Source organism: Cetorhinus maximus, unplaced genomic scaffold (assembly GCF_964194155.1).
Source record: "Cetorhinus maximus unplaced genomic scaffold, sCetMax3.hap1.1 HAP1_SCAFFOLD_241, whole genome shotgun sequence".
NCBI lineage: Eukaryota > Metazoa > Chordata > Chondrichthyes > Lamniformes > Cetorhinidae > Cetorhinus > Cetorhinus maximus.
This window is the reverse complement of record NW_027596203.1, coordinates 236,077-343,576: the sequence shown is the minus strand read 5'-3', so window position 1 is coordinate 343,576 and position 107,500 is coordinate 236,077. Positions and strand designations below refer to the sequence as shown.

The 107,500-nt window shown below is 52.0% G+C and overlaps 1 protein-coding gene across 1 annotated transcript; it reads right to left on the bottom strand.

Annotated features, from left to right (window-relative positions):
• Positions 1 to 13,000: 13,000 nt before the first annotated feature.
• Positions 13,001 to 76,526, bottom strand: LOC144673067 (von Willebrand factor A domain-containing protein 7-like). The gene is made up of 19 exons (XM_078535063.1): positions 76,475 to 76,526; positions 50,121 to 50,332; positions 48,331 to 48,606; positions 46,419 to 46,512; positions 45,789 to 45,917; positions 41,388 to 41,574; positions 39,845 to 40,014; positions 38,106 to 38,218; positions 34,076 to 34,192; positions 30,473 to 30,667; positions 28,199 to 28,334; positions 26,756 to 26,911; positions 21,898 to 21,990; positions 20,945 to 21,216; positions 19,032 to 19,168; positions 16,874 to 17,033; positions 15,637 to 16,076; positions 13,568 to 14,432; positions 13,001 to 13,471 (listed from the first exon to the last, which is right to left on the bottom strand). The coding sequence occupies exons 1-19, from the start codon at positions 76,524 to 76,526 to the stop codon at positions 13,295 to 13,297; spliced, it is 3,981 nt and encodes a 1,326-aa protein (XP_078391189.1). The 3' UTR covers positions 13,001 to 13,294.
• Positions 76,527 to 107,500: the final 30,974 nt, after the last annotated feature.

Sequence of the window (107,500 nt, the reverse complement as noted above, 5' to 3'; positions counted from 1 at the left end):
CACACACATTCCTGATCCAAATCACATCACAAGTACAATTTCTTCATACTGTCTCTCACTGGGGTATGGGTCCCACACACACTGACTCACACTGGGGTACAGGTCCCACACACACACTGACTCTCACTGGGGTACGGGTCCCACACACACTGACTCTCACTGGGGTACTGGTCCACCGCATTTTGAAATTCACAGGGAGTATATATAGGTGCTGCACACACACACAGTCCAATCTACATTCTCCACCATCACTTACTCTACCCACCCAGCTAATTTACAATGATATACAGAAGTCTTCCATCAGAATATTAATACTATCAGAGAGGCAACAAGGGGCAACAGGCTGATCAAGGAACCATAGCTGTTCAGTGCAAGGCGATGGCAGAAGAACTAAACCCTCACCCTGAATAAACAGTGACTCTGTACAGTTACACAGTGAGGGACCCTTACTCTGAATAAACAGTGACTCTGTACAGTTACACAGTGAGTGACCCTTACCCTGAATAAACAGTGACTCTGTACAGTTACACAGTGAGTGACCCTTACCCTGAATTAGCAGTGACTCTGTACAGTTACACAGTGAGTGACCCTTACCCTGAATAAACAGTGACTCTGTACAGTTACACAGTGAGTGATCCTTACCCTGAATAAACAGTGACTCTGTACAGTTACACAGTGAGTGATCCTTACCCTGAATAAACAGTGACTCTGTACAGTTACACAGTGAGTGACCCTTACTCTGAATAAACAGTGACTCTGTACAGTTACACAGTGAGTGATCCTTACCCTGAATAAACAGTGACTCTGTACAGTTACACAGTGAGTGATCCTTACCCTGAATAAACAGTGACTCTGTACAGTTACACAGTGAGTGATCCTTACCCTGAATAAACAGTGACTCTGTACAGTTAAACAGTGAGTGATCCTTACCCTGAATAAACAGTGACTCTGTACAGTGACACAGTGAGTGATCCTTACCCTGAAAAAACAGTGACTCTGTACAGTTACACAGTGAGTGACCCTTACCCTGAATAAACAGTGACTCTGTACAGTTACACAGTGAGTGATCCTTACCCTGAATAAACAGTGACTCTGTACAGTTACACAGTGAGTGTCCCTTACCCTGAATAAACAGTGACTCTGTACAGTTACACAGTGAGTGATCCTTACCCTGAATAAACAGTGACTCTGTACAGTGACACAGTGAGTGATCCTTACCCTGAATAAACAGTGACTCTGTACAGTTACACAGTGAGTGACTGGAACCCTGAATAAACAGTGACTCTGTACAGTTACACAGTGAGTGACCCTTACCCAGAATAAACAGTGACTCTGTACAGTTACACAGTGAGTGACACATACCCTGAATAAACAGTGACTCTGTACAGTTACACAGTGAGTGTCCCTTACCCTGAATAAACAGTGACTCTGTACAGTTACACAGTGAGTGATCCTTACCCTAAATAAACAGTGACTCTGTACAGTTACACAGTGAGTGATCCTTACCCTGAATAAACAGTGACTCTGTGCAGTTACACAGTGAGTGATCCTTACCCTGAATAAACAGTGACTCTGTACAGTTACACAGTGAGTGATCCTTATCCTGAATAAACAGTGACTCTGTACAGTTACACAGTGAGTGATCCTTACCCTAAATAAACAGTGACTCTGTGCAGTTACGCAGTGAGTGATCCTTACCCTGAATAAACAGTGACTCTGTACAGTTACACAGTGAGTGATCCTTACCCTAAATAAACAGTGACTTTGTACAGTTACACAGTGAGTGACCCTTACCCTGAATAAACAGTGACTCTGTACAGTTACACAGTGAGTGATCCTTACCCTGAATAAACAGTGACTCTGTACAGTTACACAGTGAGCGACACATACCCTGAATAAACAGTGACTCTGTACAGTTACACAGTGAGTGACACATACCCTGAATAAACAGTGACTCTGTACAGTTACACAGTGAGTGACCCTTACCCTGAATAAACAGTGACTCTGTACAGTTACGCAATGAGTGTTCCTTACCCTGCTGAATATACAGATTTTCAGTACAGGGGCATGGCCGGTAAATATTTCACCTCAACGTCCACAATGTGCATTTGAGGTGAGCTTCCAGAGCTGACTCACCACGTGCCAAAGGGAGCAAGGTTGTAAATCATGAGTTGTGGCCAGCAGTGAATGGGTCAGCATTCTGCAGTGAGGCGTGGCTGGTCTTAGACGGGCAGGATTTAACGAGCTTATTTCGCACTCCGCTCATTCCACATTCCACCACCCTCCGGTTGTCATCTCCTTCATGTTGCGCCTTCTGGTGAAGCCATAATCCTTTGTTTAGGTTTCAGCCTGTGCGTTGGTTGACATGTTCCTGCACCCACAGCTGCTGACTCTCACTGGCCTGTGCTTGTTAAAGTTTTGTGGTGTTCCCTTAAACCTTCAGTAAACTTCCCTGCAATCATTTGGAAAAGCATCTCAGATCAACTTATCTTCTCAGTTCCACTATCAGAAACAGCCTTGTCTGGGTCCTGCTTGTTTGAGAAGTATTTTTCAGAGGTGGCAGGAGGGTTTGAGTTGTCTTCCCTGTCTCCTGTACTCAAACACTCCTTCTCGGAGTTAACACGTGGCCTGGGAGTGTATGGCCCAGTCTCGCATAGGCAAAATCTTGAGGGAAAATTGTCACCATGGCGCTCTCTAATGGTGAAAATTGCTCGATTCCTTACTTGTAACATCCGTGTTCAACTTCAGCTCCCATCTTCAACATTCACTCCCTCCACCACCGATGCACAGTAGCAGCAGCGTGTGTACCATCTACAAGATGCACTGCAGCAACTCACCAAGGCTCCTTCGACAGCACCTTCCAAACCCATGACCACTACCATCTTAGAAGGACAAGGGCAGCAGACACATGGGGAACACCACCACCTGGAAGTTCCCCCCCGAGCCACTCACCATCCTGACTTGGAAATATATCGGCCGTTCCTTCACTGTCGCTGGGTCGAAATCCTGGAACTCCCTCCCTAACAGCACTGTGGATGTACCTACACCACACAGACAAAATCCTGGAACTCCCTCCCTAACAGCACTGTGGATGTACCTACACCACACAGACAAAATCCTGGGACTCCCTCCCTAACAGCGCTGTGGATGTACCTACACCACAGGGACTGTAGCGGCTCAAGAAGGCAGCTCACCCACCACCTTCTCAAGGGGGCAATTAGGGATGGGGCAATAAATGCTGAGATCAGCCCGTGATGCCCACATACTGCGAATGAATAAAAAATTAGTTAATTTATCAATTATACAACCTATCGTTAAAAACTCACATCGGCATATTTTAACCCGAGCCCCATGGGCACTAAAAAGCCATCGAAAGGGCAAAGGTTGACATCGCTTCTGGCCGTAATGTCAATGTGAAAGGTTCCCTGTCATGCAGGCATGGTCAACCAATTAAATCAAGGTGTTATTGTCCAGGTCTAAAGGGAGGGAGAGGGTCATCCTAATTTCCAGAAACCTTTAAGCACAACTCAACTGAGACAACATCCAACTGCTTTTAGCCCAGACCAGCAAGGCCCCTACAGAGCCCGCGAAATTCAATAACACCGGTCCCTCGGGAGCTCCCGTCGCCCAGCTCCGGGTCTTAGCCGTGACGCGCCCCTCACTGGGCCGCGAATTCACACCGCACGGGTTTACAAAGCGGCCGGAGTGAAACCCGTCGGTGTTTCTTCGGGCCGCCGCGGAACCCTGAGCGTTGAGCCGCGTTGTCAAAATCTGACCGGCTCGACTAGGCCCGGTTGACGGCCGTGGGGGGGCGGGTGGGGGTTGGGGGACGGACGGCAGCTGTTCCGTTTCCGTTTCCACCCAGCGAGGGCGGTGGGGGTCATAGGAGCCACACATAGGGCCAGGCCGGGTAAGGACGGGCAGATTTCTCCACCCCCCCACCCCCGCGAGCCGGAATGGGGCCTTTCCAACAATCGACCATAGTTGTCACGGTGACCGTCACCGAGACCTGCTTCCAATTCCGGATTTTACGACCTGAGTTCGGACTCCAGAGGCTGCTGTAGCGGGATTCCAAAGCCCACGTCTCCAGGCTATTCAGCGTCCAGACTATCAACCAGTCACCCATACGTAGCAACATTAGCTTTGGTAAATGTAGGACTGTAGCTTTAAGAAGAATCCTGTGTTGTAAGATCACATGATCTGTGTAAGCCATAAGACCATAAGACCATAAGACATAGGAGCAGAAATTAGGCCATTCGGCCCATCGAGTCTGCTCCGCCATTCAATCATGGCTGATAAGTTTCTCAACCCCCATTCTCCCGCCTTCTCCCTGTAACCTTTGATCCCCTTACCAATCAAGAACCTACCTATCTTGGTCTTAAATACACTCAATGAACTGGCCTCCACAGCCTTCTGTGGCAATGAATTCCATAGATTCACCACTCTCTGGATAAAGAAGTTTCTCTTCATCTCTGTTCTAAAAAGGTCTTCCCTTTACTCTGAGGCTGTGCCCTCGGGTCCTAGTCTCTCCCACTAATGGAAACATCTTCCCCACGTCCATTCTATCCAGGCCTTTCAGTATTCTGTAAGTTTCAATCAGATCCCCCCTCATCCTTCTAAACTCCATCGAGTATAGACCCAGAGTCCTCAAACGTTGCTTATATGCTAAGCCTTTCATTCCTGGGATCATTCTCGTGAACCTCCTCTGGACCCTCTCTAGGGCCAGAACATCCTTCCTGAGATACGGGCCCCAAAATTGCTCACAATATTCTAAATGTGGTCTGACCAGAGCCTTATAAAGCCTCAGCAGCACATCCCTGCTTTTATATTCTAGTCATCTCGAAATAAATGCCAACATCGCATTTGCCTTCCTAACTATCGACTCAACCTGCAAGTTAACCTTAAGAGAATCCTGGACTAGGACTCCCAAGTCCCTTTGCACTCCAGATTTCTGAATTCTCTCTCCATTTAGAAAATAGTCTATGCCTCTATTCTTCCTACCAAAGTGCATGACCTCAGACTTTCCCACGTTGTATTCCATCTCCCACTTCTTTGCCCATTCTCCTAACCTGTCTAAATCCTTCTGCAGCCTCCCCACCTCCTCAATACTACCTGTCCCTCCACCTATCTTTGTATCATCTGCAAACTTAGCCAGGATGCCCTCAGTTCCTTCATCTAGATCATTAATGTATAAAGTGAAAAGTTGTGGTCCCAACACTGACACCTGCGGAACTCCACTAGTCACCGGCCGCCATCCTGAGAAGGACCCCCTTATCCCCACTCTCTGCCTCCTGCCAGACAGCCAATCTTCTATCCATGCTAGTACTTTGCCTCTCACACCATGGGCTCTTATCTTACTGAGCAGCCTCCTGTGCGGCACCTTGTCAAAGGCCTTCTGGAAGTCCAAGTAGATAACATCCATTGGCTCTCCATTGTCTAACCTACTCATTACCTCCTCAAAGAATTCTAACAGATTTGTCAGGCATGACCTCCCCTTGATGAAACCATGCTGACTTTGCCCTGTTTTACCATGCACTTCCAAGTATTCTGAAATCTCATCCTTAATAATGGACTCTAAAATCTTACCAACGACCGAGGTCTGGCTAATCGGCCTGTAATTTCCCATCTTTTGCCTCACTCCCTTCTTAAACAGGGGGGTTACATTAGCGATTTTCCAGTCCTCTGGGACCCTCCCTGACTCCAGTGATTCCTGAAAGATCACCACTAACACCTCCACTATCTCTTCAGCTATCTCCTTCAGAACTCTGGGGTGTAATCCATCTGGTCCAGGTGATTTATCCACCTTCAGACCTTTCAGTTTTCCTAGCACCTTCTCCTTGGTAATGGCCACCATACTCACCTCGGCCCCCCGACTCTCTTGAACTTTGGGGATGTTACTTGTGTCTTCCACTGTGAAGACTGACGCAAAGTACCTATTCAGTTCATCCGCCATTTCTTTGTTCCCCACTACTACTTCTCCAACGTCATTTTCCAGTGGCCCAATGTCCACTTTTGCCTCTCTCTTACCCTTTATATATCTAAAAAGCTCTTGCAATCTTCTTTTATATTAAATGTAGAACTGTAGCTTTAAGAAGAATCCTGTGTTGTAAGATCACATGATCTGTGTAAGCCAATCAGTTTGCAGTATGGGGAACCTCTAGGGGAGAGTTGTTCTTTCATTATAGAGCTTGATGCACGCATGTAGCTGCTGATGCTGTCTTCTAAATAAAGTCCAACGTTTCCACCGGGGACAGTTGTCAGGAAAATCAACTCCATTGCACACTGGCGAGGAGGATAAATCAGACCCGGCGCTTTCCCTCGCTCAGCGATTGTGAGAAACCTGAGGTAATTAAAGAGAAAGGGCGAGATGCTCACCCGAGATGCCACGGGTTTGGCAGAATCGATCCCCCTTTGAGCCAGCCACAGAGGCAACTCAATGTGTGGAGCGTCATGTGTTCTACTTCCGAGCCAATGAAATCAAGGGGGAGGAAAAGAGGAGAGCGATCCTCCTGAGTATTTTTGGGAACAAAACCAACAGTTCAATTCGAAGCTTGACGGCCCTCAGTGCCCCGGAGTCGAAGCCTTTCAGTGAGTTAGTAGATCCCATTAAAGGACATCTCCAACCCAATCCCTCAGTCACAATGCAGACGTTCAGGTTCAATTCACGGAATAGAGCCCCCGGGGGGGAGACCAATCCCACCTACGTGGGGAAATTAAAGCAACTAACGGAATCCTGTGACTTCGGTGAAACCCTGAACGAAATGCTCAGGGATGGTTTGATATGTGGCGTCCGAGAGGCCGCTATTCAGCGATGGTTGCCGGCCGAAGTGGATCTTGATTTGAAGGGAGCCTTAGAAATAGCGCCTGTGATGGAAAGCGCTGTAAGAGATGCACAAGCGATTCAAGCGGGGGGGAGGGGGCAAAAACGGCGCCGTTTTCCTAGCCGGGCGGGGAAAGGTCGGCCGAATGTGTCGCGAAAAAACCGGGAATCCTACCGCGAAGCAGGAAACAAGCCCCCCGCTCTCCGAAAATTCAGAGGGGACAGCTTAGCAACAAACCCCCAAACTAATTTTCATCACCACGGAAGCATTAATACTCCTAACGATTGGCAATTCGAAAAGGTGGAGTGTTATTTTCGTCAGACACGTGGACAGATATTGAAACATGGCAAAGCCAGATTAAGACGGGATTCCGGGCAACAACCGAGGTCCAGTGAAGTGACTAATGTGGGAGGGCCAGAAACAACCAATTCTGACATTTATCCAATATTCAACACCGTTGGGGAGACAGAGCCCATATTTGTTACAGCGCAAGTGATCAGTGAACCATTAAAGACGGAAGTAGACCCTGGTGCTCCTACCACTGCAGTAAGAGAATACACTGTCAGATATTTAAATAAAGGGGCTCAACAATTAAATTCGGAACAAACATCTGCCAAGTTGGAAACGTAGACAGGTGAAGAGATCCAGGTTAAAGGGATCAGCAGAGGAACTGTTCAGTATAGACACCAATCGGCACCAGTGATGGTGGTAGAAGGTGAAGGAGCAAATCTTCCAGGGAGTGATTCTTCGAAAGAGATTAAATTAAACTGGTCCGGAATATTCCACGAGCGAGCAAGGGGAACTGCCAGAGTTTCTTAAAAAAAAATGACACTGTATTCAAGGGTGAGCTGGGAAAAATCCAAGGGCCCGGAGGCCAAGGTTCACGTGGGACCCAGAAGCAACTCCTCGCTTCTTGAAAACGAGTCCGGTTCCATACGCCCGGAGAGAGAAGGTCGACGCTGAGCTGGCTGAACTGTTTAGAGGGGCTGGGTGTCATAAAAGCGGCTCAGTTCTCAGAGTGGGCAGTCCCTGTCCTTAAACCAGGCCAGACCGTCCGGGTCTGTGGGGGCAATAAGCTAACGGTCAACAGAGCAGCCAAACTGGACAGGTGCCCTATTCTCTAAGTTGAAGACCTGTGTGCCAAACTAGCAGGAGGGACAACGTAGACAAAGTTTGATATGAGTCACGCACGTCAGCGACTGGAGATGGACGATGTCCCCCGAGAATGTGTGACCATAAATACCCACAAAGGGTTATATCGGTGCACACGCCTGCCCTTTGGCGTTTCTTCGGCCTGTGCTGTCTTCCAGAGAACGTTGGGGTTTGCTACGAGGCAACCTCAAGCTGTGTTCTACCTGGACGACGCACTGATAACTGGATTCACAGAAAAGGGACACTTGGCCAATCTAGAGGAAGTCCCAAAACGATTGTTAGAAGCAGGAGTGGCCTAAAGATTGGAAAAATGCACTTTTCAGGCAAATGGAGTCATTAATTTGGGCCACTGGGTAGATGGCCAAGGGTTACACCCGGTTGGAGAGAAGCTCAAAGCAATCAGAGAGGCACCGGAACCTCAGAACATCTCTGAACTTAAACCATTTTTAGGGGCGATAACTTTTTTATTGCCAATTTCTACCTAATTTAGCAATGGTTCTACACTCACTGCTGAAGCAAAACCAGCGTTGGGTTTGGGAGTCACCCCAAGAAGAGGTCTTCATGAAAGTGAAACAGCTCTTTGCACTCTTCAAACTTGTTAGTGCACTGCAACCCGACAAAGGGATTGGCGCCAACCTGCTGACCCCCTGTGGAGTGGGAACGGTCCTATCTCACACAGGATGGACAACGGTACAGAGGGGCCGATAGGATATGTATCCAGGCCGCTTACCACAGCTGAGATAGGATATTCTCAGATCAAGAAGGAAGGTCTGTCAATTGTTTTTGGCGTGAAAATATTCCACCAATACGTGCATGGGCAACACCTGACGATAGTATCTGACCACAAGCCACTTTGCGTCCGTTTAGCGAGGACAAAGCTATGCCTCCCATAGCTTCTGCACGGATACAAATCCTAATTTTAGCGGCATGTGGATACATCATTGTGCATAGTCCAGGGATTCATGTAGCCGATACCGATGCCCTAAGTCGCCTCCCTTTGCAAGGGAACAACGAACATGTCCCAATTCCCCAAGAGCTCGTGTTGGCGATGAACTTCCTGGATTCCTCACCAGTCTGTGCCGGGCAGGTAAGAAACTGGGTGATTCGTAATCTGGTCCCTGTCTGGAGTAAGAGACCCAGTGTTACATGGTTGGTCCCAGGAACCAGTCTCTGATGAATTGAAGCCATTTTTCAACCTGAGATGAGCAGTCAAGGTGGTATTCTATTATGGGGTGTACGAGTAGTAGATCCTGCACAGGGAAGGGATCCACTCTCAGTAGAGTTACACAGTGCCCATCCGGGAATGTCAAGAGGGAAGACGATGGCGCGGAGTTATCTTTGGTGCCAGGAATGGACGGCGATTTTGAAAATGTGGTAAAACGCCTTGTGAAATGCCAACAGCCACAAAAGCTGCCAGTGGCAACCCCATTAAACCCATGGGTGCGGCCTGGCAGACCCTGGGCGCTGTTGTACATCGACGACGTCGTTCCCTCCCTCGGAACCATGTTTCTACTGATCGTAACCGCTCATTCCAAGCGTTTAGACGTTTATGAGGCAAAGTCGCCAACGCCCGGCGCCAATATGGAAAAAACTGCGCCAGAACCTCGCCACCCGTGGATTGGCGGAGGGAATCGTCTCAGATAAAGGCGCTGCATTTACGGGCGCGGAGTTCCAACGATTTAACAGCCTGAACGGTGTTAACCAGGTGAAGACTGCGCCTTACCATCCATCATCTAATGGACTGGCAGAAAGAGCGGCACAAACATTTAAGACGCTGTCATGAAAATATAACACTTTCATAATATTGTTGTGATTTATTGTAAATGTAGGTAAATAGCGGGGTTTGGATTAGTTTCTCTGCGCGGGTGTGTACTTGTGGGGGGGGATTTAACTGAATTAGAGGCAGCTTTTGAGTGATCAGAGCGGAAGCTAGGTTTGAAATGCTAAATATGTAAACGCGGCTGAAGTTTTAGAATGTGAGGCGTGAGGAACATTTGCATTTTTAGATAAACCAGAGTCGTGAATTTCAAAGAGATGGTAAGGTGTTACACCCAGACAACAGAGGCGGAGCCGAACAGTGTGTTTACTTTTCCCAAACGTTGCTGATAACATGGGTACGTTGGACAATTTATATTATATTAAAAGTAAATTTGCAAAGGCATATGGGAACAATGGGATTCACATTAAAAAGGGAGAAACTTGTACAAAGGCGATGAGGTTATGTGTAAGGGGAAGGCATTCTAAGATCTAACAAGTGTTGAAAGCCTTCGGCTGCTGTGCATCAAGTTGCTGTCTATAAGAACCAAGGCTAAGAAAACTGACTGTGAATATTGTTGTCCAGGGTGCTTTGCCTGGGTTTGTTGAAATCTACTTTTGTTTAACAGTTGCCTTAAAGGAGGTGTAACTGGGAGTCAGATTAATTAGGGGAGCTAGGAGTTATTATAGTGGTAATTTATTAACCTATGTATGTGCTTAAAAACTTTTCTTTTATTTATAAATGATTAATTTAGTTTTGTAAAAAACCCCTCTAAGACTTGGTGGTCTTATTACTACTGAATTGAAGTTATGCAAATCGAAATTAAAACGCGAATTGCAAAAACAGTCATGGCGGCTGTTTCGAGTTTCCCTGTGGGATTTGAGCAGCTCAGCATTTACCATCCGCTATGTCATTGTAGGCGGGAATGAAACAGTTTTCAGGTGAATCGTTGGAAACTCAACTTGCTCATTCCTAATTTCACTACAGAACGACCCACCCCACCCCCCCACCAACACTACGACAGGATCAACACCTGCAGAGTTACTGATGAGGCTTCGTCTTTGAACAAGACTCAAGCCTGATACTTCCCAATTTGGAGGGGGAGGTGGAGAAAAGTCAAGGGAACCAAAAAAGCGACTCATGATTTGCAAAGTCGTGAGCGACAAGTTACAGTTCGAGAAGCAGTATAGGGAAGGAATTTAGGTGGGGGACTGACATGGTTACCTGGTAAAGTAAGCTCTGTGACCGGACTCTTATTGAACCATGTGCAAGTGGAGGGCCGGATCACCCTTAAGCACGTGGATCGTTTAAGAAGAAGGGAGAAACCCCCAACAAAACGATGTTCCACCAGTGACCATCCCTGAACCTGTGGATCCTGTTGAAGCTTCTCAACCAGGGACAGACATGCGCGATGTCTCTGTCGGAGAGGAAGATACTGAGCTGCCTGTGCCTAATGAGGTACCTGATGTTAATGCGGTTCCAGAGAATGTGGTTCCTGATAAAGAATCGGAAGCCGTGGCGATCCGACATTCCACACGGATCAGGAAACCCACCTGAAAAGACTGAACTTGTAATTTCGTGACCTGTGTCAATATTGTAATTTCATGAGATAAATATCCTGGTGAATACAAAACGTACAGAAAAGTTAATGGGGAAGGAATGTAGTAATTATAGTTCTGATAAGTGTAGGACGGTAGCTGTAAGAATAATCCTGTGTTGTAAGAACACATGATCTGTGTAAACCAATCAGTTTGAAGCACAGGGAACCTCTCGTGGAGGGTTCTTCTTTAGTTACGGAGCTTGATGCACAGGTGTAGCTGCTGTTGTTGTCTTGTAAATAAAGTTCAATGTTTCCACCAAGGAAAGTTCCTAGGGGAAATCAACTCTATAACATAACACCACTATGCCACCACCTCCCCTCTGTCCACCAGTCTGGCTTGAGGTCCTATTTTAGTTCAGCCAATGGTTAGCCCTCACCAGACACTTGTATGGATAAGAGGGTGCAAGGCACCATCTATTGAGTCAGGAATGTCAATCTGGAGGCCTGGAACCAGGAGATCTCAACATTTTGAGGGGCTGTTGATGTGTTTCTCCAGAGACGGAAGGAAACAATCTTTCTACCCACGGCCTCTTGCAGTGCTGACTAACTTCAGAAGAATTCTCTAATATTCTTAGGAGTGCCACTCCTTACAGTGCAAGGCCACAAGTCAAGAGTGTGATGGAATACTCCCCACTTACCTGGATGAGTGCAGCTCCCACAACATTCAAGAAAATCGACACCGTCCAGGACAAAGCAGCCCCTCTTGATTGGCACCCCATCCACAAACATTCACTCCCTCCACCACCGACGCACAGTAGCAGCAGTGTGTGTACCATCTACAAGATGCACTCCAGCAACTCACCAAGGTTCCTTCGACAGCACCTTCCAAACCCACGACCGCTACCATCTAGAAGGACAAGGGCAGCAGACACATGGGGAACACCACCACCTGGAAGTTCCCCTCCGAGCCCCTCACCATCCTGACTTGGAAATATATCGGCTGTTCCTTCACTGTCGCTGGGTCAAAATCCTGGGACTCCCTCCCTAACAGCGCCGTGGGTGTATCTACACCACATGGACTGCAGCAGCTCAAGAAGGCAGCTCACCCACCACCTTCTCAAGGGGCAATTAGGGATGGGCAACAAATGCTGGGCCCAGCCTGCGAAGCCCACATCCCGTGAATGAATTAAATGAAAGAGGGATCGGGGTGTCCTGGTACATGAATCCCGAAAAGCCGGCATGCAGGTACCGCATATAACTAGGAAGGCAAATGGACCATTGGCCTTCATTGGAAGGAGGATGGGCGTTGGTGAGACCAGACCTGGAGCACTGCGGGCAGTTCTGGTCTCCTTACTTAGGGAGGGATAGTGTTGCATTGGAGACAGTTCAGTGGAGTTTCACTGGGCTGATTCCTGGGACGAAGGGGGGGTTTGTCTTATGAGGGAGAGGTTGAGTAGGGGGAAGCAGGCTTGAGGGGCCGAATGGCCTACTTCTGCTCTTATTCCTTATGATCGTGACCCGCACTCACATGACTAACCCGGGTTGATCTCCTTAGGACCGGTCCCCTCCTTAAACCAGAGAGGTGATTTCATTCTGAAGGTGCTCTGACTGACATTGATAGACATTTGATTGACTCATCACGAAACTCTTCCTGGAGATAGCAAACTCGCTGACAAAGCAGCCGGCAATCGAACGTACTGCTAGATTAACAGAATTCAAAACCACTTCAGATTGTGTTAGATTAATTGCCAATTTAATTACACACCATGTTGATAACACGACATTATAGAGATGAATTTGACACGCTCTTAAATGGTGCATTTTTAAGCACGGTTAACAATGGGTTAATATCTTGAGAGGCAATAACAACAATACATTTATATATTGACCTTGAACACAGTAACAACTCCCCAAGCAGCATCACAGGAGTGACGATCAGACATAATTTGAATCCCCAGTTCAACAGGAGATTGGAGGAGGTGAGGGGGAAATGCTGAGTCAAAGAGGTAGGATTTTAATCAGCATTCATTCAAAAGGCCAAGAGAGAGAGAGAGCAGAGGGGGGCAGATTTAGGGAGGGAATTACAGAGCTGAGGGACCCAGGCAGCTGAAGGCACGGCCGCCGATGGTGGAGTGACTGACTGTCACTGGGGTACGGGTCCCACACACGCTGACTCTCACTGGGGTACGAGTCCCACACACACTGACTCTCACTGGGGTACGGGTCCCACACACACTGACTCTCACTGGGGTACGGGTCCAACACACACTGACTCTCACTGGGGTACGTGTCCCACACACACTGACTCTCACTGGGGTACGGGTCCCACACACACTGACTCTCACTGGGGTACGGGTCCCACACACACTGACTCTCACTGGGGTACGGGTCCCACACACACTGACTCTCACTGGGGTACAGGTCCCACACACACACACTAACTCTCACTGGGGTACAGGTTCCACACACACTGACTCTCACTGGGGTACGGGTCCCACACACACTGACTCTCACTGGGGTACGGGTCCCGCACACACTGACAATCACTGGGGTACGGGTCCCGCACACACTGACTCTCACTGGGGTACGGGTCCCGCACACACTGACTCTCACTGGGGTACGGGTCCCGCACACATTGACTCTCACTGGAGTACGGGTCCCACACACACTGACTCTCACTGGGGTACGGGTCCCACACACACTGACTCTCACTGGGGTACGGGTCCCACAAACACTGACTCTCACTGGGGTACGGGTCCCACACACACTGACTCTCACTGGGGTATGGGTCCCGCACACACTGACTCTCACTGGGTTACGGGTCCCACACACACTGACTCTCACTGGGGTACGGGTCCCACACACACTGACTCTCACTGGGGTACGGGTCCCGCACACACTGACTCTCACTGGGGTACGGGTCCCGCACACACTGACTCTCACTGGGGTACGGGTCCCGCACACACTGACTCTCACTGGGGTACGGGTCCCGCACACACTGACTCTCACTGGGGTACGGGTCCCGCACACACTGACTCTCACTGGGGTACGGGTCCCACAAACACTGACTCTCACTGGGGTACGGGTCCCACACACACTGACTCTCACTGGGGTACGGGTCCCACACACACTGACTCTCACTGGGGTACGGGTCCCACACACACTGACTCCCAGTCCGATGTGTGTTTCAGGGATATTGGGCCCCGGTTGGGATATAATGTGCGGTAACCGGTGAAAAGTCTATTGTCTTCACCGTAAATGCCACCAGCAGGTGAGCGTGTAAAAGTCTGCGCTTGGACTGTTCTAGACACACTCATTTGTCCTGGACCCTGATGATTGAATTGACGTGGCCTTGAAGGTGTTTGATGTGCTGTCCTGTCAAAGCGGTGAGAAGCCAGATCCTTCCTCAATATTCTGTATAGAAACATAGAAACTAGGAGCAGGACTAGGCCATTCGGCCCTTCGAGCCTGCTCCGCCATTCAATAGGATCATGGCTGATCCTCTACCTCAACCCCATACTCCCGCTCTCTCCCCACACCCCTCGACACCTTTAGAGTCTAGAAACCTATCTATTTCCTTCTTGGCCTCGACAGCCTCCTGTGGTAGAGAATTCCACAGGTTCACCACCCTCTGAGTGAGGAAGTTTCTCCTCACCTCAGCCCTAAATGGTCTACCCTGTATCCTGAGATTGTGACCCCTTGTTCTAGACCCTCCAGACAGAGGAAACATCATCCCTGCATCCAGTCTGTCCATCCCTGTCAGAGTTTTACATGTTTCAATGAGATCTCCTCTCATTCTTCTAATCTCCGGTGAATACAGGGCTAGTCGGCCCAATCTCTCCTCATAGCGACAATCCTGCCATCCCAGGGATCAGTCTGGTGAACCTTTGCTGACCTCCCTCTATGGCAAGTAGACCCTTTCTTAAGTAGGGAGACCAAAACTGCACACAGTGCTCCAGATGTGGTCTCACCAAGGCCCCTGTACAGCTGCAGTAAGACACTCTAGCTCCTGTACTCAAGTCCTCTCTCAATGAAGGCCAACATACCATTAACCTCCTTCGCTGCTGCTGTTGAACCTGCATTCCTGCTTTCAGTGACTGGTGGACAGGGACACCCAGGTCCCCTTTGTGCTTTGATGCCACCCGGGAATAGACGCCCCCAAGTCCACTGGTGCCAACACCTCCAGTGCCGACGGAAGCTAACACCCAGTTACCCAGTGGTCAGGCACCCAGGCGGGTGCCCAGTCCCCACCACCCAGTCCCCAGTCCCCCAACACCCAGAGTCCCCACCACCCAGAGCCCCGACACCCAGAGCCCCCACCACCCAGAGAGATGGTGCCAGTCGGTGAGATGCCCGTCGGTTTCTACTGGAAGCAGATGAGGAGACCGAGGATCAGGCACGAAGCCTCTTCACCGTAAAACCGGGCGTGGCTCCAGGGCGCGGCTCCCGATCCCAGCGGGGTCTGGGGACGGGGAGACGTCTGGGTCCCAGTTGGCCGAGGGGTGGTGGGCAGCCGCGCCCTCACCGCGCACTTCCCGACGTTCCCGACCCCATCGACGGCGACCAGCTCCACCTCCGGGAAGCAGCAGGAGGCGCTGTAATGGGCGGCGGTCCGGCGCGCGTCCAGGCGGTGGGTCTGGAGGGTGCCGTTGCCCAGGCGGGCGTAGAGGCTGGCGACGCCCGTTCCCAGGTCGGTCAGCACGGCCTCCAGCCGCCAGTCCTCCTCGCTACAGTTGGCACGGGGCTGAGGGGGGCAGGCGTAGACCAGGCGCGTGATGGTACAGTTCGGAGAGTTGACGTCCTCGACCTGTGTGGGGGGGAGAGAGAAGACAACAGGGGTCAACCAGACGGAGCGAGGGGACTTACCAGACCCTGGGTTCGAAACAGGTCCCAAAAGGTTGCTCATGGTGGTGAGAAAGGCAGGGTCCCTTTAAGAGTGAACCAGGACAATCTTTAGGGAGAAAGAGCCTCTGACAGTGCGGCACTCCCTCAGTACTGACCCTCTGACAGTGCAGCACTCCCTCAGTACTGACCCTCCGGCAGTGCGGCACTCCCTCAGTACTGACCCTCTGACAGTGCAGCGCTCCCTCAGTACTGACCCTCCGACAGTGCAGCGCTCCCTCAGTACTGACCCTCCGACAGTGCGGCACTCCCTCAGTACTGACCCTCCGACAGTGCCGCACTCCCTCAGTGCTGACACTCCGACAGTGCAGCACTCCCTCAGTACTGACCCTCCGACAGTGCGGCACTCCCTCAGTACTGACCCTCCGACAGTGCCGCACTCCCTCAGTGCTGACCCTCCGACAGTGCGGCACTCCCTCAGCGCTGACCCTCCGACAATGCAGCACTCCCTCAGTACTGACCCTCCGACAGTGCAGCACTCCCTCAGCACTGACACTCGGACAGTGCAGCACTCCCTCAGTACTGACCCTCCGACAGTGCAGCACTCCCTCAGTACTGACCCTCCGACAGTGCAGCACTCCCTCAGTACTGACCCTCCGACAGTGCAGCACTCCCTCAGCAGATACTGTGGGAGATTGCCATTGTGGACTCCCTGCCCCTCTCCAGCCATTCCCCGATGTGGAGGACTCTGCCTCTCAGTACCTGGTCCCTGACTGTGAGGTGGAGCACATCATAATTGAAGTCATCGGCTTCTGTGGATGAGGCTTCGATGGTGATGGTGATGCTCGTCCCAGTTGCTGTCCCGTTTGGCACAAAGAAATAGGCCACAGCATCAGCGTCCTCATTTAACCCGACTGTCACACTGGGGGTTGAGAGAGAGAGAGAGATAGAGAAAGAATTACACAGGATGGACAACACAGAAACATGGCCATTCGGCCCATCTGCTCCGTGCTGGTGTTCCTGCTCCACACCAGCCTCCTCCCCCCCGCCCTCTCCATCTCACCCCATCCCCATATCCTTCTATTCCTTTCTCCCTCATGTGTTTATCCAGCTTCCCCCTTAAACACATCGACACTATTCACCTCGACCACTCCCTGTGGGAGCGAGTCCCACATTCTCCCCACTCTCTGGGTAAAGAACTTTCTCCTGAATTCCCCATTGGGTTTATTAGTGACGATCTTATATCGATGGTCCCCCTAGTTCTGGTCTCACTCCGACAAGTGGAAACATCTTCTCTACGTCTACCCTATCAAAACCCCCTCATCATTTTAAAGACCTCGATCAGGTCACCCCCCCCTCAGCCTTCTCTTTTCTAGAGAAAAGAGCCCCATCCCTGTTCAGTCCTTCCTGATAGTTATAACCTCTCAGTTTTGGTATTATCCTTATAAATACTCCTTACACCTTCTCCAGTGCCCAACTCCCTTTGTATACTGTAGAAACTGGAACAGTGCACAGTGCTCTGAGTGTGGTCTAACCAAGGGATATGGAGACTGGAACTGTGCACAGTGCTCCCAGTGTGGTCTAACCAAGGGATATGGAGACCAGAACTGTGCACAGTGCTCCCAGTGTAGTCTAACCAAGGGATATGGAGACCAGAACTGTGCACAGTGCTCCCAGTGTAGTCTAACCAAGGGATATGGAGACCAGAACTGTGCACAGTGCTCCCAGTGTGGTCTAACCAAGATATTTACAGTTTGCAAGTAACTACTGACTTTTTAAATTGATCTGTTAAAAAATGAATTTGAGTAATTATCTTTTCTTATTCATGACTTTATTATGGTTTGTCAATAATGGGATTGATACTTCTATCTGTTCCACCAGATCATTCTGCATGTGACTTCCCCAATGTTGGAAATGTACCCTCTCCACAGTTAGACAGGCTGAAATCAGTTTCCAAGCGACACACTCATTGTATACGTTTGTAGTGCTGAACTGTGTCAATCTTCAAATAAACGGAGTGTTTGATGGGGACAGTGTAGAGGGAACTTTACTCTGTATCTAACCCTGTGCTGTACATGTCCTGGGAGTGTTTGATGGGGACAGTGTAGAGGGAACTTTACTCTGTATCTAACCCCGTGCTGTACCTGTCCTGGGAGTGTTTGATGGGGACGGTGTAGAGGGAGCTTTACTCTGTATCTAACCCCGTGCTGTACCTGTCCTGGGAGTGTTTGATGGGGACAGTGTAGAGGGAGCTTTACCCTGTATCTAACCCCGTGCTGTACCTGTCCTGGGTATGTTTGATGGGGACAGTGTAGAGGGAGCTTTACTCTGTATCTAACCCCGTGCTGTACCTGTCCTGGGGGTGTTTGATGGGGACAGTGTAGAGGGAGCTTTACTCTGTATCTAACCCCATGCTGTACCTGTCCTGGGAGTGTTTGATGGGGACAGTGTAGAGGGAGCTTTACTCTGTATCTAATCCCGTGCTGTACCTGTCCTGGGAGTGTTTGATGGGGACAGTGTAGAGGGAGCTTTACTCTGTATCTAACCCCGTGCTGTACCTGTCCTGGGAGTGTTTGATGGGGATGGTGTAGAGGGAGCTTTACTCTGTATCTAACCCCGTGCTGTACCTGTCCTGGAAGTGTTTGATGGGGACAGTGTAGAGGGAGCTTTACTCTGTATCTAACCCCATGCTGTACCTGTCCTGGGAGTGTTTGATGGGGACAGTGTAGAGGGAGCTTTACTCTGTATCTAACCCCGTGCTGTACCTGTCCTGGGAGTGTTTGATGGGGACGGTGTAGAGGGAGCTTTACTCTGTATCTAACCCCGTGCTGTACCTGCCCTGGGAGTGTTTGATGGGGACAGTGTAGAGGGAGCTTTACTCTGTATCTAACCCCGTGCTGTAAATGCGACGTGTTCTAACCTGGATGGGATGATACGTTGAGTGATGTTGTGATCATCTCTGACAGATAGTTTGTAATTTGAAGGTGGCCAATCTGATTTCAGATTCACTGTCAAGTTGAATTCCTCTCCTGTGCGGACAATCTCTCTATCCTGGACCTGAATGTGGAGAGATAGCGATTTGACTGTTAGAAAACAGAGGTTAGTCGCACCAAACATTGTCATAATTTACTGAGAGACAAGCAACCTGTAAATCTGTGCCCCTGGGAGACGGAGCGAGAGGGAGAGAGAGAGAGAGGGTGGAGAGAGAGAGGGAGAGGGAGAGAGAGAGGGGGTGGAGAGAGAGAGCGTGAGAGACGGGACCGTACGGTCAGTGAGAGACGGGACCGTACGGTCAGAGTGAGAGACGGGACCGTACGGTCAGAGTGAGAGACGGGACCGTACGGTCAGTGACGGACGGGACCGTACGGTCAGTGAGAGACGGGACCGTACGGTCAGTGAGACACGGGACCGTACGGTCAGAGTGAGAGACGGGACCGTACGGTCAGAGTGAGAGACGGGACCGTACGGTCAGAGTGAGAGACGGGACCGTACGGTCAGAGTGAGAGACGGGACCGTACGGTCAGTGTAGAGACGGGACCGTACGGTCAGAGTGAGAGATGGGACCGTACGGTCAGTGAGAGACGGGACCGTACGGTCAGAGTGAGAGACGGGACCGTACGGTCAGTGAGAGACGGGACCGTACGGTCAGAGTGAGAGACGGGACCGTACGGTCAGAGTGAGGGACGGGACCGTACGGTCAGTGTGAGAGACTGGGCCTTACCCCCAGTGTAGAGACAGGACCGTACGGTCAGTGTGAGAGACAGGGCCTTACCCCCAGTGTAGAGACAGGACCGTGCGGTCAGTGTGAGAGATGGGACCGTGCGGTTAGTGTAGAGACAGGAGCATGCGGTCAGTGTAGTGACAGGGCTGTGCTGTCACTGTCAGAGACTGGATCTTACGCTCAGTCTAAAGACAGGGCCGTGCGGTCAGTGAGAGGGACAGGGCCGTACGGTCAGTGTGAAGGACAGGGCTGTGCGGTCAGTGTGAAGGACATGGCCTTGCGGTCAGTGTGAGAGCCGGGACCGTACGGTCAGTGAGAAGGACACGACAGTGCGGTCAGTGAGAGGGACAGGGCCGTGCGGTCAGTCTGAAGCACCGGGCCGTGTGGTCAGTGTGAAGGACAGGGCCGTGCGGTCAGTGTGAAGGACAGGGCCGTGCGGTCAGTGTGAGAGCTGGGACCGTACGGTCAGTGAGAGGGACATGACCGTGCGTTCAGTGAGAAGGACAGGGCCGTGCGGTCAGTGTGAAGCACCGGGCCGTGTGGTCAGTGTGAGAGCCGGGACCGTGCGGTCAGTGAGAGGGACAGGGCCGTGTGGTCAGTGTGAAGGACAGGGCCGTGCCGTCAGTGTGAAGCACCGGGCCGTGCGGTCAGTGTGAGAGCCGGGACCGTGCGGTCAGTGAGAGGGACAGGGCCGTGCGGTCAGTGAGAAGGACAGGGCCGTGCGGTCAGTGTGAAGCACCGGGCCGTGTGGTCAGTGTGAAGGACAGGGCCGTGCGGTCAGTGTGAAGCACCGGGCCGTGCGGTCAGTGTGAGAGCCGGGACCGTGCGGTCAGTGAGAGGGACAGGGCCGTGCGGTCAGTGAGAAGGACAGGGCCGTGCGGTCAGTGTGAAGCACCGGGCCGTGCGGTCAGTGTGAGAGCCGGGACCGTACGGTCAGTGAGAGGGACATGACTGTGTGTTCAGTGAGAGGGACAGTGCCGTGCGGTCAGTGAGAGGGACAGGGCCGTGCGGTCAGTGAGAGGGACACGACCATGCGGTCAGTGAGAGGGACAGGGCCGTGCGGTCAGTGTAGAGACAGGGCCGTGCGGTCAGTGTGAAGGACTGGACCTTACCCTCAGTGTTGCGCGTGATGTGGAGATCAGTGCTGTCGAGAGCCGCTGGTAGATGTTGCCTGTCCCATCCTGGCCTTTGAGCAGCACAAAGAATGATTCCCTCGGGACACTCTCAATCTCCACCAGGTATGTCGCGTCGGACAGCGCATCATTCCAGATGCTTCCATTCTGCAAGGTCATCCCGTTAACAGCAACCAGGAGCAAATCAGTGACCGATGAGTTTGGAAAAAGAGGGAGTCCGGTCACTGAGACCATTAGCGTCGCATTCCGGCCTGTCAGAGGGAAGGAGACAGAGAGAATCATCAGGGGGATTGAATTGCTAAAATGACCCAGGCAGTGTGTGTGGGACCCGTACCCCAGTGAGAGTCAGTGTGTGTGGGACCCGTACCCCAGTGAGAGTCAGTGTGTGTGGGACCCGTACCCCAGTGAGAGTCAGTGTGTGTGGGACCCGTACCCCAATGAGAGTCAGTGTGTGTTGTACCCGTACACCAGTGAGAGTCAGTGTGTGTGTGACCCGTACCCCAGTGAGAGTCAGTGTGTGTGGGACCCGTACCCCAGTGAGAGTCAGTGTGTGTGGGACCCGTACCCCAATGAGGGTGAGTGTGTGTGGGACCCGTACCCCAGTGAGAGTCAGTCTGTGTGGGTCCCGTACCCCAATGAGGGTGAGTGTGTGTGGGACCCGTACCCCAGTGAGAGTCAGTGTGTTTGGGACCCGTACCCCAGTGAGAGTGTGTGTGGGACCCGTACCCCAGTGAGAGTCAGTGTGTGTGGGACCCGTACCCCAGTGAGAGTCAGTGTGTGTGGGACCCGTATCCCAGTGAGAGTCAGTGTGTGTGGGACCCGTATGCCAGTGAGAGTCAGTGTGTGTGGGACCCCTAGCCCAATGAGGGTGAGTACCTGCCAACACTGGCAGCAATGAACACTGAACCAATGCCTATGGTTTTTGAACTCACCTGGACTGGGACGCCCAGCTATGACAGTGAAGCCAGGATGAGGCCCGTTGAAATATTTCACAATATTGTACGAGAAGTCAATGTGACTTTGCCCTGAAAAAGGGAAAGGCTTGAATTATTGCTTCATTGTTGTGTGTACATCGGTCCTTTGGGGTTCTGGGTCTTTAATGCAAGAACAGGAGGCGGAGTGGGCCATTCAGCCCATTGAGCCTCCTCCCCCATTCAATAAGGTCATTGGCTGAACTAATTGTGGTCTGAGGTCCACTTTCCTGTCCATCCCCCATACCCCTTGGACTCGAGCGTCCATCAAAAATCTATCCAACTCAGCCTTGACTCTATTCAATGTTCCAGTGTGCTCTGCTCCCTGGGGTAGAGAATCCCAAACACTCACGCCCCTCTGAGACTGGAAATTCCTCCTGATCTCCGTCTTCAGTGGGAGACCCCTTACTTGTAAAATAGGCCCCACTCGTTCTAGATTCCCCAGTGATGGGAAACATCCTCTCAGCATCTACCCTGAGGAGCCCCCTCAGCTTTCAATAAGATCGTCTTCTCATTCTTCTAAACTCCAATGGGTTCAGGGCCCAACCCGCTCAACCTCTCCCTCATAAGACAAACCCCCCTTCATCCCAGGAATCAGCCCAGTGAACCTTCTGTGAACCCGCCCCCAATGCATTTATACCCTTTCTTAAGTAAGGAGACCAGAACTGTACACATGTTCTCCAGATGTGGCGTCACCAACATCCCTACTGTTATACTCCATCTCCCTCGCCAATAAACAACAGTGTTCCACTTGCCTTCCTGGTCATTTGCTGTTCCTACACACTAACTTTTCCTTGTTCATGTACCAAGACACCCCGATCCCTCTGTACCTCAGAGTCCTGCAGCCTGTCTCCATTTAGATCATTTGCTACTTTTCTATTTTTCCTGCCCAAGTGGACAAGTTCACATTTTCCCACATTATACTCCGTCGGCCGAATTTTTGCCCACTCGCTTAACCTGTATATGCCCCTTTGCAGACTCCTCATGCCCTCTTCACAACTTACTTTCCTACCTATCCTTGTGTCATCAGCGAATTCAGAAACTCTACATTCGGTCCCTTTATCTAAGTCATTGATATAAATTGTAAACTCTTGAGGCCCCAGCGCTGATCCCTGTGGTTGTCACATTTGCCAACCTGAGAATGACCCATTTATGCCTACTCTCTGCTTCCTGTTAGCTGACCAATCCTCTATCCAAGCTAATATGTTACCCCCTGCACCATTAGCTCTTATTTTGTGTAGTAACCTTTGACGTGGCACCTTATCAAAAGCCTTTTGGAAATCCAGGCACAGCACATCTACAGGTTCCCCCTTTATCTGCCTTGCCTGTTACTTCCTCAAGGAACTCTAATAAACTAGTCGAACATGATTCCCCTTTCGCAATCACCATCCCTGGGTATGTCCTGTCCCTCAGGCAGGGCAGACCCAACAGAGGTGGTGGGACAGTGGTATACAGTCGGGAGGGAGTGGCCCTGGGAGTCCTCAACATCGACTCCGGACCCCATGAAGTCTCATGGCATCAGGTCAAACATGGGCAAGGAAACCTCCTGCTGATTACCACGTACCACCCTCCCTCAGCTGATACAGCAGTGCTCCTCCATGTTGAACATCACTTGGAGGGAGCACTGAGGGTGGCAAGGGCGCTGAAAGTCCTCTGGGTGGGGGGACTTCAATGTCCATCACCAAGAATGGCTCTGGAGCACCACTACTGACCGAACTGGCCAAGTCCTAACGACATCGCTGCTAGACTGGGTCTGCGGCAGGTGGTGAGGGAACCAACAAGAGGGAAAATCATACTTGACCTCACCCTCACCAACCTGCCTGCCGCAGATGTATCTGTCCATGACAGTATCGGTAGGAGTGACCACTGCACAGTCATTGTGGAGACAAAGTCCCCTCACATTGAGGACACCCTCCATCGTGTTGTGTGGCACTACCACCATGTTAAATGGGATAGATTTCGAATAGAGCTAGCAACTCAAGACTGGGCATCCATGAGGTTTATATATCGGGGTGTTGGGGTTCGTGGGGTTTATATATTGGGGTGTTGGGGTTCGGGGGGTTTATATATTGGGGTGATGGGGTTCGTGGGGTTTATATATTGGGGTGTTGGGGATCGGGGGGTTTATATATCGGGGTGTCGGGTTTCCGGGTTTATATATTGTGGTGTTGGGGTTTATGGGGTTTATATATCGGGGTGTTGGGGTTTATATATCGGTGTGTTGGGATTCGGGGGGTTTATATATCGGGGTGTTGGGGTTCGGGGTTTATATATCGGGGTGTTGGGGTTCGGGGGGTTTATATATCGGGGTGTTGGTGTTCGGGGGGTTTATATATCGGGGTGTCGGTGTTCGGGGGGTTTATATACCGGGGTGTTGGGGTTCGGGGGTTTATATATCGGGGTGTTGGGGTTCGGGGGGTTTATATATCGGGGTGTTGGGGTTCGGGGGTTTATATATCGGGGTGTTGGGGCTCGGGGGGTTTATATATCAGGGTGTTGGGGTTCGGGGGTTTATATATCGGGGTGTTGGGGTTCGGGTTTTGTATATTGGGGTATTGGGGTTCGGGGGTTAATATATCGGGGTGTTGGGGTTTCGGGGTTTATATATCGGGGTGTTGGGGTTCGGGGTTTATATATCGGGGTGTTGGGGTTTGGGGGTTTATATATCAGGGTGTTGGGGTTCGGGGTTTATATATCAGGGTGTTTGGGTTCGGGGGGTTTATATATCGGGGTGTTCGGGTTCGGGGTTTATATATCGGGGTGTTGGGATTCGGGGGGGTTATATATCGGGGTGTTGGGGTTCAGAGGGTTTATATATCAGGTGTTGGGGTTTGGGGGGTGTATATATCAGGTGTTTGGGTTTGGGGGGTTTATATATCGGGGTGTTGGGGTTCGGGCGGTTTATACATCGAGGTGTTGGGGTTCGGGGGGTTTATATATCGGGGTGTTGGGGTTCGGGGTTTATATATCGGGGTGTTGGGGTTCGGGGTTTATATATCGGGGTGTTGGGGTTCGGGGGTTTATATATCGGGGTGTTGGGGTTCGGGGGTTTATATATCGGGGTGTTGGGGTTCGGGGGTTTATATATCGGGGTGTTGGGGGTTCGGGTGGTTTATATATCGGGGTGTTGGGGTTCGGGGGTTTATATATCGGGGTGTTGGGGATGGGGGTGTATATATCGGGGTGTTGGGGTTCGGGGGTTTATATATCAGGTGTTGGGGTTTGAGGTGTGTATATATCGGGGTGTTGGGGTTTGGGGGGTTTATATATCAGGTGTTTGGGTTTGGGGGGTTTATATATCGGGGTTTTGGGGTTCGGGGTTTATATATTGGGGTGTCGGGGTCCGGGGGTTTATATATCGGGGTGTTGGGGTTCGGGGGTTTATATATCGGGGTGTTGGGGTTCGGGGGTTTATATATATCGGGGTGTTGGGGTTCGGGGGTTTATATATCAGGGTGTTGGGGTTCGGGGTTTATATATCGGGGTGTTGGGGTTCGGGGTGTATATATTGGGGTGTTGGGGTTCGGGGTGTATATATCGGGGTGTTGGGGTTCGGGGGTGTTTATATATCAGGGTGTTGGGGTTCGGGGTTTATATTTCGGGGTGTTGGGATTCGGGTTTTATATATCGGGGTGTTGGGGTTCGGGGGGTTTATATATTGGGGTGTTGGGGTTCGGGGGGTTTATATATCAGGTGTTGGGGTTTGGTGTGTGTATATAACGGGGTGTTGGGGTTTGGGGGTTTATATATCGGGGTGTTGGAGTTCGGGGTTTATATATCGGGGTGTTGGGGTTTGGGGTGTATATATCGGGGTGTTGGGGTTCGGGGGTTTATATATCGGGGTGTTGGGGTTTATGTGGTTTATATATCGAGGTGTTGGGGTTCGGGGGTTTATATATCGGGGTGTTGGGGTTTGGGTGGTTTATATATCAGGGTGTTGGGGTTCGGGGTTTATATATCGGGGTGTTGGGGTTCGGGGGGTTTATATATCGGGGTGTTGGGGTTCGGGGTTTATATATCGGGGTGTTGTGGTTCGGGGGTGTTTATATATCGGGGTGTTGGGGTTCGGGGTTTATATATCGGGGTGTTAGGGTTCGGGGTTTATATATCGGGATGTTGGGGTTCGGGAGGTTTATATATCGGGGTGTTGGGGTTCGGGGGTTTATATATCGGGGTGTTGGGGTTCGGGGGTTTATATATCGGGGTGTTGGGGTTCGGGGGTTTATATATCGGGGTGTTGGGGTTCGGGGGGTTTATCTATCGGGGTGTTGGGGTTCGGGAGGTTTATATATCGGGGTGTTGGGGTTCGGGGTTTATATATCGGGGTGTTGAGGTTCGGGGGGTTTATCTATCGGGGTGTTGGGGTTCGGGAGTTTTATCTATCGGGGTGTTGGGGTTCGGGGTTTATATATAAGGGTTTTGGGGTTCGGGGGGTTTATATATCGGGGTGTTGGGGTTCGGGGTTTATATATCGGGGTGTTGGGGTTCGGGGTTTATATATCGGGGTGTTGGGGTTCGGGAGTTTTATCTATCGGGGTGTTGGGGTTCGGGGGGTTTATCTATCGGGGTGTTGGGGTTCGGGGGTTTATATATCGGGGTGTTGGGGTTCGGGGGTTTATATATCGGGGTGTTGGGGTTCGGGGGGTTTATATATCGGGGTGTTGGGGTTCGGGGGGTTTATATATCGGGGTGTTGGGGTTCGGGGGTTTATATATCGGGGTGTTGGGGTTCGGGGGTTTATATATCGGGGTGTTGAGGTTCGGGGGGTTTATATATCGGGGTGTTGGGGTTCGGGGTGTATATTTCCCCATTGACTAACCGGTAATTCTCACGGAATACTCCGTGTTGGACCTGAGTCGAAGTTGCCAGACTCCAGTTTCGATTGGGGAGTGGAGTCGGATCACCTTCAGATTCCCAAATGTTTTTGTTGTTGCCAAACCATTCCCAGATCCACGCGCAATCGTCTGATTTACTCCTGGGGAAAAAAAATATCATCAACGCTTTGAAAATTGTTACCATCTCCTTCGAAACCAAGAACTTTTAAGAAGGAATTCAAACTCCCAGCTGATTGCTGAAAGAAATAGGCATCAGGCTTTTACTGTAACAAATGACTCAATGCATGAAGGACAAAACACTATTTCCTTTTTGTAGGCAACTTATACTGTAACAAATGACTCAATGCACGATGGACAAAACACTATTTCCTTTTTGTAGGCAACTTATACTGTAACAAATGACTCAATGCATGAAGGACAAAACACTATTTCCTTTTTGTAGGCAACTTATACTGTAACAAATGACTCAATGCACGATGGACAAAACACTATTTCCTTTTTGTAGGCAACTCGTACTTCGCAGTCCAGAAAGGAACATTCCCCTTGTTCACTCACTACCCATCGTATTCCCCACATGATTGTAGTCCTCATAGCAAACAGTCCATAATTACTCCCAGCTTCCAAAAATTATTCCCCTATCCCCGTTTTGCTGAGTAGCAACTCCCTCATTTATCAGGAAGTTTCTCAAATCGTTACCAGCCTGTTCCTGTGATTCTTCTTCTTCCCCCGGCCAGTACAAATCTCCCAGAATGGTAGAAGGCTGCCGATTGCGCCCCATCGATGACAGACCCGTCCCCCATTCCGCATCCACCTGTGTGAGTGCAAACCAAGCAGCGCCTTCCTTCTGCCAGCCACACTCAAGTGCTGCCCGCCTGAGATCGCCATTGATTTATAGGGAAGCCTGTAACCTGATCTCAAAAAAAAAGTCAACCTCCGCCGCCTTCCCCATGGCAACGTGAAACACGACAACCTTGGAGAGAGGTGGAAATGTTAATGGGCTCCTTCGCAGACCAAATCTTCTTCCGCTTAGAAGTAAATGGACAGTTTACAGCACGGCGTGTTTACAAGGCGGGAGCATCAACACCTTTCTGTGACTTGAGGCAACCCGGTGTCTACTCGTGGCAAACTCAGAGACTGATGCCATCGTCCCCAAACACAAATCGCTCGCACATTCTCCTGAGTGACACAGTGCCAAACTTTCTTTGATTCGTAATAAGGAAACAACGCAGGTTTACAGTCAGGGAGAATTCAGAATATGAAAACGTTTATTCACTAAACTTAAATAGGTCGTCCCAAATTATACTAATCTTGTAGACATCACTAGTGGCATAGCGGTAATGTCGCTGGACTAGTAATCCAAAGTCAGTGTGTGATGGTGTCACGGCCGCAGTATCGTTTAAGGCTTTAACAGTTGAAGGATCTCTTACCACTGGGGTTTGTCAGTATGATGTCACTTGTGCTGCCGCGTATGTAGATGGTGACGTTTTGGATAGAAACGTCGATGTACAGGCTGATGGGATTTTCCACACGCGGGAGGCTGCTGGACATCTGCAGCAGGATGACCTGCGGAAGGGAACAAGTGGTTACTGGGCTTGACATTTCCCCTCCGATAGTGTTTGCTACCTCTGACGCCACTTACTCACTCAGGTTTACTGGTCCCCCACAGGCATTGACACTTCCCAGGGTGTGGGGGTCAGGCACACACTGACTCTCACTGGGGTACGGGTCCCACACACACTGACTCTCACTGGGGTACGGGTCCCACACACACTGACTCTCACTGGGGTACGGGTCCCACACACACTGACTCTCACTGGGGTACGGGCCCCACACACAAACTGACTCTCACTGGGGTACGGGTCCCACACACACTGACCCTCACTGGGGTACGGGTCCCACACACACTGACTCTCACTGGGGTACGGGTCCCACACACACTGACTCTCACTGGGGTACGGGTCCCACACACACTGACTCTCACTGGGGTACGGGCCCCACACACAAACTGACTCTCACTGGGGTACGGGTCCCACACACACTGACTCTCACTGGGGTACGGGTCCCACACACACACTGACTCTCACTGGGGTACGGGTCCCACACACACTGACTCTCACTGGGGTACGGGTCCCACATACAATGACCCTCACTGGGTTACGGGTCCCACACAAACTGACTTTCACTGGGGTACGGGTCCCACACACACTGACTTCCACTGTGGTGCAGGTCCCACACAGACTGACTCTCACTGGGGTACCAGTCACACACACACTGATTCTCACTGGGGTAGGGGTCCCACACACACTGACTCTCACTGGGGTACGGGTCCCACACACACTGACTCTCACTGGGGTACGGGTCCCACACATACTGACTATCACTGGGGTACATGTCCCACATACACTGACTTTCACTGGGGTATGGGTCCCACACACACTGACTCTCACTGGGGTACGGGTCCCACACACACTGACTCCCACTGTGGTACGGGTCCCACACACACTGACTCTCACTGGGGTACGGGTCCCACACACACTGACTCTCACTGGGGTACGGGTCCCACACACACTGATTCTCACTGGGGTATGGGTCCGACATACACTGACTCTCCCTGGGGTATGTTGTCCCACACACACTGACTCCCACTGTGGTACGGGTCCCACACACACTGACTCTCACTGGGGTACGGGTCCCAGACACACTGACTCTCACCGGGGTACGGGTCCCACACACACTGACTCTCACTGGGGTATGGGTCCCACACACACTGACTCTCAGTGGGGTATGGGTCCCATACACACTGACTATCACTGGGGTACGGGTCCCACACAGACTGACTGTCACCGGGGTACGGGTCCCACACACACTGACTCTCACCGGGTACGGGTCCCACACACACTGACTCTCACTGGGGTACGGGTCCCACACACACTGACTCTCACTGGTTTACGGGTCCCACACACACTGACTCTCACTGGGGGACGGGTCCTTATTATTTTATCTCCCCTACAGGACACTCTTCTCTGGGTATTGCAAGCATTATCCTCTGGGGAAAATTTCTTGTTGATGCTTAATGTTAATAATTTAGAGGTAATGTTATTTTTGTGGGAAGATTAGAGCAGTACTGCAGCTTTGTGAGTCCCCTTGGACGCTGTCTCTGGGGAAGAGATTGAACCATCATGAGGTGAATCGTCATTGTGGGAGTTAATGTCGTAGAAGCTTTTGAGGACGTCAGAGGTTTGATCTTCAAAAATTAAGATTTCAAATCCCTCATGTAAGAGACAGCGTAGTGACGAGATTTCATGACTAACAGTGGCCACTGACGTCTGGGTGGGTTGCTGAGGTACCCATGGTCCTTGTCTCAGCCGCCTCTGCCATTTAATTTGCAGTGTGGTGCATTTGACAACATTTTGCCTGTTAGTTCACACTTACCTCATGTTAATTCTGAAGTTTAGAGCATAAAATAGTTCTTGTCGATGATTCTACTTTTCTAACTTTGTCTTTTGAAGTTTATTTCGTTTTATTTAAGACCGTGGCTGTCTTGCGGCATTGTTCTCCTGGTGGGTGAGTGATGCCTGTAGCTTTGTCTAGTGGTCTAAACAAGAAGTTACTGGTCCCTAACTGGACTCTCAGTCTGTTTACTGGGACACACGCTACCCACCGTAAACCTCACCACTGCCTTTTAGCCACGAGGTGCTTACCAGGGCAGCGCTGGTGGACTCGTCGATGATGGCGGTCAGCTGGAAGAGCTGGCTCTTTTGTATCACCACCGCATCGGCCCCGGAGGCCGTGGCCAGACTCTGGTAGAGTTGGAGGCCAGACTCAGCCGCTCTCTCCCCCTTGCTCCACCTCCTTCTCCGCCGCCCGCTGAACACGCTGGTCAGGAGGAAATAAACCTGCAAAAACAAGAGCCACACAGGCCTAATAGGGCGAGATTTCGAGGTCCAACGCGCAAAAGCCTCTGCCTTTTCTGGCACGCGCTGGCCCTCTTGACCCCCAGCCCCCTCCCCACTCCCGACACCAGTCGTAGGGGGAAATTCTCTGACCTGTTCCGAAGGACGCGATCGAGGGACGCTTAGAAAACGACGAGGGGATTGGGCAGGGCGAACATGGGGTTTGTGGAAGGGAAACCACGGTCGACAAGCCTCTCGAAGTTCCCTGAGGATGGGACGAGCAGGGCTGATAAGGGGGAAGCAGTAGATGTGGTGTATTTGGATTTTTGAGAAAGCTTATGAAGAAGTGCTGGGCAGGAGACCCAGGGAGCAAAACTATAGACTGTGGGATTGAGGGGAATATACCGACCTTGGCTGAGGATTGGGGAACAGGCAGAAAACAGAGGGTAGGAATAAATGGGTCAATCTCAGGTTGGCAGGCGGTGACTGGTGGGGCACTGCAAGGATCAGAGCTGAAGCCTCAGTATTTCACAATCTAGATCCACGGTTTGGACGTAGGGACCCAAACGTAATATCTCCGAGTATACTCACGACACAAAACTGGGTGAGAATACGGGCGGTGAAGAGGAAGCAAAGAGATTACGAGGAGATTTGGACAGGCTAAGCGAGTGGGCAAGAACACGGCAGGGGGAATATAACGTGAAGTTATCTGCTTTTGGAGGGAAAAGAGGGAAATGCAGAGTATGTCTCAGATGTTGTGGGATTGGGAAAGGTTGATCTCCAAAGGGGACCTGGGTGTCCTTGTCCATGAGTGACCGAATGCTAACAGGCAGATGCAGCGAGCTATTAGGAAGGCAAATGGTACGTTGGCCTTCATCATGAGGGGGATTTGAGTACAGGAGGATAGATGTCTTGCTGCAATGGTACAGGGCCTTGGTGAGACCTCACCTGGAGCACTGTGTACAGTGTTGGTCCCCTTATTGAAGGAGGGATATACTTGCCACAGAGGAAATGCAGCCAAAGGTCACTAAATTAAGCCCTGGGATGGTGGGATTGTCTACGATGGAGAGGTTGAGGAAACTGGGCCTTAATTCTGCAGGGGAACAAGAAGTGATCTCACTGACGATTACAAACTTCTTACAGGGAGCGACAGAATAGATGTAGATAAGATGTCCCACACTGGTTGCCGGCGGGGGGGAGGGGAGGGGAGGGGAGGGGGTGCTAGGACCTGGAGAAACAGTCTCAGAGTAAAGGGTAGGCCAATTAGTGCTGGGATGAGGAGGAATTTCTTCACTCAGAGGGTGGAGAGTCGTTGGGAATGTCTAGCCAAGAGGGTTGTGGAGGCTGGGATATGGGGCATGTTTAATTCAGAGGTCAGTGGATTTCTAGATAGCAAAATTATGGGGATAGTGTATACAGATACGACAGATGGAGTTGAGGAGAAAGGTCAACCAAGATCCAGCCGATTAGCAAATCAGGTTCGATGGGACGAATTACCCACGGCTGCTCTGCTGTTGGAACGTTCACTGGGGAAAGTGTGGCACACACACAGACTCTCACTGGGGTACGGGTCCCACACACACTGACTCTCACTGGGGTACGGGTTCCACACACACTGACTCTCACTGGGGTACGGGTCCCACACACACTGACTCTCACTGGGGTGCGGGTCCCACACACACTGACTCTCACTGGGGTACGGGTCCCACACACACTGACTCTCACTGGGGTACGGGTCCCACACACACTGACTCTCACTGGGGTACGGGTCCCACACAAACTGACCCTCATTGGGGTACGGATCCCACACACACTGACTCTCATTGGGGTACGGGTCCCGCACACACTGACTCTCATTGGGGTACGGGTCCCACACACACTGACTCTCACTGGGGTACGGGTCCCACACACACTGACTCTCACTGGGGTACGGGTCCCACACAAACTGACCCTCATTGGGGTACGGATCCCACACACACTGACTCTCATTGGGGTACAGGTCCCGCACACACTGACTCTCACTGGGGTAAGGGTCCCACACACACTGACTCTCACTGGGGTACGGGTCCCACACACACTGACTCTCACTGGGGAACGGGTCCCACACACACTGACTCTCACTGGGATACAGGTCCCACACACACTGACTCTCACTGGGGTACGGGTCCCACACACACTGACTCTCACTGGGGTAAGGGTCCCACGCACACTGACTCTCACTGGGGTATAGGTCCCACACACATTGACTCTCAGTGGGGTACGGGTCCCACACACTGACTCTCACTGGGGTACGGGACCCACACACACTGACTCTCATTGGGGTACGGGTCCCACACACACTGACTCTCACTGGGGTACGGGTCCCACACACACTGACTCTCACTGGGGTAAGGGTCCCACGCACACTGACTCTCACTGTGGTAAGGGTCCCACGCACACTGACTCTCACTGGGGTATGGGTCCCACGCACATTGACTCTCACTGGGGTACGGGTCCCACACACTGACTCTCACTGGGGTACGGGTTCCACACACACTGACTCTCACTGGGGTACGGGTCCCACACACACTGACACTCACTGGGGTACGGGTCCCACACACACTGACTCTAACCCTGGGGTACGGGTTCCACACACACTGACTCTCACTGGGGTACGGGTCCCACACACACTGACTCTCACTGGGGTACGGGTCCCACACACACTGACTCTCACTGGGGTACGTTTCCCACACACACTGACTCTCACTGGGGTACGGGTCCCACCCACACTGACTCTCACTGGGGCACGGGTCCCACACATACTGACTCTCACTGGGGTACGGGTCCCACACACACTGACTCTCACTGGGGTACGGGTCCCACACACACTGACTCTCACTGGGGTACGGGTCCCACACACACTGACTCTCACTGGGGTACGGGTCCCACACACACTGACTCTCACTGGGGTACGGGTCCCACACACACTGACTCTCACTGGGGTACGGGTCCAACACACACTGACTCTCACTGGGGTACGGGTCCCACACACACTGACTCTCACTGGGGTACGGGTCCCACACACACTGACTCTCACTGGGGTACGGGTCCCACACAAACTGACTCTCACTGGGGTACGGGTCCCACACACACTGACTCTCACTGGGGTATGGGTCCCACACACACTGACTCTCACTGGGGTATGGGTCCCACACACACTGACTCTCACTGGGGTACGGGGCACACACACACTGACTCTCACTGGGGTACGGGTACCACAGACACATAGCCTGGCTTGATTTCCATTGACTCTTGTGTTTAGTTGATGACTATGATCAATATTTCTGACAGCAACTGATTTCAGATTATTTAGCCTTTGCTGGAATTGTGTGAGGGGTGGGTGTAACCTTTAATGCCGCTCGGTATTCTTACCTGAGATCGGGTTTCCTGAATCAGGGCTAGGATTGTGTTCTTCAGGTGAATATCTTTGGCTGGTGCATCAGTGAAGACGTAGATTTGGCTATTTGGGGCTGAGTTAGTGAGTGCCAGCTGGAAAACATGTGAGGAAAGAGTTCTCATTACTCACAGTTACCAAGGCTATTGTCCCGAGAGACACAATTCCGTGTTACTCAACGTTAGAGTGGCATCCCCATGTACAGGGATGTGAGAGAGAGGGATAGAGAGACCTCCCCAGATACAGGAGTGTGGGAGAGAGAGGGGGTTAGAGAGACCTCCCCAGATACAGGAGTGTGAGAGAGAGAAAGGGGGTTAAGAGACCTCCCCAGATACAGGAGTGTGAGAGAGAGAGGGGGTTAGAGAGACCTCCCCAGATACAGGAGTGTGAGAGAGAGAAAGGGGGTTAAGAGACCTCCCCAGATACAGGAGTGTGAGAGAGGGGGTTAGAGAGACCTCCCCAGATACAGGAGTGTGAGAGAGAGAGGGGGTTAGAGAGACCTCCCCAGATAGAGGAGTGTGAGAGAGAGAAGGGGAATAGAGAGACCTCCCCAGGTACAGGAGTGTGAGATAGAGAGGGTTAGAGAGACCCCCGCCCCAGATACAGGAGTGTGAGAGAGAGGGAGTTAGAGAGACCTCCCCAGATACAGGAGTGTGAGAGAGAAAGGATTAGAGAGACCTCCCCAGATACAGGAGTGTGAGAGAGAGAGGGTTAGAGAGACCTCCCCAGATACAGGAGTGTGAGAGAGAGAGCTGGAGTTAGAGAGACCTTCCCAGGGACAGGAGTGTGAGAGCGAGGGGGTTAGAGAGACCTCCCCAGATACAGGAGTGTGAGAGAGAGAGAGGGTTAGAGAGACTTCCCCAGATACAGGTGTGTGAGAGAGAGGGGGTTAGAGAGACCTCCCCAGATACAGGAGTGTGTATGAGAGAGAGAGAGGGTTAGAGAAACCTCCCCAGATACAGGAGTGTGTGAGAGAGAGGGGGTTAGAGAGACCTCCCCAGATACAGGAGTGTGAGAGAGAGAGGGGGTTAGAGAGACCTCCCCAGATACAGGAGTGTGAGAGAGAGGGGGTTAGAGAGACCTCCCCAGATACAGGAGTGTGAAAGAGAGGGGGTTAGAGAGACCTCCCCAGATACAGGAGTGTGAGAGAGAGGGAGTTAGAGAGACCTCCCCAGATACAGGAGTGTGAGAGAGAGAAAGGGTTAGAGAGACCTCCCCAGATACAGGAGTGTGAGAGAGAGAGGGATAGAGAGACCTCCCCAGGTACAGGAGTGTGAGAGAGAGAGAGGGTTAGAGAGATTTCCCCAGATACAGGAGTGTGAGAGTAAGAGAGGGGGTTAGAGAGACCTCCCCAGATACAGGAGTGTGAGAGTAACAGAGGGGGTTAGAGAGACCTCCCCAGATACAGGAGTGTGAGAGAGAGAGAGAGGGTTAGAGAGACCTCTGCAGATACAGGAGTGTGAGAGAGAGAGGGATAGAGAGACCTCCCCAGATACAGGAGTGTGACAGAGAGAGAGGGTGTTAGAGAGACCTCCCCAGATACAGGAGTGTGACAGAGAGAGAGGGTGTTAGAGAGACCTCCCCAGATACAGGAGTGTGAGAGAGAGAGAGAGAGGGGGTTAGAGAGACCTCCCCAGATACAGGAGTGTGAGAGAGAGAGGGGGTTAGAGAGACCTCCCCAGATACAGGAGTGTGAGAGAGAGAGGGGGTTAGAGAGACCTCCCCAGGTAAGGAGTGTGAGAGAGAGGGGGTTAGGGAGACCTCCCCAGATACAAGACTGTGAGAGAGAGAGAGAGTTAGAGAGACCTCCCCAGATACAGGAGTGTGAGAGAGAGAGAGGGTTAGAGAGATTTCCCCAGATACAGGAGTGTGAGAGTAAGAGAGGGGGTTAGAGAGACCTCCCCAGATACAGGAGTGTGAGAGTAACAGAGGGGGTTAGAGAGACCTCCCCAGATACAGGAGTGTGAGAGAGAGAGAGGGTTAGAGAGACCTCCCCAGATACAGGAATGTGTGAGAGAGAGAGGGTTAGAGTGACCTCCCCAGATTCAGGAGTGTGAGAGAGAGAGGGATAGAGAGACCTCCCCAGATACAGGAGTGTGAGAGAGAGAGGGTTAGAGACACCTCCCCAGATACAGGAGTGTGAGAGAGAGAGGGGGGGTTAGAGAGACCTCCCCAGATACAGGAGTGTGAGAGAGAGAGGGGGTTAGAGAGACCTCCCCAGATACAGGAGTGTGAGAGAGAGAGAGGGTTAGAGAGACCTCCCCAGATACAGGAGTGTGAGAGAGGGAGGGTTGGAGAGACCTCCCCAGATACAGGAGTGTGAGAGAGAGAGAGGGGGTTAGAGAGACCTCCCCAGATACAGGAGTGTGAGAGAGAGAGAGAGGGTTAGAAAGGACCTCCCCAGATACAGGAGTGTGAGAGAGAGAGAGGGTTAGAGAGACCTCCCCAGATACAGGAGTGTGAGAGAGAGAGAGGGTTAGAGAGACCTTCCCAGGTACAGGAGTGTGAGAGAGGGGGTTAGAGAGACCTCCCCAGGTAAGGAGTGTGAGAGAGAGGGGGTTAGGGAGACCTCCCCAGATACAAGACTGTGAGAGAGAGAGAGAGTTAGAGAGACCTCCCCAGATACAGGAGTGTGAGAGAGAGGGGGTTAGAGAGACCTCCCCAGATACAGGAGTGTGAGAGAGAGAGGGGGTTAGAGAGACCTCCCCAGATACAGGAGTGTGAGAGAGGGGGGGGGGTTCGAGAGACCTCCCCAGATACAGGTGTGTGAGAGAGAGAGAGGGGGGGTTAGAGAGACCTCCCCAGATACAGGAGTGTGAGAGAGAGTGAGGGGGTTAGGGAGACCTCCCCAGATACAGGAGTGTGAGAGAGAGAGGGGGTTAGAGAGACCTCCCCATATACAGGAGTGTGAGAGAGAGGGGGTTAGAGACACCTCCCCAGATACAGGAGTGTGAGAGAGAGAGGGGGTTAGAGACACCTCCCCAGATACAGGAGTGTGAGAGAGAGAGAGGGTTAGTGAGACCTCCCCAGATACAGGAGTGTGAGAGAGAGAGAGGGGGTTAGAGAGACCTCCCCAGTTACAGGAGTGTGAGAGAGAGAGAGGGTTAGTGAGACCTCCCCAGATACAGGAGTGTGAGAGAGAGAGAGGGGGTTAGAGAGACCTCCCCAGTTACAGGAGTGTGAGAGAGAGAGGTGGTTAGAGAGACCTCCCCAGATACAGGAGTGTGAGAGAGAGGGGGTTAGAGACACCTCCCCAGATACAGGAGTGTGAGAGAGAGAGAGGGTTAGTGAGACCTCCCCAGATACAGGAGTGTGAGAGAGAGAGAGGGGGTTAGAGAGACCTCCCCAGTTACAGGAGTGTGAGAGAGAGAGGTGGTTAGAGAGACCTCCCCAGATACAGGAGTGTGAGAGAGGGGGTTAGAGAGACCTCCCCAGATACAGGAGTGTGAGAGTAAGAGAGAGGGTTAGAGAGACCTCCCCAGATACAGGAGTGTGAGAGAGAGTGAGGGGGTTAGAGAGACCTCCCCAGATACAGGAGTGTGAGAGAGAGAGAGAGGGTTAGAGAGACCTCCCCAGATACAGGAGTGTGAGAGAGAGAGGGTTAGAGAGACCTCCCCAGGTAAGGAGTGTGAGAGAGAGAGGGGGGGTTAGAGAGACCTCCCCAGGTAAGGAGTGTGAGAGAGAGGGGGTTAGGGAGTCCTCCCCAGATACAGGAGTGTGAGAGAGAGAGGGGGGGGGTTAGAGAGACCTCCCCATATACAGGAGTGTGAGAGAGAGAGAGAGAGGGGGGGTTAGAGAGACCTCCCCAGATACAGGAGTGTGTGCGAGAGAGAGGGTTAGAGAGACCTCCCCAGATACAGGAGTGTGAGAGAGAGAGGGGGAATAGAGAGACCTCCCCAGATACAGGAGTGTGAGAGAGAGAGGGGGAATAGAGAGATCTCCCCAGGTACAGAGAGAGAGGTTTCGAGCGACCTCTCCAGATAGGACAGTAATGCGGCTAGTGCAGACCTGTAATCCACTGAGGCACATCTCTGGGGTATCCCCCCCTCCTGAAGCCCTCAATGATGAGATGTACTCTTTGAATAGGACCGGGTTTGTGGTTTTTTTCACTGGGCCAAAGTCTGTGAACATAAAATCAGAATATGTGACATTCTGTGTCTACCCCCTCACTGAGGCCAAACTAACAATATCCTAAACTCAGCCCCACACCAACCCTCTCACCTCCACCAAACTCTGATGCAGGACTGAGTCTTTACATAGAGAGCACCGAAAGCTATCATGGAGTTTTTCTGACTCAATAATCACTCAGGAAATGCTGAGCCTGAATCAAGGCGTTCGGGCCTGCGATGGTTTCACAGTCAAATATCCCATCAAATAAATAATACCTTTAACTAGGTAAAAAGTCACAAAGTGGTTCGCGGGAGTGCTAATCAGACAGAACTCGATCCTTGAGCACCTACAGAGATATTAGGGAGAAGCAATCAAAGAGACACATTTAAAGGAATATCTTAAAGTAGTAGAGAGAAAGAGAGGGAGGGAGAGAGAATGAGAGAGAGAGAGAAAAAGAGAAAGAGAGAGAGAGAGGGAGGGACAGAGGTGCAGAGATTTAGGGAGGGAATTCCAGAGCTCAGGGCCCCCAGGCAGCTGAAGGCACGGCCGCCAATGGTGGAGCGATGGGGAATCAGGGGATGGTCAAGAGGCCGGAATTGGAGGAGCGCAGAGATCTCGGAGGGTTGTAGGGGCTGGAGGAGGTTGCAGAGATAGGGAGGGTTGTAGGGGCTGGAGGAGGTTGCAGAGATAGGGAGGGTAGTAGGGGGCTGGACGAGGTTACAGAGATAGGGAGGGTCGTAGTGGCTGGAGGAGGTTACAGAGATATGGAGGGTCGTAGGTGCTGGAGGAGGTTGCAAAGATAAGGAGGGTTGTAGGGGCTAGAGGAGGTTACAGAGTTAGGGATGGTAATGTTTCACTCTACAACAATCTCTTTTACTCCTTGTCCCACTGTTTTACCCTGCTTCATACTGAGTTACTCATTGTTGCTCTCTGTTGCCCTGTGTTGCTCTTTGTCACTCTGTATTACTGTGCGTTACTCTCAGTTACAGAGTAACTCTCTGTGTTAGCTGAGTAAGGCTGCTGCTCTGTTAGCTGCCTTACTCTGTTTTAAACTGCGCTTGGCTGTGTTACTCTGTATTACACTGTTTCAGCCTGCATTACTCAGTGTCACTCTGTGTTACTGAGCGTTACTGTCTGTTACTCTGCATTATCCTGTTTCAATCTGTGTTTTCGGTGTTACTCTGCAGCACTGTGCGTTGCTCTATCAGTCTGTGTTACTTGGTCTTACTCTGCGTGACTGGTTGTTGCTCCTGTTACTCAGTGTTACCTGATTAATCTGTGTTACTCAGTGTTACTCTGCGTTACTGTGCGTTGCTCTATTACTCTACATTACACTGTTTCAGTCTGTGTTACTTGGTGTTACTCTGCATGTCTGTGTGTTGATCTATTACTCAGCGTTGCACCGTTTCAGTCTGTGGTACTCGGTGTTACTCTGCGTTACTGTGCATTGCTCTCTGTTACTCTGCGACACCCTGTTTAATCTGTGTATCTTTGTATAACTCTGCACTATGCTGATTTATTCTGTTACCCTGTTTAACTCCGTGCTTCACAGTGTAACTTGGTGTTACTCTCTTTTAACCTACGTTACTCCATATGGGGCCACGTCACTCTCCATTACTCCCGTGATGGACTCTGACCTGGGTCATTGAAAGGGACCAAGATGTAGAAGGAAGGTTGCTGCGCGGTTCCAAGAGTGCTATCGATGATGGAAACGGTCCTTGCCATGATGGCGCTGATGTCATCACTTATACTCCCGGTGGTGTCGATCACAAAGGTGAGGGTGGAAGGGCTGTCAATATTCAAAAACCTGCGGGATTCACATTACCAGGGGTCAGCGATCATGTGGGTCATCGTCTCCAGGCACATCTCCACCCTCTCACAACATAGCGCTCCCGCAGTCTCCAAGGTATTAACCCTGGTGTCTCACATTACTCCGCTATAGCACACTCAAGCAGAATCACCAGGCAGCATTTTAAGATGAGGCCAAGGGCCCCCATCAAGCCGGGTATTAGTCCTAGAGTGCAGGGAGCTTTACTCTCTATCTACAATGGGAGATTTGTTTATTCATTCGTGGGATGTGGGCATCGCTGGCTACCCAAGCATTTATTGCCCTTCCCTAGTTGCCCCTTGAGAAGGTGGTGGTGGGTGAGCTGCCTTCTTGAGCCGCTGCAGTCCATGTGGTGTAGGTACACCCACAGCGCTGTTAGGGAGGGAGTTCCTGGGGTTTGACCCAGTGACAGAGAAGGAACGGCCGATATATTTCCAAGTCGGGATGGTGAATGGCTCGGAGGGGAACTTCCAGGTGGTGGTGTTCCCCATGTGCCTGCTGCCCTTGTCCTTCTAGATGGTAGAGGTCATGGTTTTGGAAGGTGCTGTCGAAGGAGCCTTGGTGAGTTCCTGCAATGCATCTTATAGTTGGTACACACCCTGCCCGCAGGGGGAGGGTATTAGTCACTCAACAAACATCAGCAATAACAGATGATCTTCATCATGATCATACTGCAGTTTGTGAGACCGTGCTGCACACAAATTGGCTCCTACATTATAACAGTGAAACAGACAACATACTTCACTGGCTGTGAACTTTGGGAGGTCCTGAGATAAGGAAATGAAAATCAAACACTCCCAGGACAGGTACAGCACGGGGTTAGATGCAGAGTAAAGCTCCCTCTACACTGTCCCCATCAAACACTCCCAGGACAGGTACAGCACGGGGTTAGATACAGAGAAAAACTCCCTCTACACCGTCCCCATCAAACACTCCCAGGACAGGTACAGCACGGGGTTAGATACAGAGTAAAGCTCCCTCTGCGCTGTCCCCATCAAACACTCCCAGGACAGGAACAGCATGGGGTTAGATACAGAGTAAAGCTCCCTCTACACTGTCCCCATCAAACACTCCCAGAACAGGTACAGCACGGGGTTAGATACAGAATAAAGCTCCCTTTACACTGTCCCCATCAAACACTCCCAGGACAGGTACAGCATGGGGTTAGATACAGAGTAAAGCTCCCTCTACACTGTCCCCATCAAACACTCCCAGGACAGGTACAGCACGGGGTTAGATACAGAGTAAAGCTCCCTCTACACCGTCCCCATCAAGCACTCCCAGGACAGGTACAGCACGGGGTTAGATACAGAGTGAAGCTCCCTCTGGTTGTTCTGTCTCTGGAACCTCACCTGAGGAAGAGTTTGTCTCCGACAGCATCTCGGATTTGTTCGAAAGCCTCCTCGGTTGCCTCCGTGGCCACGTGTGCTGCTTCTTTGTGGAGATATCCATGCGGAGAATCTATTTTGTCCTTGTTAATTCCTCCTTTGGCATCGCAGAACCTAGTCGCATCGAAACTTCCCCCGTGACTGCATTTACCTGGAAATGAACGCATGTGAAACTACCATCAGAGACACGCCCTTACATCGCATCCATCACGTGGAAAGATGTTCCACGGACCATCCTAGCCGCAGGAACACAGACAGCTGTGTTCGAAGCAAAGCTATGGGGAGGCAATGAGAACTGAGGGAGTGCTGCACTGTCGGAGGGTCAGTACTGAGGGAGCGATGCATTATCGGAGGGTCAGTACTGAGGGAGTGCCGCACTGTCGATGGGTCAGTGCTGAGGGAGTGCCGCACTGTCGGAGGGTCAGTGCTGAGGGAGTGCCGCACTGTCAGAGGGTCAGTACTGAGGGAGTGCCGCACTGTCGGAGGGTCAGTGCTGAGGGAGTGCCACACTGTTGGAGGGTCAGTACTGAGGGAGCGCTGCACTGTCGGAGGGTCAGTACTGAGGGAGTGCTGCACTGTTGGAGGGTCAGTGCTGAGGGAGTGCTGCACTGTCGGAGGGTCAGTGCTGAGGGAGTGCCACACTGTTGGAGGGTCAGTACTGAGGGAACGCTGCACTGTCGGAGGGTCAGTACTGAGGGAGTGCTGCACTGTCGGAGGGTCAGTACTGAGGGAGTGCCGCACTGTCGATGGGTCAGTACTGAGGGAGTGCTGCACTGTCGGAGGGTCAGTGCTGAGGGAGTGCCGCACTGTCGGAGGGTCAGTACTGAGGGAGTGCTGCACTGTCGGAGGGTCAGTGCTGAGGGAGTGCCGCACTGTCGGAGGGTCAGTGCTGAGGGAGTGCCACACTGTTGGAGGGTCAGTACTGAGGGAGCGCTGCACTGTCGGAGGGTCAGTACTGAGGGAGTGCTGCACTGTCGGAGGGTCAGTACTGAGGGAGTGTGGCACTGTCGGAGCGTCAGTACTGAGGGATTTCTGCACTGTATTTTTGACACTATATACAGGAGATACATGAAGAACTACTAGGTAGGCACATCTCTCTTGTGTGCAGACTATTCCGTCTGCTCTAGAGAGTCCCTAGCATATAACTGCTGAGGTCAATGTCATGATACACATCGCTAACTCATTACCATAACTATTAACCCATTATACTGGACCAAGGACATCGGTAGAACTAGGAAATAGGTTCTGCTGAGGAAGTCTGAGCAGCCAGGGGGCTAAAGGAAGAAACTGAACCCAAAACCTAAGCATGAGGAAATTGGCTTTGGGTGAAGAAGGTTGGGGAGGTAAATGCATGGCTCAGAGATTGGTGAAGGGGAAATGGAGGTTGGATTCATGGTTCACTGGCACTAGTACTGGGGGAAGAGGGAGCTGTATCTTTGGGGCAGTCTTCACCTGAGCCTTGTTAGGGCAAATGTCCTGGTGAGTCATACAACCAGGGCGGTAGAGAGTGCTTTGCTCAAAATACTTGGGCGGGGGGTGCTACTGAAGGATCAAGTGAGGGTCGACGTGATAAATTATAAAGAGGGAGCACAAGGCAAGAGAACAAGGTAGGAAGAGGGGAAAATGACACTCCGAGTGTGACAGGAAGGGACAGAGTGCACAAGCCTCAGAATGAGCCGGTAGACAAGGCGAGAGGTTGCAAAAACAGTGAAAGGACAGAACTAAAGACTGTATCTGAATGCCTGTAAGAGTGCGCAGATAGAAATAAGTATGTTTGATCTGATAGTCATTGCAGAGACATGGCTGCAGGATGACAAAGGCTGGGACCTGAATATTCAGGGGTACATGTCATCGAGGAAGGGCAGGAAGCCAAGAAAAAGTGTAGGGGTAGCTCTGTTAATTATGGATGACAGTACATTAGAGAGAAAGATGACTTAAGTTCTAATGGTCAAGATGTAGAGTCAGTTTGGGTAGAGATTAGAAATAGTAAAGGTAAGCAGTCACTTGTGGGAGTGGTTTGTAGGACCCCCTAAGAGTAACAGCACTGTGGGATGGGGTATACAGGGAGAAATAATGGGGGCTTGTGAGTAAGGTATAATCATGGGTGATTTTAATCTACATAGAGATTGGACAAATAAGATTGGCAAAGGTAGCCTGGATGATGAGTTCATAGAGTGTTTGCGGGACAGTTTCTTAGAGCAGCATGGATTATAGCCCACCAGAGGGCAGGTTATTCCAGATCTGGTGAGGTGCAATGAGACAGGATTAATTAACCACCTCATCGTAAAATAACCCTAGGGTAGCAGCGATCACAGAACATGACTGAATTTCACATTGGGCTTGAGGGAGAGAGAAGTGGTTCTAAGGCTAGTACTTAAACTCAATAAGGGTAATTATGAGGGCAGTGAAGACTGGGGTTTGTTAAAGTGAACTGGGAAATTAGGTGAAGGGATGGGTCAGGAGAGATGCAGCGGCAGAAATTTAAGGAGATATTTCAGAATTCTCGGAAAAGGTACATTCCAGTGAGAAAGAAAGACTCTAGGGGAAGGACACACCAGCTGGAGCTAACTAAAGTAGTTAAAGATACTATCAAACTGAAAAATAAAGCAGAGAATTCGCAAAGATGAGTGGCAGGTCAAGAAGATTAGACAGAATATTATGAACAGAAAAGAATGACTAAGTAAATAATGAGAGAGAAATTAGAGTTCGAGAGAAAGTTAGCTAGAGATATAAAAGGTGATAGACAGAGTTTCTACAGGTATTTAAAAAGGAAAAGAGGGAGTAAAGTGAGCGTTGGTCCTCCAGAGAGTGAAACTGGGGAATTAATAATGGATAATAAGGAAATGGTGGATGAACTGAACAGATATTTTGCATCTTCACTGTGGAGGATACAAATAACATCCCAGAAATAATTGTGAATCAGGAGGTGGGAGGGAGGAACTTAAAACAATTCCAATCCCCAGGGAAAAGGGGACTGAGAAAATTATTGGAACTAAAAGCTGACAAGTCCCCGGGTCCTGATAGACTTCACCCTCGGGGCTGAAAAGGAGTGGCTGCTGAGATCGTGGATGCATCGGTTTTAATTTTCCAAAATTCCCTCGATTCTGGAGAGGTCCCATCAGATTGGAAGATGGCGAATGTGACTCCTCTACTCAAGAAAGGAAGGAGACAGAAAGCAGGAAACTACAGACCAGTTAGATTAACACCTGGTCATAGGGAAAATGTTGGAATCTGTTATTAAGGAGGTTAGAGCGCGGCACTTAGAAAATCTCAATGTAATCAGGCAGAGTCTCCATGGTTTAGTGAAAGGGAAATCATGTTTGGCTAATTTATTGACGTTCTTTAAGGAAGTAACCAGCAACGTGGGTCAAGGGGAACCTGTGGATGTGCTGTACTTAGATTTCCCAAGGCATTTGACAAGGCGCCACATCAAATGTTACTACGCAAAGTAAGAGCTCATGGTGTAGGGAGTGACATATTAGCATGGATAGAGGATTGGTCAGCTAACAGGGAACAGAGAGTAGGTATAAATGGGTCATTTTCAGGTTGGCAGGATGGGGTGAGTGGAGTGCCACAGAGATCAGTGCTGGGGCCTCAACAATTTACAATTTGTACCAATGACTTAGATGAAGGGACTGAATGTAGAGTTGCTGAATTTGCTGATGACACAAAGGATAGGCAGGAAAGTAAGTTGTGAAGAGGGCATGAGGAGTCTGCAAAGGGACATATAGAGGTTAAGTGAGCAGGCAAAATCTTGGCAGACGGAGTATAAGGTGGGAAAATGCGAACTTGTCCACTTGGGCAGGAAGAATAGAAAAGGAGCAAATGATCTAAATGGACAGAGACGGCAGGACTCTGAGGTACAGAGGGATCTGGGTGTCCTGGTACATGAATCACAAAAAAGTTAGTATCCAGATGCAGCAAGTGATCAGGAAGGCAAATGGAATGCTGTCGTTTATTCGCGAGGGGGGGGAATGGAGCATAAAAGTCGGGATGTCTGGCTACAACTGTACAGGGCATTGGTGAGACCACATCTGGAGAGCTGTGTACAGTTTTGGTCTCCTTATTGAAGGAAGGATAGGAATGTGTTCGAAGCAGTTCAGAGAAGGTTGACTGGGCTGGATCCTGGGGATGAAGGGGTTAGTCTTAGGAGGAAAGGTTGGACAGGCTGGGCCCTGCATCCATTGGAGTTCGGGAGAATGGGAGGCGACCTTACTGAAACATTATCGGGGTAAGGCCCTCCCTTGAGCTCGCTTGCAGGAACCTCAATGAACGGTGGATGGAAGTTCTGTACATTTACGAATTTTAAGGCGACATTTACCCAACATCCTCCTCAAGCCCTCCCCCCTCCCTTCACATACTCACCACTGGGCTTTCCAAAGGGCAGGAGGTTAAAATAACTGGTGGTGAGGACTTTCCTGGACTGGATGCTTTCGAGGATGTTATTGTGACAAACATCGGTGACACAGTCACTACACGTCCTCTCGTCCTTTGCTGTGAGACACACACAAGGGTTAAATCCTGACCTCAAAGTGCAGATAGCTGTTCAGAATCAGACACCCACATTCCAAATATCCCCTTCGCTTTTATAAATCTCCGCTCAGGCCCCAGCTGGAGTCACTGGGTTGAATGGGCCTCCTCCTGTCCCTGTGTAACAGGCTTGAGGGGGCTGAATGGGCCTCCTCCTGTTCCTGTGTAACAGACTCGATGGGGCTGAATGGGCCTCCTCCTGTTCCTGTGTAACAGACTCGAGGGGGCTGAATGGGCTTCCTCCTGTTCCTGTGTAACAGGCTCGAGGGGGCTGAATGGGCCTCCTCCTGTTCCTGTGTAACAGGCTCGAGGGGGCTGAATGGGCCTCCTCCTGTTCCTGTGTAACAGGCCCGAGGGGGCTGAATGGGCCTCCTCCTGTTCCTGTGTAACAGGCTCGAGGGGGCTGAATGGGCCTCCCTCTGTGCCCGTGTGATGTTACCCCAGTGAGTCAGTCCAGGCTCCTACCTGCGATCGGTCCGATATCTCTGTCTGGAATGATGATGTTGGTGTTTGGTTTTGTGAAGCCCAACTCGATCCAGTTACTGTGGCTGTAAAAATCCTGGGAAACAAAGATGGGGGTTAGAAAAATGGCCGAAATTTGTCCCTGTCACAACAACAGTGAAGCATCGTGGTAAGGAGCATGTACATCCCTTCCTGTAATGGCGAGCGAGACCCATAGCTTAACTCCTTACCGGGTCCCTGAGGGAGGTAAGGAGCGTCGCCCAGAGTCTTACCGTATCCTCCCAGGCAGATGGTCCAGGCCGTCCACCGTTCACTGAGACAAGATTAAACAGGGAGCGTCCTAAAGGATGAAAAGTGTGAAATGGTGGCAGTCCAAAGGGAGGGGTCGAGGTAAAATACGGACATAGGAATAGGGAACAGGAGGAGGCCACTCGGCCCCTCCAGCCTGTTCCGCCGTTCCATAAGATCGTGGCTCAACCCCACATTCCCGCCCACCCCCATTAACCTTTCACCTCCCCCCCCACCTCTCCGCCCCTTGTTAATCAAGAATCTATCCACCTCGGCCTTAAAAATATTCAAAGACTCTGCTCCCACCGCCTTTTCAGGAAGAGAGTTCCCAAGACTCACGACCCCTCTGAGAGGAAAATATTTCTCCTCATCTCCGTTTTCAATGGGCGACCCCTTATTCTTAAACAGTGACCCCCTGGTTCTGGATTCTCCCACAAGGGGAAACGTCCTCTCCACACCCACCCCTGTCAAGACCCCTCAGAATCTTACATGTTTCAACCAAGTCGCCTCTTACTCTTCTAAACTCCAGATACAAGCCTAACCTGCCCAACCTTTCCTCATCAGACAAACCCGCCCATTTCAGGTATTGGTCTGGTAAACCTTCTCTGAACGGCTTCCAACGCATTTACATCCTTCCTTAAATAAGGAGACTGATACTGTACACAATACTCCAGATGTGGTCTCACCAGTGCCCTGCGCAACTCAAGCGTAACCTCCCTACTTTTGTAATCGATTCCCCCTCACAGTAACATTCGATTCACTCTCCTAATTATTTGCGGTACAAACATCATTAACAAACAGCCAGACGGATGAACCCAAGTGTCGAATGGGACACTGTCCTTCCAATTGGAGGGAACGAGCATACAAGGTGGGGTAGAATTCGTGCTTCACCTGTACAACGCCCTGGTTAGACCACACCTGGAGTCACTGTCAACAGTTCTGGGACCCACACCTGAAGGTGGAAATGTCAAATCTCACCCCGGCCGCTGGTGGAATTGAAATTCAACTAATAAAACCCAGGAATCGACAGCGAGTCTCAGTGATGGGGACCGTGGAACTATCATCGATTGGTGTAAAAACCCCGTCTGGGTCACCGATGACCCTTTAGGGAGGGAAATCTGCCCCTCCTTACCCAGTCTGGCCCACACGTGACTCCAGACCCCACACAGCGACGCGCTTGACCCTTAGCTGCCCCTCTGAAGTGGCCAATCACGACGCCCAGTTCAAGGGCAATTGGGGGACGGGCAGTAAACGCTGGCCTTGGTCCCCATGAGAGAATTAACAGAAAAGGCGCCCGTTGAGAGGGCCGGCCTCTCGTTCTTAGGCTCTGCCCCCTGAGTCCCAGAATCCTCCACAGCCAGCGGAAAGAGTTTCTCTCTATCGACCACCCCCCCATCGATTCCCGCCACCCCCCCCACCCCCGCCCCCGCAAAATAGCGTGAAAACTTCAATCCAATCCCCCCCCACACGCACCCACCCACCTTAACCTTGTACATTCCTGGAGACACCAGCCCAGTGTGCGCTCCATCCCTCCACATGATTCCCCGCTACCGGTTCCGGTAATCCGACACGGGTGAGGAGGGAGGGAGGGGGGGTGCTCCTTTCCCCGGAGAAGCTCCGGCCTTACCTGCAACGTGTGCAGGAGACGGCCCATGTTCCGCCGGGCCGATGGGAAGTTCTCCCGCTGGATGTTCTGGACGACGCTGGCCAGCAGCTCCAGGATCTTGGCCTTGCTCTCCGCCAGCGCCTCAGAGTCAAAGTGCCGCTGGGTGGAGAAGAAGTAAGCAAAGTCGACGAAGGCGTTGGAGTTGGCCATGCAGTTGAGGGCCTGGTTGAACCTGGAGGCGGAGACGGTCCCTCCATAGTACGATTGGAAGAGGATCTCGGCCGTCAGCTCGTCATCCTGGGAGGGCAAAGGCACTGAGATTCATGTCAGGGGAAACAGGACAGGTACAGCACGGGGTTAGATACAGAGTAAAGCTCCCTATACACCGTCCCCATCAAACACTCCCAGGACAGATACAGCACGGGGTTAGATCCAGAGTAAAGCTCCCTCTACACTGTCCCCATCAAACACTCCCAGGACAGGTACAGCACGGGGTTAGATACAGAGTAAAGCTCCCTCTACACTGTCCCCATCAAACACTCCCAGGACAGGTACAGCACGGGGTTAGATACATAGTAAAGCTCCCTCTACACTGTCCCCATCAAACACTCCCAGGACAGGTACAGCACGGGGTTAGATACAGAGTAAATCTCCCTCTACACCATCCCCATCAAACACTCCCAGGACAGGTACAGCACGGGGTTAGATACAGAGTAAAGCTCCCTCTACACAGTCCCCAACAAACACTCCCAGGACAGGTACAGCACGGGGTTAGATACAGAGTAAAGCTCCCTCTGCACCGTCCCCATCAAACACTCCCAGGACAGGTACAGCACGGGGTTAGATACAGAGTAAAGCTCCCTCTACACTGTCCCCATCAAACACTCCCAGGACAGGTACAGCACGGGGTTAGATACATAGTAAAGCTCCCTCTACACTGTCCCCATCAAACACTCCCAGGACAGGTACAGCACGGGGTTAGATACAGAGTAAAGCTCCCTCTACACTGTCCCCATCAAACACTCCCAGGACAGGTACAGCACGGGGTTAGATACAGAGTAAAGCTCCCTCTACACTGTCCCCATCAAACACTCCCAGGACAGGTACAGCATGGGGTTAGATACAGAGTAAAGCTCCCTCTACACTGTCCCCATCAAACACTCCCAGGACAGGTACAGCACGGGGTTAGATACAGAGTAAAGCTCCCTCTACACTGTCCCCATCAAACACTCCCAGGACAGGTACAGCACGGGGTTAGATACAGAGTAAAGCTCCCTCTACACTGTCCCCATCAAACACTCCCAGGACTGGTACAGCACGGGGTTAGATACAGAGTAAAGCTCCCTCTACACTGTCCCCATCAAACACTCCCAGGACAGGTACAGCACGGGGTTCGATACAGAGTAAAGCTCCCTCTACACCGTCCCCATCAAACACTCCCAGGACAGGTACAGCACGGGGTTAGATACAGAGTAAAGCTCCATCTACACTGTCCCCATCAAACACTCCCAGGACAGGTACAGCACGGGGTTAGATACAGAGTAAAGCTCCCTCTACACTGTCCCCGTCAAACTCCGCCTTGTCTTCTTCGCATTTTTCTTTGACACCAGGTGGGTACAATGGGCAAGGCCTCTGGACTCAGTGGGGATCTGGGAGCTGTTGGTGGGGGGGTAAGTGGGGAACTCGCTTTGAGATGTCTCAGCCAGTTCCTCGTTCATCTGCCTCTCAGTTGGGTTCAGCTATGAGGAGCGAAATGCCCGCGTAACTCCAGTCGGACTGAGGTCGGAGCGGGTGGTGGTGCGTAGTCTCACCGCAATGGAGCCGGGCGGGAGGGTCATGCCCTCGAAGTTGGGGATTTGCTGGAACATTCTGTAGGTGACCCGCAGAGCGCCCTTCCTGGTGATGTCCCTGTGTGTGATGCTGCCTCTGCTTTGGTTGGGTTGGAAGTTGAGAATCCCTCTGGTTAAGAGGGAGATTACAATCCCGAGCCACAAACCCTTCATCTTGAGGTGGACGTCCAAACCTGTAAATTACAATGAAAACCATTGAGCATCAGAGCCAACTGTTCACTGATTCTACCCACTGTTAGCAAATAGAGACAGTTTAAATACATCCTATATGTGTTTGGGTGCGTTAGGAATAAGGTGAATCTTTCATGTTTAATTTTCATAGAATCACACAGTGCAGAAGAGGCCCTTCGGCCCATCGAGTCTGCACCGACACGTGAGAAACACCTGACCTACCTCCCTAATCCCATTTACCCAGCACTTGGCCCCATAGCCTTGAATGTTATGAGGTGCCAAGTGCTCATCCAGGTACTTTTTAAAGGATGTGAGGCAACCTGCCTCCACCACCCTCCCAGGCAGCGCATTCCAGACCCTCACCACCCTCTGGGTAAAAAAGTTTTTCCCCACATCCCCCCTTATACCTCTTGCCCCTCACCTTGAACTTGTGTCCCCTCGTGACTGACCCTTCAACTAAGGGGAACAGCTGCTCCCTATCCACCCTGTCCATGCCCCTCATAATCTTGTACACCTCGATCAGGTCGCCCCTCAGTCTTCTCTGCTCCAACGAAAACAACCCAAGTCTATCCAACCTCTCTTCATAACTTAAATGTTTCATCCCACGCAACATCCTGGTGAATCTCCTCTGCACCCCCTTCAGTGCAATCACATCCTTCCTATAATGTGGCGACCAGAACTGCACACAGTACTCCAGCTGTGGCCTCACCAAGGTTCTATACAACTCCAACATGACCTCCCGACTTTTGTAATCTATGCCTCGATTGATAAAGGCAAGTGTCCCATATGCCTTTTTCACCAACCAACTTACATGCCTCTCTGCCTTCAGAGATCTATGGACACACACGCCAAGGTCCCTTTGTTCCTCAGAACTTCCTAGTGTCATGCCATTCATTGAATACTTCCTTGTCAAATTACTCCTTCCAAAGTGTATCACCTCACACTTTTCAGGGTTAAATTCCATCTACCACTTATCTGCCCATTTGACCATCCCGTCTATATCTTCCTGTAGCCCAAGACACTTAACCTCACTGTTAACCACCCGGCCAATCTTTGTGTCATCCGCAAACTTACTAATCCTACCCCCCACATAGTCATCTATGTCGTTTATAGACATGACGAATAATAGGGGACCCAGTATAGATCCCTGTGGTACGCCACTGGACACTGGCTTCCAGTCACTAAAGCATCCTTCTGTCATCACCCTCTGTCTCCTACAACTAAGCCAATTTTGAATCCACCTTATCAAATTACCCTGTATCCCATGTGCATTTGCCTTCTTTATAAGTCTCCCATGTGGGACCTTGTCAAAGGCTTTGCTGAAATCCATATAAACTACATCAGCTGCACTACCCTCATCTACACACCAGGTCACCTCATCAAAAAATTCAATCAACTTTGTCAGGCATGACCTCCCTCAGACAAAGACATGCTGACTATCTCTGATCAAACCTTGCCTCTCCAAGTGGAGATAGATTCTCTCCTTCAGAAATTTCTCCAATAGTTTCCCTACCACTGACGTGCGACTCACTGGCCTGTAGTTTCCTGGCTTATCTCTACAGCCCTACTTAAATAGCGGAACCACATTAGCTGTTCTCCAGTCCTCTGGCACCTCCCCCGTGGCCAGAGAGGAATTAAAAATTTGGGTCAGAGCCCCTGCGATCTCCTCCCTTGCCTCCCTCAGCAGTCTGGGACACAAATCATCCGGACCGGGAGATTTGTCCACTTTTAAGCCTGCCAACACCTCCAATACCTTGTCACTCCCGATATCAATTTGCTGAAGAGCCATTGATTTGTATTTCTGCATTTGTCTGTTTGGAAAAGGAGAAGCTGAGTTTTTGTTTCACTTTCAAAGATGTCTGCATTTTAATGAGATTTTACGATGTTTGAAGCTGAGGTCTGTGTTATCACAGTGTGATAGCGGATTAGGAAGGGGAAAAACAAGGTTGAAAATAATCCATGCTGTTGTCTAGAAAGAGGGGTCCAGGGGGCCACACCCACTCCCACACACACTCACACATACGCACGCATACTCACACATAAGCACACACGCACACATGCACACACGCACACAGGCATATATACACACACACACATACACACAGACATGCACACACACGCACACACGCTCACACTCGCGCACACACGCACATACACTCACACACACTCACATACACACACATGCATTCACAAAGACATACACACATATACACACACTCACACACATACACACATACACGCACTCACACACACACACATACACGCACAAAGACATACACACATATACACTCACACTCACACACACACACATACATGCACAAAGACATGCACACATATACACACACTCACACATACACACACACATACACGCACAAAGACATGCACACGTAAACAATCACACACACATACTCGAACACACACACACATACACAAATGTAGACACACACACACTCACACACATATAGACACACACACAATCAAACACACATACGTACACACACTCACACACACGGAGATACACACCCACATTCACACACACACACACACAAATACACATACGCATGCATACAAACACACAGAAATACACACAGACACACAGACTCACAATCACACACACACATAAATCCACAGACACACCAACGCACACTCACAAAGACACACTCACACATACATGCATACATATTTACACACACACAACCACACACATACATACACACAAGCACACACACACTCGCATGGGGTTAACTGAGAACTCGGACAGTGAAACAGCGACTGACACTTACCCCGAATAAGCAAGTGAAGACTCAGTGTGATCTCCCAGTCTGTGCTCTCAATTCAGGAGATTGACCCAGTGAGTGTGAATCGCAGGAACTGAGAAGCAGTGACAGAGAGTGGGGATTATAGAGGGAGGAGGTGTTGTTATTGTAGGTTTGGGTAATACACAATGGGTAGGTTGAATCAGCTCCTTCCACATTCCTCAACCCTCATACTCCATGTAATCCTCTGCCTCTGAATCACCAGGAAGTCTACTCCCTTAAACCCAGAATGGTTTTCCCTCTTGTTGGGTCCCTCACCACCTGCCGCAGACAAAGTCTAGCAGCGATGTCCTTGAGGGCTCGGCCAGTTCGGTCAGTAGTGGTGCTACCGAAACACTCTTGGCGATGGGACATTGAAGTTCCCCAGCCTGAGAGCAATCCATGCCCTTCGAACTCTCAGCGATCCCACCAAGTGGCGGTCAACATGGAGGGGCACAGATTCATCAGCTGAGGGAGTGCGATAAGTGGTAATCAGCAGGAGATACCGGGGAGAGTGTTTACACAGACTGACTCTCACTGGGGTACGGGTCCCACACACACTGACTCTCACTGGGGTACGGGTCCCACAGACACTGACTCTCACTGGGGTATGGGTCCCACACACACACACTCTCACTGGGGTACGTGTCCCACTCAAACTCACTCTCACTGGGGTACGGGTCCCACACACACTCACTCTCACTGGGGTACGGGTCCCAAACAAACTGACTCTCACTGGGGTACGGGACCGACACACAATGATTCTCACTGGGGTACGTGTCACACACACTGACTCTAACTGGGGTACGGGTTCCACACAGACTGACTCTCACTAGGGTACGGGTCCCACACACAGACTCTCACTGGGGTACGGGTCCCACACATACTGACTCTCACTGGCGTAAGGGAACCACATACACTGACTTTTACTGGGATACGGGTCCCACACACACTGACTCTCACAGGGGTATGGGTCCCACACACACTGACTCTCACTGGGGTACAGGTCCCACACACACTGACTCTCACTCGGGTACGGGTACCACAGACACTGACTCTCACTGGGGTACGGGTCCCACACACACTATCTCTCACTGGTGTACGGGTCCCACACACACTGACTCTCACTGGGGTACGGGACCCAAACACACTGACTCTCACTGGGGTACGGGTCCCACACACACTGACTCTCACTGGGGTACGGGTCCCCACACAGATTGGCTCCCAATTGGGTATGGTTTGGATCTGGAATGTTCTGTCCGAGAGTGTGGGGGAGGCTGATTCATCTCAAAAGGGAACTGGATGATTAATTTTGGACCCCGTTGGATTAGGGGAGGAGAGACTATTTCAGTTTGAAATGACCTAGCACCGACTCGATGGGCAGAATGGCCTCTGTCTGTGCTGTAACCGTTCTGCGACTGTCTGATTAAAATGTGACGCTGTGCAGTTGCACGGTGAACGGTGCTGACCCTGAGGGATTAACTGAGAACTCGTACAGTGAAACAGCGAGTGACACTTACCCTGAATAACCAAGTGAAGACTCAGTGTGTTCTCCCAGTCTGTGCTCTCAATTCAGGAGATTGACCCAGTGAGTGTGAATCGCAGGAACTGAGAGGCAGTGACAGAGAGTGGGGATTATAGAGGGAGGAGGTGTTGTTATTGTAGATTTGAGTAATACACAATGGGTAGGTTGAATCAGCTCCTTCCACATTCCTCAACCCTCATACTCCATGTAATCCTCTGCCTCTGAATCACCAGGAAGTCTACTCCCTTAATCACTTTACAACCCAATGCAAGGTATTGATCAGCACTGACCATCTCTATCACAAACTGAGACTGGAGAGGGGGGAGAAACGTGATGGGTTATCTGCTGCTCTATAGAGCGGCTACCCACACTGTCATGGGGGAGGTGTATCTGCGGCAGGCAGGTTGGTGAGGATCAGGTCCAGAATGCGTTTTCCCACTTGTATGTTCCCTGACCACCTGCCGCAGACCCAGTCTAGCAGCGATGTCCTTGAGGGCTCGGCCAGTTCGGTCAGTAGTGGTGCTACCGAGACACTCTTGGTGATGGGACTTTGAAGACCCCCAACCTGAGTACATTCCGTGCCCTTACAACTCTCAGCAATCCTACCAAGTGATGTTGAACATGGAGGGGCACAGTTTCATCAGCTGAGAGAGGACGAGAAGTGGTAAACAGCAGGAGGTACAGGGAAGAGGGTTTACACACACTGACTCTCACTGGGGTACAAGTTCCACACACACTGACTCTCACTGGGGTACGGGTCCCACACACACTTACTCTCACTGGGGTACGGGTCACACACACACAGACTCTCACTGGCGTAAGGTTCCCACACTCACTGACACTCACTGGGGTACGTGTCCCACACACACTGACTCTCACTGGGGTACAGGTCCCACACAGACTGACTCTCACTGGGTACGGGTCTCACACACACTGACTCTCACTGGGGTACGGGTCCCACAGACAATGACTCTCACTGGCGTACGGGTCCCGCACACACTGACTCTCACATGGGTACGGGTCCCACACACACTGACTCTCACTGGGGTACGGGTCCAACACACACTGATCTCACTGGGGTACGGATTCCACACACACTCACCCTCACTGGGGTACGGGTCCCACACACACTGACTCTCTCTGGGGTACGGGTCAAACACACACTGACTCTCACTGGGGTACGGGACCGACACACAATGATTCTCACTGGGGTACGTGTCACACACACTGACTCTAACTGGGGTACGGGTCCCACACAGACTGACTCTCACTAGGGTACGTGTCCCACACACAGACTCTCACTGGGGTACGGGTCCACACATACTGACTCTCACTGGCGTAAGGGAACCACATACACTGACTTTTACTGGGATACGGGTCCCACACACACTGACTCTCACTGGGGTACGGGTACCACAGACACTGACTCTCACTGGGGTACGGGTCCCACACACACTGTCTCTCACTGGTGTACGGGTCCCACACACACTGACTCTCACTGGGGTACGGGACCCAAACACACTGACTCTCACTGGGGTACGGGTCCCACATACACTGACTCTCACTGGGGTACGGGTCCCACACACACTGACTCTCACTGGGGTACGGGTCCCCACACAGATTGGCTCTCACTGGGAAACGGGTCCCACACATACTGACTCTCACTGGCGTAAGGGAACCACATACACTGACTTTTACTGGGATACGGGTCCCACACACACTGACTCTCACAGGGGTATGGGTCCCACACACACTGACTCTCACTGGGGTACAGGTCCCACACACACTGACTCTTACTGGGGTACGGGTACCACAGACACTGACTCTCACTGGGGTACGGGTCCCACACACACTGTCTCTCACTGGTGTACGGGTCCCAAACACACTGACTCTCACTGGGGTACGGGACCCAAACACACTGACTCTCACTGGGGTACGGGTCCCCACACAGATTGGCTCCCAATTGGGTATGGTTTGGATCTGGAATGTTCTGTCCGAGAGTGTGGGGGAGGCTGATTCATCTCAAAAGGGAACTGGATGATTAATTTTGGACGCCGTTGGATTAGGGGATGAGAGACCAGTTCAGTTAGAAATGACCTAGCACCGACTCGATGGGCAGAATGGCCTCTGTCTGTGCTGTAACCGTTCTGCGATTGTCTGATTCAAATGTGACGCTGTGCAGTCGCACGGTGAACAGTGCTGACCCTGAGGGATTAACTGAGAACTCGGACAGTGAAGCAGCGACTGACACTTACCCTGAATTACCAAGTGAAGACTCAGTGTGTTCTCCCAGTCTGTGCTCTCAATTCAGGAGATTGACCCAGTGAGTGTGAATCGCAGGAACTGAGAGGCAGTGACAGAGAGTGGGGATTATAGAGGGAGGAGGTGTTGTTATTGTAGGTTGGGGTAATACACAATGGGTAGGTTGAATCAGCTCCTTCCACAATCCACAACCCTCATACTCCATGTAATCCTCTGCCTCTGAATCACCAGGAAGTCTACTCCCTTAATCACTTTACAACCCAATGCAAGGTATTGATCAGCACTGACCATCTCTATCACAAACTGAGACTGGAGAGGGGGGAGAAACGTGATGGGTTATCTGCTGCTCTATAGAGTGGCTACTCACACTGCCATGGGGGAGGTTTATCTGCGGCAGGCAGGTTGGTGAGGATCAGGTCCAGAATGCGTTTCCCTCTTGTTGGTTCCCTGACCACCTGCCGCAGACCCAGTCTAGCAGCGATGTCCTTGAGGGCTCGGCCAGTTCGGTCAGTAGTGGTGCTACCGAGACACTCTTGGTGATGGGACATTGAAGACCCCCAACCTGAGTACATTCCGTGTCCTTCGAACTATCAGCGATCCCACCAAGTGATGTTCAACATGAAGGGGCACAGATTCATCAGCTGAGAGAGGGCGAGAAGTGGTAAACAGCAGGAGGTCCAGGGGAGAGTTTTACACACACTGACTCTCACTGGGGTACGGGCCCACACACACTGACTCTCACTGGGGTACGGGTCCCACACACACTGACTCTCACTGTGGTATGGGCCCACACACACTGACTCTCACTGGGGTACGGGTCCCACACAGACTAACTCTCACTGGGGTACGGGTCCCACCCACACTGACTCTCACTGGGGAACGGCTCCCACACACACACTGACTCTCACTGCGGTACGGGACCCAAACACACTGACTCTCACTGGGGTACGGGTCCCACACACACTGACTCTCACTGGGGTACGGGTCTCACACACACTGACTCTCACTGGGCTACGGGTCCCACACACACTGATTCTCACTTAGTTAAGGGTCCCTGACACACTGACTCTCCCTGGGGAACAGGTCCCACAAACACTGACTCTATCTGGGTTAAGGGTCCCTCATACACTGACTCTCACTGGGGTACGGGTCCCACACACACTGACTCTCACTGGGGTACGGGTCCCACACACACTGACTCTCACTGGGGTACGGGTCCCACACACACTGACTCTCACTGGGGTACGGGTCCCACACACACTGACTCTCACTGGGGTACGGGTCCCACACACACTGACTCTCACTGGGGTACGGGTCCCACACACACTGACTCTCACTGGGGTACGGGTCCCACACACACTGACTCTCACTGGGGTACGGGTCCCACACACACTGACTCTCACTGGGGTACGGGTACCACAGACACTGACTCTCACTGGGGTACGGGTCCCACACACACTGTCTCTCACTGGTGTACGGGTCCCACACACACTGACTCTCACTGGGGTACGGGACCCAAACACACTGACTCTCACTGGGGTACGGGTCCCACAGACACTGACTCTCACTGGGGTACGGGTCCCACACACACTGACTCTCACTGGGGTACGGGTCCCCACACAGATTGGCTCCCAATTGGGTATGGTTTGGATCTGGAATGTTCTGTCCGAGAGTGTGGGGGAGGCTGATTCATCTCAAAAGGGAACTGGATGATTAATTTTGGACCCCGTTGGATTAGGGGAGGAGAGACCAGTTCAGTTAGAAATGACCTAGCACCGACTCGATGGGCAGAATGGCCTCTGTCTGTGCTGTAACCATTCTGCGACTGTCTGATTAAAATGTGACGCTGAGCAGTCGCACGGTGAACAGTGCTGACCCTGAGGGATTAACTGAGAACTCGTACAGTGAAGCAGCGAGTGACACTTACCCTGAATAACCAAGTGAAGACTCAGTGTGTTCTCCCAGTCTGTGCTCTCAATTCAGGAGATTGACCCAGTGAGTGTGAATCGCAGGAACTGAGAGGCAGTGACAGAGAGTGGGGATTATAGAGGGAGGAGGTGTTGTTATTGTAGATTTGGGTAATACACAATGGGTAGGTTGAATCAGCTCCTTCCACATTCCTCAACCCTCATACTCCATGTAATCCTCTGCCTCTGAATCACCAGGAAGTCTACTCCCTTAATCACTTTACAACCCAATGCAAGGTATTGATCAGCACTGACCATCTCTATCACAAACTGAGACTGGAGAGGGGGGAGAAACGTGATGGGTTATCTGCTGCTCTATAGAGCGGCTACCCACACTGTCATTGGGGAGGTTTATCTGCGGCAGGCAGGTTGGTGAGGATCAGGTCCAGAATGCGTTTTCCCTCTTGTTGGTTCCCTGACCACCTGCCGCAGACCCAGTCTAGCAGCGATATCCTTGAGGGCTCGGCCAGTTCGGTCAGTAGTGGTGCTACCGAGACACTCTTGGTGATGGGACTTTGAAGACCCTCAACCTGAGTACATTCCGTGCCCTTACAACTCTCAGCAATCCTACCAAGTGATGTTGAACATGGAGGGGCACAGTTTCATCAGCTGAGAGAGGACGAGAAGTGGTAAACAGCAGGAGGTACAGGGAAGAGGGTTTACACACACTGACTCTCACTGGGGTACGGGTCCCACACACACTGACTCTCACTGGGGTACGGGTCACACACACACTGACTCTCACTGGCGTAAGGTTCCCACACTCACTGACACTCACTGGGGTACGTGTCCCACACACACTGACTCTCACTGGGGTACAGGTCCCACACAGACTGACTCTCACTGGGTACGGGTCTCACACACATTGACTCTCACTGGGGTACGGGTCCCACAGACAATGACTCTCACTGGCGTACGGGTCCCGCACACACTGACTCTCACATGGGTACGGGTCCCACACACACTGACTCTCACTGGGGTACGGGTCCAACACACACTGATCTCACTGGGGTACGGATTCCACACACACTCACCCTCACTGGGGTACGGGTCCCACACACACTGACTCTCACTGGGGTACGGGTCCCACACACACTGACTCTCACTGGGGTACGGGACCGACACACAATGATTCTCACTGGGGTACGTGTCACACACACTGACTCTAACTGGGGTACGGGTCCCACACAGACTGACTCTCACTAGGGTACGGGTCCCACACACACTGACTCTCACTGGGGTACGGGTACCACAGACACTGACTCTCACTGGGGTACGGGTCCCACACACACTGTCTCTCACTGGTGCACGGGTCCCACACACACTGACTCTCACTGGGGTACGGGACCCAAACACACTGACTCTCACTGGGGTACGGGTCCCACACACACTGACTCTCACTGGGGTACGGGTCCCACACACACTGACTCTCACTGGGGTACGGGTCCCCACAAAGATTGGCTCCCAATTGGGTATGGTTTGGATCTGGAATGTTCTGTCCGAGAGTGTGGGGGAGGCTGATTCATCTCAAAAGGGAACTGGATGATTAATTTTGGACGCCGTTGGATTAGGGGAGGAGAGACCAGTTCAGTTAGAAATGACCTAGCACCGACTCGATGGGCAGAATGGCCTCTGTCTGTGCTGTAACCGTTCTGCGACTGTCTGATTAAAATGTGACGCTGTGCAGTCGCACGGTGAACAGTGCTGACCCTGAGGGATTAACTGAGAACTCGGACAGTGAAGCAGCGACTGACACTTACCCTGAATTACCAAGTGAAGACTCAGTGTGTTCTCCCAGTCTGTGCTCTCAATTCAGGAGATTGACCCAGTGAGTGTGAATCGCAGGAACTGAGAGGCAGTGACAGAGAGTGGGGATTATAGAGGGAGGAGGTGTTGTTATTGTAGATTTGGGTAATACACAATGGGTAGGTTGAATCAGCTCCTTCCACATTCCTCAACCCTCATACTCCATGTAATCCTCTGCCTCTGAATCACCAGGAAGTCTACTCCCTTAATCACTTTACAACCCAATGCAAGGTATTGATCAGCACTGACCATCTCTATCACAAACTGAGACTGGAGAGGGGGGAGAAACGTGATGGGTTATCTGCTGCTCTATAGAGCGGCTACCCACACTGTCATTGGGGAGGTGTATCTGCGGCAGGCAGGTTGGTGAGGATCAGGTCCAGAATGCGTTTCCCTCTTGTTGGTTCCCTCACCACCTGCCGCAGACCCAGTCTAGCAGCGATGTCCTTGAGGGCTCGGCCAGTTCGGTCAGTAGTGGTGCTAACGAGACACTCTTGGTGATGGGACTTTGAAGTCCCCCAACCTGAGTACATTCCGTGCCCTTACAACTCTCAGCAATCCCACCAAGTGATGTTCAACATGGAGGGGCACAGATTCATCAGCTGAGGGACTGCAATAAGTGGTAATCAGCAGGAGATACAGGGGAGAGTGTTTACACAGACTGACTGTCACTTGGGTACGGGTCCCACACACACTGACTCTCACTGGGGTACGGGTCCCACACACACTGACTCTCACTGGGGTACGGGTCCCACACACACTGACTCTCACTGGGGTACGGGTCCCACACACACTGACTCTCACTGGGGTACGAGTCCCACACACACTGACTCTCACTGGGGTACGGGTCCCACACACACTGACTATCACTTGGGTACAGGTCCCACACACACTGACTCTCACTGGGGTACGGGTCCCACACACACTGACTCTCACTGGGGTACGGGTCCCACACACACTGACTCCCACTGGGGTACGGGTCCCACACAGACTAACTCTCACTGGGGTACGGGTTCCACACACACTGACTCTCACTGGGGTACGGGTTCCACACACACTGACTCTCACTGGGGTATGGGTCCCACCCACACTGACTCTCACTGGGGTACGGGACCCAAACACACTGACTCTCACTGGGGTATGGGTCCCACACACACTGACTCTCACTGGGGTACGGGTCCCACACACACTGACTCTCACTGGGGTACGGGTCCCACAGACACTGACTCTCACTGGGGTACGGGTCCCACACACACTGACTCTCACTGGGGTACGGGTCCCACGTACACTGACTCTCACTGGGGTACGGGTCCCACAGACACTGACTCTCTCTGGGGTACGGGTCCCACACACACTGTCTCTCACTGGGGTATGGGTCCCACACACACTGACTCTCACTGGGGTACGGGTCCCACACACACTGACTCTCACTGGGGTACGGGTCCCACACACACTGACTCTCACTGGGGTACGGGTCCCACACACACTGACTCTCACTGGGGTACGGGTCTCACACACACTGACTCTCACTGGGGTACGGGTCCCACACACACTGACTCTCACTGGGGTACGGGTCCCACACACACTGACTCTCACTGGGGTACGGGTCCCACACACACTGACTCTCACTGGGGTATGGGTCCCACCCACACTGACTCTCACTGGGGTACGGGTCCCACACACACTGACTCTCACTGGGGTACGGGTCCCACACACACTGACTCTCACTGGGGTACGGGTCCCACACACACTGACTCTCACTGGGGTACGGGTCTCACACAGATTGTATCTCAATGCGGTCTGGTTAGGATCTGACTCGCGCACCCGAGAGCGATGGGGGATGCAGATTCAATAGAGTATTTCAAAATTGAAACAGTGAGTGTGAATCGCAGGAACTGAGAGGCAGTGACAGAGAGTGGTGAGTTTCGAATGAGGAAGATGCTGTTACAGTAAATTTGGGTAACACACAATGGGTAGGTTGAATCAACTCCTTCCACAATCCACAACCCTCATACTCCATGTAATCCTCTGCCTCTGAATCACCAGGAGGTCTACTCCCTTAATCACTTTACAACCCAATGCAAGGTATTGATCAGCACTGACCATCTCTATCACAAACTGAGACTGGAGAGGGGGGAGAAACGTGATGGGTTATCTGCTGCTCTATAGAGCGGCTACCCACACTGTCATGGGGGAGGTGTATCTGCAGCAGGCAGGTTGGTGAGGATCAGGTCCAGAATGCGTTTTCCCTCTTGTTGGTTCCCTCACCACCTGCCGCAGACCCAGTCTAGCAGCGATGTCCTTGAGGGCTCGGCCAGTTCGGTCAGTAGTGGTGCTACCGAGACACTCTTGGTGATGGGACATTGAAGTACCCCAACCTGAGAGCAATCCGTGCCCTTTCATCTCTCAGCAATCCCACCAAGTGATGTTCAACATGGAGGGGCACAGATTCATCAGCTGAGAGAGGGCGAGAAGTGGTAAACAGCAGGAGGTACAGGGGATAGGGTTCCACACACACTGACCCTCACTGGGGTACGGGTCCCACACACACTGACCCTCACTGGGGTACGGGTCCCACAAACACTGACTCTCACTGGGGTACGGGTCCCTCACACACTGACTCTCACTGGGGAATGGGTCCCACACACACTGACTCTCACTGGGGTACGGGTCCCACACACACTGACTCTCACTGGGGTACGGGTCCCACACACACTGACTCTCACTGGGGTACGGGTCCCACACACACTGACTCTCACTGGGGTACGGGTCCCACACACACTGACTCTCTCTGGGGTACGGGTCCCACACACACTGACTCTCACTGGGGTACGGGTCCCACACACACTGTCTCTCACCGGGGTACGGGTCCCACACACACTGACTCTCACTGGGGTACGGGTCCCACACACACTGACTCTCTCAGTGGTACGGGTCCCACACACACTGACTCTCACTGGAGTACGGGTCCCACACACACTGACTCTCTCTGGGGTACGGGTCCCACACACACTGAGTCTCACTGGGGTACGGGTCCCACACACACTGTCTCTTGCTGGGGTACGGGTCCCACACACACTGACTCTCTCTGGGGTACGGGTCCCACACACACTGACTCTCACTGGGGTACGGGTCCCACACACACTGTCTCTCACCGGGGTACGGGTCCCACACACACTGACTCTCACTGGGGTACGGGTCCCACACACACTGACTCTCTCAGTGGTACGGGTCCCACACACACTGACTCTCACTGGAGTACGGGTCCTACACACACTGACTCTCTCAGTGGTACGGGTCCCACACACACTGACTTTCACTGGAGTACGGGTCCCACACACACTGACTCTCACTGGGGTACGGGTCCCACACACACTGACTCTCACTGGGGTGTAGGTCCCACACACACTGACTCTCACTGGGGTACGGGTCCCACACACACTGACTCTCTCAGTGGTACGGGTCCCACACACACTGACTCTCACTGGTGTACGGGTCCCACACACACTGACTCTCACTGGGGTACGGGACCCACACACACTGACTCTCACTGGACTACGGGTCCCACACACACTGACTCTCACTGGGGTACGGGACCCTCACACACTGACTCTCACTGGGTTACGGGTCCCACACACACTGACTCTCACTGGGGTACGGGTCCCACACATACTGACTCTCTCTGGGGTACGGGTCCCACACGCACTGACTCTCACTGGGGTACGGGACCCACACACACTGACTCTCACTGGGGTACGGGTCCCACACACACTGACTCTCTCTGGGGTACGGGTCCCACACACACTGACACTCTCAGTGGTACGGGTCCCACACACACTGACTCTCACTGGAGTACGGGTCCTACACACACTGACTCTCTCAGTGGTACGGGTCCTACACACCCTGACTTTCACTGGAGTACGGGTCCCACACACACTGACTCTCACTGGGGTACGGGTCCCACACACACTGACTCTCACTGGGGTATAGGTCCCACACACACTGACTCTCACTGGGGTACGGGTCCCACACACACTGACTCTCTCAGTGGTACTGGTCCCACACACACTGACTCTCACTGGTGTATGGGTCTCACACACACTGACTCTCACTGGGGTACGGGACCCACACACACTGACTCTCACTTGAGTACGGGTCCCACACACACTGACTCTCACTGGGGTACGGGACCCACACACACTGACTCTCACTGGGGTACGGGTCCCACACACACTGACTCTCACTGGGGTACGGTTCCCACACACACTGACTCTCTCTGGGGTACGGGTCCCACACACACTGACTCTCACTGGGGTACGGGACCCACACACACTGACTCTCACTGGGGTACGGGTCCCACACACACTGACTCTCACTGGGGTACGGGTCCCACACACACTGACTCTCTCTGGGGTACGGGTCCCACACACACTGACTCTCACTGGGGTACGGGTCCCACACACACTGACTCTCACTGGGGTACGGGTCACACACACACTGACTCTCACTGGCGTAAGGTTCCCACAATCACTGACACTCGCTGGGGTACGTGTCCCACACACACTGACTCTCACTGGGGTACAGGTCCCACACAGACTGACTCTCACTGGGGTACGGGTCCCACAGACAATGACTCTCACTGGCGTACGGGTCCCGCACACACTGACTCTCACATGGGTACGGGTCCCACACACACTGACTCTCACTGGGGTACGGGTCCAACACACACTGATCTCACTGGGGTACGGATTCCACACACACTCACCCTCACTGGGGTACGGGTCCCACACACACTGACTCTCACTGGGGTACGGGTCCCACACACACTGACTCTCACTGGGGTACGGGACCGACACACAATGATTCTCACTGAGGTACGTGTCACACACACTGACTCTAACTGGGGTACGGGTCCCACACAGACTGACTCTCACTAGGGTACGGGTCCCACACGCAGACTCTCACTGGGGTACGGGTCCCACACATACTGACTCTCACTGGCGTAAGGGAACCACATACACTGACTTTTACTGGGATACGGGTCCCACACACACTGACTCTCACAGGGGTATGGGTCCCACACACACTGACTCTCACTGGGGTACAGGTCCCACACACACTGACTCTCACTGGGGTACGGGTACCACAGACACTGACTCTCACTGGGGTACGGGTCCCACACACACTGTCTCTCACTGGTGTACGGGTCCCACACACACTGACTCTCACTGGGGTACGGGACCCAAACACACTGACTCTCACTGGGGTACGGGTCCCACACACACTGACTCTCACTGTGGTACGGGTCCCACACACACTGACTCTCACTGGGGTACGGGTCCCCACACAGATTGGCTCCCAATTGGGTATGGTTTGGATCTGGAATGTTCTGTCCGAGAGTGTGGGGGAGGCTGATTCATCTCAAAAGGGAACTGGATGATTAATTTTGGACCCCGTTGGCTTAGGGGAGGAGAGACCAGTTCAGTTTGAAATGACCTAGCACCGACTCGATGGGCAGAATGGCCTCTGTCTGTGCTGTAACCGTTCTGCGACTGTCTGATTAAAATGTGACGCTGTGCAGTTGCACGGTGAACGGTGCTGACCCTGAGGGATTAACTGAGAACTCGTACAGTGAAACAGCGAGTGACACTTACCCTGAATTACCAAGTGAAGACTCAGTGTGTTCTCCCAGTCTGTGCTCTCAATTCAGGAGATTGACCCAGTGAGTGTGAATCGCAGGAACTGAGAGGCAGTGACAGAGAGTGGGGATTATAGAGGGAGGAGGTGTTGTTATTGTAGATTTGAGTAATACACAATGGGTAGGTTGAATCAGCTCCTTCCACATTCCTCAACCCTCATACTCCATGTAATCCTCTGCCTCTGAATCACCAGGAAGTCTACTCCCTTAATCACTTTACAACCCAATGCAAGGTATTGATCAGCACTGACCATTTCTATCACAAACTGAGACTGGAGAGGGGGGAGAAACGTGATGGGTTATCTGCTGCTCTATAGAGCGGCTACCCACACTGTCATGGGGGAGGTGTATCTGCGGCAGGCAGGTTGGTGAGGATCAGGTCCAGAATGCGTTTTCCCTCTTGTTGGTTCCCTCACCACCTGCCGCAGACCCAGTCTAGCAGCGATGTCCTTGAGGGCTCGGCCAGTTCGGTCAGTAGTGGTGCTACCGAGACACTCTTGGTGATGGGACATTGAAGTACCCCAACCTGAGAGCAATCCGTGCCCTTTCATCTCTCAGCAATCCCACCAAGTGATGTTCAACATGGAGGGGCACAGATTCATCAGCTGAGAGAGGGCGAGAAGTGGTAAACAGCAGGAGGTACAGGGGATAGGGTTCCACACACACTGACCCTCACTGGGGTACGGGTCCCACACACACTGACCCTCACTGGGGTACGGGTCCCACACACACTGACTCTCACTGGGGTACGGGTCCCTCACACACTGACTCTCACTGGGGAATGGGTCCCACACACACTGACTCTCACTGGGGTACGGGTCCCACACACACTGACTCTCACTGGGGTACGGGTCCCACACACACTGACTCTCACTGGGGTACGGGTCCCACACACACTGACTCTCACTGGGGTACGGGTCCCACACACACTGACTCTCTCTGGGGTACGGGTCCCACACACACTGACTCTCACTGGGGTACGGGTCCCACACACACTGTCTCTCACCGGGGTACGGGTCCCACACACACTGACTCTCACTGGGGTACGGGTCCCACACACACTGACTCTCTCAGTGGTACGGGTCCCACACACACTGACTCTCACTGGAGTACGGGTCCCACACACACTGACTCTCTCTGGGGTTCGGGTCCCACACACACTGACTCTCACTGGGGTACGGGTCCCACACACACTGTCTCTTGCTGGGGTACGGGTCCCACACACACTGACTCTCTCTGGGGTACGGGTCCCACACACACTTACTCTCACTGGGGTACGGGTCCCACACACACTGTCTCTCACCGGGGTACGGGTCCCACACACACTGACTCTCACTGGGGTATGGGTCCCACACACACTGACTCTCTCAGTGGTACGGGTCCCACACACACTGACTCTCACTGGAGTACGGGTCCTACACACACTGACTCTCTCAGTGGTACGGGTCCCACACACACTGACTTTCACTGGAGTACGGGTCCCACACACACTGACTCTCACTGGGGTACGGGTCCCACACACACTGACTCTCACTGGGGTGTAGGTCCCACACACACTGACTCTCACTGGGGTACGGGTCCCACACACACTGACTCTCTCAGTGGTACGGGTCCCACACACACTGACTCTCACTGGTGTACGGGTCCCACACACACTGACTCTCACTGGGGTACGGGACCCACACCCACTGACTCTCACTGGACTACGGGTCCCACACACACTGACTCTCACTGGGGTACGGGACCCACACACACTGACTCTCACTGGGTTACGGGTCCCACACACACTGACTCTCACTGGGGTACGGGTCCCACACACACTGACTCTCTCTGGGGTACGGGTCCCACACGCACTGACTCTCACTGGGGTACGGGACCCACACACACTGACTCTCACCGGGGTACGGGTCCCACACACACTGACTCTCTCTGGGGTACGGGTCCCACACACACTGACTCTCTCAGTGGTACGGGTCCCACACACACTGACTCTCACTGGAGTACGGGTCCTACACACACTGACTCTCTCAGTGGTACGGGTCTCACACACACTGACTTTCACTGGAGTACGGGTCCCACACACACTGACTCTCACTGGGGTACGGGTCCCACACACACTGACTCTCACTGGGGTATAGGTCCCACACACACTGACTCTCACTGGGGTACGGGTCCCACACACACTGACTCTCTCTGGGGTACGGGTCCCACACACACTGACTCTCACTGGGGTATGGGACCCACACACACTGACTCTCACTGGGGTACGGGTCCCACACACACTGACTCTCACTGGGGTACGGGTCCCACACACACTGACTCTCTCTGGGGTACGGGTCCCACACACACTGACTCTCACTGGGGTACGGGTCCCACACACACTGTCTCTCACCGGGGTACGGGTCCCACACACACTGACTCTCACTGGGGTACGGGTCCTACACACACTGACTCTCTCAGTGGTACGGGTCCCACACACACTGACTTTCACTGGAGTTCGGGTCCCACACACACTGACTCTCACTGGGGTACGGGTCCCACACACACTGACTCTCACTGGGGTGTAGGTCCCACACACACTGACTCTCACTGGGGTACGGGTCCCACACACACTGACTCTCTCAGTGGTACGGGTCCCACACACACTGACTCTCACTGGAGTACGGGTCCCACACACACTGACTCTCACTGTGGTACGGGACCCACACCCACTGACTCTCACTGGAGTACGGGTCCCACACACACTGACTCTCACTGGGGTACGGGACCCACACACACATACTCTCACTGGGTTACGGGTCCCACACACACTGACTCTCACTGGGGTACGGGTCCCACACACACTGACTCTCTCTGGGGTACGGGTCCCACACGCACTGACTCTCACTGGGGTACGGGACCCACACACACTGACTCTCACTGGGGTACGGGTCCCACACACACTGACTCTCACTGGGGTACGGGTCCCACACACACTGACTCTCTCTGGGGTACGGGTCCCACACACACTGACTCTCACTGGGGTACGGGTCCCACACACACTGACTCTCACTGGTGTACGGGTCCCACTCACACTGACTCTCACTGGGGTATGGTAGTCTAGAGTTATTTTCTGTAATGTAGAGACAGTGTTTGTCACAACACAAGTGTAGCTGCTGAGTTCCTTCCTGAATTCATAAAATGTGTTCTTGATAAGAACCTATTGCTGACCTACTTTCTTTATGGTTGCAACTCGGTGATCCTGAAACAAGTGTGTAACCCGGTCCATCAGTCCAACTAAACTAGTGACCAGGATCCAACAAACTGGCGATGAAGAAAGAGCTGGAATAAGCAAGGGTGCAAATGAAGTGAACCGAAACTGAGCTGTACCTCGCACAGTGAGTATAAGGAGAATTTCCTTCCAATTAACCGAAGCAGTCCCCTCGAAGAATGCCACAGTTTGGAAGAGTTAATCCTTTCGACCCAACGGTGGGCGATTGGTCCCATTATGGCGAACTCCTCGCGTCCTTTTTCCAAGTGAACGACATTGATGGGGAGGAGAAGAGGCGAGTGACACTCTTATCCACGTGTGGGAGTAAGGCTTAGGGATTGATGCGAACTTTAATGCCACTCGGTACCACCGATTTGAAAAGTTTTGATGATCTTGTGAACCTGGTGAAGATTCGTTACCAGCCCAAGCCCTCGGTGACAATGCAACGGTTCACATTTAACTCAAGAAATAGAGTCCCAGGGGAGGCAGGTGCACGTTATGTGGCAAGTCTGAAACAGTTAACAGGGACATTGTGAGTTTGGTAAATCTATAAATGATATGTTGAGAGATCCTCTAGTGTGCGGTATAATGAAGATTCGATTCAGAAGAGATTACTGTCTGAAACAAATTTGGATTTACAGAAGGTGCTAGGAATAGCGCTGGCTCTGGAAAGAGCAGTGAGGGACTCGGAAGACATACGGGGAGGGCAAAATGGCACCGTCCTCATGTTGGGTGAGGAGCCTCAGACAAAAAGTGTGCGAAAATCTACAGCTCTGATGAGAAGCGGGAAACAGCCACCACCAGCAGCAAATAAGAAGAAATGACTTAGCAGAGAAAACATGGAATAACGGGAACAGAGGTGAAGCACACAATCTTGTAGTGAATCAAAGTTTTGAAACATCGATTGTTTTCACTGTCATCGAAACAGAGACCTCATGAGAGATTGCAGGGATACAATCAGGCAGAGTTTCAATCAAAAGGAAAAAACCCTGTGAGATCCATAACATAGAAGAGCCTGAAGATTTTTTTATTCATTCACAGGATGTGGGCTTCGCTGGCTGGGCCCCAGCATTTATTGCCCCATCCCCTAATTGCCCCTTGAGAAGGTGGTGTGTGAGCTGCCTTCTTGAACCGCTGCAGTCCCGTGTGGTGTAGGTACACCCACGGCGCTGTTAGGGAGGGAGCTCCAGGATTTTGACCCAGTGACAGTGAAGGAACGGCCGATATATTTCCAAGCCGGGATGGTGAGTGACTTGGAGGGGAACTTCCAGGTGGTGGGTGTTCCCCATGTGTCTGCTGCCCTTGTCCTTCTAGATGGTAGAGGTATTTTCCCCTTCTTAATCAATCCCTTGGTCTTCCTTTGCTGAATTCTAAACTGCTCCCAATCCTCAGGTCTGTTGTTTTTTTCTGGCCAATTTTTATGCCTCTTCCTTGCATCTCATACTATCTCTAATTTCCCTTGTAAGCCATGGTTTGGCCACCTTTCCTGTTTTACTTTTGTGCCAGTCAGGAATAAACAACTGTTGCAGTTCACCCACGCATTCTTTGAATGTTTGCCATTGCCTATCCAACGTCATCCCTTTAAGTAATGTTTCCCAATCCATCATAGCCAACTCGTGCCTCATACCATCGTAGTTTCCTTTATTAAGATTCAGGACCCTAGTCTCAGAATCAAACACATTTCTCTCCATCTTGATGAAGAATTCTATCATATTATGGTCGCTCATCCCCAAGGGGCCTCGCACAACTAGACTGCCAATTATTCCTTTCTCATTACACAATACCCAGTCAAGGATGGGCTGTTCTCTAGTTGGTTCCTCCATGTATTGGTCCAGAAAAACATCCCGTATACACTCCAGGAATTCCTCCTCTACGGTATTGTTGCCAATTTGATTTGCCCAATCTATATGCAGATTAAAGTCACCCAAAATTACAGATGTTCCTTTATTGCATGTGTCTCAAATTTCCTGTTTAATGCCATTATAGAGAATAGCAGTTCCTGTGTATATTATAGAGAATAGCAGCCCCTGTGTATATTATAGAGAATAGCAGCCCCTGTGTGTATTATAGAGAATAGCAGCCCCTGTGTATATTATAGAGAATAGCAGTCCCCGTGTATATTACAGAGAATAGCAGTCCCTGTGTATATTATAGGGAATAGCAGCCCCTGTGTATATTATAGAGAATAGCAGCCCATGTGTATATTATAGAGAATAGCAGTCCCTGTGTATATTATAGAGAATAGCAGCCCCTGTGTATATTATAGAGAATAGCAGTCCCTGTGTATATTATAGAGAATAGCAGCCCCTGTGTATATTATAGAGAATAGTAGTCCCTGTGTATATTATAGAGAATAGCAGCTCCTGTGTATATTATAGAGAATTGCAGTCCCTGTGTATATTACAGAGAATAGCAGTCCCTGTGTATATTATAGAGAATAGCAGCCCCTGTGTATATTATAGAGAATAGCAGTCCCTGTGTATATTACAGAGAATAGCAGTCCCTGTGTATATTATAGAGAATAGCAGCCCCTGTGTATATTATAGAGAATAGCAGCCCCTGTGTATATTATAGAGAATAGCAGCCCCTGTGTATATTATAGAGAATAGCAGCTCCTGTGTATATTATAGAGAATTGCAGTCCCTGTGTATATTATAGAGAATAGCAGCCCCTGTGTATGGGAATGTGTGGGATTGTGTGGGAGTGAGTGTGTGTGTGAGCGTGAGTCTGTGAGTGTGTGTGAGTGCGGGAGTGTGTGTGGGAGTGAGTGACTGTGTGTGTGTGGGGCAAGTGTGTGTGTGTGTGCGTGCGTGTGTATGTGTGCGTGTGTGAATGTGTGTGTGTATGTGTGGGTGTGTGTGGGTGTGTGTGTGAGTGTATGTGTATGTATGTGTGTGTGTGTCGGAGTATGTCTGTGTGAGCATGTGTGTGTGTACCTGTGCATATGTGTGTGTGGGAGTGTGTGTGTGCGTGTGTGTGTGTGAGGGAGTGTGTGTGTGGGAGTGTGTGAGTGTGTTTGAGTGCATGTGAGTGAGTGTGTGTGAATGTGTGTGTGTGAAGGTGAGTGGGTGAGAGTGTGAGAGTGAGTTTGAGTGTGTGAGTGTGTGTGTGTGTGTTTGAGTGTGTGTGAACATGTGTGAGTGTGTGTGTGTGAGTTTGTGTGAGTGTGTGTGTTTGTGAGTGCGTGTGAGTGTGTGTGTGGGGGGGAGTGTGTGTGTGTGAGTCTGTGTGAGTGTCTATGTGTGTGGGAGTGTTTGTGTGTGGGAACTTGTGTGTGAGTTCATGAGTGTATGCGAGTGTGTGTGTGAGTCAGTGTGTGTGAACGTGTGTGTGAGTGAGTGTGAGGGTGTGAGAGTGTGTAACGGAGTTTGAGTGTGTGAGTGTGTGTGTGAGTGTGAGGGAGTGTGTGTGTGAGCATGTGTGTGAGTTTGTGAGTGTGCGTGTGTGTGTGTGAGAGCATGTGTGTGAGTTTGTGAGTGTGTGTGTGTTTGTGTGTGAGTTTGTGTGTGTGTGTATGTGTTTGTGTGTGAGTTTGTGAGTGTGTGTGTGTGTGGGAGTGTGTGTGTGTGTGAGTATGTGTGTGAGTTTGTGAGTATGTATCTGTGTGTGAGTGTGTGTGAGTTTGTGAGTGTGTGAGAGTGTGTGTGAGTGTGTGTGTTTGTGTGTGTGTGAGTTTGTGTGTGTGTTTGTGAGTGTGTGTAACTCTGTGTGTGTGTGTATGTGTTTGTGAGTGTGTGTGTGAGTTTGTGTGTGTGTTTGTGAGTGTGTGTGTGTGTTTGTGTGTGAGTTTGTGAGTGTGTGTGTTTGTGTGTGAGTTTGTGAGTGTGTGTAACTGTGTGTGTGTGTGTTTGTGTGTGTGTTTGTGAGTGTGTGTGACTGTGTGTGTTTGTGTGTGTTTGTGAGTGTGTATGTGTTTGTGTGTGAGTTTGTGAGTGTGTGTAACTGTGTGTGTGTGTGTTTGTGTGTGAGTTTGTGTGTGTGTGTGTGTGTGAGTTTGTGTGTGTGTTTGTGAGTGTATGTGACTGTGTGTGTGTATGTTTGTGTGTGAGTTTGTGAGTGTGTGTGTGTTTGTGTGTGAGTTTGTGAGTGTGTGTGTGTGTTTGTGTGTGAGTTTGTGAGTGAGTGTGTGTTTGTGTGTGAGTTTGGGAGTGTGTGTAACTGTGTGTGTGTGTTTGTGTGTGAGTTTGTGAATGTGTGTGTGTGAGTTTGTGTGTGTGTTTGTGAGTGTGTGTTTGTGTGTGAGTTTGTGAGTGTGTGTCTGTTTGTGTGTGATGTTGTGAGTGTGTGTGTGAGTTTGTGAGTTTGTGAGTGTGTGTGACTGTGTGTGTGTGTGTTTGTGTGTGAGTTTGTGTGTGTGTGTGTGTGAGTTTGTGTGTGAGTTTGTGAGTGTGTGTAACTGTGTGTGTGTGTGTTTGTGTGTGAGTTTGTGTGTGTGTGTGTGTGAGTTTGTGTGTGTGTTTGTGAGTGTATGTGACTGTGTGTGTGTATGTTTGTGTGTGAGTTTGTGAGTGTGTGTGTGTTTGTGTGTGAGTTTGTGAGTGTGTGTGTGTGTGTGTGTGTGTTTGTGTGTGAGTTTGTGAGTGAGTGTGTGTTTGTGTGTGAGTTTGTGAATGTGTGTGTGTGAGTTTGTGTGTGTGTTTGTGAGTGTGTGTTTGTGTGTGAGTTTGTGAGTGAGTGTGTGTTTGTGTGTGAGTTTGGGAGTGTGTGTAACTGTGTGTGTGTGTTTGTGTGTGAGTTTGTGAATGTGTGTGTGTGAGTTTGTGTGTGTGTTTGTGAGTGTGTGTTTGTGTGTGAGTTTGTGAGTGTGTGTCTGTTTGTGTGTGATGTTGTGAGTGTGTGTGTGAGTTTGTGAGTTTGTGAGTGTGTGTGACTGTGTGTGTGTGTGTGTGTGTGTGTGTGTGAGTTTGTGTGTGAGTTTGTGAGTGTGTGTGTGTGTGTGTGACTGTGTGTGTGTGTGTTTGTGAGTGTGTGTGTGAGTTTGTCAGTGTGTTTGTGTGTGTGTGAGTGTGTGAGTTTGTGAGTGTGTGTGTGTGTGTTTGTGCGTGTGTGTGACTGTGTGGGGGGATGGGGGAAACGTTGTTACTGTACAGAGTGCCCCTGAGCTGGACCGGACTGGACTGGGAGCAGAGCGAAAACAACCGGAAACACTGGTGCTTGCCTCTCGGTGCAAACGTACCTGTCCTGCTCGGTCTCCTGCACTGGGAAATTCGCAATGTCATCAAAGTTCCCCGCAGGAGCATCTGGTGTGTGCGATATGTGTGGGCACGGATATTTCCCATTCTGACCTCAGTCCATTGTTCAGCTGCAGCTCGTGCACATGGTTCCTGAGAGGGTGGATGTGGAGATGCTGTCTCTCTTCCTGAGAAGCTGGGGGAGGCAGAGTCTTTGAATATTTTTAAGGCAGAGATGGGTAGATTCATGATAAGCAAGGGGGCGGTGATAGGTTATCGGCGGTAGGAGGGACGCAGGTTTCAGGTTAAGATTGGATCAGCCATGAATAGGGGCCTTTATCCCAAGGGAGCGGGACTACAAAGAGGGTCGGAGTGATGCTTCAGGTGCTCAGACCCCACCTGTAGTCCCTGGGTTCAGTCCCGGGCCCCGCTCCTCAAGGAGGATATATTGTCCTCGGAGGGGGTCCTGTGCAGAGTCACCAGAACGATCCCGGGTCCGAAAAGGTTAAATCCCGAGGACAGGTTGCACAGACCAGGCTTGTGTTCCCTCGAGTCTCGAAGATTAAGGGGTGATCTAATCGAGGGGGTTTAAGATGATTTAAGGATTCGATGGGGTCGATAGAGAGAAACTATTTCCCCTGGTGGGGGTGAGGGTGAGTGGGGGGGTGGGGGGGGTGGGGGGTCCAGAACAAGGGGGCAGAACCTTTAAATTGGAGCCAGGCCGTTCAGGGGGGTGATGTCAGGAAGCACTATCTTCACACAAAGAGGGGGGTGGAAATCTGGAACTCCCTCCCCCAGAAAAAGCTGTTGAGGCTGGGAGGCGTCAATTGGAAATTTCAAAACCGAGATTGAGAGATTTTTGTTGGGTCGGGGGGGTTAAGGGTCACGGAACCGAGGTGGGTGGATGGGGTTAAGATACAGATCAGCTGTGATCTGAATGAATGGGGGAGCTCGAGGGGGCTGAATGGCCTCCTCCTGTTCCTGTGTAATAGGCTCGAGGGGGCTGAATTGGCCTCCTCCTGTTCCTGTGTAACAGGCTCGAGAGGGGCTGAATGGCCTCCTCCTGTTCCTGTGTAACAGGCTCGAGAGGGGCTGAATGGCCTCCTCCTGTTCCTGTGTAACAGGCTCGAGGGGCTGAATGGCCTCCTCCTGTTCCTGTGTAACAGGCTCGAGGGGGCTGAATGGCCTCCTCCTGTTCCTGTGTAACAGGCTCGAGGGGCTGAATGGGCCTCCTCCTGTTCCTGTGTAACAGGCTCGAGGGGGCTGAATGGGCCCAGACAATGAGGCTCCAAAATATAACAGACCGTTACCTATTAAACGGTTCACGAACTCTTGAGTGGCTCTTCAACCAATCAGGTCAGAGAATCCTCATTAAACCATGAAAAGTCCAGACTAGGAAGTGTAAAATTGTGAATATTTAACTCAGGATAACAATCACGGACAGGAAGGAAAATGATAAGAGAAAAGGACCAAGAGATTAAAGGGGAGAGATAAAAGAGCCGGGGAAGGTAAAAAAAAAAGTTTTGTTGAAGCTTTTATTTGTATTAAGCATCAATTGAGCATTACATTCTGACGGCATGAGATTCCACACTTGCAAATTAAACTTTGGCAGTAATTGCAGGCATGAAAAAGAATTCATTGGCTCCTGAATACACATGAATACGCGCTACACGCGGCCAAACTCCGGCCCTGGTTCCGGGTGCTGGCCGAGCGCTTCCCCATGTTCCCGTCGGCGCCCACGCCCACCAGCACCACCCCCGGCGAGCAGCAGTGTGGCAGTGTAGTTGACCGGGATGACCTTCCGGCCGCCCTCTCGCGCGTCCTCCCAGGGGTGAGGTGGCTGGCGCCCGGCCAGGCGTGGATGGAGACGGCGTCCGTCCTGTCGCCGATGAAGCGGGTGGCGAGGGACCAGCGCCGGAGGCTCCACTGTGCCCGGTCCCTCCCGCGGGCACTCGGTGCACCGGGCAACGATGGCACAAGTCGGTGGGCTCAGGTCCTCCACCTGTTGGCAAAGCGGCCGGACAAACATGGTCAACTGAAGCGATGAGGGAGGCGATTCAGACATTCCTGACAGTGCAGCACTCCCTCAGTACTGACCCTCCGACAGTGCGGCACTCCCTCAGTACTGACCCTCCGACAGTGCGGCACTCCCTCAGTACTGACCCTCCGACAGTGCGGCACTCCCTCAGTACTGACCCTCCGACAGTGCGGCGCTCCCTCAGTACTGACCCTCCGACAGTGCGGCGCTCCCTCAGTACTGACCCTCCGACAGTGCGGCACTCCCTCAGTACTGACCCTCCGACAGTGCGGCACTCCCTCAGTACTGACCCTCCGACAGTGCGGCACTCCCTCAGTACTGACCCTCCGACAGTGCGGCACTCCCTCAGTACTGACCCTCCGACAGTGCGGCACTCCCTCAGTACTGACCCTCCGACAGTGCGGCACTCCCTCAGTACTGACCCTCTGACAGTGCAGCACTCCCTCAGTACTGACCCTCCGACAGTGCAGCACTCCCTCAGTACTGACCCTCTGACAGTGCAGCACTCCCTTAGTACTGACTCTCCGACAGTGCAGCACTCCCTCAGTACTGACCCTCTGACAGTGCAGCACTCCCTCAGTACTGACCCTCTGACAGTGCAGCACTCCCTCAGTACTGACCCTCTGACAGTGCTGCACTCCCTCAGTACTGACCCTCTGACAGTGCAGCACTCCCTCAGTACTGACCCTCTGACAGTGCAGCACTCCCTCAGTACTGACCCTCTGACAGTGCAGCACTCCCTTAGTACTGACTCTCCGACAGTGCAGCACTCCCTCAGTACTGACCCTCCGACAGTGCAGCACTCCCTTAGTACTGACCCTCCGACAGTGCGGCACTCCCTCAGTACTGACCCTCTGACAGTGCGGCACTCCCTCAGTACTGACCCTCCGACAGTGCAGCACTCCCTCAGTACTGACCCTCCGACAGTGCAGCACTCCCTCAGTACTGACCCTCCGACAGTGCGGCACTCCCTCAGTACTGACCCTCCGACAGTGCAGCACTCCCTCAGTACTGACCCTCCGACAGTGCAGCACTCCCTCAGTACTGACACTCCGACAGTGCGGCACTCCCTCAGTACTGACCCTCCGACAGTGCGGCACTCCCTCAGTACTGACCCTCCGACAGTGCGGCACTCCCTCAGTACTGACCCTCCGACAGTGCGGCACTCCCTCAGTACTGACCCTCCGACAGTGCGGCGCTCCCTCAGTACTGACCCTCCGACAGTGCAGCGCTCCCTCAGTACTGACCCTCCGACAGTGCAGCGCTCCCTCAGTACTGACCCTCCGACAGTGCAGCGCTCCCTCAGTACTGACCCTCCGACAGTGCAGCGCTCCCTCAGTACTGACCCTCCGACAGTGCAGCGCTCCCTCAGTACTGACCCTCCGACAGTGCAGCACTCCCTCAGTACTGACCCTCCGACAGTGCAGCACTCCCTCAGTACTGACCCTCCGACAGTGCGGCACTCCCTCAGTACTGACCCTCCGACAGTGCGGCACTCCCTCAGTACTGACCCTCCGACAGTGCGGCACTCCCTCAGTACTGACCCTCCGACAGTGCGGCACTCCCTCAGTACTGACCCTCCGACAGTGCAGCACTCCCTCAGTACTGACCCTCTGACAGTGCAGCACTCCCTCAGTACTGACCCTCCGACAGTGCAGCACTCCCTCAGTACTGACCCTCCGACAGTGCGGCACTCCCTCAGTACTGACCCTCTGACAGTGCAGCACTCCCTCAGTACTGACCCTCCGACAGTGCAGCACTCCCTCAGTACTGACCCTCTGACAGTGCAGCGCTCCCTCAGTACTGACCCTCCGAAAGTGCAGCACTCCCTCAGTACTGACCCTCCGACAGTGCGGCGCTCCCTCAGTACTGACCCTCTAACAGTGCGGCACTCCCTCAGTACTGACCCTCCGACAGTGCAGCACTCCCTCAGTACTGATCCTCCGACAGTGCAGCGCTCCCTCAGTACTGGCCCTCCGACAGTGCGGCACTCCCTCAGCACTGACCCTCCGACAGTGCGGCACTCCCTCAGTACTGACCCTCTGACAGTGCGGCACTCCCTCAGTACTGACCCTCCGACAGTGCAGCACTCCCTCAGTACTGACCCTCCGACAGTGCGGCACTCCCTCAGTACTGACCCTCCGACAGTGCGGCACTCCCTCAGTACTGACCCTCCGACAGTGCGGCGCTCCCTCAGTACTGACCCTCTGACAGTGCGGCACTCCCTCAGTACTGACCCTCCGACAGTGCAGCACTCCCTCAGTACTGATCCTCCGACAGTGCGGCACTCCCTCAGTACTGACCCTCCGACAGTGCAGCACGCCCTCAGTACTGACCCTCCGACAGTGCGGCACTCCCTCAGTACTGACCCTGGGTAGTGACAGCCGTTACCGCGGGGCTCTGATGAAGAGAGGGAGGGCGTGAAATCCACGGAGTTGCCGCTGACACATGGGGGGGCGTGACATGTGACACTGTTTTGCTGTGTGGGCTGTGCCCCCAAGAAACGATACAAGCGTCTGCCTCCTGTACGATCACAGTCTACATTGTGACCCCCATCCCACATGACAGTACCTGACTGACAACTGTCAGCTCGAGAATGCTGTAAGCAAGATCAGCGCTCGATCTTGCCTGAACTGTCACCGTCACAAGGGTCCCTGGCCTGGCGTCTTCTGGTACTGGAATTATGCTGTTTCCTCCTGCAGACTGGTTGGTGCCCAGGAACATAATGAAAGAGAGGGAGAGAGAGAGTGAGAGAGAGAGAGAGAGAGAGAGAGAGAAAGTGAGAGAGAGAGAGAGAGAGTGAGAGAGAGAGAGAGAGAAAGTGAGAGAGAGAGAGAGAGAGAGTGAGAGAGAGAGAAAGTGAGAGAGAGAGAGAGTGAGAGAGAGAGAGAGAGAGAGAGAGAGAAAGTGAGAGAGAGAGAGAGAAAGTGAGAGAGAGAGAGAGAGTGAGAGAGAGAGAGAGAGAAAGTGAGAGAGAGAGAGAGAGAGAGTGAGAGAGAGAGAAAGTGAGAGAGAGAGAGAGTGAGAGAGAGAGAGAGAAAGTGAGAGAGAGAGAGAGAGAAAGTGAGAGAGAGAGAGAGTGAGAGAGAGAGAAAGTGAGAGAGAGAGTAAGAGAGAGAGAGAGAGTGAGAGAGAAAGTGAGAGAGAGAGAGAGAGAAAGTGAGAGAGAGAGAGAGAGTGAGAGAGAGAGAGAGAGAAAGTGAGAGAGAGAGAGAGAGTGAGAGAGAGAGAAAGTGAGAGAGAGAGAGAGTGAGAGAGAGAGAAAGTGAGAGAGAGAGAGAGAGAAAGTGAGAGAGAGTGAGAGAAAGAGAGAGTGAGAGAGTGAGAGAGAGAGAAAGTGAGAGAGAGTGAGAGAAAGAGAGAGTGAGAGAGTGAGAGAGAGAGGCAGAGAGTGAGAGAGAGAGAGAGAGAGAAAGAGGGAGAGAGAGAAAGAGAGAGTGAGAGAGAAAGATTACAGTAAACCATTTATTAATCATTGCAGGATTGTGTCCAATTCCGGTCGCCCATCACTTTGGGAAGGATGTCGGGGTCTTGGAGAGGGAGGGCGGGGAGGGAGATTTACTGGGACAGTTCCCAGGAGATGAGGGACTTCAGTCCGTGTCGAGAGACTGGGGAGAAGCTGGGATCGTTCTCCTCGGAGCGGAGAAGGTTAAGGGGGGAGATTGAATCGAGACGTTCAACATCAGGAGGGGGTTTGGATAGAGTCGATGAGGGAGAAAGTGTTTCCAGTGGGTAGGGGGGTCGGTAACCAGAGGGACACAGATTGAAGAGAATCGGGGAAAAGAACCAGAGAGGGGAGATGAGGAGGATTTTGTTTTACACACAGCGAGTTGTTGTGATCTGGAAGGCGCTGCCTGAAAGGGCGGTGGAAGCAGATTCAATAGGAACTTTCAAAAAGGGGGGGGAACTGGATAAATACTCGAAGGGGGAAAAATTTGCAGGGCTGGAGGGGAAAGAGCAGGAGGGGGGAGAGAGAGGGGACTAATTGGATAGATCTGTCAAAGAGCTAGCACAGGCACGATGGGCTGAATGGCCTCCTCCTGGGCGGAATGATTCCATGAATTAGTTGAGATGTTGTTGGAAAGGACAGTGAACAATCAGCTCCACCCAGGACGGATACAACGAGGCTCTGAAGAGATATCATTATTTCGTATTTTTTTTATTCATTCACGGGATGTGGGCTTCACTGGCTGGGCCCAGCACTTATTGCCCCATCCCTAATTGCCCCTTGAGAAGGTGGTGGTGGGTGAGCTGCCTTCTTGAGCCGCTGCAGTCCCTGTGGTGTAGGTACACCCACTGTGCTGTTAGGGAGGGAGTCCCAGGATTTTGACCCAGTGACAGTGAAGGAACGGCCGATATATTTCCAAGTCAGGACGGTGAGTGGCTCGGAGGGGAACTTCCAGTTGGTGGTGTTCCCCATGTGTCTGCTGCCCTTGTCCTTCTAGATGATATTGGTCGTGGGTTTGGAAGGTGCTGTCGAAGTAGCCTTGGTGAGTTGCTGCAGTGCATCTTGTAGATGGTACACACACTGCTGCTACTGTGCGTCGGTGGTGGAGGGAGTGAATGTTTGCGGATGGGGTGCCAATCAAGCGGGGCTGCTTTGTCCTGGATGGTGTTGAGCTTCTTGAGTGTTGTGGGAGCTGCACTCATCCAGACAAGTGGGGAGTATTCCATCACACTCCTGACTTGTGCCTTGTAGATGGTGGACAGACTTTGGGGAGTCAGGAGGTGAGTTACTCGCTGCAGGATTCCCAGCCTCTGACCTGCCCTTGTAGCCACAGTATTTATATGGCTGGTCCAGTTCAGTTTCTGGTCAATGGTAACCCCCAGGATGTTGATAGTGGGGGATTCAGTGATGGTAATGCCATTGAATGTCAAGGGGCGATGGTTGGATTCTCTCTTGTTGGAGATGGTCATTGCCTGACACTTGTGTGGCGTGAATGTTACTTGCCACTTGTCAGCCTAAGCCTGGATATTGTCCAGGCCTTGCTGCATTTGGACATGGGCTGCTTCAGTATCTGAGGAGTCGCGAATGGTGCTGAACATTGTGCAATCATCAGCGAACATCCCCACTTCTGACCTTATGATGGAAGGAAGGTCATTGATGAAGCAGCTGAAGATGATTGGGCCGAGGACACTACCCTGAGGAACTCCTGCAGTGATGTCCTGGAGCTGAGATGACTGACCTCCAACATCACAACCATCTTCCTTTGTGCTGGGTATGACTCCAACCAGCGGAGAGTTTTCCCCCTGATTCCCATTGACTCCAGTTTTGCCCGGGCTCCTTGATGCCACACTCGGTCAAATGTGGCCTTGATGTCAAGGGCAGTCACTCTCACCTCACCTCGGGAGTTCAGCTCTTTAGTCCATGTTTGAACCAAGGCTGTAATGAGGTCAGGAGCTGAGTTCTGACTGTTTAAAGGATCAGTCCATGCTAGAATGAAGCTATTTTGCCATATCCAGCAGATTAATTCCACAATACACACATTCACCTTGATTGGAAGAGGAATAGAGTATAAAAGTAGGGAAAAAAATAAAAGCAAAATACTGCGGATGCTGGAAATCTGAAATAAAAACAAAAAAAGCTGGAAAAACTCAGCAGGTCTGACAGCGTCTGCGGAGAGGGACACAGTTAACGTTTCGAGTCCGTATGACCCTTCACCAGAACTAAGTAAATAGAGAAATGAGGTGAAATATAAACTGGTTTAAGGGGGGGTGGGACAGTTGGAGCTGGATTGAGGGCCAGTGATAGGTGGAGGCCAAGGAGAGATTGCCAAAGATGTCATAGACAAAAGGACAAAGGGGTATTGACGGTGGTGATATTAGGCCCATCAATACCCCTTTGTCCTTTTGTCTGTGACATCTTTGGCAATCTCTTCTTGGCCTCCACCTATCACTGGCCCCCTATCCAGCTCTACCTGTCCCACCCCCGCCCCCTTAAACCAGCTTATATTTCACCCCATTTCTATCAAAGTAGGGAAGTCTTGCTGAAGCTGTACAGGACCTGCCTGACTCACATCGCGAGCGCTGTGCACAAAGGTTTTATCTCCTTACCTAAGGAGGGAATATATGTCATCAAATTGGGAGCAGGGTTAGGCCATTCGGCCCCTCGGGTCTGCTCCGCCATTCAACATGATCGTGGCTGATCCTCTGTCTCGGCACCGCACTCCCGCTCTCTCCCCACGCCCCCTTTAGCGCCTATAGAGTCTAGAAATCCCTTCTTAAATGGATTCAGTGGCTCGGCCTCCACAGCCCTCTGGGGTAGAGAACCCCACAGGTGGGAGAGAATTCCACAGGAACAGGGCCAACCTGCTCAACCTTTCCTCATAGGACAATGCCTCTCCATCCCAGGAATCAGCCCAGTCGAACCTCTTCTGAACGGTTTCTAACGCAAGTACAGCCTTTCTTAAGTAAGGAGTCCAAAGCCGTCCACAGTGCTCCAGGTACGGCCTCACCAACGCCCTGTACAGTTGTAGCAAGGCTTCCCGACTTTTATACTCCATCCCGCCCCCACTTAGCAATAAAGGCCAACATTCCATTTGCTTTCCTAATCGCTTTTTGCTCCCCCATACGAACATTTTATGATTCATGTACAAAGACACCCAGATCCCTCTACACTGCAGCATTTGGCAGTCTCTCTCCATTTTAATAGCATTCTGCTCCTTCTATTCCTCCTGCCAAAGTGGACGACCTCACACTTTTCCCCCCCCCGCCTTTTTATATTTTCTCTGCCGATTTTAGGCCCGCTTACGTAACCCGTCTCCGCCCCTTTGCAGGCCCCCTTTGTATCCTCCTCGCAGCTTACTTTCCGACTGATCTTGGGGTCACCGGCGCGTGTGTGGGCAACAGGGACAGTCAGCTCCCCCCTTACCCAAGTCATTACCATCGATCGTGAGCTGCTCAAACGCTCACCTTTGAGGTTTGGGATACGCGAGATTCTGGTCGCTCGCGGTATAGATTTTATAGCGGGAAGGGGCCCCCCGGTGTCGGTGACGGTGAAAGACACATTCGCACTGGGACCCACCTTGATGGAAGGCTCCGCCTTGACCTGTGACACACCAGCCGGGGACATTGTTAGGCTGTTACCCACCCCACCGCCCCACCTCCCACAGCCCCCGCCAAGAATCCGATTTTGACGGAGAAGGGGACTTGGCAAGCCGGAAAACGCTGGTGCCTCAGAGGGACATGGGCGTTGGTAAACAGGGACCACAGAACGTTAACCATGGCCTACACGGGCAAGAGGAGTGGTGGGCTTTATTGCCAAGTGATTGGTCTAGAAGAGAGAAGAAGCATTTCGGCAATGATACAGGGCTTTGATGAGATGGCGGCTGGATCGCTGTGGACAGTTCTGGTCTCCTTACTTCAGGAAGGATGTATTTTCCATAGAGGGAGTGTAAGGAGAGGTCACCAGGCTGGTTCCTGGGATGTGAGGGAGGTTTGTCCTATGAGGGAGAGATCGAGGGGAATGGGTCGATATTATCTGAAGTTGAGGAGATCTCGTTGAAACGTATAAAACCCTCTCGGAGGGTTTGACAGGCTCGGTGAGGAGAGGCTGTTACCCCCTCCAACCCGGCCGGAGAGTGTAGAACTGGGGGGTGTGGGTGAAGTGGGGGGTCACAGTCTCAGGGTGAGGGGTCGGACATTTTGGACGGAGGCGAGGAGAAATGTCTTCAATCGGAGGGTTGTGAATCTTTGGGATTCCCTCCCCCCAGGGAAGCTGTGGGCGCTCCGACGCTGAGTCTATTCAAGACCGAGATTGATGGGTATTTGGGCACTGAGGGAGGGGACGGGAAAGGGGAGCTGAGGTAGGAGATTGTCATGGTAGCACTGAATGGGAGAGCAGACTCGAGGGGCTGAATGGGTCCTCGTTCTTATACAATTAGGTGGGGTCAGTGTAGAGGGAGCTTTACTCTGTATCTAACCCCGTGCTGTACCTGTCCTGGGAGTGTTTGATGGGGACGGTGTAGAGGGAGCTTTACTCTGTATCTAACCCCGTGCTGTACCTGTCCTGGGAGTGTTTGATGGGGACAGTGTAGAGGGAGCTTTACTCTGTATCTAACCCCGTGCTGTACCTGTCCTGGGAGTGTTTGATGGGGACAGTGTAGAGGGAGCTTTACTCTGTATCTAACCCCGTGCTGTACCTGTCCTGGGAGTGTTTGATGGGGACGGTGTAGAGGGAGCTTTACTCTGTATCTAACCCCGTGCTGTACCTGTCCTGGGAGTGTTTGATGGGGACAGTGTAGAGGGAGCTTTACTCTGTATCTAACCCCGTGCTGTACCTGTCCTGGGAGTGTTTGATGGAGACAGTGTAGAGGGAGCTTTACTCTGAATCTAACCCCGTGCTGTACCTGTCCTGGGAGTGTTTGATGGGGACGGTGTAGAGGGGGCTTTACTCTGAATCTAACCCCGTGCTGTACCTGTCCTGGGAGTGGATCTGCAGTAAAAGGACAAGTCTAGCTGTGGGAACAAGTGAAAAGCAGGATGGAGATTGAAATAACTGAGGCACCTGTCACTTTGACACTGTACGGAGTGCCAGAGAAGACAACGAGATCCCATGTTCCAAGGGCTGTGGGCAAATGGAGACGGATGATGATCAGGTCGTTCCAAGCTTGCCAAAGCTCCAGAGGTAACTGACCTGGACTGCTGTAGACCTGGAGGGTGGACAGAGCAAGACTTAATGGGAGTCAACACTGGTTTAACTGTTTATTCTGCAGGGTAAGGATGGTCCATTCTGCAATTATACAGGAGTCTCTGTATATTCAGCAGGGTAAGGATCAATCATGGTGAGCCTGCATTATTTAGAAGCTTAATGTGATAAAATATAATGAGAAACTACACAGGAGCAGTATAAGGCAAACTTTGTCCCAAGCCACAGAAAACGATATGAGGGACAGGTGACTAAAGGCTCCATCAAAGTGGTCGGTTTTAAGAAGCATCTTTAAAGAAAGGGAGAGAATGAGAGAAAGGTGGGGGAGTGATGGTTTCGGGAGGGAGTTCCAGAGCTCAGGGCCCCCAGGCAGCTGAAGGCACGGCCGCCAATGGTGGAGCAATGGGAATCGGGGGATGGTCAAGAGGCCGGAATTGGAGGAGCGCAGAGATCTCAGAGGTTGTAGGGTCTGGAGGACTTTACAGAGATAGGGAGGGTTGTAGGGGCTGGAGGAGGTTACAGAGACAGGGAGGGTTGTTGGAGCTGGAGGAGGTTACAGAGATAGGGAGGGTTGTTGGGGCTGGAGGAGGTTACAGAGATAGGGAGGGTTGTTGGGGCTGGAGGAGGTTACAGAGATAGGGAGGGTTGTAGGGGCTGGAGGAGGTTACAGAGACAGGGAGGGTTGTTGGAGCTGGAGGAGGTTACAGAGATAGGGAGGGTTGTTGGGGCTGGAGGAGGTTACAGAGATAGGGAGGGTTGTTGGGGCTGGAGGAGGTTACAGAGATAGGGAGGGTTGTTGGGACTGGAGGAGGTTACAGAGATAGGGAGGGTTGTTGGGGCTGGAGGAGGTTACAGAGATAGGGTGGGTTGTTGGGGCTGGAGAGGTTACAGAGTTAGGGTGGATTGTAGGGGACTGGAGGAGGTTACAGAGATAGGGAGGGTTGTTGGGGCTGGAGGAGGTTACAGAGTTAGGGTGGGTTGTAGGGTCTGGAGGAGGTTATAGAGATAGGGAGGTTTGTAGGGGCTGGAGGAGGTTAAAGAGATGGGGAGGGTTTTAGGGGCTGGAGGAGGTCACAGAGATAGGGAGGGTTGTGGGGCTGGATGAGTTTGCAGAGATAGGGAGGGTTGTAGGAGCTGGAGGAGGTTACAGAGATTGGGTGCATTATAGGGGCTGGAGGAGGTAATAGAGAAAGGGAGGGGTGTAGGGAGCTGGAGTAGGTTACAGAGATAGGGAGGGTTGTAGGGGCTGGAGGAGGTTACAGAGATAGGGAGGGTTGTAGGGGCTGGAGGAGGTTACAGAGATAGGGAGGGTTGTGGGGGTGGAGGAGGTTTCAGAGATAGGGAGGGTTGTGGGGGTGGAGGAGGTTACAGAGATAGGGAGGGGTGTAGGGACTGGAGGAGGTTACAGAGATAGGGAGGGTTTTGGGGGTGGAGGAGGTTACAGAGATAGGGAGGGGTGTAGGGACTGGAGGAGGTTACAGAGATAGGGAGGGTTGTTGGGGCTGGAGGAGGTTACAGAGATAGGGAGGGGTGTAGGGACTGGAGGAGGTTACAGAGATAGGGAGGGTTGTAGGGGCTGGAGGAGGTTACAGGGATAGGGAGGGTTGTGGAGGTGGAGGAGGTTACAGAGATAGGGAGGTGTGTAGGGAGCTGGAGGAGGTTACAGAGATAGGGAGGGTTGTGGAGGTGGAGGAGGTTACAGAGATAGGGAGGTGTGTAGGGGCTGGAGGAGGTTACAGAGATAGGGAGGGTTGTGGGGGTGGAGTAGTTGAGGGAGATATGGAGGGGGAGGGTGTACGAGGAGGATTTTGAGAACCTGAGTGATAGTTATAAACTGGAGGCGTTGCCGGGTCAGGAGCCAGTGGGGGTCAGTGAGCAATGGGGAGGGTGATGGGTGGACAGGTGCAGGCCAGGAAATGGGGGCAGCAGAGATTCAGGTGTGGGTCACCTCGAAGCACAACCAAGGCAGAAACACCCCCTGTGGTCCTGGGCGCCCATGTTTACCTGTCGGACTGGATACCGTGAACTTTGCTGGTTGTTCGGAGATGTAGATGGTGACGTTCTGTAGGGTGGGGTCCACAGGAAACGTGAAACTGTTGCTCGGGTTACCTGGGTTGTTGTCTCTCTGCAGGACGATTTCCTGTAAGAGCGCGCGGTCAGCCGAGGAACTCTGACCTCTCCCCTGTGACCTCCACCGGTCAATCCCAAACTCTCTCTCTCTCTCTCTTCCCCGCTCGCCCGCTCTTCCTGGTCCAACAAGGGTCCCTCCCTCCTCCGCACTCCCACCAGCCCCCATGAGCTGCACCGCCCGCCCATTCTTCACTGCTTCCCAGCTATTTGACTGGGTGAAGCATCATCGCCAGGCCCACTCCCACCCTCCCGCCCCCCAGCCACACCGAACCCAATCAGCAGGTGTGCTGATTATGGTAGCTAGTTCCAGCTGATATCTGCAGGGCACTGAGGCCAATACCCAGAGCCCAAGGACACCAGTTGGGCTGAGTGACCCCCATGCCTACCCTATTCCTCAACTTCCATCTCGGAGACGTGGGAGCCCACCTTCCCTCAACCAACCCCATGCCCCGCCATCCCCCACCCCCCCTCAACCCCCCCCACAACATTCACTCCAGAAAGTGGCATTGAGGGAGAGGAGATGGAGAGGAGGGCAAAGGAAGAGAGAGAGAGAGAGAGAGAGGCAGGAGCATGGGTGGGAATCACGGAAAGAGAAAGAGAAGGAGAGAACGAGGGAGAGAGAGAGAGAGAGATTGAGAGAGAGGACAAGAGGAAGAGGCGATGAAGAAATGAAGGAGGGAGAGAGAGAAAGAGGAAGAGGGAGAGACTGGCGTGAGGGGAAGAGTGTGGGGGCATGGGTACAGGAGTGGGAAAAGGGAGAGAAAGAAGGTGAGGGTGAAAGGGGGTGAGAGATACAGAGGAAGGAGGGAAAGATTGGACGAGGGACAGAGGGAGTGAGGAAGAGAGGGGGTGAAGGAGAGAGTGGATGATGGAGAGAGCGAGTGAGGAAGACAGGGGGTAGAGGGAGTGAGGGAGAGGTGGAGTGAAGGAGAGAGGGGGTGAAGGAGAGAGTGGATGATCGAGAGAGCGAGTGAGGAAGACAGGGGGTAGAGGGAGTGAGGAAGAGAGGGATTGAGGAAGAGAGGGGGTGAGGAAGAGAGGGGGTGAAGGAGAGATCGAGTGAGGAAGACAGGGGGTAGAGGGAGTGAGGGAGAGGGGAAGCGAAGGAGAGGGGCAAGAGCAGAGAGGAAGAAGAAGGAGGGAGGGAGGGAGGGAAAAAGGGAAGAGGGAGAGAGGGAGCGAGAAGAGAGGGGAAGAGGAGAGGGTGGGAGGCGAAGAGGGAGAATGGGGATGTGAGAGAGAGGAAATGAGGGATGGAGGGGAAGATGGAGAGTGAGGGAGGGGGAGAGTGGGGAAGAGGGAGAGAGGGATAGAGGAGGAATAGGAGAGAAAGGGGGAGAGAGGGGGAGTGAAGAAGGGAGAGGGAATGAGGGAGAGGGAAGAGGGAGGGAGGGAAGGGGTTAAGGAGGGGAAAGGGCTGACAGTGATGGTGTGAGTGGAAGAGAGTGGTGAGGGAGAGGTAGAGAGGGGGATGAGGGGTGAGGGAGGAATAGAGAGCGAGGGAATGGGGAGTGGGGGGGAGAGGACAGTAAGAACGATGGCCCTGTTGAGTGGCCCCCCTCCTCCCAGCGGGAAACGCTGAGGTTACCATCGCTACGGAGGTGGAGTCCTCGATGATGGAGGTGAGCTGGGCGATGAGTTCCCTCCGGACGGTGACGGCCAGGCCTCCGGAGACCTGGGCCAGCTGTTTGTACAGCTGGTTCCCAAACCTGTCGCTCGCATCCCTCCTCCGCCTGGACTGGTCAGGAGAAAGGAGACCTAAAAAACAGGGAATCACAGCGCAGTCACACCCCGGAGGCTCGGGACAAGGAGCCTGTGCAGGCTGCGGGACACAGGCTGGACACACGGGAGAGGTGCTGAATCAGAGCCCTCTCCCTGCCCGCTCCTCACCTCAGGTTACCCGGGGCGTGTGACGAATGCCCACCTTGCATTTAGTCTGCTCGATGAGGGCCGTGACTGTGTCCTTCAGCACATGGTCCTTCGCTGGGGCATCAGTGAACACGGGAGTGTGCGAGAGCGGACGGGGGCTGGTGAGGGAGAGCTGAACCAACCACAAACAACCAGAGCATCGTTAACCCAATTCACAACCCTCGCACACACACTCAGACTTAACCGTGCACACCCACTCACACTCACACTCACACACACCCTCTTACACACACACACTCACACTCACACTGACACTCACACACACCCTCTCACCCACTCACACTCACACTCACACACACTCACACTCACCCTCTCACACACACCCACTCACACTCACACTCACACACACCCTCTTACACACACCCACTCACACTCACACACACTCACCCTCTCACACACACCCACTCACACTCACACTCACCCTCTCACACACACCCACTCACACTCACACACACCCTCTTACACACACCCACTCACACTCACACACACCCTCTTACACACACCCACTCACACTCACACACACCCTCTCACACACACCCACTCACACTCACCCTCTCACACACTCACACTCACACTCACACACACCCTCTCACCCACTCAGTCTCACTCACACTCACCCTCTCACCCACTCACACTCACACTCACCCTCTCACACACTCACACTCACCCTCTCACACACTCACACTCACACTCACCCTCTCACCCACTCACACTCACACTCACCCTCTCACACTCACACACCCACTCACACTCACCCTTCCACACACCCACTCACACTCACACACACACATTCACCCTCTCACACACACTCACACACACACTCACCCTCTCACACACTCACCCTCTCACACACACAGTCTCACTCACACTCACACACAGTCTCAGACACACACACACACACAAACACTCACACTCACACTCACACACACACTCACACTCACCCTCTCACACACTCACACTCACACTCACCCTCTCACCCACTCACACTCACACTCACACTCACCCTGTCACCCACTCAGTCTCACTCACACTCACCCTCTCACCCACTCACACTCACACTCACCCTCTCACCCACTCACACTCACACTCACCCTGTCACCCACTCAGTCTCACTCACACTCACCCTCTCACCCACTCACACTCACACTCACCCTCTCACCCACTCACACTCACACTCACCCTCTCACACACTCACACTCACACTCACCCTCTCACCCACTCAGTCTCACTCACACTCACCCTCTCACCCACTCACACTCACACTCACACTCACCCTCTCACCCACTCAGTCTCACTCACACTCACCCTCTCACCCACTCACACTCACACTCACCCTCTCACACACTCACACTCACACTCACCCTCTCACCCTCTCACACTCACACACCCACTCACACTCACACTCACCCTTCCACACACCCACTCACACTCACACACACACACTCACCCTCTCACACACACTCACCCTCTCACAAACTCACCCTCTCACACACTCAGTCTCACTCACACTCACACACAGTCTCAGACACACACACACACAAGCACTCACACTCACACTCACACACACTCACACACACACTCACCCTCTCACACACTCAGTCTCACTCACAGTCGCACACACACTCACACACACACAAGCACTCACACTCACACACATCCTCACACACTCACTCACACACATTGTTACACACACCCACACTCACTCTCACATACACACTCACGCGCACACACACACAGTTACACACACACACACCCACAATCACACACACACTCACATGTGCACTCACCCCATCCACACACACACACACACACTCACACAAACACACACTCACACATTCACACACACACCACACACATTCAAACTCACATTCATACACACCCACACACACAAACACACATGCAAACACACCTACAGACTCACACACGCACATGCACAGATGCATTTACACCCTCACACACACACACACACACGCATGCATATACACACACACACACTCACAACATACACACAATTACATACATACACACTCACTCCCACTCACACGCACAAAAATACTCACTCACACACACACACACACACACAGACACACGTTTATGCACAAACACACTCATGCACATTCACACACACACACACACACACACGCATGCATACACACACACACACACTCACAACATACACACAATTACATACATACACACTCACTCCCACTCACATGCACAAAAATACTCACTCACACACACACACACACACACAGACACACGTTTATGCACAAACACACTCATGCACATTCACACACACACACACACACACACACGCATGCATACACACACACACACACTCACAACATACACACAATTACATACATACACACTCACTCCCACTCACACGCACAAAAATACTCACTCACACACACACACACACAGACACACGTTTATGCACAAACACACTCATGCACATTCACACACACACACACACACAGACACACGTTTATGCACAAACACACTCATGCACATTCACACACACACACACACACACATATGCAGACATACCTACACACACTCACACACCCACTCACATACCAACATTCACAAACACACTCAGGCATACACACACACACCCACCCACAAAAACTCACACAGACTCAAACAGGGTAGATAATGAGAGTGAACTCGCCTGAAGCGCTGACAGACACATTTCTGGGGTTTCGCCCCCTCCAGTCGCGCTGAGCAATCTCAGCTGTTCAATGAATTCGTCAGGATCACTGGTCTTGTGCACTGGGCCAAAGTCTGAGCATTCAAACATTACAGTCAGAAATATTGATAGTACAGAACAGTATTTCTTTCGTGTAACCCACAATAGGTTCAGTCCCTTTCAACATCCCTAAACAACCGATTCCTTGGCAAGAATTTAACAGCAAAATGATAGGGTTCCATTTTCTGATGTTTCACAGTGAATTGCACTGGGAGATCCCACCAGTCGGTAAATCACTCTCCCACCTCCGAGTTAGCTCAAAGATTCATCTTCCCATTCGATGGTCGCAAACCCTCTAATTCAGCACAAAACTTGCTGGTGGCAGTACTGAGGGAGTGCCGCACTGTCGGAGGGTCAGTACTGAGGAAGTGCCGCACTGTCAGAGGGTCAGTACTGAGGGAGTGCCGCACTGTCGGAGGGTCGGTACTGAGGGAGTGCTGCACTGTCGGAGGATCAGTACTGAGGGAGTGCTGCACTGTCGGAGGGTCAGTACTGAGGGAGTGCCGCACTGTCGGAGGGTCGGTACTGAGGGAGTGCCGCACTGTCGGAGGGTCAGTACTGAGGGAGTGCCGCACTGTCGGAGGGTCGGTACTGAGGGAGTGCCGCACTGTCGGAGGGTCGGTACTGAGGGAGTGCCGCACTGTCGGAGGGTCGGTACTGAGGGAGTGCCGCACTGTCGGAGGGTCGGTACTGAGGGAGTGCCGCACTGTCGGAGGGTCGGTACTGAGGGAGTGCCGCACTGTCGGAGGGTCGGTACTGAGGGAGTGCTGCACTGTCGGAGGGTCAGTACTGAGGGAGTGCTGCACTGTTGGAGGGTCAGTACTGAGGGAGTGCAGCACTGTCGGAGGGTCAGTACTGAGGGAGTGCCGCACTGTCAGAGGGTCAGTACTAAGGGAGCGCCGCACTGTCGGAGGCTCAGTACTGAGGGAGTGCTGCACTGTCGGAGGGTCAGTACTGAGGGAGTGCTGCACTGTCGGAGGGTCAGTACTGAGGGAGTGCCGCACTGTCGGAGGGTCGGTACTGAGGGAGTGCTGCACTGTCGGAGGGTCAGTACTGAGGGAGTGCTGCACTGTTGGAGGGTCAGTACTGAGGGAGTGCTGCACTGTCAGAGGGTCAGTACTGAGGGAGCGCCGCACTGTCGGAGGGTCAGTACTGAGGGAGCGCCGCACTGTCAGAGGGTCAGTACTGAGGGGTCACAGATCACCCTTCCCTGTGTACGATGACACCATTGCACTCTAACTGTAAACTGTTGCTAACAGAGATTTACCTCAACTCTGTCCCCCCGATTCCTGCTCCAGGATTTCTACAGCCACAGTAACTGGATCGAACATGGATTTCGGAAGCCCAACAGCAACCTAGTCAAACCGGGAGTGTCAATCGGCAAAGTGCCTTACACAATAGCCATTGGTTTGGAAAGGGGAGGGCGGCATCTTTGATGTTGGCAATGGGTGTGCGATTAACTTTCCAGGGGACTATGTGCAGGAAGAAAATCAACAGTGATGAGACCTTGCATGTATATAGCACCTTTAATGTACTGAAACATCCCAAGGTGCTTCACAAGTGAGACTATCAACCAGGATTTGACCCCGAGCCACTTGAGGAGATATTAGGGACCAAAAGCTCATTTAAATAGGTCGATTTTTAAGGAGCATCTTAAAGGAGGGAAGAGAGAGAGAGAGAGAGAGAGGGGTTTGGAGAGGTTTAGGGAGGGAATTCCAGAGCTCAGGGCCCCCACCCTGGCAGCTGAAGGCACGGCCGCCAATGGCGGAGCGATGGGAATCGGGGGATGGTCAAGAGGCCGGAATTGGAGGAGCGCAGAGATCTCGGAGGGTTGTAGGGGCGGAGGAGGTTACAGAGATAGGGAAGGTTGTAGGGGCTGGAGGAGGTTACAGAGATAGGGAGGGTTGTAGGGGTTGGAGGAGGTTACAAAGATAGGGAGGGGTGTAGGGGCTGGAGGATGTTACAGAGATAGGGAGGGTTGTAGGGGCTGGAGGAGGTTACAGAGATAGGGAGGGTTGTAGGGGCTGGAGGAGGTTACAGAGATAGGGAGGGTTGTAGGGGCTGGAGGATGTTACAGAGATAGGGAGGGTTGTAGGGGCTGGAGGATGTTACAGAGATAGGGAGGGTTGTAGGGGCTGGAGGATGTTACAGAGATAGGGAGGGTTGTAGCCATCTTGGAGGAGGTTACAGAGATAGGGAGGGTTGTAGGGGCTGGAGGATGTTACAGAGATAGGGAGGGTTGTAGCCATCTTGGAGGAGGTTACAGAGATAGGGAGGGTTGTAGGGGCTGGAGGATGTTACAGAGATAGGGAGGGTTGTAGCCATCTTGGAGGAGGTTACAGAGATAGGGAGGGTTGTAGTGGCTGGAGGATGTTACAGAGATAGGGAGGGTTGTAGTGGCTGGAGGATGTTACAGAGATAGGGAGGGTTGTAGGGGCTGGAGGAGGTTACAGAGATAGGGAGGGTTGTAGGGGCTGGAGGATGTTACAGAGATAGGGAGGTTGTAGGGGCTGGAGGAGGTTACAGAGATAGGGAGGGTTGTAGGGGCTGGAGGATGTTACAGAGATAGGGAGGTTGTAGGGGCTGGAGGAGGTTACAGAGATAGGGAGGTTGTAGGGGCTGGAGGAGGTTACAGAGATAGGGAGGGTTGTAGGGGCTGGAGGATGTTACAGAGATAGGGAGGTTGTAGGGGCTGGAGGATGTTACAGAGATAGGGAGGGTTGTAGGGGCTGGAGGAGGTTACAGAGATAGGGAGGGTTGTAGGGGCTGGAGGAGGTTACAGAGATAGGGAGGGTTGTAGGGGCTGGAGGAGGTTACAGAGATAGGGAGGGTTGTAGGGGCTGGAGGATGTTACAGAGATAGGGAGGGTTGTAGGGGCTGGAGGATGTTACAGAGATAGGGAGGGTTGTAGCCATCTTGGAGGAGGTTACAGAGATAGGGAGGGTTGTAGGGGCTGGAGGATGTTACAGAGATAGGGAGGGTTGTAGCCATCTTGGAGGAGGTTACAGAGATAGGGAGGGTTGTAGGGGCTGGAGGATGTTACAGAGATAGGGAGGGTTGTAGCCATCTTGGAGGAGGTTACAGAGATAGGGAGGGTTGTAGTGGCTGGAGGATGTTACAGAGATAGGGAGGGTTGTAGTGGCTGGAGGATGTTACAGAGATAGGGAGGGTTGTAGGGGCTGGAGGAGGTTACAGAGATAGGGAGGGTTGTAGGGGCTGGAGGATGTTACAGAGATAGGGAGGTTGTAGGGGCTGGAGGAGGTTACAGAGATAGGGAGGGTTGTAGGGGCTGGAGGATGTTACAGAGATAGGGAGGTTGTAGGGGCTGGAGGATTTTACAGAGATAGGGAGGGTTGTAGGGGCTGGAGGAGGTTACAGAGATAGGGAGGGTTGTAGGGGCTGGAGGAGGTTACAGAGATAGGGAGGGGTGTAGGGGCTGGAGGAGGTTACAGAGATAGGGAGGGTTGTAGGGGCTGGAGGAGGTTACAGAGATAGGGAGGGTTGTAGGGGCTGGAGGAGGTTACAGAGATAGGGAGGGTTGTAGCCATCTTGGAGGAGCCACCCAAACCTCGGGGGTAGCTGCAGCCCCCCATTGACAAAGGGACAATAATCACATCAGTACCAGGAGATGGAGCCCGGCGAAAAGACTTGCATCTAATCATGGCAAGAACACACACTCCAGTCTCCGTATCCCTCGCTTAGACCACACTGGGAGCACTGTGCACAGTTCCAGTCTCCATACCCCTTGGTTAGACCACACTGGGAGCACTGTGCACAGTTCCGGTCTCCATACCCCTTGGTTAGACCACACTGGGAGCACTGTGCACAGTTCCGGTCTCCATATTCCTTGGTTAGACCACACTGGGAGCATTGTGCACAGTTCCAGTCTCCATACCCCTTGGTTAGACCACACTGGGAGCATTGTGCACAGTTCCAGTCTCCGTATCCCTTGGTTAGACCACACTGGGAGCACTGTGCACAGTTCCGGTCTCCATATCCCTTGGTTAGACCACACTGGGAGCACTGTGCACAGTTCCGGTCTCCATACCCCTTGGTTAGACCACACTGGGAGCACTGTGCACAGTTCCGGTCTCCATATCCCTTGGTTAGACCACACTGGGAGCACTGTGCACAGTTCCGGTCTCCATATCCCTTGGTTAGACCACACTGGGAGCACTGTGCACAGTTCCAGTCTCCATATCCCTTGGTTAGACCACACTGGGAGCACTGTGCACAGTTCCGGTCTCCATATCCCTTGGTTAGACCACACTGGGAGCACTGTGCACAGTTCCGGTCTCCATATCCCTTGGTTAGACCACACTGGGAGCGTTGTGCACAGTTCCAGTCTCCATATCCCTTGGTTAGACCACACTGGGAGCACTGTGCATAGTTCCAGTCTCCATATCCCTCGGTTAGACCACACTGGGAGCACCGTGTACAGTTCCAGTCTCCATATCCCTTGGTTAGACCACACTGGGAGCACTGTGCACAGTTCCGGTCTCCTTGTTTAGATGGAGTGAGATATTGAGTGTGGTGCAGAAACACTGGCATGGAGCAGATGGGCCGAGTGGCCTGTTTCTGTGCTGTAAAATGTGATGGTATTCTGTGCAAGTTCTGAGGGATCTGGATGTCCTGGGGCATGAATCACAAAAGGCTCATGTGCGGGTACAGCAGGTAATTGGGAAGGCGGATAGAATGTTATCATTTACTGTGAGGGGGAATTAAATACAAAAGTTATACTTCAGTTATACAGGGCACTAGTGAGACCACATCTGGAGTATTGTGTACAGTATCGGTCTCCTTATTTAAAGAAAAATGTAAATGCGTTGGCACCAGTTCAGAGAAGGTTTACCAGACTAATTCCTGGAATGGGCGGGTTGCCTTATGAGGAAAGGTTGGGCAGGTTGGGTTTGTATCCGCTGGAGTTTAGAAGAGTAAGAGGGAACTTGATTGAAACCTTTAAGATCCTGAGGGGCCTTGTCAGGGTGGGTGTGGAGAGGATGTTTCCTCTCGTGGGAGAATCTAGAACCAGGGGGTCACTGTTTAAAACTAAGGGGTCGCCTATTTAAGATAGAGATGAGGAGAAATGGTTTCTCTCAGAGAGTCATGAGTCTGTGGAACTCTCTTCCTGAAAAGGTGGTGGAAGCAGAGCCTTTGAATAGTTTTAAGGCCGAGGTGGGTAGATTCTTGGAACTGAAAGGTTATTGGGGGTGGGTGGGAGATTACAATCAGATCAAACATGATTTCTTTTTATTCATTCACAGGGATGTGGGCGTCGCTGGCCGGGCCCAGCATTTGTTGCCCATCCCTAATTGCCCCTTGAGAAGGTGGTGGTGAGCTGCCTTCTTGACCCGCTGCAGTCCCTGTGGTGTAGGTACACCCACAGTGCTGTTAGGGAGGGAGTTCCAGGATTTGGACCCAGTGACAGTGAAGGAACGGCCGATATATTTCCAAGTCAGGATGGTGAGTGACTTGGAGGGGAACTTCCAGGTGGTGGTGTTCCCCATGTGTCTGCTGCCCTTGTCCTTCTAGATGGTAGAGGTCGTGGGTTTGGAAGGTGCTGTCGAAGGAGCCTTGGTGAGCTCCTGCAGTGTATCTTGTAGATGGTACACACACTGCTGCTACTGTGCGTCGGTGGTGGAGGGAGTGAACGTTTGTGGATGGGGGTGCCGATCAAGCGGACATCTTACTGAATGGCTAGGTTGGCTCGAGGGACCGAATGGCCCACTGCTGCTTCTCATTCATAGGTAGGCTTTCTGACGATGGCAAACTCTCTCCCTGATCTTCCCGGGTGTGCTCACTGTGTTGGATTCCCAGCTTTTTTTTTTAAACCTCCCTTTCCCGAGCGATTACTCTGACCACGCCTTCAGTAACTATTCTCCGCCTGTCTCCCACTCTGGGTCTCGTCTCCCCCACCGCAGGCCCCTGTACAGTTGTCACTCGTCGAAAGGGGTGAACGAAACCTCTGGGCTCATACCGCTCTTTAAAATCCCCCGGCAACCTCTAATTCCCGATTCTCACCCAGAATCAAACGATGTGAGTGCGACCCTGTAACAGGCTGTATCGACTATTGCATAGAACAAGACCATTCGGCCCATCGTGCCTGTTCCGGCTCTTTGAAAGGTCTATCCAATCAGTCCCCTCTCTCTCTCCCCCTCCACCCCTGCTCGTTGCCCCCACAGACCTGCAAATTTTTCCCCTTCGAGTATTTCTCCAATTCCCCCTTTTTGAAAGTTCCTATTGAATCTGCTTCCAACGCCCTTTCAGGCAGCGCCTTCCAGATCACAACAACTCGCTGTGTGTAAAACAAAATCCTCCTCATCTCCCCCTCTGGTTCTTTTCCCCCGATTCTCTTCAATCTGTGTCCCTCTGGTTACCGACCCTCCTGCCCCCTGGAAACACTTTCTCCCTCATCGACTCTATCCAAACCCCCTCCTGATGTTGAACGTCCCGATTCAATCTCCCCCTTAACCTTCTCCGCTCCGAGGAGGAGAACGATCCCGGCTTCTCCCAGTCCCTCCACACGGACTGAAGTCCCTCATCCCCCCGGAACCGTCCCAGTGAATCTCCCTCTCCGCACCCCCTCTCCCTGTTTATCTTCAGTGTGGATGAAGAGATGTGAACTCACCTCCTGTTGGAAGGCGTCGCTCGGCAGCGCTTTCCCGCTGGGATTGGGGATTTCCTGGAATACCTTGAGGACAATCCGCAGTGCGGCCACCCTGGTGATGTCAGAATTGGTCACGCTATCCTGTCCGAGATTCGGGTTAAAGCACAGCACATTTTGGGAGGCGAGCGGTATCCATACCGCAAATCCATGAGGAATCAGGTTCAACATCAAGCCTTCCATCTGCAAAATAGAAGGACATCAGGAACAGGAGCAAGAGGAGGCCATTCAGCCCTATCAATACTATCATGGCTGATCTTCCACCTCAGCTCCACTTTCCCACCCTCGCCCTTAGTTCCCAAACAAATCCATCGATCTCGGTCTTGAATGTTCTCAACATCGGAGCACCCACAGCTCCCTAGGGTTGGAGAGGGAGAGAATTCCAAAGATTCACACCCCTCCGAGTGAAGACATTTCTCCTCGTCTCTGTCCAAAATGGCTGACCCCTTCACCCCGAGACTGTGCTCCCCCTCCTCTCCCACCACCCGCAAGTTCTAGTCACCCCTGCCCGGGGGTGTGGGGGTAGGGAGGGGGAAACAGCCTCTCAGCATCGACCATGTCAAACCCTCTGAGGCTTTTACACGCTTCAATGAGATCACTTTGGAGTCGCTCAGGCAAAGGAGGAGGCCATTCGGCCCATCGAGTCCATGCTATCTCTCTGTAGATCAATCCAGTCCGTCCCATTTCTCCCCCGCTCTCTCCCCGTATCTCTGCAGGATTATTTCCCTCAAGTGTCCGTCCAATTTCCTTTTGAAATCGTTCATCGTCTCCGCTCCCACCATCCTCGTAGGCAGCGAGTTCCAGCTCATTACCACTCGCTGTGTAAAAAAGTTCCTCCTCACATCCCCCCCTGCCCAAAACCTTCAATCTGTGTCCCCCAGTCCTTGGCACCATCAGCTAATGGCAACAGCTTCTCTTTGTCTACCTTATCTAAACTCGCCATCATCTTGTACACCTCGATCAGATCCCCCCTCAATCTCCTTTGCCCCAAGGAGAACAACCCCAGCTTCTCCGGCCCAACCTTGTCGCTAAAATCCCTCATCCCTGGACCCATTCTGGTCAATCTCCTCCCCCCCACCCTCTCAAGGACCCTCACATCCTTCCCAAAGTGAGGGTGACCAGAACTGGATGCAACGCTCTGATTCCCTCATTCTTCAAATCCCCAGACAATATAGGCCTTTTCTCTGCAACCTCTCCTCATAGGACGACCCCCTCTCCCCCAGGAATCAGTCTGGTGAACCTTCCTTACACCCACCCCTCCACAGAAAGTCAATCCTTCCTTGGGTAAAGGGGACCAAAACTGCATACAGTACTCCGGGCGTGGTCTCCCTAAACCCCACCCTCATTGTAGCAAGACTCCCTCTTCCTTCTACTCCAATCTCCTGTCAATAAAGGCTAACATCTCAGTTGCCTCCCTAAATGTCCGTTGTACATCTTGTTGTCAACTTGTAGACATGAACAACAACAGGACAGAGAGGCGGAGGTGTTTAGTGTGGATATTTCTGAGCTTAAGTCATGACATGAAAGGTTGAGGAAGGATGTGGTTGCACTGGAGGTGGTTCAGAGGAGGTTCACTCGATTGATTCCAGAGATGCGGGGTTTGTCTTATGAGGAGAGATTGAGTAGTTTAGGCCTATACTGGCTAGAGTTTAGGGAGGATGAGAGGGGATCTAATTGAGGTATGTAAGACGCTAAAGGGGATAGACAAAGTAGACGTGGAGCGGATGTTTCCCCTTGTGGGGCATTCTAGAACGAGAGGCCATAGTTTTAGGCTAAGGGGCGGTAGATTTAAATCAGAGATGAGGAGGAATTGCTTCTCTCCAAGGGCGGTGAATCTGTGGAATTCACTACCTCAAAGCGCTGTGGATGCCGGGACACTGAATAAATTTAAGGAGGAGGTAGACAGATTTTTAATGAGCGACGGGGTTGAAAAGTTATGGGGAGAGGGCGGGAAATTGGAGTTGAGGCCGAAATGAGATCGGCCACGATCGTATTGAATGGCGGGGCAGGCTCAAGGGGCTGAATGGCCTCCTCTTGCTCCTAGGCCACATGTTCTTATGGAAGGAGAATTATGGCAGCTGTTTGTAACATGTTGCTGTTGGGTAATGTTTCACCAACAAGGCTTCACTCTAAACCTTCTCCTCACACTCCTGGTGCAGCCCTAACCCTCTCGCCTCTGGAACAGGAGGTGGTGGCCCTCAGCTCCCACTCCAGAGGTTGAGTTCTCCGCTGAGGGGGCATTTCGGCCTCTCTCACTCGCTGCGGAATGAGAAAGGATGGAGGTTGTCCTTCACTCACAGACCATACTCCGTCACTCCCCCAGCACCTTCACACCCTCAGTCCCTCACATTCTCAACCCTTCCCTCTCTCTTTCCCTCACTCCCTCAGTCCCTCAGATTCTCAAACCTTCCCCTCCTTCTCCCCCTCACTCCCTCAGTCCCTCACATTCTCAGCCCTCCCTCTCACTCCCTCACTCCTTCACATTCTCAACCCTTCCCTCTCTCTTCCCCTCACTCCCTCAGTCCCTCAGATTCTCAGCCCTCCCTCTCACTCCCTCAGTCCCTCACATTCTCAACCCTTCCCTCTCTCTTCCCCTCACTCCCTCAGTCCCTCAGATTCTCAGCCCTTCCCCTCCCTCTTCCCCTCACTCCCTCAGTCCCTCAAATCCTAAATCCCACTGGCACCCAACCCGTCCCTCCCTCTTCCCCTCATTACTTCACATCCTCAGTCCCTCACATTCCCAGTCCTTCCTTCCCTCTTCCCCTCACTCCCTCAGTCCCTCAAATCCTCAATCTGCCTGGCACTCAGTCCCTCCCTTCCTCTTCCCCTCATTGCCCCACATCCTCAGGCCCTCATTCATCAGGCTCTCACTCAGTCCTTCACACCCTCAGTCCCTCACTGCCTCAGTCCCTCACAGCTTCAGTCTCTCCTTCCCCTCAACCCCTCAGTCACTCGCACGCACATCCCATGAATGGATAAAAAAACTCCTGCCCCTCAGTCCTCCTTCTCTTTACCCCGGTTTCTCTCTTCCTGACTCCCTCTTTCCCCCTCTCCCTGACTCGGTCTCACTCCCTCATTCTCTCCCTCCCCCTCAGTCCCTCTTGCCCTCTCCCTCCCTCATTCTCCCTCCCTCCCCCTCTTTCCTTCCTACTCACTCTCCCTCTCTTCCCCACCCCGCTCTCCCGCTCTCTCTCCTTCTTTCCCCTCTCCCACTTTCTCTCTTCCCTTCAATTTCCCTCTTCCCCTCTCCCCCTATCCCCCTCACTCCCTCTCTCTTTCTGCCCCTCTGTTGTAGGGTGCCCGAGTGGTACTATTAGTGATGGAGTTGAACTGCAGACACTCCTTGGGTGGAAACATTAAGTTTATTTACAATAGACTCAGCAGCAACTACACGCGTGCGCTCAGCTCCAACTCTATCTCCACACTGACTGCCGAGGTAGCCAGCGCTACTCTCCTATTGGTTACTACAAATCATGTGATCATCCTCAACAAGCATTATTCTTAAAGGTACATTACACACTTAATGAAACCATAATTGCTCCATTCCTCCCCCTTTAACTTGCACACACATCTTATATTTACAAGTATATATTTCAAGACATTATAATGTTTACACTGGGCAAGGAATTTACAAGTTCGGTTTCTCGGATGGTTTCCTGTGGTATGTGTGGAATGTCGCAGCTCCACAATGTCGGAGTCTTGGTCAGGAACCTCCTTCTCCGGAGTTGCCTGGACATCAGGTGCTTTGCAGTTCTGGATCCTCAACTCTGACAGACGTGGTCAGTCCTGGGTTGAGTTCCCTCAACAGGGAAACGCAGACACGCTCACGATCGCTGGCGGAACCAAATCTTGGTGATTTGTCTCTCTCTCTTCCTTAAATAGTCCACATGTTTACTTCCACCTCCACCTGGTAAGATAGAGGTCCAGTCACCACACTTATTTCACCCGGTAACCACTTTGGCCTTTCCCCGAGGTTCTTCACACATACCGGCTCTCCCATGGTAAATTTCCTCTCACCACCATGCCGGGCGTGTCTACTTTTCTGATTTCCCTGACTCCTTTCCCACCTTCCCCTCGAAATTCGGCGTTATTAACCTCGATCTTGCCCTGGGACAGCGTTTCAGCAATAACATCCGCGGGTGTGACCCCTGTCGTTGTTGTTGTTGTTGTGAGGGGTGGTCCTGTAACGGTAAAGAAAGCGTGCTAACCTGGTTGCCAAGGAATCGCCAGTCAGCGTTCTCACGCCCGTCTTGAACGTTTGACCCGCCCTCTCGGCCAGTCCGTTCGAGGAAGGGTGGGCGCGGTGCAGTTTTTAGATGAGAGATACCGCTGAGGCTGATCAACCGTTGAAACTTAGCTCTCGTAAATGCCGTGGCGTTATCGGGAACAACTGCTTCTGGTGGTCCGTAAATGGCTAAACGCTGAACATAGCTTCTCAATCGTAGCGGCCGACCGTCGGTGACATCACCTCACACACGTCCAACCATTTTGAACGGGCATCGCCAATGAGCAGGAGCATTGTTCCCGGGAAAGGTCCAGTGTAGTCAATGTGTAACCGCAACCAGGGTCTACCTGGCCAGACACGGGCTCCTGAGACCAACCCTGTAGCACTGGTTCCCATACTTGAGACGGGACTGGGTCCTGGCTTGTCCAGTCTCCGACCTGTCGAACACACACACAGCGGCGAGGGACCGAAGAAATTTAACATACAACAAGTTCCTGTGGAACCGGGACGCGCTCATCATTTTCTTGTTAAAGGCAAACGACGAAGGGCGTCGGCGTTTGCGATTTGACTGCCGGGCCTATGTGCGAAAGTGTATCCGTGTGCTGCCAGGGTTAGAGTCCCATTGGTATTTCTGCATCTCCTTTCCGTGTGCCTTCTCCTTCCTGGCGCAGGCTTTAATCCCGGCCTACTTTCTGACTTGGCTTATTGGACGGACTTCTCTCAGACGCCAGCTCAACATGTCTGAGCTGAGTGGCTGAGTCTCCCAGAATTTCGCCATCTGTCTATCTTCTTGGGAAATTCTGCGGCTTTTGCTTCCAAAGTCTCTTTGGCTTCATTCAGCTGATTCATCAGCTCTTCTTCCTCTTTTTGGGTATCGGTTTGCTGCCTCCTGGAAAATCGAACATTGTTGTGTCCCCTCCGCCAACTCGTCCTTCAGTTTGTTCAGAGAGGCGCCGAATTCTTTCCGTTCCTCTTCAGACTTTTCCAGAGGTACAAACTCGGACCTGGGGAGAATCTCGTCATCTGTGAGGGTCTCTCAACAGGTTCCCTGCGAGGGTAGCTCACCTCGTCTCGAGCTCTGTCACCAAGCAGGGTCTCTTCGAGCTCCTTCCGCTGTTCTTCCAGGTCTTGGCTTAAGACAGCCTGCATTTCCTCCAGGTTGTTGAGCCCTCACACACTCCTTTTCCAAAACAGGAAGGCTTCCAGCTTCCTTTTGGAGCCTCAGTGGCCAATCACGGTTGATTTCCCTTGGCCAATTTCACCCTAGAAGACTTGCTCCTCTGCCTCTCAAGACCAACACTGGCGGCTTTGCCGATTGACATCCACAATGGACAGTTACTCTGCTTGTGCCTTTGACTTGAATGTCTTCACCCGCCTAGGTTTTTGGCTTGGCGGCTGCTTGTTCCAAACTTAACCGATGTTCACCATTATTGAAATATCTGAAGGCACGATCCTCAGTTCCTGTTGTGGAAACTCCGTGTCCACATCCATTTTACCAGGTCTGCCATTTACTTTCACTGTGACAAGTATTGGTTCTGTCCGTCCAACTTTCAGATTAAACAACGAGTAAATGTCTGAATTTGTTCCACATTGTAGATTCCATTGGGCTTCTTCTTTTGTTTATGAGCTTGTTTGAATCTTTCCATGCGCTGCCTCACTGTGTGTCCGTTCCTGTGACAAGAGTAGCGTTCGATTTTAAAAATGCCGATCACTAAAGGACTAATTGTTTCCAACTCTATTAAAATGATTCTACGATCTCTTACAGTGCTTTCCATGGCCAACTCTGTCTCTAGCACCTTCTTGAAATCCAGGTTGACTTCGGACAATAACCTTTTCCGATCAGTGCCCTCTTTTCACACCGCGCGCCAAACGATCTCTGAGCATGTCGTTCAGAGTCGTACCAAGCTTGCAATATTCACCAGCTGCTTCAAATTTGCCACGTAGCACGCAATTGTCTCACCCGGGGCTCTATTTCGTTATTTCAACCTGAACCTCTGCATCGTGACTGAGGGGGTTGGGTTTGAAAATGATCCTTCACGAGGTCCACCCATTCGTCAAAATGCTTTGAATCTGGGGCACCGGGTGCCGTCAGACTCCGAATCGAACCGCAGGCTTTGCTCCCGCAAGTACTCAAGAGGATCGCTCGCCTCTTCTCTTCCCCCTGTAATCTCGTTCGCTTGAAAAAGAAACATGGGGCGTTCTCTGCAATTGAGACCAATCATCTGTGGCTGGTTGAAAAGGATTAATTCTCCCAAATTGTGGCATTTTGAGAGGGGATAACTTCTTCAATTCTAACTGAGCTTGCCACTTACAATCACTGGGCGAGGTACAATGCCGATTTCTTTCTTACTCGATGTCTCCTGTTCAAACCTGTTTTATCCTCATTGTCATTTTGTTGTAGGGTGGTTGAGTTGTACTGTCAGTGATAGAGTTGAACCGCAGATACTCCTTGGGTGGAAACATTAAGTTTATTTACAATATACGCGGTAGCAACTGCACGCATGCTCTCAACTCCAACTCTACACTGTGTCAAGAAGATATAATAATGTCTGTAATGTTATTGGAAATTATTTTAAAATAGAGTTCTAGTGGTCTGTTTATGTGTGTGTGTGTCTTAATTGGATTAAAGCCAACTAGTCTAGAGGTTTTGATGTATAGAAGAGAAGTAGGTTTGAAATGTTAATTAAGTAAACATAAGGAAGTCAGAAGGTGAAGTATAAAGGGGGCAATTTGCATTTTTAAATAAACCATTCGAAAGAGCAGGTGAAATATTACACTTAGCCCGAAGAAGCCAACCAATGTCTTTAGAGTCGTAGAGAGTCATTGGGGTCTACAGCACAGACAAAGGCCCTTCGGCCCACCAGGTGTGTGCCAGTCAAACAAGTGCCCAACTATTCTAATCCCATTTCCCAGCACTAGGCCCATAGACTTGTATGCCATGGGTATCGTAAGTGCACATCCAAATACTTCTTAAATGTTATGAGGGTTTCTGCCTCTACCACCCTTTTCAGGCAGAGTTCCAGATTCCCACCACCCTCTGGGTGAAAAAATTCTTCCTCACGTCCCCTCTAAACCTCCTGCCCCTCACCTTAAATCTATGCCCCCCTGGTTATTGATCCCTCCACCAAGGGGAAAAGTTCCTTCCTGTCTGCCCTATCTATGCCCCTCATAACTTTATTCACCTCAATCATCTTCCCCCCTCAATCTCCTCTGCTCCAGGGAAAATAACCCCAGTCTATCCAATCTCTCCTCATAACTAAAACTCTCCAGCCCAGGTACCGAGGATCAGAGGGACCTTGGTGTGGATGTCCACCATTCCCTTAAGGTAGTGGGACAGGTAGATAAGGTGCTTAAGAAAGCATATGGGATACTTGCCTTTATTAGCCAAGACATAGAATATAAGAGCAGGGAGGTTATGCTGGAACTGTATAAAACACTGGTTAGGCCACAGCTGGGGTATTGCGTGCAGTTCTGGGAATCCGCATTATAGGAAGGATTTGATTGCACTAGAGAGAGTGCAGAGGAGATTAACCAGGATGTTGCCTGGGCTGGAGAGTTTTAGTTATGAGGAGAGATTGGATAGACTGGGTTATTTTCCCGGGAGCAGAGGAGATTGAGGGGGGGACATGATTGAGGTGTATAAAATTGAGGGGGCATAAATAGGGTAAACAGGAAGGAACTTTTCCCCTTGGTGGAGGGATCAATAACCAGGGGGTGTAGATTGAAGGTTAGGGGGCAGGAGGTTTAGAGGGGACGTGAGGAAGAATTTTTTTCACCCAGAGGGTGGTGGGTATCTGGAACTCACTGCCTGAAAGGGTGGTAGAGGCAGAAACCCTCATAACATTTAAGAAGTATTTGGATGTGCACTTGCAATGCCATAGCATACAAGGCTTTGGGCCTAGTGCATTAATGGGATTAGAATAGTCAGGTACTTGTTTGACTGGTGCAGATTCGATGGGCCGAAGGGCCTTTCTCTGTGCTGTAGACCCCTATGACTCTATGTCTCCCTCTCTCACACTGTCTCTCACTCCCTCTCTTCCCCTCACTCCCTCCCTCCCCCTCACCCCTCCCTCTCTCCCCTTCTCTCCCTCACTCCCTCAATCCCTCTCTCCCCTTCTCCCCCTCCCCTCCCATTCTCTCTCTCCCTCTTTCTCTTTCTATCGCCTTCACCCTCTCTCCCCCTCCCCCTCTCTCCCTCCTTCCCTCCCTCCCCCTCTCCTTCTCTCCTCACTCCCTGTCCCCACCTCCCTCTCTCCCTCATTTCCTTTCACCCCCTCTCTCTCTTCCCCTCTCTCTCCCCCCCCCTCCCCC

Excerpts from the sequence above, each read along its gene's own strand:
- LOC144673067 (XM_078535063.1), bottom strand. The coding sequence starts at position 76,526 with ATGGGGAAGCGCTCGGCCAGCACCCGGAACCAGGGCCGGAGTTTGGCC. Across the intron at positions 41,575-45,788 it reads GCCCTTTGGAAAGCCCAGTG|GTAAATGCAGTCACGGGGGA; the intron begins GTGAGTATGTGA and ends GTTCATTTCCAG. Across the intron at positions 21,991-26,755 it reads GTATTCCGTGAGAATTACCG|GGCAAAGTCACATTGACTTC; the intron begins GTTAGTCAATGG and ends TCCCTTTTTCAG.